Source organism: Hippoglossus stenolepis, chromosome 2 (genome assembly GCF_022539355.2).
Source record: "Hippoglossus stenolepis isolate QCI-W04-F060 chromosome 2, HSTE1.2, whole genome shotgun sequence".
Lineage (NCBI taxonomy): Eukaryota > Metazoa > Chordata > Actinopteri > Pleuronectiformes > Pleuronectidae > Hippoglossus > Hippoglossus stenolepis.
The window spans coordinates 5,079,152-5,201,047 of NC_061484.1; the positions used below are offsets into that span (position 1 = coordinate 5,079,152).

The following is a 121,896-nucleotide window of genomic DNA, read 5'->3' on the forward strand; positions in this document are numbered from 1 at the left end:
ACTTTTAAACAAATAAAACAATAAGAAAACAAAGAAAATGTTTAAAATAATTTACAAGCAGTGGAAGGAAAAGAAACAGAGAAAACAAAGTGAAACCCAGTTGAATTGTAGCCCTTATAGAGTGAGGACATTTTGTATGTTTAATGGTGAAGACTTGGTTTAAAGGTTCAGGTTAGAATTAGCTCTAGGTTAAGGTTATGGTACAAGTATGATTTGAAGTTAGGGATTTAGTTCTGATGGTGAAGGATAGAGCTTGGATCAGTGAGTGTCCTCAGAAAGACACAAGTACAAGTGTGTGTGTGTGTGTGTGTGTGTGTTTGTGTGTGTTTGTGTGTGTTTGTGTGTGTGTGTGTAAAACAACATTCCATTCATTCCTGAAGCGCTAAGCCGGCCAGACTGGGCAGCACAGCACCAGAGCACTACTTACAACCACACACACACACACACACACACACACACACACACACACACACACACACACACACACACACACACACACACACACACACACACACACAATCTAGACGCTTTGGCTTCACTCTTAGGAGCTGTCATGTCGTCCATCTTTATATACAGTTTACACACTCTCTGCAGCCTCATCTGTACTCTGTTTATTACTAATTAGCATATGTTAGAATGTTAAATGTGTTCATTTTCATTCCCTCTCTCTCTCTCTCTCTCTCTCTCTCTGAGCAGGGGTAAACAAAAACCATGTGACTGCTTTCTGGTTGCAACCTTTGCTTTTTCTATCTGCTCATCAATGATAGATGATTATTATCATTGATGACCATTATCCAAGGCAAACTCGACCTACAAAGATAGAGTTGGAATTAGCAGTGCCGTAGTTCAGTGAGGTAGCCTTCATGCACAGGTTAGTCACAGAGGTGTCGAGGTGCTCCTGACGGTGTGGCCACCACTGGTTGAGACCTTTCAAGTACATGGGACAGTGGGAAAACCTTCAGTGTACAAGACAAAACTGTAGATAGAGTTGGACTCTGTGAGCTGGACTCAGTGGGTGAGCATCTGCCATGACTGTCAGTAGCATTGAGCTCAAACAGTCGCTTCAGAAGGTACTCAGACCCTTTCACTTTTTACACACATTCATTTGATTTAGATAAATCTTAAATAGATCTTAAACTGACACTGTAACCCATCAATCTCCACTCAATAACTTATAACATGTTTGTAAAAAATGAAAAACCCTAATCTCTCACTTGTGAACGTATTCAGACTCTTTGCTTTTGGACTCCAAATTATGGTCAGGAGTATCCAGTTTGATCTTATTAGATTTGCTCAAATCCAGGCATGCAAAGCTTATAAAGATTTAATGGAGACTCAGAGCTGTAATTGATGCCAATGGGGCTTCTACAAAGTACTGAATCAGGGGTCTGAATACATTGGACATGAGAGACTTCCTTTTTTTGTAAATCTGCAAAGTTTTCTATGCTGTAATTTTGTGAAGCTATAGCTTCACCTGCAGCAGAACCTGGGTCATGAACCTGATATACAACTTACATTTTTGTCATTTTGACCATTGTGGTGACTGAAGTTCACTTGTGACAAATTTAATTAGAAAGACAAAGTTTAGAGAGGAAAATACTTTAGAGAGGAAAATACCTTATATACACTATACGTGTATATAAGGTTCCACAGTTCACACTGAGGGTCAGGACAAAACACACCACAAAATCCAAGAAACTCACCAGGATTTAATTGTAGTGAAGTGTAGATTAGGGAAATTGTATGAAACAATTTATAAGGCAATTAGGCTCAATAATTAGGACATGGAAGAAGTTTAGAACCATCAGGAACAAAGTCGGCCATCTGTCCAAATGGACAGGTAAAAACATTATGTTACACCCGGGCTACACTGGCCGTGGCAGCCGTGCTGCTCTTCTAGAGATTCAAGGTCTTTTCTGCGCTCGGTTCATCGCAGAATAGACAGTGAATTGGATCTTTCATAACAGTTTCAATGTCTATCTATTAAATATATGTCAACATGTCATGGATACACACACACACACTCACCATTTCCTGCTGCATGTTCTATGTCACTTCCTGTTATATTTTGGTATATAAGGTCTGTGTCCCCTTGTCCAGTGCCAGTTCGTCTCGTATTGCACGCAGCGTTCCAGCGATCTCACCAAGTCTTGTCTCGTCTCATGTTGTCTCGACCATGTCTGCCTGATGGTTTGACCTCATTTTTGCCTCACGTTTCGGATACCCTTGCCTGATCATTTTGACTCCCTGTGTACCAAACCCTGCCTGGTAATAAAGACCACTTATTGTTGAAAACTAAAGTCTGTCTGCGAGTTGTGCTATTGGGTCCCAGTTCTAGTACGAAACCTTACAGTACGAACTGGCCTGACATGGACCCAGCCATCTCTGATCCATGGTGCAACACTATTAAAGCACATGAAGATCGGATCACGAGACAAGCCGAGGAATTACGGAGCCTGAAGGAAAACCGCGCCGAAACCAGTAACCAGCATACCCAGATACTAACGTTGTTTGGTGAGCAACTTACCTTCCAGCCAAACCCTCATTAACTTTAATCCTTCACATCCCAAGGTACTGGTAACTGTGTCCGCTCCCTCTTTTTCTCTGCAGTTGCCGGTGTTGGTGGATTAAGGTTTTGACGCTAACCTCATGGACCATGGACTGGCTCAAAACTCGGACTCCAGACGGAACTGCTTCCTCACTCACTGTCACCACCCTGGATGGACGCTTACTATGGCAACGCACCAATCTCAGCCAGTTGTCATGGTTTTGTATTTTTTAGTGTTTATTTTTTCCGCCTCTTTATTAAGAGTGTTTTCTGTTTAATTATGACCTTGTGTTTCTTGTACATCCTTGTGTTTATGTTTGTATATGAGTTGTTTCGGTGTCGCATGTTTTCTGTTTCCTGTTTTATTTTGTAGGCTCTGTTCCTTGTGTGTTTTCTTCACTTACTGTCTCTGTGATTGTCTGCACCAGTCCTCATGTGTTCCACATGTGTTCAATTGCCCCTGCTTTCCCTGTGTGTGTATATAAGTCTCTGTGCTTCCCCTTGTCCTTGTCGGTTCGTTGTCATAATGTTTGTCGTGATCTCTTGTGCTTGTCTAAATGCCTGTCCCCTGCTTCTTCTCGTCCTCTTGTAAGCTTCCCCCGTGTGCTCTGTGTTTTTCAGTTTAGAGTTTTTGTGAGATCCTCTGTTTGTTGTTTTTTCTGTTAAAGACTTTTTCCTATTAAAAGGACACCTTTTGTTTAAACTGCATCCTGGGTCCATCTGCTTCATCGAACCTGACACCAGTCCAGGTAGCGTTCCCTGGCTCAAGATCCACAACCCCACATAGACTGGGAGACAGGTCGGGTGGTGCAGTGGGGAACTAAGTGTGTCAAGGATTGTTTTGCTACTCATGCCAAGTTTGAATCCATTCTGTGTGCCATGTCTATGACTAATCATGTTAATGACTCTGTGTATCAGAACATTACCCAAGTAATCTACAACTCTTTTTTTATTTTTTTTGGCCTTACTAATACACCTGCATTTTTCAAAGCTTTGGTCAATGACGTACTGAGAGATATGCTTACCCGATTAGATTTTTGTATATCTGGATGACATTCTCATGCTCCCGGATTCCATATCTCAGTTCATTGTAGAGGTGGATGCCTCGGACGTAGGCATTGGAGCAGTCCTATCACAGAGGTCAGTGTCTGATAATAAAGTTCACCCGTGTGCGTTTCTATCTAGAAAACTGTCCAACGCCGAAAGGAACTACGATGTGGGACCGAAAGCTACCCGCCATTAAGATTGCCCTGGAGGAGTGGAGACACTGGTTGGAGGGAGCTGAGCTTCCATTTCTGGTTTGGACTGACCACAAAAATGTTGAGTACCTTCGTTCTGCCAAAAGACTGAAACCCAGACAATCAAGATGGAACCCCTTTTTTAACCGGTTCAATTTTATTGTTACATATCGCCCAGGTTCTAAAAATGTCAAGCCAGATGCCCTGTCTCTTATTTTTGATCCTGACTCTTTTCCAAAGACTCCCGTTCCAGTCCTCCCTACTAATTGTGTGGTGGGGGCAATCTTCTGGGAGGTGGAGGAGAGAGGGATTCGTGCCCAAGAGAACCTGCAGGTTCCTGATGGCTGCCCCGACAATCGCCTGTTTGTGCCTCCTCAGCTTCGTTCCGAGGTAATCCACTGGTGTCATACCTCTTCTCTTGCCTGGCATCCAGGAATCAAGCGCACCTTATTCAGGGTCAGTTCAACGTTTCTGGAGGGCTAGCATGGAAAAGGAGATCAAGGAGTACGTGTCGGCCTGCCCTACTTGTGCCCGCTGCAAAGCCTCTCACCAGGCTCCAGCTGGTCAGCTCCAATCGCTGCCCATCCCGTCACGTCCCTGGTCCAACATCGCCCTGGATTTTGTCACCGGGTTACCTAATTCTGAAGGTAATACAACTATACTCACTATCATTGACCGATTTTCAAAGATGACTCATTTAGTTGCCCTGCCCAAGCTTCCCTCCTCCAAGGAAACCGCGGAGGTGATCTTGTCCCACGTCATTCGCCTGCATGGATTCCCAATGGGGTATTGTTTCGGACCGAGGGCCCCAGTTCTCTTCACAATTCTGGAAGGAATTCTGTAGATGGTTGGGGCCAAAGCCAGCCTCTCGTCTGGTTACCATCCGCAATCAAATGGACAGACGGAGAGGATGAACCAGGAACTGGAGATGGGACTTCGATGCCTGGCCGCACAGAATCCCTCATCCTGGTCCAAGCAGCTCATATGGGTGGAGGAAGTCACCGTTCCGTCTGCCCTGTTGTTGATTCGCCGTTGCCGTATCACATGGTATAGAGCCCGCCAGACATTGTTAAAAGCATCTACGGCACATAAGAAGTTTGCAGACCGTCGCCGCTCTCATGCTCCAGAGTACAGGGTCGGGCAGAAGGTTTGGTTGGCTACTAAGGACTTCAACGTTCCCGGAGTACCCCGTAAGTTAGCAACACGTTTTGTCGGCCCCTTCCCAGTGTCCAAGATAATCAATCCTGTGGCTGTAAAATTACTACCTAAGTCTCTCAAAATACATCCCACATTCCACGTCAGCCGCATCAAACCCGTCAAGGACAGCCCCCTTGTCCCTGCCTCCAAACCCCCTCCTCCCCTTGAGTCATCGATGGCGGTCCGGTCTACAACGTCAGGAAACCCCTGGCGGTCCGCCATAGGGGGCGTGGCCGTCAATACCTGGTTGACTGGGAGAGATACGGACCAGAGGAGAGGTCATGGATATCGACCAGCAACATTATGGATCCCCAACTGATCGAAGACTTCCATGACTCTCACCCTGATGTACCTGGGTCGTCCGGAGGGTGGGGGGTGCTTGTTCTGCTGCATGTTCTATGTCACTTCCTGTTTTATTTTGATACTCACGCTTGTCTCTGTTTCTTCTAGGTAGCTTCTATTTGAGTACATTTCTATATGACTACTACAAGGAAATACAGCTCATCTGGTGTAAAGAGGTGTGGCCACTTTTGTCATCCTGTTTATGATTTATTATATTTTCCAATCAACACTAGAGCTACTGGTCTACAAATTATTAAACTACTGGTCATCAAATGGGTTTTCCAGGCTGCTGGGTGGTTTAGGTTTTGGGTTTATATTCTTTCACAAGACCCAAAATTTATAGCGGCGCCCCCGGAGCTAGCAGCATCATGCTACAGGGATGGAGCTTCTCAGTGGCAGGGATAGGGTGAATGTTCAGAAGGGAGAATGAGCAAAGACAAACTTGAAGAGGTCCTTGAAGAAACCCTGCTCCAGAGTGTACGTGATCTGAAAATGGAGTGACAACTCACCTTTCAGCATGACTGTGACTTGAAACAAACAGCCAAGATAACAGTGGAGTAGCTCCAGGACAAGTCTCTTACTGTCCCAAGCTCAGACTTAAACCTCAGATGTCTGTTCACAAACGCCTCCTGTCCAATCAGGCCGAGTCTGAGAGGATCTGACTGATCTGATCTGAAAGAATGCTGTACTTCAACAAAGTAAATTGAGAATGAAAATGAGAAATGTATTTTTTTTTACTTTAATTAGTTATTTGACGTTTATAATTCAGGTCTGAAGGAAAGGCCCATGGGGTTGTTCTCATTTGTTAGTCAGAACAAATGCAGCTCCTTTTCCATTGCTCAAATAATCCACTAACACCTACTAATATCTGGCTTTTGTCTGTAATGGGAATGGATACAATCAGCATTCACTCCCAGGTCAAATGACTCTGCAGTGGATACAGGTTTTTATCGGCTCCATCCGAATGGCAGTGATGGAAATGTGACACCAATGTGAAAGTGCCAGTTTCTTCTTCTTTATTTTAGCAGTGTCGCTGCTGACGTTGCACCTTTTCAGGCACATGAACATTTGTGTATTTATTGTTCTTTACTTCTTGGGAACAACGTGCAACAACAATTAATTTGTTGTTTTGTGCAAGATGCAACACTGGCAAGACAGTGAGGTGAAAGAGCTTCTCAGTGTCTTGCACGTTCATGACTTTGAGTCACTCATTGGGGGAATAAACAGAAAGGCAAACTCCTCCACTGGGTGTGGGAAAAAAGTCAGTCACCTTTTTAGCAAGTTTACCCACATTTAGAAAACCGACATATACCTGCTAATTCTGATGCATAGTGTAACAATAAGCATAATAATCATTGGTAGAAAGGTCAACTGCTGAATTTACTTTTAATACTGACACTGGCTGAAAGGTGTTTTCTTAGTTATGGCAGTTCTCTCTCACATAAAAAGAAGCAACAGTATTTGAGCCGATATTCAGCCCAGGGCCGAAGGAGACATTTTCTTGCTCCACCTAGAACAATAACAAGAGAACCAAAGCCTTTCCTCCAAAGCAGAGAGACAAGCAAGATGTTCCAGGAAAATACTCGTGGCTTCAGGTCTGGCAGATGGTGGGATGATGAAAGAGTCAGAAACAGTGTAGTTATAATTTACTTCTGCCATTGACTTTTTGTCGACACTATTTTCATGTCACAAATAAAAAGAATTTGTTTGGTGATTGATGTATTTGCTGTTGTAGTTTTCCATTGGAGTGATGACAGTTTATTTGATGATCAAACAGCATCTTCACTTCTATAAAAAAAGTTTCTTGCATTATTCAGTAAATGAAGTTTGTTCTGCTCTGTATCATTTGTTTAAATTTCTCCCTCTATTTAGACTCAACAAACTGGTAATGGTGCTGTTTATGCCTTTCTTTGCTCTGAAACATTTTCCCAGGAAAGACTCCCCATGCTCAGCGACTGAATCACTATGTGTTGAGAAAAAGGATGACTAAAAGAGGTTTTCAATGAGATATTTTTTGTATGAAATTTAAAAGATATATTTTTGGGAGGACTTCAGTTGGAAAATGTCTCCTCTCTGTTTACCTCAATAGTCTCATTGTTTTCACTGTAATTGAGTAGTTGTAACTAAGCAAATTCTCATAAGTACCCTACTTAAGGGGAATTGTGACTGGGCATGTTTATTAATGGTAAGCTTTTCGAATCGCTGCAGTAGTTTGTCTCCACTGGCAGCCACAACTCGGCTGTAGTGGCTACAATGTAATCTTATGGTGCAACAGCAACAGTCCACAACATGTCCACCAATAAAAGGTTAAATGGTAACTCTGGGAGAGTCTGGTAACATTACACGTCTCATTCAACAAGAAATCTCTCTCTCTCTCTCTCTCTCTCTCTCTCTCTCTCTCTCTCTCTCTCTCTCTCCCTCTCCTTGTTCGCCTTCAATTTATAGGAGCTCTTTGTCCATCTATGGATTCAGTCATAATAGTTCCTCTCAGTAAAATCTACCCCCTGCAACAAGGGAAGACTTGAGAGTAAGACTTCTCATTGAACGAGACGTGTTTTATGTTGTTACCAAATGTTGTTGTCACTCTTTGCAAAAATCCAGAATAACCATTTGATTATTTTATTGGTGAAAAAAAGCATTTTCATTGGACATTTCTTGGACTGTCGCTGTTACCCCATAAGATTAAATTGTAATCACTGCCACCGTGTTGTAGCTACCGACAGAGGGCCATCTACTAAAATTTGTGCAAGTATCATCATTTTACACACCCACATATATAGACCCATATCGAAAAATGTAAATTACTCTTTACTTCACTCTATATACTGTTGTTTCTAGTTGCCATTATACGCAATTTAGGGTTCAGTGTCTTGCCCACACTTCTGTCCGTCCTGGGAAAGGGATCCCTCACCTGTGGCTCTGTCTGAGGTTTCTACATTTGTCTGAACCCAAATATGTGTTGGACCACTTTGAAGGACCACTTACTCTACTGACATCCTCTAATCCACTACAGTTTCATAATGAACTGAAAATGTACACATTCCTTTGGTGTGTTATTGGATCAAAAGATCATTATCAGTTATAGATTGGAGAAGATTTGCTGATACACACGGAAAGACCTTCTCCAATCTTTGCTTGTGTCATACAGGTCTTCCTATCAAAGAGGGAAATGCCTCAATGGAGAATCTTGACATCATGAACAACTGGTGTTGAGACACTAAAAGTGAGATGTGTAAAGGTTTTTGAAATTGAGACAGAGCATGTGTAGCTCATCTAAGAAACCAAAAGGGACAAAATGACTGCAGAGTTTCTACAACGCCAGAAAGAAAATGTGAGTGAATTAACCTTGATGCAAGAATCACCTCCTTTAATAACCTTTTAACACTGACACAGGAAACAGAAATGAATAACACCCAATGGAGTGGAAGCAGAGACACATGCTGGCTGTGTTTTAATTGCCTTGCAGATTGTGTGAGTGTATGTGTATGTGTGTGAGTGCACAGGTCTATGCCTCTAGTGTAGTAAGTGTGTGTGTGTGTGTGTGTGTGTGTGTGTGTGTGTGTGTGTGTGTGTGTGTGTGTGTGTGTGTGTGTGTGTGTATGTGTGTGTGCGTGCGCGCATGTGCATGTCTGTTGGCTAGAACGAGACAAGGGAGCGCATATGGCCTGAACAGTCGGGGATGGAACTCAGAACTCCCACATGACATAGCAGATAAAAATAAAAATGGCAGCAAGCTCGCCTCTGCTGCGACATAACATTGAAATATACCACTTGCATTTGTGAGGTTATGATTCACAGTTTTTGTCCATTTGTGAGAGTAAACATGCTCGCGTCCCTGTGATCGTGCTTCAGTGGTGACTTGGTGGAGTGTAGCCTTTGGTTTTAACCATGCAACGTAAAAAAGCCTGTGATTCGTAAAATTACAATCAATCAGGTCATATTACATGAAGAAATATTCAAACGTTATATCCTTAGATCTGATGGTTCTATATGAATCACATAGTTGAATCACATTTGTGATAACCTTGCAATTGCTCCGATTTGCAAAAAACAATTTCTTCTCACGTCTTATTTCCTTTTCTTTCTTCTTAACTCTCTCTCTCTCTCTCTCATAAGTAGACATAAGTATTTATACCAGCTTTTATTAACACACTATGGGTTTGTACTTCTACTTATTGGGGTCTTTAAATAGAACTGAAACTTATTATAATGCTGAACCTTTTTTCAGTTGTTCTCAAAGGAAAAATTCTGCTCTGCAGTGTTAAAAAGCTCTCTATACAGTCGATGAAATGTTTCCACATAAAACATACAATTCTTCAGTTTCAGCAGCTTTTGCCTCTTCACCTCTACATCTTTTTGCCCCTTGATATTTAGCTGCCTGCATACAGTACATGTGATTATATCAGGATAATAAAAACAGTCATTATCTATTCAACGATTTTATTTTCGCTATAGTAGCACAAGCTGAACTTGACCATTTGAATCTATTTACAGACTTATTTGAAATAATCAATTTACAATTTCCATATTTTAATTTTTGAATGTAAAGGCTTGAGAGAAAGGTTTCTACTCTACTGTGTAGTTTTAATGTGATGGGAGAGGTGTTGTTGACAAAACCAGATTGTTAAAGCTTGTACATTTTATTAAGAACTGGAAGATCAAACTGTTGGGGCGTCAAAGCCTTCAACTGGGAGTGTTAAGAACTTGTGAGGTCAAGAGAAAAAGGCTTCAGTTACAATTATTGAAAACACAATTTAATGTAGGTAATAACACACAAATTATTGGGTTGTATTGTTGTATATATATTAAATACATTATTCAAACATTCACATTGTAGGTTGTAAAAATAATATGAACACCTAAGCTTTTATTTATTCAGGGTAGTTTCAGTAAGAGGCAGCTTCTCATTTACAGGAACAACCTGATCAAATTCACGCACTCAAACACATTCACACTTGGAAGAGGCCCAGTACAAGCAGTCAGCGTTAAGGGCCTTGCTCAAGAGCATTACAGTGGTGCTGATGGTTTTTTTCACTTTTCATACCCAAACTTAATTTTTAGACTGCATGGCAAAACTCTGGTCACAGGTTCACTTCTATGACGTTTAGGTTGCGACTGACATAAAAAAAAGCTAAGTGGAGTCAGGAATCTGCAAAGCTCAAGTCCACTCAATGAAACAGGACTTGAGGTGTCGGCTGACTCATAGAAAACAGTGAGCCATTTTGAGTTTATTATTCACAAGACTCTTCTGCTGATGTGGACAAAGAACCCAGATGTGATCTCAAAGGATTCACAATCAGAACGTGTTGATTTGCACGAAGCAGGAAAGGGTTGCAAAGAAATCTGAAAGAGATGAGATAAATGTTTTGTTGACAAAAGAAGGTTCAACAAGTTACTGAATTCAAGGTTTCACTTACTACTACTACTACTAATAAAAATAATAATGATAACATTAATATCTATAATAATAATAATATTAATATGTATATTAATAACAACCTTAATAATATAACGTTGTTAATAATAATAATAATAATAATAATTATACTAATAATAATACTAATAATAATAATACTACTAATAATGTGTGTAAAAACTCGTGAACACAACACAGAGAAAGTCGTAGGTGTGACGATCCCGGTCCTCTCCGGGTTACACTCTGGACTCCGGGCCGGGTTTTGCGGGTGTCCACCACGGGCTCCTCACAGCCTCTCGCTGGTTTTCACTGAGCTCCTGTCCTGATATCACTCCGCTGGCATGGTGGAGAAGCGGACCTGATTGTTGTGATGGTGGCAGGCGGCAGCCGCTGACTACACACTTCCGCCGCTGCTTCCCATATCCGCGTTTTGCGCCGTCTGGGCTGCTCGAGTAGCCTCTCTACCGGACTACCGCGGGCGCCTGAGCACTTGCAACCCCCACAACTTTACCTCTTCCCCGGGATTTCTTTCAAACCAAAACCATATGAGATGCAAGTTCACTGGGAAACTCCGGAGCCCGTTCGGTTCAGGCAGCAAAACTTTTTCTCCAAGGACAACACCGTGAGACGGCGAGTGGACTGTTACTGCTGCCGCCGCCGCCGCTGCTGCTCCGCGGGACGGTTTGTGTGTGTGTAACCGCTGAGCGCCTGCTCAGGTCCGGACCTCCGCCGTGTCGTTGTGTTGGTTTCCCGGTGGAGTTGTTGTAAGCAGCGTGGCAGCGGGTGTATTGTTGGATTCAGTGCGGGGCTTGCCCGGCTCTCACTCGGGCTGCCTGTTATTTGTGTTCCCGGGAGCGGTTTGTTTGGAAACAGAGTACAGGAGGGAAGAAGAGACGGTCACTGCCGGGCTCGCAACCCTTTAAACGTGCCCGGTTTGTTTCTCCCTTCAGCGGCTGTTGTTGGTCGTTTCTGTCGTCCGCCGCCCGGCTGATTGGGACCCTTCGCCGGGGAGGACAGAGGGGGGAACTCGGTGGTGGAGGTGGCGGCGTTGTCGGTGAGCGCGACGGGGGGGAAAGTTCTTCCAAAATAGCAGCCACCCGGCCCAGTGATGGGGGACTTCGCCTCCCCCGCTGCCGGACCCAACGGCAGTATCTGCATCAACAACAGCATGAACCCGGCCGCCGGGAGCGTGGTGCCCGCCGGGGCGACGGGCATACCTAAGCACAGCACCGTGGTGGAGAGGCTGAGGCAGCGGATAGAGGGCTGCCGGAGACACCACGTCAACTGCGAGAACAGGTACCAGCAAGCACACGCCGAGCAGCTGGAGATAGACCGCAGGGAGACGGTCAGCCTGTACCAGCGGAGTCTGGAGCAGAGGGCCAAGAAGTCCGCCGGCGGCAGCGGCAGCAGCAAGCAGCCGCAGAGCAAGCAGCCCGACCCGGACTCTGCCTCCTCCGCGGAACAGAGGAATAACACGCTGATCGCGGTAAGAATGAGCTCTCAATCAGGGCCAAGACTTCGCCGAGACCCCCTCTCTCACACAGTTACACATGGACACTACACACACTTCACTACACACTCCCCCTCTTTCATTTCCCCTCCATTTCTGCCCCCCGCCCCAAATTATTGGACCCCCATCATGCTGCAAGCTGCACTTGTACTTCCACTACTACTTGTTCAGCACAGTGAAAACTTGTTGAAAACACGTTCACTGAGCGCTGCTAATTGTTTTGGAAACACACGCACACACACACACACACACACTTTGTTTCAAGCAGTGTCAACTACTGCTCTTGTTTACAAGGAAGTCCAGAAAACAGTTTGCTGGAGCTGCAGTGCTGCAAGATCTGGAAATGACAAGATACATTTCTTGTTTTGCACCATCAGCTCTGCTTTATGCAGTGACTGTCAATAGTCAACTTATGATTATCAGCTCAGGCTCTTCTGGCCAACTTCTGGTGGATGTCTTCTTTCTTTTTTACATGCAAACAACTTCTTCTTTCTTGTTCTTTGTGTTTGGATGCAAAACATTCTGCAAGATGGGCCAGCATTTGCGTTGCAACATTGCTTCCTTGGTCTCCGCAGAAGCAGTTTGTGCTCCAGCCTGTTCGCTAACCTTTGTAACCTACTCTCAAAATCAACAGCCAGTCCAGGGTTGCAAACACCTCATCACAGCCATCTCCTAACTGAAGGCCACCACACTTGAAAATCACCTTAGATGGCTGCACAGTAGTTACTGAATTGTTTTGTTTGTTGTACTAGTAACTTTTGAATATACATTCACAATAAACCAAGGACCCTCACTCAAAATAATGCGGGGGTCACATGATATCGTCTCAAAAAAGGCTTTACTACTGCCCCAAAACTGCATGCTTTTGCAAAAACAGTGCAGTGGTGCTCTAGCATTTGCAAGCATTTTGAGTCTAGAAACTCACAGTAGATTTTGTAGGAATGCTACAATGATTTCCTGTTGATAGGGGGCAGTGGTAACATAGAGGATTGTTGAGTGTCTTGTTGCTGTCTAATGAGGACCTTGGTTTGTCTTTTTTTGTGTTATTTAATTTTGCAGGTTTGCAGACAAAATCTGTATATTATCAGATATAGTCATTTTAAAAGAAAATATACTGATGTTGCTTGTGTGAAATTCACACGGACCAACTGTGCAATGTCCCCTGCTCACACCACTTCTCCTGTGGGCAAGCTCTGGGTTGCTTTAGAAAAAGGATACATGTCGGGGGAATGTCAACATTGTCATCCCTTTTGTTGCTGCAATGAGCCAAGTTCCTCCCCTTTTCAAATGCAAAATCAGAACGTCTTTAATTTTGGAGGCTGTCTCAGTCATTATTTAAGAGCCTCACAAGCCTGATCAGCTACAGCTTGAGAGAGCAGCAGTGGTTTTAATAGTGCAGGACCTCCCTGTGGCCCTTGTGGACATTAAACCAAACTGCCTATGGCCCGTGGTCGGCAACAAATGCTCCGAGAAGGGAGGAATTACTGCTTAAAGACACAGTCACATCCCTCTGCCCAGTCACTTATGGTGACACATTGTATGCAGACACAGCATTTAGTAGCTACATTACAGAAATGTAGGTGTTATTATTTTTACACTTCATTTTAAGATCTTGGCATTGTTAAGGTATGAATTGTAAAGGAGATGAAAGGAAACTAGAGTAAAATCTGTCTTCGCTCTCCCATTTTATTCCTCAGAGGAGCTGCAGCTAGATGGCTGTATGTATTCACTATAGAAGCAGGCATTCTAGGAAAGCCAAGTATGATGTGACTACACACATCGCATGCATGCATACACAAATACCCTGCGGGTCCTTATCTTATTATTTTGTCACAGAATTTTGATGGACATAGAATGGAGAAGTTGTGCATCAGTACAGATTCATCTACACCTATAGGATGAGCATGGTTGGAATCATGCTCATATCATGATTTAGTTGCACTTGATAGAGAATCATGTGAGAATGGCCAATGTCAAAAAATACAGCGTTTCTAAGTGACAAGATCAGCAAACAGTGTTTGAGATAAGTGGCAAGAAATCATTGCAGAATATAACTAAGTTGGAAATGTTAGGTTTGAATTCCAAAAGTTGAACGGTTTAATAAGTGCAATGTTCTTGAGGATTTCATATTGTAATATGCAGCCCAGTTCACTGAGCCTTGGTCTTATGGTTCTCAGACACACCCACGTTGGGGCAGGGGCAGGCCTGTAATTATGGAAAGTGTGTGTTTGTGTTCATAGGCTGACTATTAGTGAGAAAGGAGTAGAAGACTGTTAGGAGCTCACTTTGTCTGCTCCACCATTTCTTTGACATTTTGATAATTTGAGAACTATGTCTGCAAGCATCAAAAGCAGAAGGTGCAGGTCAAGGAGACCTGGGGTATGACATTTCCAGTGCAACCACTTACAGATTAAGACTTTCTCCAGGTGAGAAAAGGAGATTTGACGCAGGCATCGGTTGAATTTCTTGCTAATATGCACTTTCACAGAATGGACACTTGCAAACTTATAATTGTCTGATAATGGGAGGGTTTCTAGCTCAGCACTGGGCAGCCTTTTACTGCTCTCTGCCACCAGACAGGTATCATGTTGCACCAAAACTGGGATAGGTAGGCGCTCATTCCTTAAAGAAATCTCTATAGAGATGATACATTGTATAAACTATGGACAAGATGTCCACCTAATGCCGTATGTTGATTATTAGCACGGTCAAGACAGATGATATAAGAGCTCAGGAGCAAACAGACAAGAGTACGACTTACAGGCACATTGCAACAGCCAATTATTATAGTTCTTTGACGTATTCTGGAGGTTTGTTGTTGGCACCCTGTCCACTGCATATATATATACACACACACACAAACACACATAGACTCAATTGTAAAAAAGAAATTCAATTGTTCATGATTTATTAATCTCAGGGCAATGACCCCATAACCCAAGCTGTGTTGATTGTTAGATTTATCAATTAATTTATCTAAAAAACTTTTAACAGGAAACAGTTTTGGTCAGATTAGGCCTGTTCACACACTTGAAGCACAGGGTTGTAAATATTGTGTCACCAACACAGACATATGCTCAGAGGCCCGTGTAGACTCTCACGGACATTGGCAAATGACGAAACATCGACCTTCATGAAGTGAAATCTGAGTTCTCCAGTGTTGTGAGTTTATAAATATGCTGAAAAACTGATGGACGCAGCCACTGTAAACTATGCTGGAGATAATGTACACCTCCTGAGGGGAAAAAAGTAACACCCCATGGACACCATCTGTGATTGGATTTCTTGGACTTGTACAAGTGTCCGAAGCTCTTGGAGATTGATGAGAGTGAAGATAAGATGAAGCAAGAAAAGGCCTAGCAATCTTTTCAGTCATATGTCACACAGCCATCTGGTGTTGCTGCGGTGCTATCAGCGAGTGAAATCCTACGCCGTGGGTAGCTTTATCAGGACTGTCGTCCACCCCTTATGTCAAGTATTAATCCAGTTTAACCAGTTCAGTGTTCTGCAAGGCCTTTAGTCTCATTCATTATGGCAAATCTAAAACCTTTAACTTTGGACCTTTTTTGGGATGTCTCTTATTGTTACTGATGTCTGCTAGTGCGTGACTGGCTGCTTTTGTTGTCTGTCTGATCTCTGTTTTATTTGTATTTTCTCTTCTGTGCTTACATCTGCTTTTGCAACAGAGATTTGAGATCTAAATGAGAATACCTGATTAAGGCTATAAATAGTGATTAGTTGAGGGAAACACAGGGCTGAGCTGGGTTTGTTGGGTCATAATTCTGGAATGAGATTGACATGTTGCTGCGTTAAGTTTTAGACACCTCTGCTCCTCTTTGCTTTTAAGTTAGACCAGTTTCTTTTCTTCTGAATGGGAGTGAGCAGTGCATCAAGCTCTGTGAGAGTTTGACCACATAATTACTGGAATGCCCATTCTAAAGAATGATTATTAGCTTGTGCATTGTTAAGGATGATGTGTCTTTACATGGAAAGTGTGTTCGTCTTTCTGGACTGACATCAGACAGCCGACAGGGAGCAGGTGTGTGTGTGTTCTTGTTCATTAAATCAACTGGTGGAGAAACGGTTTGAGATGGCCACAAACGCCTCGCACCACAACATGTCCTACAAGTGTTTTGAAGTTCAGCCAGTTGATGTTGCTGTTGGTTTGAGAAATTATTTGTATTGATCTTTTCCCCTTTTATATAATTGTTAAATGTGAGCTCAAAATTGTGAGTCTAAAAGTGAAAATAACATGTTGATAATGAGTGAGTGACGCCCAAATGTACACTCTACAAATGTCTTTTTTTGTTGGAAAGAGTTTTGCTGTTAAACTCAGCTGTGCTCATGATGAGACTGGCTAGTTATCCAAAGCTGCCTCCAAACTGCTAAGTTTTTGTTTGAAAACGCATCAACTGTGCTACTGATACACTTGGCTTCCACACTTCTCTAGAGTTTAAGAGCCGCTAAAACAAAGAAATTTTGAAACCCCACTGGCCCGGTTATAGTTTGAAAACTCCAGTGCTGCGATTTATTCTGGACGGACAGAAACTATGACGTAGACACTAACAACAGCTTGCTGATTGGGTCTAATCAGCAATTGGGTCTAATCAGGTTTTTTTGTCGGGTTCCTATCACATGACCCCTTTCTTCCAGAACAACTGCCATTTGCCTTGTCTACCAGTGTAGAACACAACATGGATAATCAATTACATGTGTTGCTGACCCTTTTGTCTGTGCTAACAGCTGCTGTGCTCTTACTTTTAACCATTGCCGCTTCTCGTTTGTAGCCTTGTTCTTTTTGCAACTAACAACCAAATGCTTCCTGTTAACAGCAGCAAGCGAATGCCCAATATATACGTGAGTGGTCACGTGATATGGGTTTTCAGGCATGTTAATATGGACAGGGATTAAAACTGACACGGAACCAAAACGCTCATGTGATCGTTTTATCAAGAAAAAAAGCTGTTTTCCAATGAAAACGTAGTTTTTTTTATGGATATAGCCTAAATGTGAGAATTACATGCAGACAAATGATAGAACATGTTCAGCAGTGGCTGTTGTGTTTCACAGTGTCTGTGTAAGCAGCCAGGTTTCTTGGTTGCTGACGGAAGCACATGGGCTTCGGTGAGGATCAAATCTGTGACCTCTCAGTTACAGGCACATATTTCCAAACCAAACGGGCTACGATGTAGCGTAAAAGCAGAATCCTGTCGGTTACTTTATTTTTTGACATAACATGCAGTCAGATCTGATTGTCTTATCGCTAACAAGTTTACAGCTGCGAGGCCGAGGTGCACAGTGTGGGGGCTCGTTAGTTCCACTAAAACACAGTAGCTTAGGACAGTCTGTCTTCGACTCTGCTCTCTCCTTGGCATGCACCTCACCGAGGAATGTCACACACACACACACACACACACACACACACACACACACACACACACACACACACACACACACACACACACACACACACACACACACTGTTGTCCTGCTCAACTCTTGGCAGCAGAGGCCGGAGTGTGGGCGGCTGAGTTTTCATGAATCCGAGGCCTTCCCTCTTCCCTCCCTTCCTCCCCTCCCTCTGTTCACCACTTCTCTGGTTTCACCGTTAGCACAGCGCTAATGTAGTGTGGATGGGTCTTGGTGGCTATAGCATTGTTAATGTCAGCTGGGACTGCTGCCCAAGTGCTATATTTAAACTGCAGAGCTGGCACGGAGCTGACAATCACCAGTGCATACGCGCACAGACGCAGAGTGTGACGTCGACAAACACTGTGACATCACAGACGGGCTGTTTTTGACTCATTACTCACTGATTTTGCTTTTTTAATTTTTTATTGACACAACCTGATTTTTAACTGTTTATCTCCATGATCGCTGTGCACTTTACTAAATTGTTGTCACAATTTTTTTTTTAGCTTGTTCTCACTTTTTCCCCTCAGACCCTACACATACACACACATGCACGCACACACTGGATGTTTTTGATTTGGGGCGGCTGTGACCACATTCCCTTCCACCCACGCTTGTTCACATGTTCTACAGGAGTACACACACGTTCAGCACAGACCCTTGAATAAGTGAGGGAACAGTTTTCCCTCCGTTTAGGCAGTTGGAGTGATAACAAACTCCTGTACAGTTCCGAAAGTTTTAGTTATTCACTCACAGTTCTGAAATTAATACTAGTGATACAGAAGTTGTAGTAAAAGTCCTCTCACGTCTTGACAACTTTGCATTTACCACCTAACATCCAACTATCAAAACTCCGAGGCTTTCCGAGATCTGCGTCACCAGCTCATCCAGCCCTTATTGCTGTTGCAAAAGAGCTGACGTTGGCCATGACGAGAAAGTGTTAATGCCACTTGGTTTTCTAAACATATGTACCAGTAGCTGTACGGTTGAGTTGATGCTTGAAATACCTCCCTCTAGGATCCTCGTCATTTGATTTAAATGTAAACTGCTTCTGTTGGTTTTAGGGTTGCAGTCAATTTCTGGACATGGCTATTAAAGAGCTTTGATTAATATATATATTTGTAGTTGGTGGGCGACTTAACGTTAAAAACAAGTAACTTCAATTGCTCTGTGTTGGAAAGCTGTGTAATGAAGAAACTGTTTGGTGATTTATTTTTACTTCTGTGGCCAAAGTACACGCAGATACCAGTATACCAATACACCGATAATAAGCTAGCACTATTAAAGATGGTTTGAAATGTAGCCCAGTAGCTACAATACAAGGCTACCGGTACACTGACAGATTTAATTGCTTGTAAAAATGTTCTTCAGTAAACACAGAACCAGTTGGAGGTCTCTTGTATCTTAAAGGGGACATAGCATGCCCATTTTACCACAAGTTGATATGGTTCCTTGGGGTCTTAATGAAATGTCTGTAACATACTTTGGTCAAAATACCACAAGGATCATTTAAAACAGCACCCTTTTTACCCTGTATAAAACAGCCCTCCACAGAGTGACCTGTTTTGAGTGCCTGTTCCTTTAAATGCTAATGAGCCAGCTCCCCCCTCCCCCCTCTCCCCCCATGATTTTAAATGATATAAATTACATATTTTATATGATATAAATTATCAAATATGCATCCCATACTTTGTATTCCCCTTCTGTTGTCCTGGAGTTGTAGGGAGACTTCCATTGCCTTGTTACGACACAAAACCCAGGAAGCTCAATCGAGTCACTCAAGCATGACGTTTCTGACTTAGAGGAACCATAACAAAACGCGCAAGTGTTTTTTTCCCAGAGTTTTTGGGTTGGTAGACATGCCAGATACCCACATTAACGTGTAGAAGCACTAACAAAGTGGAATTTGCATGCTATGTCCCCTTTTAAGTGGGATTGTATTATCTCTCGTGCACTGGTGCTTTCTTTTTGTTTGGATTTAGTCAGAAGGCTGCTTGCTAGACCACTTCTATGCATACAATGGGTAGCTCGGCCTTAAGGAAGCATTTGAACAGCAGTTTAGATTTTACATTATTGATAGTAGTATGGAGGGAACTCATCTTTGTTCCTTTCACTCATGTACTAACACACACACACACACACACACACACACACACAAACTGTAAAATATGGATGAGGTTGTTATCAGAGATGCCTAAGTCCATTGTGATACACCACAAGTGTGTTTGTGTGCTGCATTGCTCATTAATGTGAGAGTAGAGTGAATGTGTTGTGCATGTGCATATGTGAAGGTTTGAGTGACAGCAAATAACTACATGCTGTGAAAACCGGACAAGTTAATTTCATCTGTACCTACTACACAGCTGAATAAAGTTCAGTTTGTGAGGTAAGTCGCAACCAGATATGGGAATGTATTACAACCAAGCAGGGTTTCATAAATATTGAGGATCTTAAATGAATCCTAAAATCAACCATGCAATGTCAAGAAACTTCCAAAATGGCAATTTTTACATGATGGGAGCCAAAGTTGTCGCCAAAAATATATGTTTTTAAGTGCCTTCAACACAATTTTCTTTTAAATGTGCCATCGATGGCTGTCCCTTGGCAGAGGAATGCACTCTTTGAGTGACCTTCTAGTTCTACCGAGTTTTTGGTCTTAGGTCCAATTATGGTCTTTTATCTCGAGCTATGCTTGCTCTCCATCAATTGTACTAGGACTCCAACACTTCCATCCCTTCTTTTTCCACTGATATGTAGTTCAGCACATAATGCTTGACAACAATTACTACCACCTTTTGGTATCAAATATTTAGTTATAGTATTATAAAGTTATAGACAGTGAGGAGAGAAGCACTCAGATCCTTACTTCAGGAAAAGTACAAATACAATAATACTAAAAAAATACTCCACTGCAAGTCCTGCATTAAATCTCCTGCCGCAAAAGTCCAGGAAAACTTATCTAAAGTATCAAAAGGGAAATTATTTCTGTCACTGATATATTATTGCACTATAACTAACCCTTTTTTAAAATCTCTTCAAAATCCAACTTGTGAATTGTAGCTAGAGAATGTTTACTGAGTTAATTGTTTAGCACTGGTAATATTGATGATTGTGTTATGTTTTAATGGGGACAATACAATATGTTATGATCTGACTCATTCTTCCACAAAAACTAAAATTAAGAATTAATAAAACTCTTGGCATGGGACTTTTTGTCGCCTAGTTTTATGCTGGCACTGACGGCTTCCTGTCAGTGCCAGACAACCACCCCTTGACCTTCCTGTTACTGGCGGTATAAACTCAGGGTCAGTCAGGATCAGTTGAAAATGGTCCCTCTGAAAAATCATCTTCTGACTTTAAGTTGTAGTCTGTCCGTCCTCCACCCTTCCTCCTTTACCCTTAATTTCTACATCTACTCATCACGCAGGAGCTTCCACTTTGTCATAGACGGGACCCTTTTCTTTTTTTCATCTTCTCCCTCCACCTCACCCTTCCATTCCTACTTCCATTTGACCTTTCAGTTTTCCACCTTGTAATCTGCCCTCCCTTCTTTCCTTTCAGACCTCTCCCTTTCCATCCCTTCCTCATCTCTTTGCTCCTCGTCTCCATGGTTCAGTCTCAGCTAGCAGGCTTAGCTAAAGCTCTCTCCGTGTAGGCCAGTGGCAGGAAGAAATCCGGCGCTAAGATGGAATTACCTACTACACAGACTCCTGCAACACACAGGAGACACCGACTGTTACTGTACACAGATCTGCAACAGAGATATCTGCTCAGTTGTAGGTATGACCTTAGCCTAACGATTCTTCACAGAATTAGTCTGCAAAAATCTATGTGTTTTCATACGTGTCAGTGTTTTTCTGTATCACTTTACCCAATAATGTGGACACTTGTATCATCTGCCTCTTCCCACCTTTGTTAAATGACATTTGTTCTTTCGAGAGCCGGCCAGACCCCCCACACCTTCCTATTGAGCCAGCGTCATGAATTTTTTATGACTGTTTGCGTGTGCAAGTGTGTGTGTGTGTGTGTGTGTGCGTGCGGGGCCCTCAGCTGCATCAATAGCCATTAGTGCAGCAGCCGGGGTAATTGTGCCACAGTGGCTGCAGTGCAGAAGGGGGGAAGAAACACATTATCTGATAATATTGCAGAGGGCAATGGGGAGGAAAAGATGGAGCGAGGACTCGGTGTGGCAGAGCTGGACAGCGTGAGGGAGGATATTAACGGCATGGTCAGACAGTTAGCGTCATTGTTGCTACGCTACTGTCTGATAACTGATTTATACCAGGTGATTGAACTCAGGTGGTCCATTGGTGGTGCAGCAAACAACAATTGTCCCATGGAAATTCAAGAAGCCAACACGTCTGGCTGAAACAATGGCTCTGCTGTCACTGTCGGCTGATTTATTTTTCCTCACACACCAGGGCCAAAATGAAATATTTTGTGGTGATCATTGACCTACTGCTTTTAAATGTGGTTTTACAAAATGTCCACTCATGTTTTCGGGAGCTTACAAATGAGGTGTTGAAAACAGCATTTATTCCATGATTTACTTGTCACTGACACATTTCTTAGATCTGAGTCATTACAATGCAGAAATATCCATTGCAATCCCCACATCCTCTACTTCGAGGAGATCAGAGACTGGTCCAGCCAATGCTGTGAGCTGTTTCAGGCATTATGTTTTCATCGTAAACCTTGGAGATGGGTCTGAGTGTCCAATCAGAGCACACTAGGAGGGTTCACGCAGAGCAAGTGCAGCTTAACTCTGTCCCTCGTTCCCTTATCCCTCTGCTACATCACGAGCTGGAACTAAATAAAGTGGATGTCGTTTCTTCTGGAGTGTTTTATTAACGACTATGGTGATCATTTGCTCCTGTCATAGATCTCTCCACCTACAGAAATCTCATCGTCATTACACTTTTGTGAATACTCCAGCACTACCCTTTCTGCAGATCACTTCCTGAATGGTTCCTAAAATAGCAGCAACAACGATCACAACCAAGGAAACACGCCAGCTGCTCTTTTCAAAACCACACTCACTTTCTGCTCTCTCTCTCTCTCTCTCTCTCTCTCTCGCTGGATAATAATTGATTGTTTTTTTAATACCTAAGCCAGTATTATGTCCCTGTCCATCAAAAGTTGTCGAAAACCGTTTACTTCAGCATTTGTGCTTCAATCAGGGATTATGTATCTTTATTATTCTTAATTTTTTTTTAATTACAAGTAAGGAGATTTTCTCCACTTTTCAGACATTGTACAACACAACATACAATAAAAGTTGTGCCTTTGCACCAAAATAATAGTAAATTAAATGGGCACTCAGTAGAGTGCATACCTCCACCAAAGCCCAACAGTGAATTCTCTGAGAAATCATAATAGTTGCTATAAAAAAAATTAAAGAAAGTGGGAAACAATTCATCCTGGATCTGCACCAAAATGTAATTGCTCTTCCTGGACTCATACCACATCCTTTCACCAAGTGTCGAGGTAATCTGTGCAGTATTGTTTGTGTAATCTAATAGTCAAACAAACAAATGTGGACAAAAAAATAACCTCCTTGGTTGAGGTAATAAAAACAGCTCTAGTTAAGACCTATGGCCAATATGACCTGTTCATTTTACACTCAAACCAACTGCAGACCACAAAGCTACTTGGAAAATAAAGCACCCTTTTGTTTGCTTGTCTGCGTCTCATAATGTTTAGACAGGCAATGGAAATACAATGTCTCAAATTAATAGAAGCAGTAAAATTATCGACCGTGTTCCAAAACAGTCAGAGAAAGCAAGAAAGTTAAATAATTTTTTCTTTTTCACATATAGCCCATCTGGATAATGTCAAGAACTGGAAGCTGCCAGCCAGGCTCTGCAAAACCTCAAGTAACAGACTCAGTCTCATCGACAGAGCAAGGCTAACTGTTTCCCCTTGTTTCCAGTCTTTATGCTAAGCTAGTGAACTGGCTGCTGGATTTAGCTATTATTCAAAGGACAGCCATGGACTTAGAATCAATCTTCTGATCTAACTCTGGGAAAAAAGCAAATATGAGTGTTGAACTATGCCTTTCAGGGATCATATTCAGTAGAAAGTTGTCAGGGGAACGTGCAGAATGTAAACAGGCAGCATTGACTGTTGCCTCACTACATTCCTGCTTGAAGCAGTGACCATGCTGGACGGCAGTGGAGATATTTAAGATGTTTTTGTGTACTTTTACAACACTCAATACTAAGTTGAATAGAACTTATGAACCAGTAGTAGTGTCCTTTTAAAAGTTTTTTTGAGTTTACAGCCATTAAAATTGTTTACACATATTTGCATGTCTCTGTTATCTACAGTCTCTTACTTTACACCACTTCTAGTACATCCTTCTCAACACTGAGCGCCTCTTCTTTTCCTGTTTTTTACCTTTCAGGCTCACTTTTTCTCCCTCCCTCCTCAGCTCAGTCTCTCTACCTGTCAACCTTGGCATATCCCAGTATCTTCCCCACCCCTGCCTCCTTTGCTGTCTCTCTCTGCCTTTCAGCCTCCTCCAGCAGAGACGGTGGACTTTACTGAGGAGACAAGATCGGCAGATGTTTACCCTGTCTCTGCTGTCACAAACTGTTCTTCAGTTTATCACGCAATTCACTGGAAGTCATAGGATGAGTGCGAAGCAGAGAGGAAAAAAACCAAGAAAAACCTAATTTCCCTGAAGATTTTGAGCAGATTTGGGTCAGACTGGGTATGACTTTTTGCCAAGCAAGCTTTGTGGAGTCAGTGGCATAAAGCTCAGCTGAAACTCTTCAGTGTTAATGTTCTAAAAGACCTTTGTCTGGGCAAAGTTGAACTGATTTTAAATTCGGCACTTCCATTGCATGCAGAGGGACTGATTATGCTTCCTTTAAAGCTTGTCGCTTGTCCCTTTTCATGGAAACGGAAAGTCTGGGATTCTTCTTTTATTTCATCTTGTTGACAGTTTAAGGAGCCATTGAGATTTTTAATGGATACTTAATGACTGCTGCACAAAGAGAGCCCCTTGGGGATCCTAACAGCCAGCGGCGGTCCCTGGAGAGACGGAAAAGTCCTAATCTTTGTTATGCTCATACTTATATTTTTGGAACATTAACAGTGTATTTTTCACACCATTGCCTTTCCAGTTCATTACACCAGTGTGCTGAGCAAATGGGCATGAAAAAAAGAACAACAGTGTGGTCTTTGCAAACGTAAGCTCCTTTCAGTAAAGCAGACAGATACAGACAGAAAATTATGTATTCTCCTACTTTAAACAACTTCAGTCGTGCTGGAATCAGGCTCAGGAAATTGACCCTGTAGCTTAGATGACAGGACTGTCTCAGACTGAACAGTGGTGGTTTCCAGCGTTGTAGTCATAGATGTAAAGCAATGTTCAGAAATATCCTTTATACACCTTTGTTTACTAACAGTTGATGAAGAGGAAGTGAATAATGGTTTTGTACAAGTAATGAAATATTACAATTATCTGATTAAACAAAGACAGTGAACATAGTAAACGTTTCTTTTGAACATTAGGACGCTAGTGTTGCATCTTGCATTGCTATAGAATCTTTGTCTTGTGTTCATGACTATAAAAATCAGTTCGCCTGCGTATTGTGGGGCCAACAATGAGAGAGAAACCACCATTTACACTTACATTCACGCCTACGCTCATCATCTTTGATAATGGCAATATGGGACTGCAGTAGAAGTGGCTTTGCCAGGCAAGCACCGAAAAAGAAAAAGATGCTGGAAGAAAAAAATATCTTTACGGTCCCTGCATATAGATACATGTCTGACACTGTGACATAGGTAAATGAGTTTTAGCTGTTAAACCTCAAAGCCAAAATATACCCAGTGACAACATGCACATCTCAAAACGTGTCTCAGTGGACTGCGACTGCTGCGGACCCAGGTGGTTGTGACAGCCACACTCTCTGGTCTGAGCCCTTTCATTCTGCAACATAATCTGCACTGATTGTCAGACTCGATTGCCTTGAGCAAGTGATCCAGGTTTGTGCTGTAGAAAAATAGTATAAAGTCTGACCTAATCCTGCAGCCTGTAGTTTGTTTGATAGTGTAGGATCAGTAGGACCTTAAGGCAGAGGCACTGGCAGCATTTAGATTTTTTAGATTTATTGTTTTTTCTGACACATGCTCATATCTATGACTCCAGCTAAGGCAAAGTCATAGAGAAGTCACAAAGATGTGAAATGCAATGGTCCTGTTTGTGAGACTTTTTCTTTCCTGAAGAGGGCAGGTAATGGAAACAGAGTTGAGAATCAGCTAAAGAAATGGCACGCATTTTGAGTTGGTCGAGCTGCACGTACACATGAGCTTACCATTCTCTCTCTCTCTCTCTCTCTCTCTCTCTCTCTCTCTCTCCCTCTCTCTCCCTTTGTCCGTCTGCATGTCCCTCTCTTCCTCTGCCCCCTCCCCTCATCCTCCAGAGTGCCTGTTTTTTTGTGGATTGTTCTCCCGCCGTTGTCATAGCGACTGTGATGCAGACAGCCCGAACAGGCTGCCTGTCTGCTTGGATATGTCAAGTGTGTGTGTGCGCGCGTGTGTCTGATAAAACGTCAGGGTGCTCTCGGCTTGGAGAGGAAGTGTTTGGAGAATTATGTAATGTCCTCTTTTTTAATGTGGGGAAAAGTCAAGAAGAAGGAGAGGAAATAAATCCTATGTTTCTCTGTTGGCATATTTCCCAGCCTTTGAGGCCATTATATTTAAATATGCCTATTGCCTACGTAGCTTGGTGTAGAATATTTTGTCTTTACTGTGTTTTTTTTAAAGTAGGATGCTGTTTTTAAACACACACAGGCAGCAGGGGGCTGACGTGAGGCTCTTTCCTGTGTGTAAAGTTTCCACTGAAGCTGTGGGTAGCCACCCTGTGTGCATAGAGGGGGAAGAGGGAGGGGAATGGGGGCAGAAAGGAGGAGGAGAACACAGGGATGGGATGGGAGGAGAAAGCAAAAAGAGAGTAGAGGGAGAGGGTGGGATGAACTCAATGGGGGAGAGAGAGAGAGGGGAGGGAGGTTGGGCTCAGTGCCAAGTGGGAGGTGTGTGAATCGTTGTGACGCCGCCATTCTCCAGCAGAGAACCCTCTTATTGGACAACATGGGGTGGTCTATAAATAGGCCCATAATCTACGAAAGAGAGAGCTAAAAATAGAGAGAGGCAAACAGAGTGAAGGGGGGTCAACAGAGGTATTGATGATGAGTTTGATGATTTAGAGTTGTACACAGAGCAATACAGTTTTAAAGCTAAAAAAATCATTTGCAGTTTCATATTAAAGTGTTGGAGTCAAGACTCTGAAAAATGAGTTTGGAAAAACTAATGGTTTTACTTATTTTAATGCTGCTAAGAAGTAAGTAAATGATAAGTCGTTTAAGAAAACACCTCAGAGACGTCACCAGTTTCACTTTAGATCAGTGTTAACAGTTTGACATTACTTACCTCATGGTACGGTGGCTAGGTAGGTAGTGTGTAGGACGATAGATGGGTAGGTAGATAGAATAATGAGTAGGTAGATGGGTAGAAGGTAAATAGATGAATGGGTTGGTAGGTAGGTCAATAGGTAGGTAGATGGATGGATATATGGTTCAAGAGATGGCAAATCTTTTGATCCTGAGAGAAGGAGGTTGGACAAAATCGCCTCTCAATGGAACACAATTTAATTCAACAGCACCACACACATCTAATAGAACCATAGTCCTCTCTAATTCTAAACCTCACAGAGATACTATGGATTTTGTCTGCATTACTTTTTTACTAGCTGTTTCTAATATACTGGCCACTGAGTGTATATTGCATAATTGAATGATGTGGTGTTTGAAAAATACCAGTTTTCTGAACAGACTTCACAGACCTGCTCTCAGAGTCTGTTGACAGTTAAAGCAGCTTTCCTCTTCTTTCTCAACACTTATCTTCATTACGCGTTAGCAGAGATTTGTTTGTGTGAGAATTTCTTTAACCTCCATATGTTCCTCTGCACAGCTCTCGTCGACAAACTAATCTGAGTGAAATAAAACAAAAAACGTAACTTAAAGTTGAATTTCTGCTGCCGTGTCATAAACAAGAAGAAAAACAAAACAGATAATGTTAGTGTGTAGTAATTACTTGCAACAAAAGGTTGCTGTACGAGGATGGATTCTTAAACACTCACTGCTTGATAACATATCTCTGATAACAAACACAATTAAATATGTATTGTGATGGATTAATTGTCTCAGCAAGAGTCTTATCCCTACAAGTCACGTCATAGAGAGAAAAATGAAAAGCAGTGGCAGCCATGAGGTGGAGAATGCTTGCTAATGTCAAATGAAAGCTTTGAATCTAGCGAGGAAACGCTGGTCTGAAGGGAACTCAGCGTGAAGTTTTCCTCCTGATCTTCAACTCTTAAGATAAACTTTTTCATGTCTTCTAATCTCCTCTCCTCCAACCCCTCACTTCTCTCCACTCATTCATGGCTCCCCTCAAGTCTCTAATTATGTTCACTTGCTGAGTGAGTGGGGAGGGTGGGAGTGAGTGTGTGTATACTCACACACATACGTGCCCGCATGTTTTAGCCTGTAATTAGTGCTCTTTAGGATGACAAAAATTCTGAGTAAATGTTAAAAAAAGAGCAGGCATGGATGTGCACATGAAGGCGGTGGAAAAAAAGTGAAAAAATAAACTGTATCTCAGTTTTCTTTAAAAAAAACAACCTCTTTGCTCTCTGAGGTTTGGGAGGAAGGTCACAGATATCTTGCAGCTGGTGAATAGTCATGCATTAATACATGTCTATTGCTACATCCACATTACTACGCTGACTCTGCTACGGATATGCCTGCTGTTCCCACTACTCCGTAGTTTTAGACTGAGAAGTCTGAAAACTCTGCTTGCCCCATTTTAGTTTGAAAACTCTGAGGCAGCATTTTAGTCTGATCAGGCAGAAATGGAGACATTTGGATATGATAACGTAGACATTTACAATCACTTGCTGATTGGGTCTTTTCAGTCGCAAGCCTTTTTGTTTTCAGGGGCGTTAGTATGGAAACGCTGTTTTCAAACATATATGGATGTAGCTCGTGTGTTGAGGTCTGAAGCTATATGTGTTGTCAGGACTGAGAGGCTGTAAAGTCACAGAGAGAGTGGTGGACTTCCAGTGAATTTGAGTATAATGAGTCTATATTTAAAGTTGTGTGTGTGCTGGTTCCTGTGTGTTTTAGAAAGTGACTCATCATTTGTATTTGTCCATGTACAGTAACCCAACACCCAACCCAACCCTGTGAAGGACCAGAGTGTAACACTCATTATTCTCTCTACCTCTCACTGGGCCTGCCGTGTCTATTTTTTCCTATGAGTCTTCATATCTCTTTTTTGGCTCCATTTTGTTTTGCTCTACCTTGTTTTCTTATCATTTTTCTCATCTTCCTTCTCAGTTTTTTGTGGCTAACATTCTGCGTTATGTTCTTCTCTTTCATCCCACTTAAATTTCATACATGCTTTCTTGATGTTTTTTATGTTTCCTGTTGCCTCTGTCTGTGCATCCACCAAGAGGATTTTGTCTCACTTTCCTCACTGGCAGAGAGAAACCACTTTGTCACATCCTCCTGAGCTCCAGGTCGTGTGAGGTTGCCCCAGCCTCGAATGTGGCTTCAACACTGTGCAGTTGTACTGAATGTGAGGCTTTTGTCCACACACAGTCTGCAACTGGCAGGTGGCATAAGATTTTAGGTTTTTCAAGTGATCGTGCTGGTGTCTTATAACAAAAAGTGTTAATATAAATACATAGTGTGTTTGTATTGGGGCCCTAGTTACAGCACTATTAACAGATAAAGTCACTAGGTCGTTGCCTTTATCCATGTTGCCCGGTTTGTAATGGAAACAAAAAAAGAAATTCAATTATAAATGTGTGCATATGTATTTGTATGTTGAGGTCATTGTGTCAGTGCCTATAGGCTCACTGGGGCTGGGTGTCCAGTGATTAGCAAATTTTCCAGCAGCCATTGTTCATTGTATAATTGGTGATTGTAAATACCTTCATAGCACTGATCATTACTAAAGCCTTCAGTGTCACAGGATGAGCACATAGTGTTTTGTAACAGGCCGGCTAAGCTGTTACTTAGCCGGCCGTTTTCAGACATAAAGTCCGCACAATTGGGTTTGGACTTTCTCTGGAGGTTGCCTTTGACACATGAAGAACGCAGCAGGAGGTTCTCCGCTCACGTGCGTTCACAACAACACAGAAATCTCCAGAGCGTTCAGGTGAGGGGTGTCGCAGCAGGCAGAGGTTGGACCTAGCATGTAAATTCTGCTGCCAACATCACATGTTTTTGTTTACAGCACAACGACACCAGCATCAGCCCGCATCACCAAAAGCTCTCCAATCTCCTTCTCTTTACAAGTTGATGTCATTGGCCGTCTTTTACATGTACGGCCCTTTTTCATCCTGACAATTTTGTGATTTATTCATTTCTTATCTTTATTTAGTCTTTATATGTTTTGTTAGAATCATCCCCAACACGGCAATTAGCTAACAGGGAATTCCAGAGGACCACTTTTCTCACATGGGCTCATTTGGACAATATCTGGAGTTTTTACCAGGGGGGCTGACAGGTAAAACTCTTGAGAAAGTCGGGAGCCTCAAATAAAGCCCCTGCAGTTAATTTCAGATGATTATCATCCAAAGTTCAGTGGATGTCTGAAAGCAGTTTTGTAGTTTTCAAGTGATTTGCCAAACTTTTGGTTTTCATCCTCACAAGTTTGAAAGTTATTCCAGGAGATTAACTTTTTCCACATCTTTCTTGCGTTGTAACTTGTCACATGGTCATATGTCACTGTCCCATGTGTTAGTGCTGCTAACGCTAGATGAGAGCTGTGACGCACAAAACTTTTACTGAGATCTAATTTCCTTGTCTGAGAATAAATAATAATTAATGTTGATGCATAATGAATAATGTTGGATTAATATTTCTTATTTCATAGGCTTTTGAGATTTTTGACGTAGTCAGATCATGAAGCCATGGAACAAAATAAGGTTTAAATCGCATCACAATCAGTGATGGCTCAGATTTAAATCTTTCAAAACAGGCCACAGACACAATCTGATCAGCCACATCATCAACACCTGTATTATTGTTGTGGCTGATCGGTTTGAGTAGTAATAATGATATTTATAAAAATAATGATTTGGTTGTTACCATGGCAACGTTCAGAGGTTTGAAGCTTTGAAGCATTCGGGTCAGACCTACCTGCTGCGTGACGCTTGTCTTTATTGTACTTCTGTCCACTACTTGTGGAGTATACTGATCTCTTTCTCAGTTTGCATAGAAGAAACGCTCAGCCTTTTCACCTGAAGTCTAGCTTTTTTCCCCTCAGAATGCAAAATCAGTGGGTATTGAACTGCACCAAAGTTGCCTCAAGAGGACGAACTGCAGCACAAACTTCTTTCTACGCTTGTAGAAAACAGAAATGCAGTGTAGAAACAAAAAAAAACACACACCTCGTGTGGCTTTATAATGATTACATAATGAATCTGTAGCTTGTAGTTTTAATAAGCAGTCAATTAGTCTTTTTTCATAGACATTGTAGGCCTTAGATGATCATGCTTTGGGTAATTCGTGATAAATCCATCTAGATTCTGGCAGTCAGATGTATGGCTAGGTGATTATATTTATTATCTTAATTTTGATCAGATTGTTTGTAATTGCTATATTTGATTTGTATTTTTGGAAGCAAGGTTGTTTTGTTTATTAACAATTAATATATTCTAAGCTACTTTGTGAGGAGGTTTTCGATAAAAAAGCGTTTGTTTCTCAAATGAAGTTGCTGAAGACATATTGCTTGACAGGTTAGATAGATATACCAAGCCCATATCAGAGTATATTAGTGTGATTAGTATTGTATAAGCATATCAGAAAGGTCATAGATAAAGAACAAGGTAGAGAAGGCCAGTTCTGCTTTCTATTGTGTTATTTAACCAGAGACAATCTGTGAGTCTTGGTCAGTGTCCTCCTCAATCTTTCTGTTACCCTCCCTCCTCTTCCTCTGGCTCTCTCTCTCTTTCTCTCTGCTTCCCCTCTCTGACTGTCATTCCACATTTATGACCGGCCTGTGATGTGTACCCGAGACCGAAGGGGCACGGCAAGATGGCCGTTGTTGCCCTGGCAACAGAATGGAGAGCGGGAGGAGAGAGTGAGAGATATTTTTTTCTTTTTTGGTCGGATGTTCAGGTTATCAAGGAGATGCTCTGAATGTGAAGAGGGCAGCAGGGACACACAGAGAGAAACTGTCGTTTCAGTTTCTCTGTTGTCTCACTGTGGACATAAACAGGAAAAACTCAAACAAGTGTTGATCATCAATTTCTTTATGGTTTTGTGCTTGGTATTTAGAGGGAAAGTCTGTTGGTTAGCACAGTGACATTGTGTGTCTTTGGGACCTTAGGAGTGTGTGTGTGTGTGTGTGTGTGTGTGTGTGTGTGTGTGTGTGTGTGTGTGTGTGTGTGTGTGTGTGTGTGTGTGTGTGTGTGTGTGTGTGTGTGTGTGTGTGTGTGTGTGTGTGTGATGGAGCACGGGTTGTGGTCTTTTGCTGTCTGTCTTGATGTGGTGCTGGATTAGAGGGGTTACATAATGCGCTCTGAGCTTCAAGCAGCATACGCTAAGAGGATTACCACAAGTCTACTAAAGACACTGGTCCACAGACACACTTGCTCGCACATGCACGCACACACACACACACTGTGATGTTGTGTAATTGCACACTAAAATATAGTGTTCAATTCCATGCACAGTACGTGTGCAAGTACACACACACACACTAAAGTCAGATTTTTTACACAGCTTGAGTGATTTGTTTGGGTGCACACACTAACCATCCAGATACACACACACACACACACACACACACACACACACACACACACACACACACACACACACACACACACACACACACACACACACAGAGCGTACCTCTGACTGGTGTTATGCAATAGTGGGCTTCTCATCTCGCTCATCTGGTCTTCAGTAGGCAACAAACTTTGGTTTGCGACCACCAGCCACGACTGATGGTTTTCAGGAAACACAAGGAGCTAGAAACCCCTGTGTCACCATCTGCATCTGAGTTAGTCGACCAGAAACTGGGGCCAGCAGAATAAAGGTTGGTTACCCAAAAATGAGGTAGAGCCATGTCAGAGACAAACTAACTACATGTTACCTTGTGTCATTGCTATTATTTTAGTTTACATTTTAGTTTATCACCAAAATGCTTTTTTTGTGACATAATAGCAGAATCTTAAATTCGTGAAATTCTTCACGTTTAAAAAATTTAATATAATGTTGATACAGATACAGTTTTTAGACATATTAGAATAAAAATTAGGTCTATGCTTCTAGTCCCAAAGTGGGCGTTTTCCATGGTAGTGTTGGATTGACATTTATGTTGAGGGTTGCCTATGGTGCAAGTCTGACTGAAGAACATAACGCCAGAGGAAAGAAGCGCTGCCATAAGGCAGTTTTCTTTTCTTTTATTTCAATATGGTTACAAACTCTTAGCCAGTGTAATATTAGACATTTCCACTCAACACCTCTTGTTTTACGTTATTTCAGCAATCACTGTTGGGGGTTCAGTAATAATGATGGCAAATAACTAGACTGTCAAAACTAACAGCCACAGGTAGTCCTGTAACCACAGGGCTCCATACATTAGCTGCTGATTCAGATCACAACACATGAGCTGCTTTCAGACATGAACTCTGCAGGTCGATGACGCTCCTAACACGCAACAGACGTAGAAATACAAAAAACTAAAAGAAAATAAATATCAGAAAAAGTGGTGTCATACAAGTAGAAGACACCGACAAAGATGTCAAGAGAGTTTGTGCTGAATGGCCGACACCGGTGTCTGTGTGTTGTCAAGAAAATCATGTGATCTCTGCAGCGGAGTTAATAATCACTTCCTGCTCCACCTCTCACGTCTGTGGAGAAAAATCTCCTGCTGTGTTGCGCATGTGTGAAAGGCAGACTCTCTGGAAACTCCGGAGCCTACTCTCCGGATTTTACCCGCAGGTCATGTCTGAAAGCAGCTAGGGAAATGTATGTATGAGTCACAGAAGCTGTCTTTCAGACATGCACTGAAGTCCAGACTCTTTATGGGATATATGCAAGAATGCAAACGTCGGAGTCAGTTGCTGTGGAAAAAGGTGTAAACCCATGTAAGAATGCAGCAGGAAAATTTCCTGCAAGCAAGGGGGAATGTCAATGAAGTTTCTAACATGCAACGAACGCAAAGCTGGGAGAAAAAAGAAGATGTCTCAGGGTGAAAAAGACGTGTCATACGTGTAGAAGACCCCAACCAGGGATGAGCAGTATTTATTATACATGCATTTAAAATTCATATTTGAAGTACAAAATAGTAATTTCTAATTTGTATTTGATAGGTTTGATCAAAAATCTAAATAATTTAGTATAAGTTTGTCATAAAAATCTAAATCGATGCGTGCAGCCTGTGATTGGTTTCTACTCAGTAGTTTGTCCAGGCTTGTTGAGATCTGAACATTGAGGTTTAGAAAATTGATGATCCAGCAAGAAGCCAGACCCAAAGAACAAGAAGCACAAGGTGTCCGTTGCCAGCTCTCCATCAATGTTTATCATAAATTTCTAAAATTCCAAAGTTTTAGTATCCGAGGCTAAATAAAATCTACTAGGTGTTCTAGTCAACTATTTAACCCGAGTAACTTCAGCAGCCATCCCGGTTGATGTAAGTTTGATACTTTCACCCTATGTTTAACTATAAATGTACAACATTACTTTATAATGCCACGAGATGGTTTACCTAAGTAAACGCACACGTGTTTTGTGCCTTATTGTCATGAACAACGTTGTGCTGCAAAGCCACGAAACAACAGGTTCTTATCCCATACACCACTGGAGTTTGTCGTAGCCCACAATTTCTCTAAGTCTTAGTGTGTAACTAAGTGGGGGCTGTTTTGTGTTTCGTGAGAATTGGAGTTTTAATAAATGTTCCGACACGACTGTGAATGTGTATTTGTCCTCTAAAACACACATTCTTCTTCTCAATAGATTGGTTGGTTAGAGTTTGGTTTGTAGGCTACTCCTTAATAACTTCAGTTGCTACCTTCTGATTACATTTCAAATTATATTGATCCTTTGATTGTTTATTAAGTGTTAAAATGTTTGTTTACAACTTCCAAATGGGTGTCCAATGGTTGCTAACTAAATAATTGATTGTTACATGATTATACCCTAATTGAAGTAGCTGTTTAGTAGAATCCTGCGTTTGCATACCATTGCATCAATGACTTCCCGACACATTTATTATTATATTACTGTTCAACAGTTGAATGATGGATAATCAATAACTTAGAAAGTACTTGCTATGGATAAAGGTGCTATCATTTGTATGCTTATGAATGACTTGTTTGTCATTTTCATGTTGACTGGTTGCATGTCAGATTTATGGCACCTTGTTAGCTGTTACTCTCAAAAATGGTCCATTTAATCAACTGAGTCAGTGGTACTGCTGAAGGGATAGATCAGATGGGCAAATATATATGGTTAGGGTTAGGGGAACCGTAGGGTTAGGGTTAGACAATCTCTGGAAAATGCCTGGATCCATTTTTATGGATATTTTCGAGAGTTCATGTCTGAAAAGAGCCACAGAGTGTAATAAATCACAGTAAGAGATCGTGTCGGCTCCCCAGCAGTAATACTGCCTGTACGTTAGACTGAAATTAACTTAATAAAAACTACTTTCATCGCCTACTCACACAAGCACTACTTACTACTACTACTGTTGCACCAAGCACCACATTAAAATAAATAAAACTTCATTTTTGACCAAATGATTACATCAGTCAAAACATATACAAGAATGTTGTGTTGGTGTTCTAATATCTTAGAGAAAAGGAATTTTAATTTAAGTGTTGTTAAAGTTTGGGAGATATTACATCACATTTCCTACCTGATTAAACATTTCTAAATTCATTATTTAAAGACATGAATCTGCTTGCTGTTTTATTCTTTTATTATTGGTGCGTCACTAGAAAGGTTACTGCCCCCTGCAGTCATCACAAACATGCATCATGAGCTGCTTTCAAACATGCAGTGAACTCCAGAGATTCTCTGCACTTTCTCTGGCGAAGGTGCACATGTGAACATAAACGTCAGAACGCCTGCTGCACCGGTCTGCCCCACCTCTCACCCTTCAAAACTTTGTGCTATCATGCTAACTTGATATTTTGCATCTTTGAACACACTTGTCATTTGCATGTTCACTCAAATACTGTTATAGTACGTATACATGCATATTGACAGGTATGAATACTGTATGTGTCCCCATGGCCACCAGACCTCTGAACTTGTTTAATTGGAGTCGTCTTCCTCCCCCCATCCCTATGCAATTCTGGGGACAGTTTGTGTATGAGGCTATTATCTCTATATGTGGCACCTTTGCCAACAAGTCGGGTGGGGGTGCTTGTACGTGTATGTGTGTGTTTGCATGGCTGGCGTGGTCAAAAAAGGTAGCTCGGGGGTAGGACAGAGAGTGAATGGGTGTGGAAGAAAGACACAGGGGTAACAAGGGGGGGGCATGGAGCAGCTCAGGCATTTTATAGATGTGTTATAAGGGACCCTGAAGGAAGGAAGTAATGACAGACCAGATCCTCCCCCACCTCTCGGCCTGTACACACACACTCGCTCTCCATTTCCTGCAGTAATTGACCCATCTCTCTCGTATCTTCTTTATCCCCTCAATTTGACCATCCTTACACACACACATACAATTGATGGCCATTCTGTGACCTGTCACCAGTTGTGAGCAAGAGAGGGAGCGGGTGGGAGAGGAGAGAGGAAAAAAAAGAGGGATGGTGAGTGTAGAGATGAGTGGGAAGAGGGAGGACTCCAGGAGGAGATGCATGTTCAGGGAGGGAGCTGTGACATTACATGTGTAAAATCTGATCAGAGTCCTCGCATGAAAGAGTGACTCACGTGTGTATGAAGTTAAACATCGGGGGGGAAGAAACACCTACACATGTGGGAAAACTACAAAATGGTGCATTGCTGCCACCATCTGCTAAGGAGCCTGGATCAGTGATAAACCCCAGTGACAACAGAGCTAATGGCGACTGCACCAGTCGAATTACAAACCACGTCAACGTCCGTGTAGCACAAACGTGGACCAGAGTCTCTTCAACCGACCAACACAGTAAAAAAACACAATGGAATTTTTAAAATACAAAACAGTGAGTACATTTATTGGTTACACATGTTTTTTGAGCCCTTAGGAACATCCAATGTAGCATGTCTTCAGCCCTTTGAGTTTAATATTTCCTGTCGAGGTAGAAACACTGAAACTGTGGCACCCTCCTTTCGGTGGGAAGCATCCCGTCTGTGATGAATGGCCTCGTGATCAGCGAATACAATTCATTTTCAGTAATACAGCTATTACAGAGCTTACATGTATTTAATGTCATATATGATTCTACACTAGAAAATCTTTCCATAGTTTGATACATGGAATTTAAACAGATGAAAACTTCCATTTCTACTACTTCTAATTGGCCGACTTAACAGAAAAACATAAATCTTTCCTTCCCAGTTTTCCATTCCTTCTCATTCAGTCCCTTTTTTCACTCTTCAATCTGCAGGCCATGAGTATGTGCAGCACTGAAGTATGCTTTTCTCTCACACATACACACTCACATCTGCTCTCGGCCGCTTGTTGCTTATACTGTAGACTTTTTTCAATTATTTTATATGTGACTGTCTCTGTGCCTATGTGTACCTCTCCTCTTCCTCTCCTCCACTCTCGTCTCATCTTGTCTCATCTTGTCTCCTCTTCCTCTCCTCCCTCTCGTCTCATCTTGTCTCCTCTCCTCCTTTCCCTCTCGTCTCCTCTCCTCTCCTTATGTCTTGCCTCTCTTACTGTAGGACTCAGGTTTCCAGCAGTGAGAAGACAAAAAAAGGAGAAAGAGGGTGTGTGTGTTTGGGGGTTGGACTTTAGTAGCAGGTAACATTATAGCCCTTTGGGAACTTTTGTTGCAGCTGTTCTCTCTTGAATAAATTTCCTCTCTCTGTGTCTCTCCTTTCATCTTGCTCCCTTTCTTTCCTTGTCTTTTAATTTCTTTTACTCTTCTCGCAAATTACCTACCAGCTTTTCTCTCTCACTATCTCTCTGTCTCTCTCGCGCGCACTCTGCGCCCAGCCAGCCACAGGAATGTATCTCGAGGAACGCCTGGCGAGACGAACTGGATCAAACGAGTTCAGAGCAGCAGTGGAGCCCGGCTGTCTCTTGCTCTCTCCCAGCCTCCATCTCTGCTCCCGCTCTCCCCTCGTCTTCCTCCACACTCCTCCTTCCGTTCCCCTGTCTCCTGTTCCATGTTTTCTCTCTGCCCCCCTCCCCAGGTTTCCCTCTTTCCTCCTTGCTTTCCTGCAAATCCTTTCCCTTTTGCTGCTCTTTTTCTTCTCTCTGCTCTCTCTTTTTTTCTTCCTCGCTCTCCTTCTCCCTCTCTGTCGTCTTTCTCCTCAATTTCTCTGGCACGATACAGAGACGAGACAAAGAGATCTTTTGAATGCCTTCGCGTGTAGGAGGTTGACCTCAAGGGAGGGGATCGTGTGGATGTTTGCCCTATGTGCATGTGTGTGTGCGCATGTGTGTCAGGCTGTTTAGAGCCGTTTAGCCCCAAAAAAAAGAGGGGAATGCAATTTGATACAAAGACACACACACACACACACACACACACACACACACACACACACACACACACACACACACACACACCTTCTACACATCAGACAGCAAGTCGTGTTGTGCTCTCCACCCTGTCTGTCAGTCACTCAGGCAGCACTCCTAATTGGCTTATAATGCCCTTGTTACCATAGAGAGACCCTTTTGCCCCACCCCCACTCCTGTCTGCTAGCCTGTTTGTTACTCTTCAGAACAGGCCATCAAGTATGGGGGTGGGTTAATATCTCTCTCTCTCTCTCTCTCTCTCTCTCTCTCTCTCTCTCTCTCTCGCTCTGTTTGTGTGCACGTGCATGTTGGAGTTAAGGGGTGGGTGCAGAATCAGGTCTCCCCCAGGGGCACTTGCAGAGGGATGCGCTCCCATCTTTGTCTGAGGGACAATAGAAAGCTGTGTGTACATGCGTGTTCATAGACATCACATGTGCATGGTTTTGATTCCTGTTTCCATGCATCTCTCTCTGTGTGTGTGCGTGTGCGTGTGTGCGCGCACATATACAGATGATGAGTGCGTGCGAGTGTGCACACAGATAATTAGTGTCTCGTTTGTGTATTAGACTGGTAACTCCTAACAGATTTCAAGGTCAAAGATCTCCCTGCCTTGACTTGGGTCCTGCAAACTGTTTATTAGAGAGTAGTTAATTTGTTTGCTAGGTGCTAAACTTGTATCTTAATGTTTACACTAGAGATTGGGGATTGACAACAAATTCACTAACATTGTGACTCACAATACTTACTACATACTTTCAGACATGCACTTAACTCCGCAGATACTCCACATTTTCTCTGGAGGAAAATATGTTTTCCTTGTAAGGCTGCAGATAGTACTGAAGTTACAAAAAACAAAACAATCCTCTTATGCTAAAGTTGCAAAAACATCAAAATCTTTTTGTTGGGAGTGTCATGTTTAAAATATATTACACTACAGATACAGACTACAATACAATAGTGTAACTTTAAGGTATTCTGTTAGATTACATTACTATTGCATATTAATAACACTGTGAATGAGTGTGTTATGCTTCATTCACACAGCACTGAACCCAGGAGTGATGTTTAGTGACTTCCACAGCTTTGTGTTTAGTGTGAAAACCAGTAAACAAGATGAAAATAAATCTGGGTGAATTTAAACACTTTTTGCTTTCTCTGCCCACAGAGAAAGCAAAAAGCCACAGTGTCAAATGGTGTCAAATGGGTAAAAAGTATATCAATATTAAGAATTACATCTGCACTGGGGCACAGAGTGAGGAAGCTAGCTCACACACCAAAAGTTTGCAGACTTTTTCAGAATGACACTCCTTACAACACATATCTTCACCCAGACCAAACAGTCTCAAGCTGCACCAAATTTCACCATTTGAATCATAAATATCACTTTCCTAATTCTTTTTCATCAAGATCTATGAATTATTCCCTGGAAAATGGTGGAAATGTTGATGAAATATGTCCTATTTCGCAAAGTTAGAGAAAATTATCAAATAAATTTGATGGTTTCTTCCCTCACCCATACAGCATCCTTTCACCAAGTTATGTCATTATCTGTGCAGTTGTTTTTGTGTAGTCGTGCTTACAAACACAACAAATCAACCACGAAAAAATAGACACGGGTGAAGACATAACCTCCTTGGCAGAGGCGGCTAAATACAGTTACTCATATTTTGTATTGTTTTGACATAACTCATTACATGTGTTCTGTTACTCCACAACACTGCTATTGAAAGATGTTCATATGTTGATCTAGATCAATCCAAACATGAGAGGAAGAGAAAAGCCATTGCTACCTGTTGAGCTAAAGTAACCGGTAATTTCAAATCCCATGTATAACAACTAGCGATAAAGAATGAGTGCTTGGGCCAAACTCGTGTGTTTGAATGTACAGGGTAATTAAATGTAAAAGAAACTAACTAAATATAAATATAAAAGAAAACACAAATAGAACCATATAAAACTAGAATTAAAATTAAAATATAAATGCACATCCTTTCTGCATTCTTTATTGTATAGAATAAGTTTCAATATAGGTATCAACAATCATAAACTCTAATGTGAAATGCTCGTATCAGCCGATATTATCATCGGTTAGGCTTTAATGTGTACATGCTGATCTGGAGTCAGCCTGGAAATGTTGGTTATAATTCATTATATTCTTTAAAATTATGGTTACCCTGGCAGACCAAACATATATAAAATGTTTTAGAGTCCACCATATTACTATTTGGATCATTCAGTCAACTTATGACGGTAAAATAATCATTGATTTTATGATTAATTAGTGGTTTAAGAATAAGCTGCCAGACATTGTTGTTAATGTGTTATCATTAAATGGGTTATAGTGGATAGTTGCAGGCTATAGAATAGTTACGGTTTCCTGTAGAAAGCTGTGTTCCCTTTTTCAGATTCATACCTGTCATGATCAGGGCTGCAGAGCCACAATTGTTTAACCCATGTTGACCCAATCATAGTATCATCAGAATTCATTTTTCTGCTTTATATTAAGTGAAAGCTTTTCATACTAAGTGGGAATTCCTCTTTCTTTGTCTCCATCTCTCTGTCTCCGTTTAGCTATTTTCCCTCGCTCTCTCCCTCTGTGTAAATGTCCAATGCCTCTTTAAACCGCATGGTGTTTGAAATCAGGAAGTGGCCTGCCATCTTTTCATTGGCTGCTTTAGTGGCTGTGGGCGGGTCATAATCATTGCGACTAAGCCAGGGATAAAAGCCACAGTGGCTTCTGAGCCGATGCAGGCTGTGAGTTTCCAGATGATCTCTCAACAGCAGACACAGACACACACACAGACACACACAGACAGTATGACAGTTCAACAGAAATGAGTGAGCTGCGTCTGTGTGGGTGAACCGGAGGAAATTCAACCGAGATTAAGTGAATATGGAATAGAAATGGAGGGAGGGGCAGGATAGCTAGCTCCAATGAAGATCTCAAGGTAGGACGGTGATATGATAACTAGAAGGAAAAAATTATAAGTAATTAGAACAAGACAGGTTATATTGGAGATGTAAAGGAGCACAGCAAAAGACGCAGAGAAACACTGAGAAAATGAGGGAGGTAAGAGGAGAGATGTGCATGTTACAGCCGGAGTGAACGAGAGGGGGGACGGAGGGAGTGAAGGAAGAAAGGAAAGGTACATGTGACAGGGAGGAGGAAGAGAGCGGCGTATGTCAGCTAGAAAACAATAAGAGCCATTTATGACACATCTCCAGGGGTATCGACTTGACATGTTCCTCCTAATAGGAGCTAAAATAATTAATAACTTCCTCTGTCACTTTCCCTCTCTGCTTCTTTTTCTCTGTCGCTCACACACAAAACACACACACACTCTTGACATACAGGAACCCATTTAGACACTGCACATAAGCACACACACACACACACACACACACACTAGTGAGATGGAGAGACGGATACAGAGAGGGAGAGTTCTGTTCTAATGTTCCCTCACATGAATAAGTGATGGTGTTAAGAAGCGACAGTCTGGGTGGGAGGGTCGTCGGGCGGTGGGGTTGGGGGGGGGTTAAGGGTGTGAGTGTGTATGTGCATGCAGACACACACGCATACACTAACACATACACGCTTATTTTGTGCATGAACGGTTCCTCAGGATCCCAGAACCAGTGCTCTGGAACAAAGCCAACTGCTGGTGTGTGTGTGTGTGTGTGTGTGTGTGTGTGTGTGTGTGTGTGTGTGTGTGTGTGTGTGTGTGTGTGTGTGTGTGTGTGTGTGTGTGTGTGTGTGTGTGTGTGTGTGTGTGTGTGTTCATTGTGTTTCGTGGCATGTGTGTGTGACATGCGGATGTTTATGGCCCGGGGGCATGAGAGGAGAGAGCAAGTTGGAGGGAAAAAAAGGCAGAACTACAAATAGGGAGGGAGAGGAGGACCAGTGAAGAGAACAGGGTGAAAAAGAGAGAGAGAGACGAGTGTGTGTCGGCATTGAGATGTTGAAAGCGAGCCGCAGGCAGTTTGTGTGCTCTCTCTCTTGTGAGAGCACATGCACACACACACACACACATACCCCAGCTTTCTTTCTCACTCCTCTTTGTGAGCCTGGAGAGCAGATAAAAGCTGTCCTAGTCTCGTGGACAATAACGGCCATCACAGCTTTGCTGCAGTCAGTGTCGCCTACCTGCCTTCTCTTGTCTTTATAGAATGAGATAGTGTCTCCAGTGCCAGCTTTATGTTATCGCCTGCTGCCCACAGCTCACTGACCGTCTGTGTAAGTGCTGTGCTGCTTCCATTCGAGCTTAGAGTCTTACAAACCTTCCTGCTGCTTTGTACTCGGCACATGACCTCCTCTCACACACGGCTGCAACATTGCAGGGTTCAGTATCTGAGTAATGTAGCACTTTTCTTTGTTCTTACTCGTGCATGGAAAGACATTCAGTCTGTTCTTCCTTTACAGTACGGCTCTTGACTGAAGAGGCATTTTTTCTATTCACCACAGGGGGCAGCACACCTGGAGAACAGCAGCAGTCTGGAAATAGGGACACAACAGAAGAAGATGATTCTAAATCTTACATATGGTTTTCAAGACTATACAAAACAGACTAATGCCAGAAAACATCTGAGCAGTTTCATGATGAGCATCATAAAAGCCTCAATTGCAGTAACCGTTTTATATAAATCAATTCAATACAATATATATAATGAATTGAAGGTAATATTCTTGTTCTCTTTAGCTTAAAATTCCACAATAGTCAGACCTGGAAAAAATTGTATGATCTACAAATTCAAAATCTATTTAAATAGATTTAAAGACAAAAGTAATCAGTTATCTTTCACTCAGTGGCACAGAATGCAGTTCTATCTCGCTTGCCTTTCACTCTTTAGTCTGAGTACCTGTCAGAGCGCGTCATTCGTGTATATGCACCCCTTCTACCACCATAGATGGAATGTATTCTGGGGGAAACGCTGGAGTACCTCACTTCATGTTCCAGGGCCTAATTGCTGCTGTTTTGCACTCAGTGTTTTATTTCATAGGGAGGCTTCAGATAGAATTAGTTTTTATTTCCCAAATATATTTGTACAAGAAATCTGTGAAATTAACAATGTTCATCACCAGACTGCTTTTTGTCTGACTTTAAAATTTACCTTGTGGAGTTTTAGACAAAAGCACAACAGATACTGGGTTTTGGGTCAATTTTAGGGAGTACAAAAACTGAAATCGATTAAATTAGGGCTTGGCAATAAAACAATATCAATCATTTTCATCAATAGTAAAATAACAAAATGTAATATCAATATAATATATATCAATTAATGTTTTTGCATTGTGCAGTGAGGATGAATAACTGATTTAATAATTGATCTACCTGAGATTTGTAGTGTTTGTCATCCTCTGCTCATAAAGAAGAGTTTAAAATCACAACCTTAATTCAGGAGTGAAAACACGTGTTTTTATCAATAATATATTACAATATTATATAAATACTAACTGTAATAATAATTTGTTCATTTCTTATGGTAATAATTGATATCGACTGATTTAAAATAAAAGAAATACATTTATTGGTGATTCCATTTTTATCACCCACATCTGTGATATATTGGTTAATATTTTGTTAATTACTTTTACAGGCTACTGTAGGTTGATGGGCTGTTGATTGTTAGTCCTTTAGCTGGTGGCTACATTTGATACAAAGCATTTTTTCTCTTTGTTGGAGATTATTCTGTTCACTTTCACCTCAAGCGTCGTCTGCATGAAAACAAACAACTTAGCTCCCGATACCGATAGTAATAGACCTTCGTCGACTAGTAAAATCAACTGGAATCTATTTCAATTGCTAATAGCGCTATGTAGCAACATTTACGCGAGTGGATAGCCAATTCATTTTTAACGTGTTAATGTGTGCTTGTATTAAATATTCCTGCTACTGGTTTTCTGAATTATGATACAATAGAACTCAATTAAATTTGTTACTTAAGGACTGCCATATGAAGGTCTTGTTTCTGTGGTGTGTTAGGTGATTGATATGTTGTCAGAAATCTAAGGTATTGGCAGTGCAGTGAAGCATATTACCAGAGAACATTGAAAAGAAAATCATCTCCAAGGTTTGTACCATCAGGTCATTCATACAACAGTTAATAAATGTTTGCAACATGAGCACTGCAGCTGAGTACGATGTATAAGGAAAAACTAAGGCAAGTAGCTCCCATGTTATAATACAAAACACAGAAAAACAGAGGAGACATTTCACTTGTACTGTTTTACAGTCAGCCTTCTCCACATCACTAGCATTAGCACAAGGCAGCAATAATCTCAAGTGTAAATTAATTTGGGCTTTTGACTCACCTGTTTCAGTTTCCCTGCATTTTGTTGTTGTGTTGTGTTTGTAGGCGTTATTTCCATAGCTCAAAGTTGGCCTTCCATCCTGTTGCATTAAACCCCATCAGAGGCTTGTGTGTGTGTGTGTGTGTGTGTGTGTGTGTGTGTGTGTGTGTGTGTGTGTGTGTGTGTGTGTGTGTGTGTGTGTGTGTGTGTGTGTGCATGTGTGTTTGCGCACAACACAGCGGGAGGTTCTCTTGTGTCTGTCGCGTGTTAGAAGCGTCATCAACACCCCCACTTGCTTGTGGTGAATCCAGTGGGGATCCCCTGCTGTGTCCTCACATCAGATTCTCCTGAATTGTTAAGGACTCTATACTCGGGGGGCCAGGCGGAGAAAGTCTGCAGAAACTGTGGAGCCTCTCGCTCTGAGTTTTGCGTTCACACATGCACCTCCTCCGAATAAAATACGGAGGATCTGCGGAATTCAGTGCATGTCTGAAAGCAGCTTGAGTGATGTGTGGGATTTGGGCAGTTTTGGAGTTAAGGGGGCAAACATAAACCTAAAAGTATGTGTAACCCATATCATTTCATAAGTGTGTGTGTATGTGTGTAACTACATTAGCAGATGTGTTTGGCTGAAAGTCATTTATATGGAAATGATGTCATTTACCTCTGAAATGCATATTTTTCAACACTGCGAAATAGGGCTTATCCATACTGGCAAAGGTGTGTGTGTGTGTGTGTGTGTGTGTGTGTGTGTGTGTGTGTGTGTGTGTGTGTGTGTGTGTGTGTGTGTGTGTGTGTGTGTGTGTGTGTGTGTGTGTGTGTGTGTGTGTGTGTGTGTGTGTGTGTGTGTGTGTTTCTGAGAGCGAGAGAATATGAATTTGCCTTTTGGAAGGATGGTGTGGTGGCACAACACCTGTATCAAGATGAATTGTATCTATTTGTGAGTGTGTGTGTGCGCACGCACACAGTGGTTGGGTTACCTTGTGTTGATAGGAATGTGGAATTGCCATGTTTTGGGGAAATGCAGACGTCATCTTTCCATAGTGAGTCAAAGCCTGTTGCTACAAAGCCTCACTTCCCTCTAGCTGATGGGCAGCAGTGTGCACACTTGCATGGCCATCACAAACATACACACACACAGATACAACCTTAACAAGCTGCAATCCCAGACACTGGAGCAGGTGTTCAAAATCTTTACAACCACAGTATTCATGGGTAGAGATGATATCACCTTTTTCACATGTCTGTCAGTTATCACATAATACATAATTAGATACACACTCGGCTACAGCGATCCCATGGAGAAAATGAAGACGTGTGTGAGCTACAAGCGCTCATTTTTATGATGGACAGACAGCAGGAAGTGATCCTCACTGCAGATTTGACCCAATGAGCCCCAGAACAGCACTCGTGTCCAGGCCGACAGCCTCTCGCTGCTATCCACAGCCTTGAATAACCGCGCCGAGCTGGTCGCTTTGGCAATAACTATCATTAACACACTGATTACACGTCTGAGCATCTTAAAATAACACGTACACACTGGGGCAGTGGATCAATACTTGCATGCTGGGGTAATGATGGGTCTGCCGGCTCCACACTGATGAGAGAGATGATGCATAACGCGGGATGGGATGGATGGAGGGAGAGAGAAGGGAGCAGGGGATAGATACTAAAAAAAGAGTATGGTAGAGGGTAAAGAAAAATGAATGGAGAGTCATTAAATGCAGTTTTAGAGGGCGGGTAAACGTCTACTGAATTCAGTATATAAAGTACAGTTTACATGAGCGAATCAAGAGTGACCACACACATGTAAACACAGCAAGCGCAGGCATGGAAACAAAATAACACAGCACATATTTGTTTTTACCTTAAATGAAGATTGCTTTGCCATGAGATGGGATCAAGGGGATGAAAGACTGCGAGAGAAGTAGAGGCAGAGATATGTAGATAGAGAGGTCTTGATAGAAGTCTTTCTATCTGCTGGCCTCCTCACTAATTCTGCCCTGAGGCAGGGAGGTGAACAACACAAACACACACAAGTGTTGTCACAATACCAAAAGTTTTGTTTCGTTACAACACCAAGTCATGAATTTCCATACTGATACTTTTTCAATACTTTTCTTAATAAAGAGATTCACTCTATCTGAGCCTGTGGCACCAGACTTCTGTAGTAAAAATGGGTTAGAAAAATTAGAGTGATAAATTTGTCATAGCAGAGGGCCTAATTAGTTTGTGAGGCTACCAGTATTGTGCAAGCTAATCCTGGATTTGAGCTTCATTGCCATGAAATGCCAGACTTACAATGTCATTTATGTTCATTATTTCCATGCGCAATAAGATAAAAGTTTATCTGTTGAGTGTTTCCTTGTTTGTTTGTTTATTTTCATGCATGTAGGTGGGTTTCTGACAATGGATAAGTAGCCTTCATTTTATAGCATTAGACTATAATTTGGATTATTGTAAAGATTAAGGTCATAACTTGTTACCTTAAATAACATGACATGTTATTAAAGCTGGTGTTCCCTGGTTGTCATTCATAAAGTACAGATACTATTACCTTTAACAGCTGAGTATCACGATATCTATCTAGTTTCAGTATACCATGCAACACACACACACACACACACAAGCCTGACAGAGATCCATTAACACTGTACAGTTGTAAAACTTGTATCTTTCCTAAGTAAAAACCGCAATATCAGAAAACACTGCCGATATTATATATTAATTTAAACAATCACAAAATCAAAATGATTGCATTTCATAGATGCAAATATTACAGTAGTGCAACACTACACCTGTAAATCTTAGCAGAAAGCAATAAGGTTTTTTATATCACCATCATTTTTCCCTAAACTACCAAGTGATTATTATATATGGAGTCGTAAATGAGTGATTGAGTGGTTTTAGAATCAGCTGCAGTTAGTACTTGTGGAGTTAGTTGGGGAGCTGATGCAGGTTTGCCGGTGAGTAAACAGCTATGGCCTGCCAAGCCAGCTGATTTCATAAGTGTGAGTTGGCAAGCTTGCGTTCTCTGTTGCTAACAAGTTTAAAGTGAACAGTACAACTGCTAATATACTAATACAATGTATTTGACAAGTGGGGCTTGAGATTTCCCTTTCCTTAAAGGGGACATAGCATGCCCATTTTACCACAAGTTGATATGGTTCCTTGGGGTCTTAATGAAATGTCTGTAACATACTTTGGTCAAAATACCACAAGGATCATATAAAACAGCACCCTTTTTACCCTGTATAAAACAGCCCTCCACAGAGTGACCTGTTTTGAGTGCCTGTTCCTTTAAATGCTAATGAGCCAGCTCCCCCCTCCCCCCATGATTTTAAACGATATAAATTACATATTTTATATGATATAAATTATCAAATATGCATCCCATACTTTGTATTCCCCTTCTGTTGTCCTGGAGTTTTAATTTTCCCAATCACATAATTAAATGTCCCCCTCTGCCCCCACTACAAGCACACAAGCAGACAGACAGAGAGAGAAAGAGAGGGGGCTATGAAGACCATCATTTACCCCGAACCCCGACATTCAACGGTACAACAACAAGCGGAGAAAGCAGAAAGCGGGCTGACCTTATATATACAGTCTAGGGGCTGACCAGCGGAGAAATGCTCGCCCCGTGTGAACAGCCAGGCGGCTGCGTGTTGAGAACGGCGCTGCGCTGCCTCGCTGCGCTTCACGCCAGATTTCGGCGTAACTACTGTAACCCGGCGTAACTACTGTAACCCGGCGTACAGTAGAGCTGAACACTGCGGAAGTCTTCCACACAGCTGGCAGTGTGGAAGACCACTGCGAGGGTTGACACAACTGGGTTGACACAGTCAAACCAGTTTTGTTAAATTCACGTGTCAAACCCAAATGAAAGAGTTGTTAAGAAAAGCCCTATGTGGATTTACTCAGTCTGTGTAAACAGATCCACTGTGAGCCACAATTTCTTTTTTCATATATATCTTTGGGGCATTTCAACGTTATTGACAGGAAGGTACAAGTTGTGGAAGACACACAGCAAAGGGCTGGTTCAGAACCGAACTGAACCACTGCTGCTGCAAAAGGACTTGAGCTTCTATATGCAATTCCATTGAAATGAATGAATGTCATTACCAAATTTAGCCACTGTTCATGTCGGTCTAATCAAGCCATTAGGAAGCTGTTCACAACGTTGTACACACAGTGTGTGGGTGAACAAAGGCTGCGTAGGGGCTTTAGAATATGGATGCATTAACCTGTAAAGTAAAAGTTTGATGTTATATGTGACCTTGAATAGTCTCTAACTGCAGCCGTTCCACATAAATACGTTAACCTGACCAAAGGAACAAGTGACCTAGCCTTAAGACACAGAATAAAAGAATACCATGTTCCATCTGAAAAGTCATTCAAACTCTAGAGTTTTATTTAAGTACAGTTCTACCACATATGTGATTTGTTATGGTCCGATTCATATGTGTCTTCAGTGACAAACACATGTGCAGCACAGACACATACAGGCTTTCAGCCAGGTATACTACTTCCTCCACATGCTAACCCATTGTAAAGGACATAAATTATCTGTGTGTGTGTGTGTGTGAGCACGCATTCTTGTCTTGGATCTTGCATTTGTTTTCTGAACGCGCAGACTGAGTTAGACTTTGTTCTCTCCAGGTCTAGTTGAAGTGTGTGTTCAGGCTATGTAAACACACACACACACACACACACACACACACACACACACACACACACACACACACACACACATTCAAAGACTTGCACAGAGGCAAGGCAACAGCAGTCTACTACTGTGTGACCTAGTTATGCACACAGGAAAATTGAAGAGAGACTGAAGACGGCAGAAGGAAAAGAGTGGAGTGGAACGGTTTTATTCAGACAACATCTCGCTGGAGACTCATCAGGTGATTTATCCTGACTGAAGCGATGAGGCTCGTTGATCATCTGATTGGTCAGTTCACAGGCAAATAGTTGATTATGAAACAAGAAGTGAGAGACAGAGCCGGGATATACAAGAGGCAGAGAGAGAGGAATAACGAGACGGCTGTTGTGACTTAAGTTAGTGGGATGTGCTCTGGTGTGGCCATCGATCTGCACAACTAAGGACATCTGGAGCACAGAGCACACAGGCTCACACACACACACACACACACACACACACCCCCGCTCAGTGGGTTCATTCCTCCCAGAAAGACACACAAAACTCCCCTTTCAGCATGTCAACACACACACTTAACACACACTCATTCACACTGATGCGTGTGTGTGCAGCCAGTGAGATCCTGGCATCGCTGCCAAGTAGCCATCAGGGCCCCTCCACTGGCCGCCACAGTGATCTGTTACCATAGCAGCCGCCCTCCCTCACCACTGTGGCTCTTGCTCTCTTGCTCCGTCTCTTCCCCCTCAGCTCACAGGCAACAGTGGAGAGAGGAAAAACTGGTGAAATAGAGAAGGAAAAAACTGCCATTCCTGCTACTAGAGCATCCATAAATCTATATCTGTGTGTGTGTGTGTGTGTGCACCAGTCTGCCTTCACGACAGACTGGCAGAGGCACAATCCGGCTGGTTTCGGCGCAGCCAATCGTACACTCGCCTTCTGTGGCACATTGCCTGACCGAGCCAATCAGAGGAGTGTGTATGAAACCCACACAGATGTATACGTACTGTGCGTCCATGATACTAAAACTAACACTACGCTCAAACATACTTTGTTTTTGGCTGCAGATGCCATCCTTAGAATGTGAAAATGGAAACGGCTGCATATGAGGGAACAGAGGTGAACATTTTTTTCACCTGTCTGATCTTTTTCATTCTTTCTCTTTGCCTTTATGTCACTCTCTGTTGCTGTCTGTCTTTTATCCAGTCGTCCTCTCACCCTCACTCTGTGTCTCGCTCTCTATTTGATGTTGCCCATGTTGAGTTTTTCTCTTTTGTTGTTGAGGACAGGTGTTGGACACAATCTGTCTTTATCTTTCTCTCTCTCTGTGCATACACACACACACACACACACACACACACACACACACACACACACACACACACACACACACACACACACACACACTCATACACAGCTGTCAGGCCCCTCCTGGTGACCATCTGGCCACGAAGCCAGGAGCCCCCTCCCCCCCTCCCCCCCTTCACTCTTTCTTTCTCTCCGCTCTTTTCCTCTCCTGTTGTGCTAATCTTTTTTTTCGTATCTGCAGTCTAAAGCAGCAGATCATAAACTATGGATTTGATTACTTTCCCATGCAGCATGATATGAACAGTTTGATAGACCTTCCAGACAATGACTGGCCACCTTCCAAAATGAAGGTGGCCAGATTCGAAATGAACAGATCAGGTGACCAGCAATGTATACTCGTAGAAATGTCCTAATCATTTTTTGAACCCCTTCCCAATCTAATTAATTTAAAGCTAGGGTTGGTAATCCAGGAAAAGCCAGCAAGAGGAGGGTGCACACAGGCAGGCAGATCACTTAGGCCATTTGCAGACATGAAAGTCCGGAGAATTGGGATCGGAGTTTTTTCAGAGTTTGCCTTTCACACATGCAAAACGCAGAGGGAGGTTCTCTGAACAGACACGTTCAGAACAGCAACAATCCTCTGCATTATTCAGGCAGACGTACAGCAGGCAGGAAGTGACGTATTAGCTCCACCAGTCTCAGCTGAAGTCAGTTTACCTTCTTCTGGCACTGGATTAGTTTTAAATCAAGAGAAGAATTTAAACCTGTACAGCGTTCCTATAATGTTTTTTTTTTAAATATTTTTTTACAGTGTCCCCCAGTGGTTACTATAATATAAATGGAGAGAAGAGAGTATATTAGTGTCTGTTGTGCCAAGAAAGTTTGGACAGGATTTGCACAAGATTTGCACAGCCTTTCTTCAACCTCCGCAGAAACAAGGTCAAACGTTTACTTGTGAATGGGTTAAGTAAGTGTGACAGTAAATGTTCCATTGAAAGAAACCTTAAAGGGTTAGGGAACAGAACAGCAAATACGATTTTTTCTTTTTCTGACCTTTTTTAGATAATTTTATGTTAATGGGGTGTCTGAATCTCTTTTATTGGCATCCTGTCAATGATAAAACCACTATTGGCCTGGGTAGAGTATAGGCAGAGATTCACCATTACCAGCAAAGTGTGTTGTGGTGAGCGCTTCTATTCAACAAGGCTTACCCTCTACCGGTTCCACAACCTGCCACCAGTTCTACAACAAGGACATGATCCCCCACTGGCTTCTCACAAACAAGCAATATCATTTGTTTGGCAGAATAATCCAAGCTCATTCTGAACCTTTGCTGGATTTCTCAACCAGGTGCCATGGTCTTCATTAACCTTTTTTATTTATCATCATGGCTCAGTTGTCATCCGTTTGGCCAACGCTACATGAAAGCAGTGTCAGGAGACAGGGAGGAACAGGAATTATTCCAGTATGGGAGTGTTTATGCAGTATTCCAGCGTGATGACCCCTACTGTTAACCTTGCAATTCTAATAATTAGCTAGTCTAAATGTAATTTGGTCTTAGATGAAAGAGCTATTCCTTGAGGTAATGTTGTACCTTTGTCCAAGCTTGCAAAAAGGAAACAAACACAGTAAGATGAGCATCAATGTTCTGTTTTTATGCCGGTACCAGTAGTCACAAATCTGGATCCATGTATGTGTAAAAGGACGCGGTCATGCGTCTGTTCCTAGAACGCGATAGCATAAGTAAAATCAGAAACAGGGGTGGCAATGTTTGGTTCAGCGGGAACAGGTAAAGGCATAAAACAGGTTCTTTTGAATAGCAATATAGAGGCTATATCCATACTACTATGTTTTTGTTTGAAAACACAGTCTGCTACGGATATGCCTTGCGTCCACACTACTCAAGTGTTTTAGAGCTAAAATTTGTGTGTGTTGTGATTAGCAGACTCCACTTTGGGACCCAGTTTGTCTGGTATCAAATCAGGAAGAAGATTAGAGAGGTTTCTTTTACACAGACACCCCATGTTTTTATAGAGCTAATAGGTCAACAGTTGTTGCTGTTGGAACTGCGTTTTCATGTCTCTCAACAGAGTTTTTTAACAATTGTCCCATTTTGGAACAGAAATCTGTAATTTCACCATCTGATGCAAAAATGTCCCACTAATCATGCACTGTTTAGTTTAGTCCTTTTTCCCTCTGTCTCCTTCTCTGCTGTGTGTGTTTTGTTTGTAGCTGCTGGCTGAGCCCATGTTGTTGAGTAAGAGAGGGAAGGGGAGGAAGAAGGGATGTGGTGGGAGGGGGGAAGAGAGAGCGAGAGAAAGAGAGGGGGTGGATCTGTTGATTTACTAAAGACTCAAACACGACCAGTCTCCCCTCCCACACACCCACTCACACTTCCTCCTTCTCCCCATCAGTCCCCTTTCCTCTCTTCCTCCCTCCCTCTCTCTCCCTCTCTCTCTCTTACTCCCCCCACCCCCTCCTAGTGTGATGGTACAGCTCCAGAAACAGGAAGGAGCCGCAGCTCTATAAATAGAGAGGAGCTGCTCAGTCAGGAACCACACACACTCACACACATGCACACACACAGTTTCCCCTCTCTTGTTCCCTCATTCTCTCCCTCTCTCTCTTTCTTCCCCCCACCTCTCTCTTTGTTGTTTCTCTGCTCTCTCTGCTTGCCCTTTTTCTTACTTACACTTCATCTCTATAATGTAAACACTCCAACACACACATACACACACCCGTGCAGAGTTGCAGGCATATACATACACACACTAAAAGACAAACATGCACACAGTCCTTGGCTGTGATGGTAATTAGTTGTGCGTTCAGTGGTAATAGTTTATAAATGTTTCTGTTGACACACACTGCTCTTTATCCCCCCCCCAAACCCCCCCTCTCTCACACACACACACACACACAGACACACAGAAAGACAGACACACAGTTCTCTGATATTGAATTGTGGGGTTAGGGATAGAGAGAGTAGATGGGGAGGGGGGGTTGATGGTTTTCTGTGGCCACTAGGTTTTTATGTCAGGTCAGCAGGTTTGAAAGTGCTGATGACACACGTAAATGTGCGTGCTCACTACCCGTCCTTACTGCACACACACTTATAATATATATGAGAAAGAGCTGCAATAAACCACATCACAACAGTGTATTTGTGTGTGTGCGTGCGTGCGTGCTTGCGTGCGTGCGGCTTCTACCTGGCCCTGTAGGGTAGTACAGTTACTGATAGTTGTCTGATATCAACTCGTCCCGAACAACAGTGTGATAACATTCCTCATCTTTGTGTTTGGGTGGCATGGTGCTGCAGTGATTAGCACTGTTGCCTCACAGCAAGAATGTTCCTCAGTTCTCTTCGTACTCTGGTAGATTGGGATTAGTTTAATTTGAGACTTTAAATTGACCGTAGTTTTGAATGTGAGTGTGGATAGTTGTTTGTCTCTGTATGTTGACACTGTGATACCCTGGCAACACGGCCAGGGTGTACCCCACCTCTTTCCCAATGTCAGCTGGGATTGGCTCCATCTCCCCCCCACAACCCTTACTTGTTAAGAAGACACCTTAATATCTCAGCTCAGAACATTCGCATAAGAATATCATTGTGTTTTTAATAAAGTTTTTATTTTGACTGAATAATAAACAATCAACTAACATCAAAATAAAACTAATCTTATTTGCAGAACTGAAATTAGGTTAAAAAAAGTATCTACGGCTTTAATTGTTTAGAAGATTGTGTGTGTGTGTGTGTGTGTGTGTGTATTCAAATCAGGGGTGTACAGGCCCCCGGTGTACAGGAGACAGACAGGCAGGCGCTTTCTCTCTCTCACTCTCTTTAACACACACACACAAATACTCACACGCACACACACACACACACCCTTCTCTGGGACGACGGCCAAATCGTTCTTTTGTTTGTACCTTCCTCTTGTCACTCGGAGTTTTCTGTCCTTCACTCCCACAGACTCTTTCTTTTTGTGTTCCTTCAATGCTCAGTGTTCAGGGATCTGGTTGGGAAAACTAAAAACCGTGTTTCTGAAAAGGTCGACATTCATGAAGAAAATCTCAGTCTTACATCAATAGTACAACAATAGTGTAAAGTGTGAGAGTAGAGCAGTGCACAGTCCCTAGAATCTGTGGGCCTCTTCAGAAATCCTGTGTTGTACATTCAAATCTGACCTATTTGCCTCAATGTAAGAAGAAGACAAAGGCACAGGCAAGTGTTTCCCCCATGTTTTCAGTCTTTATGCTAGCCTAAGCTAACTGCATGGTTTAGCTACATGTTTAAAGACATGAGAGTGATATTAAACTTCTCGGCTAGAAAGCAATTACATGTATTTTACCTTCTGCTCTGTGACCACAGAACCAGGCCCAAATCTCTTTATGCCAACAAGTGCTTTCAGGCTTGGGGCAAGTTTCAGACCCTTAATGTCTGGATCATTTACAGAGCAACCCGCCTGCCAGATTCCAGTATCTTGCTCAAGGACACTTCAGCAGGATGGATGCTTGCTGACACGTGCTTGAAACTGTGTCCTTGAGATGAAGGACAGACTCTCCTGCCTGTTTTGCCTTTTGATTTACCCTCATACGATCCTCTTCTTGTCACTGAAGTGAGTAGTAATGAAATAACACAGCTAGATATTTTAAAATGGATGACAGACTCTGTCTCGCTGCAAGCCCAGACAAAACACTCTTTTTCCCCTAACCTCTGGTCACATACAGAGGATTTATCAAGGAACAGTGAGATATCATCATTGGCAACTGCTCGTGGTTTCTTTAAAATCAGCCAGACAGTCGTTCACTCAGGTCATCTTGTCACTCTTGTCACTTTTCTATAGAGGAAATGAGTTTTGAGGTAAACAGTAAGGCATGCGTGTCACTCTGGACAGGGGAATTGTCGCAAACTGCTCGAATAATAGCTTATGTTCTACACAAGTTAACAGTTGTATCATTGTAAAATGCAGAATACAACCGCACAACAGCTGTTAGCAACAGGTTCAGCAACGTTTGGAATTGATTATCCATGTTGTGTTTAACATGACAAATCAGCGAAGGCTACGTTGTGCCCAAAAAGACCCAATCAGCAGGCGGTTTTGAGTCATTGTTTCTAAACATCTCTATTTCTGCCCATCCAGACTAAAACGCTACAACTCCAGAGTAGCGTGGACACCAGGTGTATCCGTAGATTGTTTAAAATTTAGTGGTATGGATGAAGCAAAAGTTTCCAAACTGCTGTTGTCATGGAAGAAATCTTAATGGTTCAGTGTGTAAGATTTAGGTGAAAGGGATCTATTGGCAGAAATTCAATATAAAATAAAATAAAATGTTTTCACTAGTGGGTTTCGTCTAATTTGTACGAATTGTTGTTTTCTTTAACCTAGAAAGGGCCCTTTATATTTAAATACTTTATATTTACATTGGTAGCGGGTTCTCTCTACGGAGGCTGCCATGTTTTTTATAGTAGCCCAAACTGGACAAACCAAACACCTTTTTGAGGTTTTATGACAACTGAAGGTTACCACAGGTTCTCTTTCATGTTTGGAAGGGAAGGGGTGGGTGAGGTGAGGGGTATTCAGCTGCAACATGAAACTTCACCACTAGATGTCACTAAATTCTACACACTGAACCTTTAAAGCTGAACAGCAGCTGATGATTCCTAATAGGTGGAGACACAACTGAGCTTTTTACTGTAAACCTTCACACCAATACTCTCATACATACACACAAACACATTTACTTATTAAAAACTTGTTTGATTTAATTGACTCATTTCACAGTCTAGTGGGCCCAACTAGAAACACACACACACATACGGTCCATAAATGGTTCACAGTGGAATGCACCAGTGAAATCTAATACAATTTCACAAATATTTTGTGATTGTGAGTGACGAACACTGCAACAGTGCATTTTTGATATAATTTGATGCAGATCCTTTGGTTGTAAATGTATTATTATTATCTCCTACCACGCAAATATAATCAGGCAACATAATTCACATTTCTAACTTCTTTTCACATAACTCTAACCAGGACTTTGAACAAACAAATGTTCCGTGTAACCCCCCCCAAGAAAATTTGATGTAGTTTGATTGATTACTATGTATTTTCACTTAATTTTTAACCAGTATCATCAAAAAACATCTGTTGCTATTCACAGTACCCTCAGACATTAGCAAGTAGAAAAGCAAAACAAGGAGGCTCACTGACGACATGAGCGTTCTCCTAACATAGCTAAAAAAAGATTGATTTGTCTGGGGTTTTCTCATCATCCATTAGCCATCCCGTGTTCACTTTCGCAGTGATCGTTAGATCTCTCTGACCGTTAGAATTCATCCGTGACAGCTGTAATTCTGGGCTTTTTGACACTTTTTCCCGAGATTTTCTAAACTCGTTTTCAGTCATCATGAATTTATTTCTTCTTTAGCAGCAAAACCCTTTAGAAGAGCCCATCCGAAAATCCTGAAGTTGAAACACACAAAAATATCTAAAAGCTTGTATGTTTATTAGTTTTTGACCAACCAGCCAGCAGAGAGAGAATGGAGAATATCATATTAGAATGTAAGCCTGCTAAGTTTGTGTGTCTGATAAACTCCGCCTGGTAAAGTGAATTTTCTTGGACAATGGTAATCACCTGTAGTTTGTGTGGGCCTTTTTTTTGGTATTACTTACTGGGTCTGTAAATCAGAAGCCCACTATACATGTGGGGTCCGACAGCTTTGTGGGGACCAAAATGCTGGGCCACAAAGGTTTAACTAGCTTTTTGAGGGTTGAGATTTGGTTTTAAGGTTTATAAGTGATTATAATTGGGTTTAAGTTAGGGTTAGTGTCATGAATATGAATATAGTAAGGTGTGTGTGTGTGGCATGGCTATACCCTGCATGTTTTTTGACGGACTGTCCCCTGCGGTCAGAACAGCGAGGAGAGTGAGGAGATGATGTAGCGATGAGAGAGGCAGGAGTGAAAGAGAGAAAAGGATGGATAGAAGTAAGGAAGGAGGGTGCGAGGAATGGCCGTATGGCATGAATGAAATATATTTTCTTCACAAAGCATGTAACTGTTGTGATTTTGTTGATTAGATTTACTCCACCTTCAGTGATAAATATCAGTAATAATATAAGAATATGTTTTTTATAAAACGTGTGTAATCCTAGGTGTTCAATGTTACCTGTTACCTTCATATTGAGAGACGTGTCTGCCAGATTCCTTCACATTTAGTTTGTGACGCGGAGAAAAAAATTCCCCATATTTTGTCGACACAGACGTCTTCTTTTATTGTGGGGACTTTGGTTTGAATTCAACATGATGCTCAACCTTTAAAGCAAGGAAGGTCCGAGGAAGGAAAGGAGGAAGGGTGGTTGAGAGTGAGTAAGTGAGCGAGAAGAGAGGAGGAGGAGGAAGAGGAGGAAGAAGGATGCAGCGCACAAAGCACCAGAGCAGCAGGTTGCTATAACAACAGCACCTTAGTGGTTCCATCTCTGTCTCTCTTCTCTCCCTCCCTCTCCCACTCTGATCACCCTCTCATCGTTTGCTTCCCGCTGTCATCTTGCGCGCTATGGCTTTCCATCAAGCCACCTATCTCCTCCTCCCCCCTCCACCTCTTCTCTCCTTCACAGTCTCTCCTCCTCTTCATCATCATGTTCTGGTAGCTCCTCCATTCAAAGGAGAAAAGACCATCTGCCTGACAAATAAATCCCTTCTTCCTCCCCACATGTGTGCGTGTGCCTCTTACCTTTGTCTCTCTGTATCTTTGTCATTTTCCCTCTGTGTGTGTCTGTTGTGGGAGCCGACAGAGGAGCAGTCAGCAGGTGTTTATGTCAAAGAGTACACAGAGAGAGACACGGGAGGGGAAACAAGCGGTGCTCTCTTCCTTTTTCGCTCCCTCCTGTCTTTGCTCTTTTACATCCTCTCGTCCTTTTGACGCCGATGCTCTTTTTTTCTCCCTCTACTCTCGAGCACTCCAGCTTGATTAAACTACTTCAAAATTCTTTGTCTCTACGACTCTCTATCTTCTTGGATTCGTTCCCTCGCACGTGCAAGCGCTGGTTCCACTCAATTCACTTCACTTCAAACGTGTTTTATCGCTGTGATTGTCAAATGAATGAAAATATTGTCAGGTTCTGTTTGCAGTGCATGACAGGTATATTACTGTAATTCAGAGGTGTAATTAGGTTGGTAATTGTGCTAAAGGAAACAAATGATTAATTAACTACAGTTAACATAAAGCATTTTGTTAGCAGCTTGCAATATTGTCATTCACTCTGTCACGTTCCCTCAGGCTACGGCGTGCTGACTCATACAGCACTGAGCAGACTGAGGCACAGTCCATCTTTTTTTCTCCTGTCTGAATACATTGTTTCTATTTCATTGTTTCTGTCTCGATATACAGCATTTTATCAAGGTTAAAATGATAATGTTTTCTTTTATAGTTGTGTGTGTATGTGCAACCTCTGTGTGCATGTTAGCACACATGCGTCTGTGTGGGAGGGTGCTATAGTTCACACCACCTGGATAATTATGGGAGTTTTTATAGGTGGGCTTTGAAAGACGAGTCTGTTATTATCAACATGACTCACTGGCATTTAGGGAAAGCCTGCAACACACACACACACACACACACACACACACACACACACACACACACACACACACACACACACACACACACACACACACACAAGCCTGCATACAGGAGACTTGAATTATTTAAACCCATTGATTGCAGGACCACACACACACACACACAAATGCTCAGACACGCAAATGCACAAACACACAAAGTTGATAAAGCTATGTCGTGACAGTGGAGATTTGTGTTTTCCTGTGTTTTTCTCTGTTGTTCCTGTAATGGTTTCACCAGCGAGCGTCCAAGCCACACACACACATGTTTGTACTTATCCTCACTCTGTAGGGTCTATGCTTAAAATCGTCCTCACAAAGGTACAGGAACATGCACACAAACCCACACACACACACACACACATACGTTGTAGTTTTTGGCTGTCAATACCAATAATATTTAGTATTGATAATTAGGCTGGCTGTCAGTCATAGTGAGGCACACAGGGGAAAGCCAACTTGATAGCCCCCACCACCAACACACAAACACACAAACGCGCACAACTCACACACACTCACACACTACTAAACCAAGAAAGTCAAAAATATGATGATTTGTGTGCTTGTGATGTGGTGTGTGTCTATTTTCGTGATGTGGTGTGTGTGTGTGTATGTCTGCCAGCTTGAGTGGGTCCACCTCAGGGTCAGAATACAATCTGAATATATTTTGTCTGTTGTTCCATCTGAATAACAAAGAGCTAAGCATGCATTTACACACACACACACACACACACACACACACACACACACACACACACACACACACACGTATCAGTGGCGCTGCCTTTGTGTCTGTGTTTGACTCTTTCACATGTGAATGCTGGGAGTGTAAATGTTACGATATATTTACATATTCTGCAGTTTCTCAGCTCTTCTTTTAACACACAAGGCTGTTTGAAATGTAGATCTGTACTGTATATACTGTGAGTATATAGATGTGAGTTTAGATGTGTGTGTGTGTAAATTGAATGAGAGGATGAGATAGGAAGGGCATTTCAGAGTAAGACGGGTTAAGTAATATAGCACCATTAAAAACTATTTTGTCAGTATGCTATCCCTTTTTTCTTCTCTGTAAATTTACATCAATGTGTATCTTCATCAAATGGGCTTCAGAAGAACATTAAAGTAGTTCTTGGTTTGTAAATTAGGACATTTAGCTGTAAATGAGTAGTGCTTACCTGCCTACACATGTCCTTGCAAGAATATAAAAAGGATGAAATAAAACCCTGTCCATAGCATCCATTCCTTGTGCAATGAATTTAATTTGAGCCTTTACCAAAGGTGTGAATCTTAAATGTGGGCTCAGATTTGGGTGGATGGACGAAATGTGTGCCCTGGGAACCTTTCATAAATGAGGTCCCTGCTTCCCATCCGTCACTTTAATAGCATCCACTATTTCTTTGCCAACTTCATTAGGGTTTGAAATTAGCGAGAGTTAGGAGTGAAATTGAGATTGAGAGTTTACTAAATTGCACAGAAACTTCAGTTTTTATGCACTTTACTTTTTTTCATCATACTCTATTTGTTGTAGTTTCCCATTGTTTATCCCAGTCTACATATCGGCCAAGTCTTTCACCAATTTACAAACTAAATACTTACTATCTAATGTTCCACATTACAAAAGCACTAACAACTGTGACGCTCTCTTACATTGCTGCCTTACCAAATTAGTGAGTTCACCTGGGTGTCACATTTCCATCACTGCAGAACAGAGCTGATAAAAACCTGTGTCTTCTGCAGAGTCATTTGACCCGGGAGTGAATTCTGATTGTATCCATTCACATTGCAGACAAAAGCCAGATGTTGCTGTGTTTTTTGATTAGTGAAAGGTGCTTTAGATACCTCATACTTCCATCCATCATCAATCAAACAGATTTGGTGGCTAACTGTCAAGCTAGCCCCTGCTGAAATGTATATATCAGAGACAGTTTGCCCTGTCAGCATCACCATGTGAGATTGCTGTTTTCAAATGTATCCACTAAAAAGTTGTGTTGGTGATGGACAATACTTGTTCGTTGTAGATAAAAGGTTAACCTTGTTAGATCTTCAGATTTCTCATGTGGACATGGACTTTCTTGTTCCTCACTTGTTGTTTCTGTTCTTAACTGTGCCCCGCACCTCTCCTGCTAGTTCTCAGTTTCTTTTTGCTGTCCCTCCATGCCTCCACTCCTCTCCCACCCAGGTCTATGATAGTGATTACCTTAACTGCCAGCCACCGTCCATTAGCACCCTGTTGTTATCTTGTCTGTGCCATGGCAGAGGCACTTACGTCTAGGCTAAGAACGGGGTGTGGATTTAGATGGGGCAGCTTAGTCGCCTATTGGCCAATTCTAATGGATGGCAAGAATACTGTAGCTGTTCTCTTTGATCTTTCCTTCCCTCCCCTGAAAACCCGGAGTCCAACTTGCTAGGCTGCAAATTTTCTCATTGCTTTGCCTCGTCCTTTACTTCATGCGTATCTGCACACTTGCATATGTGTACCGTGTAAAGGATGTGCTCCATATGAGAATTCAGCCAGATTGAGTTCTTGCTGAAAGAACAATTGATTTGTCTTAGTGATATTGTGATTTTCAGCACACCTCTTGTCTTCTAATGACAGTCGTGTAGAGAGGAAGCAGCCTGTTGCCTTATTGATTTGGTATCTCATGTTGTTTCCATCCCTAGCACCTGAAGACCATGAAAAATGTCCGTACTGTGAACACTTTTGGTCCTAATCTCTTTTCTTTTTCTTCTTTGTTTCAGCTCCAGGAGACTGTAAAGAGGAAACTTGATAGTGCACGATCGCCCCTTAATGGAGACCAGAACGGCATCTGTGATGGGGGCAGCTACTCACCGACCACCAAACGGGTACGGAAGGAGGGCTCTGGTGGTTTGGACTCACTAACAGGTCTCCCGAACAACAGCAACAGTGTACCACCCATCTCGCCTTTGCATCACCAAATGGACATTAAGCCATTACTTGGTGGGCCCAACACTTCCACCGGAAACAACACTACAAGCAGCAATGGCAACCATGTTGGCAGAGCATCAGATGAGCTGGGGAAGAACGGTGGCAGCCATCTGCCAGACATGAAGCTGAATGGCTCACTTGACCTGGAGGACAGCTTCGGCCTCCTCAAAGATCTGAAACAGGAGCCGTTGGATGATGCAAGCGGGATGGAGTCCTCGGATCCCCAGTCTCTGTCCAATCAGAACAAACTGTTCTCTGACATCAACCTTAATGACCAGGAGTGGCAGGAGCTGATCGATGAGCTGGCCAACACTGTGCCAGAGGATGACATGCATGACCTCTTCAATGAGGACTTTGAGGATAAGAAGGAGGCAGAGTTTGGCAGGCCGGCAAACAATCAGACACCGGGCCCGCAGGAAGCAGCAGGGAATACGACGGCACCTGGAGGGGGAACGGCGCCGGCAGCAGCCCTGCCTCCTCCTCCTCAGCCCCCACAGGGAGGTCCACAGGTTCCCATAGGTTCGCCACAGGTCAGTGTTAAAAGGGTCAACATGATGTCTTATGACTTGCCCTGAGTTCAATCACATATTAGTTGAACTTGTAACTTGTAACTCACTTGTGAGTACCAGTTAAGGCGATTGTTAGCTTTTGCTTGTAACAGACACAATAAAGCTCTCTGTCACCATGTCGAAACAGCAACAGTACATAAACCATGTTGAAACTGCATTTAGTTCAAATTACATTTTAATTTTGATGCAAAGATTACATCCTGTTGAAACATTTATTCGATTACTTTCCTGATTGTTCCTACTTTTTATCCACTTTTCTCATGAAAGTATAAACCCATTACAATACAAAGTGATACTTTTAAACAGATGCGTCCTTCAGTTTATTGTTTCTGAACGCTAATACATGAATAAAGCTGTAAATTATAGTAGATGTGCAGAACAACATGAAATAAAGTTTAATTGGTTAGCTGTGAGGTGTTTTGGTCTGAGACAATATGGCTTCCAGCAAGACTGAAAACAATCTCTTGTTATAATGAGATTTTATGAATATTGAAAGGGCTTTAGTAATTGGTGTCATGGACATTCTTGTTATGAATAAAAAGTTAAATTGATATTTTTATTCTTTAATCAAAACATCACTTAGCAACTTTGAACAGTCAAGTCTGATAACATAACAGGAATAATATCTAGATAATTGTTTTTTATATTTAAATTGTTTAGTTTAGGGGACGGATATGGCTCTGCAGTGAGAGGTAGAAGAATAAGATCGAGTAAGACTGAATTCTTGGGAAATACCCTCTTTGCTTTTGAAGTGGGAGATGATAAGCTACCATGTCTGTGCTGTTTCTATGTAGCTGAAGCCTGCAGGCGATTAGCTTACTTTAGCATAAAGACCAGGGGCAAACAGCTAGCCTGACTCGCCGCAAAGGTTAATAATGACACCTACCATCACGTTCAAAGTGATCTTATGAGTTACTTGCAATCTATTTTAACTCGTGTATACAAATAGAAATGTAAAACAGCAAGTGGTGAGTGTAGGGGGAGTCATAGGCTGTGACTATTTCTTGACAAAGCAGCGTCACCATCTTCTCAATGATTTTGTGTAGTGTCTGTGGCTGAGCTCAGGCTGTACTATTGTACAGACAAGATGGTACCAAACCTTTAACAGTGTGTTAATTAGAAAGATTAAGAGGTGTTGATTGATGTTTGTTTGAACTTTGGAGTAAGCCAGGCTTTTCCTCCTGTTTCCCCCCCAGCACCATGTTAAACTATTTATACAAGAGTTGATTGTACATAAGTCTCATCAGATTTGTTTGTGTTTGGACGCCTCTCCTCAGGTCCGACCATCGTCGTCTGGCCCTCAGTTTGCCACCACTGCCAATGGAACACCTCCGCAGCAACCTTTGCAGCAGTCTCCGGCCGTTGCCATGGCATCGGGTTCACCATTGCACAACTGCGTGGCGCGTTCCCCTCAAACCCCTACCCAGGCTCAGACACAAGCAGTCTCCAGGCCTGGGAATGGTTACATAATGAACCCAGGCCCGGGGGTCAGTCAGGCAGGAACAGGACCCGGAGCAGCTGGGGTCGCCCCCGGAGGTCAGCCTGTAGGGCCAGTGACGCCAGAACTTTCTCCAGCCGAGCAGTTAAAAGCAATGGCTCAGCAACGTGCTAAACTGCTGCAGCAGAAGCAGCAGCAGCAGCAACAAGCAGCTAACTGGTCCCCTGCAGGTGCTCCAACCAGTCCCTATAACTCTGGTCCCTTTAACCAGGACAAACCCAACAGCCCCATGATGTACCCACCACAAGCCTTTAACACACCACAGGGCCCTCTAGTGGCAGGGATGGCCCCCAACAATGGGCCCAAAGCCCCAATGAGCAACTACCTCCCTCACAACCACATAAGCATGATGGGACAGCAACAGCCAAACAGTATCAACCAAAACACCCTGTCCAAGCAACAGCAGCAACAGCAGCAGCAGCAAACAGCAGCCATGTTGTCCTATAGCAACACCAAACCACTGAGTCACTTCAGCGGCAGTGGTGTGGATCACATAGGTCAGAGGATGACTCCACCAATGGCAGGGAACAATCAGGTCAAGAACCCCATGATGCCTCCCTACATGGGTGGTGGGGGCCAGGGGGCGGGGCCAGGGCAGACCCAGGGCCCAATCCCGGGACAGACGGCCCACCTTAGTGAAGAGCAGAAGAGGATGTTGCTGATGAAGCAGAAAGTGTTGAACCAGAACATGCCCTACAGCGCCATGCAGCCTCATGGACAGGTAAGGGAACAGTTTCAAGCCTTCGTGTTGGTTATGCAATGTTGTTTTGGTGCAGATGAAATGTAGCGAATACTGTTGCCTCTGCGTTGGCCCTGATGAACGGTTGAGCTCTGATTCCATGGTCTTTCTTCAGATGCCTGGTGGTGTTATAGAATACTCAACCTTTAACCTTGGGAGGAGTATAAAACACCATGCAGCCTTTTCTTGTTAATACTTGAGGAGCTGTATGAAACAGGCTGTCCACTGCAGGTTATCTATAAAATGTACCGATAACTTGAGCTGATACACCAAATGCCCAAAGGCAATGGTTCAGACTTAATAGCAGGAGTGAAGCATATTCAAACACTTGTCTGGGAGAAATTACAGAACATGGGTTGTGGTTTTATTAAATCTTCCTGAGGTGCAGCCAGGGAAGGTAAAATGGCGGTTGTTGCCCCAGCAACAAACCAGAGCTTGGAATAGGCATAGGAAAATGGCCTGTCGAGAGTGTATTGATGCCTCTGCAACACTAGCAGCACTGATAGCCCCCACCCACCCCACCCCACTCCTCCACCTCCCCGAGACACACAAGCGCATGCACTCACACACCACACCAAACACCAAAGCTAAACGGCTCCTTTGCTCATATCCCCAATCTGTCACAGCTGACTGATGGCTGAGATTGGACCACTAAGCCAAGCTAGCTGCTGTCATTACAGAGAGCCCACCCCGGGCAGTTTGTTTCCTGAGCCCAGCGACCAGCACAGCCCACTCTGCATGCTTCGGTCGCTCTGCCAGGTGTCAGGTGTCCTCAATAATCCACTCGGCAGTGGACGTTAAGGAGGTGTGGGTGGATTGTACCTTAACAAGTGAAATTCTCACTTGTTTGCTTCTTCTCATGGAGCTGCTCATTATCTCAGGGCATTGTATTATCGTCAATAGGAAGTGTGTGTGTGTGCGTGTGTGTGTTGATGATGCACTTGTCGATGTTGTCTCCCTCTCTCTTTATCTTTCTGTCTCTCTCCTTCTGCCTCCCTTGTGTTTATGATATGACAACAGTCAGTCACCTCCTCCTCCTTCTCCCCTCTGGTGATCTCTGCGTCTCCTGTCCTGCTCCTCCTCCTTCCTCCCCCTCTCCTCCCTCTTTCTCTCTCTCTCTCTTCCTTCCTCCCTCTGCCAGAGACACTCAGCACCAATAAAGGAGCAGATTTATTAATATGGGGCCTTTGTGGCTCCTGCCTGGAGGGCTGTGTGTTGTGTGCATGAGTGAGTGCGAGTCCGTGCACATGTATGTTCGTGTGTGTGTCATAGATTTAAGGGGCGGTGGGTGGAAGGGGTGTGTGTGTTTGTGGGAGGGGGGTGGATTTATTTGAGTGAGCAGGGGAGAATTGGAGACTGGAAGGAGAGAGAGGAGAGGGATGTGAAGGGAAGAAAAAGAGCGACTTAAAGAAGAAAGGCAAATGCTGAAAAAGAGAGATTTATTGTGGAGTTTGGATGGAGCATATTAAAAAGAAAGTCCCCTGACTTTCATTTTAAGAGAAAAATAAGAGAGCGATGCAGAATGTCAATATTAGATACTCCCTATTGTACTTACATTTAGCACAATTATAATTAGTGTAATTAATAATTTGATTTATTTTTAGTGTCTGGTGACTAAGGTCACTAATATACTAGCAACTGTAAAGCATAAAAAAAACACAACATAATGACTTTTACATTAACAGGAGTTTACAGGTCTGTGAAAACAGTCGCTCGTTGTCTCATGTATCTTTAGAAAGAGCTTCGACATGTCTAAGGGTGATGTCATAGTGATGTCGTCAGGGTTATACTGGCTTGGAGACAACCTTTTTTTATCAGAAAGATTGTTGAATAAAACTTGAATTTAACAGACAGGAAAATCCTCAGATGGAATTATGTGTAGTATGTAGTTTTTGTGGGGTATGTCATACTAAGGATTTTGTAAGGGGGTTTTGTTTTCACACAAACCTTTGCTTTTTTTACATTGTTTATATTTGAACTGGTTAGGTTTGGTGTCACATTGTCTTTTAGGGAGCAGACTAAAGACCTCTGTATGACATACATATGTCCTGTCGTCATCACCTACATTGGCTGTATACTTGACATCGATGGGTTTGTAGACGCGTTACATCGTGTTGTTAATTCAGCTAATGTATTCTCTAACTCTAGTTTTCCAACCATTTGTGCTTTAACCCATTAAGACCTAAGCTGGCATATAAAAACGCATCTAAGCGTTATTTGAAAGTGACACCATTAAAACTGAGGGTTTCCTGAAAAGTGAAAAAAATTGCCAAAATTTACAAAAACTTTAATTTCTCAGCCTCTGAAGCAGATAGAGACCTTCTTTATCCTCCTCAAGCAAGCCCCTTACTGACTGAGCCTTGGTCAGACGGTCACCATCTTGGTGTGAATCTTCCTTATTGTTATTATCATCATTTTCGACACACTTTAAATCTGCTATTATAATGCTCCCCTCACTTAGATTCTCAGCCATTGTCTGAAATGCTGTTAGAAATGCTGCTACCGCAAACAAACAGACTACGTTTCCCAGAATCAGTTTTACCATTACTGCAAGTATTTCAGCGAATTGAGATGTATTTGAGCAGTCACATGTCCTGAAAATGATGACATCGTGGATGAGTCTCACCCAGCTCTTAAAGGAGAAGCATGCATATGTCGCACCTGGTCTTAAAGGTATATGCACACATATATTGCATTTGGTCTTAATAGGTAAATTGTACACACAGTGGACAAAAAAAATATACTAAACTTGTCATGGTAAGAAATCTTGAAAATACAGACAACATATGCTAAATGTAACAAATAAGGAGGTGCTGCAGCTAGAAGCATAATTGAACCAATAGAAAAAGGAGTCACAGTGTCCTTTCCCATTGCACTGGATCTTTGATTGGTTGGTCCAGATGATGTCGTAGATGGACATACCCCTCAGAGACGGATAGTAAGCTGTGTTTTATCATTTTTAATTATTGTATTTTGAAGGTTTCCCAACAGCGGCTAGTATATTGCCTGATTAACTGGCTGCATTAGCAACACCTTCATCAAATCCCATGGTTCAATGATATTTTCCCTCTGCCCTAGAAAAACCTGTTAAATGGCTGTTTACTATTTGTGCTGTGTTTACAGAACACCTTCCATCATTTCACACTGTATGTTTTCTAAGACTAATTAGCTGTTCACTTTAAAGACACTTGGTTGGACTCTTCATGTAGACCAACATCTGCCTCATCTTTTGGTGACTGTCAGAGCTCATCTTAAAAAGTTAAGGTTTATATGTGTTAGAATGGATGTATGTTTCATGATGGAGTAATTTGTCCTGATAAGTTGATGTAACCTGAGGCAAGCTTGGTAATGATGTTTGGGTGAAGGGATATTGGCTGTTTAGATGCTGTTTTCTTTGTCTGCTTTTGCTACGTGTACATTAGCCTTTGACTGTGTGTGTGTGTGTGTGTGTGTGTGTGTGTGTGTGTGTTGTAGTCTCACAGGTGGTGCTTGAACATCAGTCTCTCTGCTCTTCCTCCCTCTCATCTCTCTCTCTCTCTCTGTGTGTGTGTGTGTGTGTGTGTGTGTGTGTGTGTGTGTGTGTGTGTGTGTGTGTGTGTGTGTGTGTGTGTGTGTGTGTGTGTGTGTGTGTGTGTGTGTGTGTGTGTGTGTGTGTGTGTGTGTGTGTGTGTGTGCAGGCTAATCCAGTTAGCAGCTGCTCGGGGAAACTTCAGCCTCGCTCCTCAGAAGCTCGTTAGTCAAGCTTTAATTGTTGCTCCCTTGCTTTGCATATCACCATGACGCTAATTTATGCCTGTTGTCGCGGTTACCGTCGCCACGGTGGTGGATGTCTCAGTGGAAGCAGCAAGTGGGAGCAAAGGCGTGTGCACAAGTCTGTGGAAGATGTTTATGTGATAGTCTGCAATTGACGGATGATGCAGTGGCCTGTGTGTGTGTGTGTGTGTGTGTGTGTGTGTGTGTGTGTGTGTGTGTGTGTGTGTGTGTGTGTGTGTGTGTGTGTGTGTGTGTGTGTGTGTGTGTGTGTGTGTGTGTGTGTGTGTGTGTGAGACAGAATGATTGTGAGATGGATGTGACTTGTTACACAAGCGTGTTTGCAGCTGTGTGGAGCTAGCAGCACTGGGCCGGGTCTTTGGGATTATCTGGGTGATGATTGGATAAGAATAGATTGACAGGTGTTGGCCTCAGAGGAGGGCTGTTGGTGTCATCTCACTATTAATGGAGAAATCTCTTTCTTTCTTTCTTTCCTTCTGACCTTCCTTCGATTTTAGAATGAGTGGTTCTTGAAAAACTTAAAAAAAAGAAACATTCAACAGTTGGTTAAGGCATATCTAAAACTGATGTGAAAAGCCAAACTGTAAAGATGGACTCCAACACTTTACTCAAACTAGTCCATCTTTACAGTTTGGCTTTTCACAGCAGCTCAACAGCAATTCACTTGAAGTGAAAGAATCCCAGAACAAAACAGAAACACAGCCTTTTACTTTTACTTTACTTCTTATCCTCTGCCAAGTTTCTAATATTAAGATTATTAGCAAGCGGAACTAGTCATTAATGCACCGCTGCTGTTATAGCAACATACATAACACCATGCACCATTTAACAAGCATTTGTATATTTTCATTTATTGGCAAGGTTTGATTGTAAATTTATCCGACTAACATTAGAGACTGTTGCATATACGCTGTATATACACCACAATCTTATTAAAAACCTATTTTGAAGCTGATCCACATAAATGGAAAATTTCTTTAACATGTTATGATAGGACATGAGCCTTGATGGAGGTATGCACTCGTAATAATGGTTTAATAAAGTCCATGAGGACTTTATTAAACCATATGATGATGAATATTATTTAATCTATGTGAGATATAGATCCAATCTCAAATCTTGTTGGCTGCAAAAGGTAATGCATTACTACACTATATGATGTAATTTCTGTCTTCATAGTGATGTCATGGAGACATCATTCCTATGATATAATCATGAATTATTTTTCATTCTAAATAAGCTTCAGTACTTGTCTATAATTTGCCTTGACCTTGACCTTAGACCGATCAGTTCTGAAAGTTAATTATCTGGAGACCCCTCATACACACACATAAACACACACACACCCAAGTAATAACATTACCAAGTTTGATGAAATCAGTCCATGCATTGTTGACTTATTTTGTATGTATACGCACACAGACAGTGGCAGAAAAAAATTCGGTGCAGGGTAATAAATCCATACCATTCAATTTTTTAGCTAAAGCTTTTCAGTAAAAATACTGATTATCCAGTTCAGGGGGAGGGTTGCAATACACTTCCTATTTCTTAGGTCCACCTAGATTGAACTAATGCACTATAATACAACAGACCTGCAATAAATCCTCCTTCATGAAGATGTGTTTATTTGTTATTAAATCTGCTTAAGAGGATGTTGATTTATTTTAATGGTCATTTTGGAGGCTAGAATTGTTGTGCTGTTGAAATGTAGTGGTTTATAGTGAGAGGTGTTCCTAATCTTTTGTTAACCTTAATTCATATAAATGGGATTGACATTGAAACAAATCAACAATTCTGTCAAACACATTCACTATAAAGTGAACATTATAATTAAATTATCCTCATGAAGGAGGAGTCATTGCAGACCGGTTGTGTTACACTACATTAGTTTTATCTAGATGTACCTAATAAACTGGTGAGTGTACGTGTTACAGCAATGCTTTTGATGGTGGTCCATTATTATTAGGAATATCATAACACAACAGTGACAAAATAACATATAGATACAGATAGTTAAATGACTGAATAACCTATTGAACCATTAATGACATAACAAGCATGTTCTTACCAGACATGATAAAATAGAGCAGGAGTTTTGTGTGTGCGTGTGTGCGTGCGTGTGTGCAGGTACTGTTGGACTGTCATGGTGTCGCACCTACTGCAGTGCACAAAGTAAACGATACTTGTGCTAATAGCCCTCTGAGTCACGACTCCCCCCCCCACACACACACACACAACTTAACACTTTGTTAAAGCCTTTCCTGTGCTCTACCTTCCCTAACCCGCTCTCTCTCCAGAGCTCTTTTTCATCCCCTTTTCTATCCTCCTTTTCTGAGAGCTCTGACCTCAACAAGGTCTCAAGAGTGGTACACTGTCTTTGCGCGCGTGCACGCACACATAATAAACCAACAATTTTACCTTTCTCATAATAGACTGTCTCTAAAGCAGTGTTTTGCACCATTGCTTTGATCACAACAGATCTGTCTGTCATAGTCAGACTGGCCAATGATAGTATCAGGAGAAATCCTGACACATTCTTGGGCTGGTGGACCATTAAAGAGTCCATAATGTTTTTACCATCGTCAACAGGTAAGCAGAACTCAGCACAACACCAGCCCTCTGACAGGACTGGGTTTACTGACCAATGACTGCTTGCCAACTTGAGACATTTATACAGTCATAGTTGGTATTCATACAAATTTAATTTCCAGTTAAGATTATTTCTGTTAGTTATGACACATGAACTTTGAACAGTCTCTATTACTTAATAATATCCTAATCTAATTAACTGCTCAGAAATGTAAGACAAAATTAAATGATTGTAGTTTCTGTGTTTACGTTAAATATTGAAATATTATCCTTCTAAATATCTGTGAGGGTTAGGGTTAGTGTTCCAAACAAAAATTCTGTTACTGTCGGGGTCTATTTCAAACTACATGGTGAAGTATGGAAGGAGGGTGAGAGAAAGGGGAAAACACATGATTGGCATAGTTCCTGATCCATAAATATAGATATCTTCTCTTCCAAATAAGAGCAACTTTAAAGATCATATTGAAATGTGGCCCACCGACACACACACACACACACAGGTCTTTTATATAATTTCAAATATTTGAATCCTCTGTTTTGTATTTATTTTCAACAATATTTTTGGTCAGTGAGTAATTGATGGTTAAATAGATCCTATTGATAACATCATTTTTGAGCAAGTGTGATTCTATTTCAGCAAACCATATTCATCTTAGTGAGGACACTCATTGGCATAATGTGTTTTCCAGCCCCTTACGCTAACCTTAACCATCACTGAACCAACTGAATGCCTAACCCTTAACCTAAATGTAATTCTAACCCTCACTTATGTTTAGGTTAAGGGTTAGGCTTTCAGGCAAACACATTATGCCTCACAAATAAGTACAAGAACACACACACACACACACACACACACACACACACACACACACACACATACACACACACACACGTAAATCACATCTGTACACAAACTGTTGTATTAGACACATGCACACAGTATTGCATTATACTAGATACACATAGACACATATTTATATATATATATATATATATATTAAGAAGACACAAGCAATATGACACACACACATATTGATCTGCAGCAGTGAAGTGGAGCTCTGCACTAACAGCTCCCTCTAAGCACAGGAGAAACTTAGTGGTTAAGGAGGCAGGGAGGGTGGAGGAGAGGAGAGGAGAGAGAAGGGAAGGAAAGGGATTAGGAAGCAAACAGAATAGGGGAAATGGACAGCAGGAGCACAGAGAGAGCTGTCTGTCTTGTGTCTTAACAGGAAGCATCTCAGAAGAGAAAAAGAAAGAAAAAGAGAGAGCAAATACACACCAGAGCACAGCAGTCTCCACTCTGCCCTATCACCCCTTTACCCCCATCCCATCTTCAGAGCCTCTCCACAGGATCTGAGAGCAGCTCAGCTCAAGCCCTGACACGTGTGCCTGAGAGAGAGAGAGAGAGAGAGAGAGAGAGAGAGAGAGAGAGAGAGAGAGAGAGAGAGAGAGAGAGAGAGAGACTGTGTGTGTTGTGTTTGTGCGTGTGTGTGTGTGTGTGTACTTGTACAGGTATCTTTGTGAGGATAATTTTGAGCCTACAACCGACAGAGAGAGGACATTTTTGTAAAGTGAGGACATTTTGGGCAGTCCTCACTTTCTGACCCACTTTCAAAGAGCTGTTTCAGGGTCAAGTCTTGGTTTTAGGATTAGGGTTAGAATTAGGTTTAGTTTAGGGTAAGGGTTAGGGTTAAACATTTAGTTTTGATGGTTAAGGTTACGTTAAGGGGCTAGGTATTGCATTAAGCCAAAGAGTGTCCTCACTAAGACAGATGTACAAACGTGTGTGTGTGTGAGAGGGCAGGCAAGCATGCACGATAGTGAGTTTATTATGCAAATACATTAAGATAGGAGTAGGCACATGTGTGTGTTTATGTATCTATATGTGTCTGAGCAGCATTGGCAGCAGCAGGAGGGAAAGTGATTCCCCCTTATAACATAACACACGCAGACTCCACCGACTGAAGCTGTTGGGTTCACTCTGACAGTTCCAGAGAAAATATACTGAGACAGACCATCCCCACCCATTCGACACGCCCTGGGGGTGTGAAAACAAGGTTGGAGAGGAAATGTCAATGCTCACCTCCGCCAACAGGCTGCTTGGTCTGAGGATTGTCATTGTATGGTGGAGTGTTTATTACGTGTGTGTGTGTGTGTGAGTGTCTGGCTGTAATCAAGCCCTCTCTAATATTAACTTCATCTACAATACTGACCTGCAGGCCTCACTGTGTTGGAAACCAGTCGTGACACAATGTGTCTGTAGGCACATGATGTCTGAGCGCATGTGTATGTGACTCTGGTATGTGCATATGAACAAGAGTGTGTGTTTGAGGAGGGGGGGCATAGATCATTCTTATGCTGTGTCTGTGGGCCAAAGGGAGGGAGGAAGGGAGATGTAGTCAGAAGGCTGCATACTAAACAGACTGCTGTCACCCCGCCAGCACCTCATGCACACACACACACACACACACACACACACACACAATAAATGCACGCTTGGTTGCTCTACCTCTTATAAACACACGCACAAACAGCCCCCACACACACACACACACACGTATGTCCACAATACACAGACATGATGCAGACACACACACACACTGCTCATGCTAGCTTAAACTTTGGCTGCCTTGCTCGGCTGCCGGTTTCCATGGCAACCATTGCCCACAGCACCTTGCAGACCAAATCAATGGCAGCTCAAAGACTAGGGTAGCGTGTGTGTGCTTGTGAGTGAGACTGTGTTTGTGAGTGTGTGTCTGTATGTGTGTACATGTGACAGCCTCTCTCTTTCCAAATGTTCAAGGCTATGAGCAGGTTGTACTGAGTTTGATGATAAATATGGCATAAGGCTCAGCTGCAGATTGTATTAACAGCGCACTATCAATGTTGCACAAATTGGAATGAAGCCTAGAATAAACAGAATACAATGTTTTCCAACATGTTGAGGGAGATGAGAGAGAAGAGAACAGTTGGCTATTAGAAAGAGTATGAGGTCAGTCCATTAATTTAGAGTAATAATGTGTTTGTCCCCACTTGCTAATCACCTTGTTTGTGTTGTTGGCTCTAAATGTGGCCACCATGCCAAGTGTCACATACACACACGCACACACACACACACACAGACTACCGCAAGGGACGACACAGATGTGACCCCGCCCTTGTCCCCAAAATGCACCCCATCCTCCCCATCTGCTCAGTCAGATGCTATCACACACACACACACACACACACACACACACACACACACACACACACACACACACACACACACACACATATGGCAACTTCCCGTTAACACCAGTCACCACTGTTAAGTGACACACTCCAGCAGGTATACAAACATGCACACATGCACACACTCACACATGGTCTGTTGGAGTCTCTGCATTTGCATGCCAGCCCTTCCTCTCAACCCCCACCCTGCCTCACCCATCTCTCAAGTCTATCACTCTTCCACTCCTCATCATTCCTCTGTGTGTGTGTGCGTGTGCGTGCGTGTGTGTGTGTGTGGGTTGGGGGGGGTAGGAAGGAAGGAAGGTGGGAGAGAATGGAGTAGGAAAAACCAAAAAAGGCAGGAGAAGGCAGACAGAGGGGTGTAGGACAGGGGGAGGTTCAGCAAGGCTCTTTGAGGATTAGGTGAAGAATTTTGACTCTGTCTTACAGAGGAGGAAGGAGGTGGTGGTGGTGGTGGTAGATCGACTCCTTGGAGCAATTTACCTCAAACGGCTCCAGCGCAGCTAATCCGCTCTTAAAGGAGCCTAATCCAACAGTCTTGTACCTGAGAGAAAAGAGAGTGGCAGAAAGAAGACAGGAACACTGAGAGAAAAAGGGAGGGAGGGTGTTGAAGAAGCACAGGGAGGGAGAGCAATGTGTGTTAGACTCTCTGTATGCTCCAAACAGAATCAGATTTGCTGCGTATTTGCCATTAAAAAGCAATGGACACAGTGGAAAAGCTGGCCGGTCAGAATTGTCAAAGTTTTTGCACAGACTCCTCCTCACAGTGTACACCCTTACCTGAAATTCAGCAGTGTCTGTCAGTAGCAGTTTTTACCAAATTGTTTTGGGCTTTTTGATTCTGATTCACTTCCTGGTGTCTTAGTTTTGGGAGCTTTTAAGTTACATCTGCTACAGAAAGTGATTCTGTGGCAAGGGCATCAGACTTCAAGTTGGAGTAAGTACACTAACACTTTCTCTCAGTGTAAGCAGGAACTCTGTTGTTTTACTTCTTTTTTCCTGCAGGTCCTGATAGATTAGAGAATTGTTGGTTTCGATATAACTAATTCGGTGCCCTTTCTAAACTTGCCTTTTTGGAATGGGCTGTTTGCTTGGCCTGTGGTGAAGCTGGTTGCAGCTTTCTTTCTGAAACTGTAAACGTGACCTGCAGTAATTGAGACCTAATTCTGGACTCAGTCCACATAACCTGAAGCTGCACCGCCACTGCTGCACAAACTTGACTTAAAGTTCAGTAAAGCTTATCTCCGTACACAGAACCACGCAATGAAGAATCAGTTGTTGACATTTTTGACAACGTGCTGTTGACATCACTTTCATTGATGAGTTCCAGCCGCTGCTGCTACAGAGCGCTGTTTATCTGTTTATTCAAAGTTTATTCATATTGAATGTATTGCATGACCAAATCGCACCAAATTTGACACTGCTCTTCCTTGTTCTTAACATACACATGCCAAGTGTGAAGCTAATAAGATGAATAGTTCTTGAGATATGCGTTCAACATACAGACAGACAGAGATTTCTGGAATTAGTAGAAAGATGTTATATATAGTAACACTAACGCAGGTATTAGTATTTCATTCGTAACATTGTTCTTTAATAGTAAAAAAAAGAAGGGTATAGAAAAATGCTGTACACTGCTGTGACTATTTGCATGGTAAAGGTGTTAATATGTATAAAACAAACTGCTTGTCTTCACACATATTATATATTTGTCACTTTTTGTATGTTCTGGCAAAGGCTGAGAATTTGAAGTGAAAGTGTGCACCACATGAAGGCAACCCACTTTTCAAATGTGAACTTTCAGACTAGCTAGAAACACTTTTAGTCAAACTGGTTTGTTGTCAGTACAGTAAAAGCTGTTTATAGTATCAATTGGTGCTTTTACTCCTATAGTTAGCTAAACACCAGATTGGACCACTGTCTGGACCAGCAGGTTCAGCAGGTTCGACCTTTCCGTTGTGAGACAGCAATTAACAATAGAAGAAGAAAAACAAGTAGAAGCCTTACTCATCTCTCCAGAAACGGAGATGACCAGGCACACAGGATTGCTTGCATTTTATTGTTTGCATTTTATTGTCTCAGACAATAAAATGTTTGGACGATGAGGACGTTCATTTTGCACATTCAAACTACTGTTGAGTACTGTGCCTGACATTGGTGATGCTGATAGTAATAGCATAATGATATTACAGTGGCAACACGATTTATCAATCAATGTCATGTATACGTAGACGCAAACTACATAGATGACAACAGGACATACGCATGTCATACAAAATTCTTTAGTAAGCTCCCCGAGTTGCAAAGTGAAACTAATACCAGATCAAATGTTAACAATGTAATAAATATATTAAACTTGATTTGCACATTTAGGTGTTAAAGCACTCCCAAGGGACTAGCTGCAGGGTTAGCTGGTGAACTACTTTAGCTAAAATGCTAATGCTAGCAAACCGTCCCAACTGTCAGTTATGCTTATTAGCTCTAATGCCAATGGGAAAAATAGGTTTGCAGCATTTATTTAAGAGCAGTACAACATTTATGGCATCCACTCCTTTCTGTCATCACAAAAGAAAAGTTAAAATAAAATGGCTTTGATAACAGATAGCAAGCTACGATAGCTTCCAGCTGTTTATATTCTTCAGTTACCTGTTCCTCCAACATTAAGGCATCACCAAAGTTAAATTCAACAACTCTGCTTACTGTAATGCAGTTTAAGTGTTGTCTTATAAAAATGGTGCATGAGTCAGGGTCTTTGCCTGATAAATTTTATCATCAGTGTTGAGGCAGCATGGTGCTTTTCTACGGTTCCACTGCTCTGTGCAGCACTTATACATACAAGGTGAATATATATAAATAAATTGTCTGCTTTATTAAATCATCGCAAATGTTTCAAGCAATTTTCAAACCAAGGTAAATCTGTAACTTTAATGTGGTTGTCTTTGAATGGAGTCAGATCCCCTTTGTGCATGTTACAGAATTGTGGTCATCATTCAGAAGCATCAAAAATAACTTTAAACTAAGTTCTTATGATACACCTTTTAGAGCTTAGTGGTTTTAAATTATATATTGTATCCAGATGGACTTTAAGGACTTTAGTCATCACAGATCTCAGGTTATCAGAGAAACGAACTGAGGAGCAAGTTGGCTAGCAGCCCCTCCGAGGCTTCCTGCATCCGCCTAACAGCATCAGAGAAACTGCTTTATTCAGTGTTTTTGCCAGATTTAATCACCAGATTCATTTCTTTTGCAGAGGAGTAGACCTCTACGGATAGAAAGAAATGCTAAAACAGAAGGAATGAATGAGCTGAGTGGTAAGGAGGAATTGTGAGTCATATGTTAGTAGAGCAATATGGCATAGAGAAGTGGGCTGGACTGGAAAAGAAAAAAGAGGACTGGATAATGAGAGCAAGGGGAAGACAGGCTCATGGAGTGTATTCGTTTAAAGGGCAGAGAAGGTAGAGAGAACGATCACATGACACTCACCGAAGAGAGAGGGAGGAAAAAATGTGACTGAGAGAGAAAGTGAAAGTAACCTACGAACAGTTGTCCAAATTGATGAGGAATCATTGAGGAGATGGAGACAACGGAGGGAGCTCTGGTCTCTCATTAGAGCTGAGACAGGCCCAGAGGCAGGCACACACACACACAGAGAAGACACACCTCGACATGTGTGCTAGGCTCATGTCGTGTCTTTTTCTGTTTTTAGAGATTTGTTTCATGGTGTTTGGGACTAGTAGCTGTTCCTGTACAACATTTTCTTGTGTTCTCGGTGCACATATCGTCTCCTTTCCCTCTCTCACTGCCTCTCTCCTTATTCTCTCACACCCAGGTAGTTTCCCCCGACCATATATTCCTCTCTGTCTCCTCTCCCCTCTCCCGCCACCCCATCTTTTCTCTCCATTCTCCTGCTCCGCTCCCTCTACTGTGTTCTGTGTATTTTGAAGAAAAATGAAGCCAAATAAACTTGAACCCCAAGAAGGTGATTGATGGTTGCGCAAAGCTCCCGCTCTCCATCTCTTTCCCTTTTCCCCTGTCTTTATTCCCACACTCCCTGCCTCCCCTCTCCTCTCTCCCACTGGCACTGTGGCTCCTTCTCATTCACACACAGAATACACATATAAAAACACACACACAGTTCGTACAATTTGATTAATTATTTGGGTCCACAGGATACAGCTCTGCTCATGTAAGTCATTTTATGTTCTGGGGTTTTTGCTACAACACGCACAATGATTTCAGATGCTACTGATAATAAAACCCATGCTTAGTTGGTTAAAGTAATGATCTGCAACATTAGTGAATAAATAAATTTTCCATTTGCTGCTCTCAGCCCCGTCGCTGCTGAATCTCATCCAGTTCAACAAAGATGCAATGTCAGATATGGATGAACTGAATAGGCAAGAGCGCCACCTACAGAAGGTCCTTCACGGAAGAATACAAGAAAGAAAAGGTGCCACAGCCCTGGCTGGACACATTGTTTCATACATCCTTTAATAATAACTTCAACTGTGTAGTGGGACAAGAAAAATGTTTCTTGTTCCAACTTCTGCAGCTTCAGTCTAAAAATGTATAGATTTTCACTTCAACTGGAGTATTTCTCTGCCGCCACTTTCTGAGACATCCAGACTGGTCACAGGTCTGTGGGCCTGAACACAGAGAGTTAATTCTATACTCTGTAATTTCTCTGTCTTATGCACCATCACCTGCTTTTAGATCAGACTAACCTGTTCCCAGAATGACGCCACCTCCTGTATCCAAGTAGTGACAGAAGATGAACTTTATCTCTCCCTTCAGGGAATACAGTAATAGCAACAAATTCAATCCTTTCATAATAATGAATAAATCTGTCTTATGGCAAGTTTATCAATAGTTAATCCAAGCTCATGTAGGTTAACATTATCTAGAGGCATTCCATTTCATGCAATACAGTAGTAATTGAGCTGATATGTTTTATCAGACAGGAAGATTTATTTTGACATGAAACCCCAAATTGCAAAAAAGAATTTATTCATTTATTTTTCACAAACGCAAATCATGCTTTTGCATTTACTTGCACTTTATAGTGGCCTAGTGGATAAAACATATATAGAATTACAACATCTCTTTTCAGACCATATCAGAACTGTCAAATTTAAGTCAAACAATGCTGAAAAATGATCTTATCAATATTTAAATTTTATTAAGGTTGAACATGTTGCATGTATGCATTACATTATTATAGATGCCAGTTAGAGCAAGTTTAACTGTTATTATGCAATATTTTAATTCTCAAACGATCTATTGCTTTTGTATTTTCAGTTTCAGTTTTTTTAAGCCTGTTCAGCATTTTGGTCAACAGTGGTTGTTTTAACAGTGCTATATAATTTAACTGACAGATTTTACATTACAACTTAGTAAATTTGCATAGATTTAAAAGACAAACAAACCTACCCTAATTTTTATTGTTTTGTTTTGATTTTAAAGAAAAAGTCTTTGACCAATGTCACAAACAGAAGGTTTGATATTGCAATTTGTCATTTCACAAAAAATTTGATGATTTATAACATTATTACCCACTTTATTAACTTATGCACTGAAGGAAAATTACAGTTCAGTAATTGTAGAGCTGTAGTGTCAGATTCAATATTATCTTTTGTTTAATTTAACAGAACAGTGCAAAATACCTTTGTTGATGGGCATATTAATCTATTCGTCATTTTAATTATCAATTTCCCTGATATAATAATAATAATAACTTTATTTGTATAGCACTTATCTAAACAAGGTTACAAAGTGTCTCACAAAAAATCAATGGCAAAAAGATAAATGAACTAAAATAAAAGGTATTCAATTCAGTTCAATTTTAAGGCCAAATCATAACATCATTTAAGATCAAGACCTTAATATTTATAGAGAAACCCATCAGTTCCCACAATGAGCAGCACTTTGGCGACTGTGGAGAGAAAAAACTCCCTCATTAACTGGAAGAAACCTCTCGCCGAACCAGACTCAGTGTGGGCGGCCATCTGCGTCGACCGGTTGGGGTGAGCAGGGAAAAATGGGAAGGAGAGGAGAGGTGCGTGGCAGAGAGGGGAGAGAAAAGAGATTTACCTGATGGTAAACTGAGGCTAAAGGGAAATCTTACTGGTTACTGGCTTGTATGGAGTACTGTGAAAGCCATGTGTCCAGCTCAGTAGATCAGACGTTGTGCGTGTGTGCGCGTGTGTGCGCACGCGTGTATGTGTGCCGTACCCCCTCCGTGGGTTTCGTACATGTGTGACTGTACCGGGTCCATCTATCAGCCGGCATGACAGCTGCATTGGAGGGAGGCGCTGTTATCAGGCAAGGCACAGGACACCTATCAGGGGTCCTATTGTCACATCCGCCATTATAAGACACAGAAAGAGAGAGAGGGAAAGATGAAAGATGGAGAAAAAGGAGAAGGGAAGGGCTGTCTCAGGCAAACATTGTGACGTTGAAGACCACTGTTTTGACCGTCTGACACAAATGCAAAGCTGAACGCACACACACACTCACACGGCTCAAATACAGAGAGGATCAGGAAATGGATGAAGAGGAATAAATAGAAAATAATGTCTCAATGCAGAAATAAGGGTTACAATGTAGTTTAAAGTTAGTATTTTACAAAAACAACAGTTCAAGCTAATTTTCCATAGCAGCGCTTCCAGTTGTGGCAATACTGATGAATGAGATGTAAGGGATGAAAACAAAATAATATCTTTACAATAAAATGTAACCCAATCGGTCATATCTTTAAAGATGTTGTGACTTTCTGCTTGTACAGTACATTCATAGACCTCAGCAAAAAGAAACATTCAGACAAGTTAGTCCATACCAGTAGTGTGTCTACACATGCGAGTTAGGTGACCGTGTGTGTATTTGTTTTAGCTCTCCTCCCCCCGTCTGTGGTTTCTCAGCCTTATATCATTATTTCTCAAGCTTCCCAACATCGCGTCCAGTTGCACAAACAAACACACACACCCTTTACCAGGAAAGATGCGCTGTCACATTTCTCGCACACATTCATACACACCCACACATTAAAACTTCAGTGGGTGCGAGCACACACACACACACACACACACACACAGCAGTGAAGCAGCCACAGCGACCCACAGATAATTCATTTAAGACACAGCGTGTCAGTCTCACATGCTTCATCTAGCCTTCTGCTTCAGCAAAATCCAATTGCCTGGTATGTCTGTTTTTATGTATGTGTGTGTGTGTATGTGTGTGAGTATGTTAATAGTATGTTTCAAGTTTGTGACAGTTTGTCTAGCTGAATGTACTCTAATGTATTTTAAAGGATCTCTTACATCGCCGGATGCAGAGTTATGAGGTAATGGTGGATTCCTCGTCATTTTATCATCAGCTCCTCTTTAGTTTCTCTAGTTGTCTGTTTTGTCTCATATGCATCAGTGCGGAAATTATAAATGCCACACAAACTTTGATATTTGTGACCAATTTCACAACATTTGGTATTAGTGGTCTATAGAATGACTAAATAACTAGAATTACCACCTTGTGGGTTTATACCTCTGCCAAACAGTCCAATTGCAGTCTACATCCATGTCTGTCTATATACTCATATATGTTGTAAAGATTTTGAAGGAATCTTATAAAATAACTTAATGTGTTTAGTCACAATGCTTTTGTTACACAACAATTTAATGAGCTCTTCTTCAGGTGCACTTGTTATTTTATCTTGTTTTGAATGTTAAGAAGATTTAAGATCACATGAAAGTGATGTTCCTCTGCAATTAACTAAGCACCTTATTTAACCCAGATGATCGCATTGTATAAGCAGTCTGTCTGTTTGGACTTTAAACCTTTGTATTAGAGGTTATTTTTTTATAGTATATGTTCAAATATGCAAAATCAATAGCACACATGACTTTGTAAAAACTACAATGTGTTTGTAATTAGTATTTTAGAAACATGTCAATCTGCAGAACAATGTCAAAATTGTGGGGTTTTTTATCCTCTATTTTGATTCTTGTACCTTATTTGTGGAAATGTGTTTTCTGACATTTCTTAGTTAGTGCTTCAGCGTGGAGCTGAGCAGAGGCTGTGCTCGGCTGTGTAAACAGCTTTGCCCTGAGGCAGGTATGCTGTCACATGATTTAGCTCTACCTGTGAGTAGTATAAAGTAGTGAGTGCTCTGTCTGAGATCTCACCTTTCTCATATATCTTCTGACCTTCTTCCCTCGTCTACCTTCATTTTGTTGAAGGTAAGCACTAAAACACATTCAGTCATTCTCCTTATCCCTCCCTGTCTCCCTACCTCCCTTCCTCCCTCCTTACCTCCCTGTCTCCCTCCCTCCCTCCTCCACCCCATTCTCCCTTATTGTAGTTTTTGCGCAAGAAGGCAGAAAATCTGCTTACCCTACACACAGGGATGTTTGCCAGTCTCACACAAAGTTCAAACTGCTTGGGAAAGCACAGCTTTACCTGCACTATCAACAGCCAACCTGTGTGTGTCTATGAGTGTGTGTCTGTGTGTATATTCTCTCCTGTGGCTCTGTGTGAGTACAGTAAACAATACCTGTACATGTTTTTGTGTGTTTGTGGCTCTTCCTCTGTGTTCACTAGAACAGGTTTCTTCTGCCTTGAGGGTCAGATGAAATGTTTATGTTGTTACATAATGTGGTTCTAAGTCATGTCACATTTTGTTAATCTATTTTGTTGAGTGCAAAAGAGAATAAGTCTAGATAGCATGCTGTACTGTAAAATAATAGAAGCTCAGACCCACTGTGAAATATATTAAAGTAAAATAAGGCTCACACACTGAAGGTATTTTATGAGACAATATTGAGCATTAAAATTTTGAGTCAGATTTCTGTTTATTACACATCCTATGTGTCACTGTATTTTAGTCAAATTGATACATCAGGCAGCCAATATAGCCAAACCGTGACCTCCCACTTTTAAAATAGCTCTGGTTCTGGAAGTTAATTTCCGATTAATTTTTCTCAATTGATGGTTCAGACTCTTTTCCTCATCTTTTAGAAAACTTGCAGCACGTTAGAAGGTGAAATCATGGTCGCTCTGTGGTCAAAGTAATGTAACGCTGAACCATCAGTGTTCAGTACAGATCAAGCACCAGGGAACTGACCAAAAATAGTCACAATAGACGAGCAGAATTTACCTGCCATGCTTACAAAAGTGTGTAGAACAGCAAATCACCTACGCGTTAGTATTTGGTCATTGAATCCTGCCCCTTTCAGCAAATTGATGATGGCGAGCACCCGGGACAGCTCCCACATCCCTGGTGGTCCCGTGATCAGCACCCCGGACAGCGGTGGTGACTCACAATGTTATAAATGATGCACCTGAGCTGAGCTGGAGAACCGGAAGGTGAGACAGAGGCAGACCGCCGGCTGATCTGTCCGCACAACCACGTCACAGCTGAATTTCAGGAGACTTTTCACTTTGCCAGAGTCACATTAACATGGACCCATGTCCGGGACCCTGCTAAAAAATAAAATCAGCAACATCGAAATAGTTAAAGATCCAGTGTGTAAGATTTAGGTGAAAGGGATCTATTGGCAGAAATTTACTATAAAATAATCCTTGTGATGTTTTCACTAGTGTGTTTCATCTAAATTGTACATTTTGTTGTTTTCTTTAGCTTAGAAGGGGTCCTTTATATTTAAATACTATATATTTACATCTTGAGCAGGTCCTCTCTACGGAGGCCGCCATGTTTTTACAGTAGTCTGGAACTGGACAAACTAAAATCCTGTCGAGACAACTGAAGGCTACCACAGGTTCTCTTTCATGTTTGGAAAGGGAGGGTGAGGTGAGGGGTATACAGCTGCAACATGTAACTTCACCGCTAAATTCTACACACTGAGCCTTTAAGTGTCCGTGTTATATTAAAAACATACAACCAGCTCTCTAACCGTTTAAAATCAACTCATTAGAAGTGTTTGGGTTCCATCATTATCTGTTGATCAACTTTAACTTTAGTCGAAATTATGATAATTAACTCTGAGGGTCCTTGTTGTCTGACTGCATAGTGTGGTGTGAACAGCTGACATGTTGTGTAAACCTACTCAGGTAGCAAAACAGCAATTATGATCACACTGAACACTGTCATACTTCATACAATTTCTGTGTTTGTGGTATTAGGGGAGCTAAGTAGGATGAAGGGAAGAATTTAACTTACCTAAGCTGCTACAATTGTAAATGTATTTCCCTGCATGATGGAAAATGTAGGAGGACATCTGGATACCCTGTATTGTGTCTGGAATTTTAGAATCCAGAGAGAGTGAAATGTAGTTGACAGCAGAGAAGCAGAGGTAATTCCAGAAATGCTAAATACCTGCATTACACTCAATACATACAGTTATGTAGGCTAATCCACATCAGCACAGTCCATTGGTACAGAGCGTGGCTCTGCCAGCCAGCTGGTAGGGTGATAATACACTGCAGATCATGCTGACAGCATCATTCAGAAGACTATTTCTGGGCATTAGAGGTTATATGTTTCTGTATTAGGAACGACAACACACACACGCACAAATAGAAAGAAACACAAACAAGCGTCCATCAGTCTTCAGTAGCCGCTTGACACCTTGGCTTTTGGCTGGCTGCTATTTTGTGTCACACACAAGGGCATTTGGGTCTCTTTTGACCTGTTTTGGACAATGTCACATCGCATAAACACACGCAGACACTCATCCTGGTATATATCACACCCGTCATCCTTAAAGGCCTGAAATAGAAATATTGCAGTAGCAACTGCTGACCAGGTGTCGACGCACACACACACACACACACACACACAGAGTAAATGGACATGCAGACACCAAATTTCATCTCATGTCATTAAGTTCCATGTCTCTTGAACTATGCATGGACCAGTAAGCACAAAATATTGCAAACCCTACCAACATCATCATTGTTTCCCCACCCTGCCCCTGAGGATGAGCCATCTCACTGTGGCCATTAATCAACACACCAGGAGCATTAGCTAGTTTCATGTGGGGGGTAGTGACATACCTGCCTGCCACAGTGATTTAAATTAGTCTTTCTCCACCACAGGATATTTTCCCAGCATGAATCACCTTTTTCAAGAATTAAGGAACTTTTGTATTTTATAGGTAAAAGTCTTTTCTGACCATTCGAGTCATTTATGTCAGATACAGTCTGCAGATCTGCACACCTCTATATCCCTATTGTCTTGCTTATTGCTGGATGTAGATGGGGAAAATAAATAGTGTTCCAGTGTGTGTGTGTGTGTCTCAGACAGTTACTCCAGAGTCACTACTCACCGGACCAATGGTTTGCCACTAGCACATCTATTTGTTTTCCTACTCCATTTCACCTTGACATGGATGGCAGCCGTGGGTTTATGACATTGTGTGTGTGTGCATGCATGTGCGATGTGTGTCTTTCTAAAGGCAGGCTGCTTCTCCGTTCTCTTGTGAAAAGCAATCTCCCAGGTTGAGCTCATAAATCAAGGTGGGGGATGGAAATGGGGATGAAGACTTTAGCTGCTTTCAGACATGCACTGGACTCTGCAGTTCCTCCGTATTTTCTCCAGAGGAGGGGCATGTGTGAAGGCAAATTTCCAAGTGATACGCCCTGCAGTTTCTTTGGACTTTATCTTGGCCTCCTAGTAGAATGTTCGTAGAAATCCAGGGGAATTCGATGTGAGAACACAGCGGGGGATCCCCCTGGATTCACCGCAAGCGGGTGGGGGGTGTTGAAGAATTTTTGACCATCCTCACACATTACTGTATATGCCACTGTATATTATACTATATTTGTAAAGGAGAATAGAGCCTGTCTAATTCCACAGATACTCCATTCTCTTTTTAAGCACTACCCAAGGTCAGGTTATAGATAAAGGACCAACAAACAGTACATTGTGTCTACGCTCATGGACTTTCATATCTAACTCAGATGGTCCAGACAGAGAGGCACCAACTTTAACTCTTTTGCGTATTTCACCAGTGGCAAGATGTAAGGACACACCGTGATGTAGGAATGCATATTTAGACTTAACTATCCAATAAAATGCGAGAAGCCAAATGTAACATAGAGAGTGACAGCAATTCTAGCCTTTCACGTATGTGCTGTTGGAATGGGTGATACAAGTAAAGGGAGATATAATGGGAAGCTGTGGGAGACATCTTCAGACTTGGGGGTGACAATTGCTCATGTTACTCTGTTAGTGTTTGTATATTGTTCCACCTTCTGGTCTCCTTGATGCATCAAGTCTACATTAAAACCTTCTGCCTAAGACATCAGCTGCTGCCTGAGTTCTCCTTTCACCAGCTTCCAGAAAACTTTCATAACAGGTAGGTTGATGACGCTTGTAACACGCGACAGATGCAAAAGTGAAAAAAAAGAAAGTGAATATCTCCCGGTAAAAAAGCGAAGCCACCCACATAGAAGACACAGACGAAGATGTCAAGAAAGTTTGTGGTGATAAGAGCTGATGACGGTGTCTGGGGGCTGTAAACAAAATCATGTGATCTACACAGCAGAGTTAATACGTCACTTCCTGACGTCAGCTGCACCCGGCTGCTGCACCTCTCGCCTGAATAATGCGGAGGAATTGTTGCTGTTGTGAACGTGTGTGTGTGTAGAGAACCTCTCGCTCTGTCGTGCATGTGTGAAAGTCAGACTCAGGGTAGCTACTACTCCGTAGCCTATTCATGTAGTCATGTCTGAATATGGCTTTTGTGAGTGTGTGAATATGTGACTTTATCACCAAGCTCATACCTGTCATTAGTGGGGCGGGGGCGGGGGCAGTGGTGGTGGTATGCGCATCTCCTCAGATGTTACGTTTGCTTTGCCTGATGTAGACAGGTCAGCCTCTTTGACATGACATGACCGTTCTCTCTCTCTTCCCTTCCTGTGTGGCCTCCCATTTCCTCCTCATGGCGGGATAAGACCACAGGGCACAACATTCAAAATTAATAGTGATTTGGGAAACTAATAAGCTGTAATGGACAAAATGCCCTCAGAGGTAACGGTAATGCAGTCACTCATGAGGCAAACTCCTACCATTTCCCCTCCTAAGTGTGAGAGGAGAGAAACATGTAGTGTGTGTGTGTGTGTGTGTGTGTGTGTGTGTGTGTGTGTGTGTTTGTGTGTATGAGTGAAGGAGAGCGAACAATGTCTGGATTAGTTGATAACATGCTCAGTTAGGTGACCTGTCTCATCCTCCTCTCTCTTTCTGTCTCTCCCTGTCCTGCTCTCATCCTGTTGACTTTGTGTTTCAGATATTAAAACACACCGTTTGACATTTGAGGTGGGCGGGAACTCGATGATGTAAAACTCTGTGACTTGTTTCATAATGGCTCGGATTGTCTCGCCGATTTTCTAAAACAAGTTTTTCTTTGGGAATCATCTGTCCTTGTTTTGAGAGTGATAGTTACAACCATTTGATCTTTAGAGTGATGTTAGCACAGCACAGTTTACTCATATTGTCCCACTTGACACCTAGAATTTGAAGTCAAATTTATGATTCCACCTCCACTTAAATGCAATAATCTGGCAAATGTAATTGATCTTCATCAAAAATTCATGACCACTCTAACACAACACAATACATGTCCAATATTTTTGAAATATACTTTTATATATAATTCTCTATACCTGTCTACCAAAAACTGTGAATAAAGATGCATGACACATTCTCCACTTCTTCACGTTGGACAAATATGAAGATAAAATATCCCAGATACGGGGGCTGCCATGTTGCACTTTTGATGTCAATCGGAGTGCAGTAGTGAATTTGGTGTGGAACCGTAGTATCGAGGTACCAATGCACTCAGAACCAAACCAAACTAATCTGAGAAAATAATACTTAAATTAATTAATTAATACTTATACCTGAAATGTCATAAACCATCTTTGGGGGAAATATTTGATAGTTTGGCCCATGCCCCAACATGGAGAAGGCAGCGTTTATGACCCTGATTGCAGCCCTCAAGCCATCAAGATGGTTTGGCTTCACTTTTTGGAAGCAGTCATGTCAGCCATCTTTGTATGCACTCTATGATCTCAACAGTTTTGTTACGGCAGAAAATGGCTGTCTGACTTAATACCTGCTTTGTTTGTGGCTACATATGTTGAAAACTGGCTATAGCTTCATGCCTATGAAGTAGGGGCAGAGCGCACAGAGCAGAAAATACTAGCTGTTTGTTGCTCTTCCATGACATTTGATATGTTAACAAATACAAAAAAGGTCAGAGAGCTTTTTCAGTCCATTTCTCTGTTGATGTGATTATTACCAGCACAGCAATTCATGGAGAGCTCTTGACATATTGTCACAACTACATTGATACACTACTACACTTGATGAGCTGTGGGTAAGAATAGAGGGATCATCTGCACATCACGTGAAAAAAACCCTTTTTGTTTCAGTTGTGACCTAACCTGGCCTGACTTAATGAAAAATCTGAGCTTGTGTTTCGTTGGCTCGCACCCCTACTGGGTTTTTCTCTCTCTCTCTGTGCTGTTGTGTTCCTCAGACAGCAGGTTAGTCAGTGCTTAGCTTGAAGGATGCTTGTGTACGGTTTGTCTGCTTTAATACAATGTAAGCTCTCCTGTCTCACTATTGTCAAGGAGCTTTAGGAGTGCTTCTTATCCAAATGCTACACCACTGAGCTGATTAGTGAGGAAGTCTGTGTGTGTACGTGTTTCTGTGTGTACGTCTGTGTGAGCGAGAGTATATTTGTAAGTTTGCGCACCATTCTATCTACGTTTACATCATATTAGTTTAACGTGTGTTTCTTAGTGTGCTTCATTCTTGTAACAACTGCACGCCCTGTGTCTCACTGAGTGAGTGCGCGTGTGTGTGTGCGCGCGTGTGTGCCTTTTGAGGCTCCTCAAAAGCTGCCTTTTTCTCTCTCATGTGGCTTCTCTGGTATGTTTGGTATTTCACAAAGCCTCAGATCCTCCTCTCCTCAAAGGCTGGGGGAGGTGTGTGTGTGTGTGTGTGTGTGTGTGTGTGTGTGTGTGTGTGTGTGTGTGTGTGTGTGTGTGTGTGTGTGTGTGTGTGTGTGTGTGTGTGTGTGTGTGTGTGTGTGTGTGTGTGTGTGTGTGTGTGTGTTGCAATTTGAGCAAGAGAAAGATGCTGGCTAGCACAAATACACACAGGCACAGACACTCATGGATCTTAAGTGTCATTTCACTGCCTCCTGTTCTTGTGTTGAGGGGGGTGGGGTTGAAAGGGAGCGTGCCTGACACTGTGATTAACACACACGCACACACACACTGTGGCTCTGTTGCTCCAAGTTCCTCTCCTTGTTAGTGTGCATGGTAGGGATTTCTTGGTTGGCTGGAGAGCAGCGATTGTGTATTTTTATGCACATATGCTGTTTGTGTGTGTGTGGGTGTGAGTGTGAGTGTGTGTGTCTAAGGAGACCAGGATGTAATTAGACACAATGGCAGTAGCTAATGGAACAGCTGCCTCTTTGTAAATGTTGCTTGCTGCTGCCATGTGGACGCATGAACGGAACACACACACTTTCTGTGACCCACCACTCACTCAGGGCACCTCACCATGTCTTGCCCTCTTCTTTCTTTCTTTCTTTCTTTCTTTCCCTCGTGCATTTCACTCTTCTGTTGTCTTTTCACCTCTCTGTCACCCCCTTGTACACAAAGAACTCTTGCTGCTCAAGCCCCATGCCTTTTTTCACCTCTTCTTTCATTTTTTTTCTGCTGCTCTCTCTTTCCCTCTTGCCCTCTTTTTCCTCTGCCTGTCTCCCTTTCTTTGTGTCTGCTCTGTTCCTTTGTGTGGCACTATGTCTCTATCTCTGCTCTCTCTGCTTCTTTTCCTTTCCCCTCCCTCCCTCCCTCCCTGCCTTTTTCTTGGCTATCAGACCATTTTTCCAGCAATGAGGCTCGTCACCCCTCCCCTTTCTGTCCTCCCCCTCCCTCCTCTTCATCCTCCTCTTGTGGCAGAGCTCGTATCAGAGAAATGATAACACTACGTCACTCTGTAATCTGGTAGAGGAGGGCTGCAGCAGCACACACACACACACACACTTACAAACACACTCACTCACATACACACACACACTGAACTCTCGCCGTCGCTGTCGTAGCTAAGACCAAATCTGTATTATTTTCCATCTATCACCCCCCCTCCTTTTTTTCCCCTCCTGTCTGTCTTTTGCACTCTGGACTTGAGACCTTGATGTGTGCATCTGTGTCAGATAGTCTTAACAGTTGCCTTCGACGTCATGCCGCTGTAAAAATCTCCATAGTAACGTGACCTTGCCCATCGCAGCCCTCCATCTCGCCCGTGTTTCCACCTGTCATCTCGCCCATCTTTCTGTCTCGCTTTCCTCTGACAGGCAGCTGTCTCGTCCAGCTGATAAAGAAGTAAATCTCTCTTTGACCTCGCTGTGGGTGGGCCCTGCCGTCGCTCCACCTCTGAGAGTGTGATAGTTTGGGTGGGGTTGTTTGTCTACATGTAAAAAGGGGTCACCAGTATACACACACTTGAACCCATTCTCCAGTCATACCTTCACCGAACCTTGAGTCAACTTTCTTATCTGTGAAATGACTTAAATTGAACCCCGGTTTGCTTTAGATTTTTCTGGAGCTTCTGATCGTTTGTTGATGCCTGCCGACTTCGTGTCACCCCGGTCTGGAAAGGCACAAACCGTTCCTGCTGAAATTGCACAAACCTGCCCTCCCCTTCCTAGATCTCTGGATCGTTTTCTCACCCTCTCTCTGTCACTCTCTTTCCTCCCCCTTACCTTCTCATACACTGGTACTCTGCTCAGTAGTGGAGTCAACACTACAGTGGGCTGATTTATCATTCTGTCACCCGACCACTCCAGCTCACTTAAGGTGTGTTAATAGAAGAATGGCTCTGAATGGATAATTCCAATTTATTCCAGAATGGGTCTAATTTTTGTCGGCTTGGCCGTCTTTTCTAACAGTAATTATAACATTGTAGTCACTGAGGTAATTGAGATGTGGGAGCACATCAACGTCACTATAAAGAAGTCTAATGATCGTACAGGATTTAAGGACTAGTCTGGTGTTAGTCCCCCCCCCCCTTAGATCTCATATCTCAGCTAACTATTCAATAGGTAGTTATCTTAGCTTAGTATAAACGTCGGAAACAGTGGGAAAATGCTAGCCTGGCTAAGAACTAAGCTAATAAGTGAAGATTCTGCACAGTACTGAGTTGATTGATGAACTGTGACCGTCTAGAGCCACAACTTGTCCTTTTTTGATATCTGTTCCAGATTAAACATATGATATTGATTGTTAATTAATGAGAATAATCTGGCATAACCATTGGCTTCGTCATCTTATTGCTTGTGTTTCTTGGCTCATTTGTATACACTGTAGCAGAACACAACAACATGCACCTACCTTGCTGAGTAAGTTGTTTTTGCATTAAACTGGAATTATCCTTCAAACAAAAGGGTAACACACAAACATGCTAATTTACTCACAGACCCACACTGTCATATACGGTTGTATGTCTCATAGGGCCTGATATTGGCCTATCACAGATACAGTTCATTGGTATTGGTGTATATAAACACCATGGCACAGGCGTCCTTAGATGACATGTGACACTATGGCGACTATAAACCAGCCTTAAGCTGTGTGTGTAATACATGAGACTAAAGCACGCAGGCACGCACACATACACCCACACACACATGCACACACACACAAAGCAAACAAACTTTGGGAACCACACCATCAACTAATGTCTTGTGTGTGTCCGCAGAATGCAGTTTGGGGTGAGGGTTTTGTTTTTATTCCCGTTACTTTTTTTTTTTGTTTTTCTTATCCTCAACTATCCTCCCTCTCATCTTCCCTTCCCTGTTCTCTGTGCCTCTTTTCTTCCAATAGCGCTCCTCCCTCTCGGTATGCCTCCCCCTCTCCTTCTTCCTCCTTCCTCCTTCCTCCCCTCACTAACCTCTCGTCTCTCTCCTCCCTCTGCAGAAGGTCAGGGATATGAGGACGAGCGTAGAATCACATGATAGTTTCCCTGAGTATTCAGACTCCAAAGACTCTGACATTCACCAGCAAACCAACAAGTGGACTCTTTATCACACCGCAACACTGTTTCCTTGTCTTAAGTTTAGTACTTTTAGGCATATGTTTGAAAATGTCCGCCTCATCGGCGCCCCTTCACATAACCCCACCTCTGATCCCTCTCTCTCTCTCTCTGTACTCCGTCACTAGCAGCAGCACTAGGAGGAAGCGTTGTTATTCTTCTCTGGAATGTCGCATCAGGCTAAATTTAGAGGCTTAGTTTCCGTTCTTCCTTCTCCTCCCCTCCCGCTCCTCCTTTTCTCCCTCTTTGCAGATGAGACTGAAATAGCCGGCGTTGTGTCTTGAGACTCACCTGGGAATACAGGCCCTAAACGCTCCTGTCGTTCTCTACCTCCCCTCAGCCTGGCAACTTCTGTACCAGAGAGCTTGGCACTGATACTGACCTTGCAGCCTCGTCATATTCATGTGACTGTGACTTCTTAGTACCTGAGAGTGTATTTTCACTTTGGTCATACTTGGCTAGCTGTTTCCCCTTGTTTCTAGTCTTAATGCTAAGCTATGCTTAACAGTGGAAATCTAATGTTCATGTTGACTTTGAAAACAGAAGTTCTCACCTTAAAGCTCCTACAAGGAACATTTCATTTTCATCGATTTTGGCACCTCTGTGGACAAAGGCGGTAGTGTTTCCACTGTCACCTGTCGTAAAAACCTCAGTCCAGACAGCAGGTGCAGGAGTAAAAAAAAAGACACATGTAGCAAGTTCAGGACACACACCAAGAAAATACCATGACACTGCAGCTCTCTTTAGATTGATATTATTGTAATGATATAACAAGGACTACATCAGTTTACATCCACTTGTCAGTCCACTGTCTCTCTCTGCTCCAATTGCAGACTGAGAGAGCAATTCCTGTGCGCACGTACCAAAGCGCGAAAAGGGGGGTGTTCAAAGATCAAAATACTAAATAGATTTATATAAAAATATAGATACATAAAATATGAATCTATTAGTCAGTAAAGACAATCTTCTAACAATATTAGAACAGATTTTACAAAACCTTTGAGTATTAAATACATTTATACAGGTACCGGAAATACATAACTCCCCCTCCTCTTGTTGTGGGCAATTGGAACATCCCACCTGAGACAATACCAAGTCAATCATGTGTAGGGGCTTAAATTTGGTTGGAATATCAAGCCACACCATTACACACAGCTGTTTGCAGGATGCATAGCGATGAGGTAATGTATCTTGATTCTCGTTGTTGGCGAGGTAAAGGCTCGGGAGCGGTGGTCTTTACGGGTTACCCCTTAGTCTAGCCTAGCATGGTTCCCCCGATTCTGTTTCCTCTCCCTCCGCCTAAACACAGGCTTTTCCAGTCTGACTGCCGTAAATCGTTGCTCTGATCTCTCGGGTAATCCAACCCGACCACAGACATTGAGAAAAGTTTATAGAAAAAGTAAATTTTTTTACTTTTTTTTAACTTTTTTTTTTAAAGGAGCAATGTTAAGATAAGACAATTTCATAACCAGTTAAAAACTCCTTGTATGTTTTTTAAGGTGAAATTAGCTTCTTTGGACTTTTTGTTTATATCACATGATCTTAACCAGCAGATGGAAATGGCCGTTGATGATTCTTGACGTGAGATCATGACATTATTTCCTGTAAGAGATTTTATATTGTAGTTCTTCTCCTCTCTCACTGGTTTACCCAGTAAACATGACGTTTTTGACTGTTAAACTCTTAAATTAATCCAAAAATAATACATAGGCCTAAATTATTTTTGGGGTTTTGATACTTGACCTATGATTGTGGCTTTATTAAACATGAATCTTTATTGTCATAGAGAAAAAACAAATTTTACAGACTTTAACACAAGGACATGAGGATAATATTGATCTTTTCTTCCTAGAGTGAAAACAAATGAGCATAGTTCACAAAATGTTGAAATAATTCCTTCAAGTAGTCAAGGCCATAATCGTCACATTAAAAAATATTTTCACATGTAATTTTGCTATAGTAAAATCACTTTTTTATCCCACTTCTAAGGGACTTGTTTCAATTCTGTCTAGCTGATATCAAACACTTCTGATCTGCTTTTTTTTCATAAATGTGTCATGTTCTTAGTTCAATAACAATCATTCATATTGCTACTGTAGCATCTGTATACTACACATGAAAATTGTGTGAAAAATCACTGCCTTCTCATCCATTACAATATGGATGCTGTGCCGGGGACACACAAAAAGCTTGGCTCAACTTTGTCCTCAACAAAATGTGGTGCCATTCTGGAGTTGAATCAGTGTACATAGGCAAGTTGAGTTGTTTCTAGAAGAGGTTTTACCTTTTATTCAAGAACCTTTATAAGTCCTAACTGACTAGTGGGAGGTTTCAGTTATACAGGCATAGTCATTTAGAACTGAAGCAGCGAAACATCTTCAAGAAACACAAGTAAGTCCAGTTGACTATATGTACTCTCCTACAACTCCTGAAGATACATTCTGGCAATGCACTGTGCTGGCCAGTCAAATATGTGAAATTGCCCGTACTTAACTTTGTAACATGATCTCTTTATTTTTATTGTATACGTCATGGCCATCAAGGGAAAGATGTGCATTGTTTTTAGCTGTAGCTTTACTCAAACCAGCTGCTGATTGTGGTCTCAAAGTGGCAGAACATGACTAATCTTTGTTTCTTCCATAATGTGTTAGCTACATGTTCAGCCCTGCCCTTATTGTATTTTTGCTCCACACCGTGTGTGTGTGTGTGTGTGTGTGTGTGTGTGTGTGTGTGTGTGTGTGTGTGTGTGTGTGTGTGTGTGTGTGTGTGTGTGTGTGTGTGTGTGTGTGTGTGTGTGTGTGTGTGTGTGTGTGTGTGTCAACATGCTTAACGAGTGTGTTATAATCTATCAATACTGCCTCTCTCTTGTAGCCATTGCCACTGATTCATGCCTCACCCCTAATGCTCCAATCATTTTTTCAAAACTTTTTGACCACAGGCTGTTGGTGGAATGTTTGTACAATCATGTCTTTAAATACACTTGTGTGTGTGCCTGTGTGTCAAGCTTTGCAATACCTGCGTGTGTGTGTGTGTGTTTTTGACTGTCCTCGGGCTGCTCTAAGTATTGATCTCCATATGGTCAATGAGCAAGGCTAACGACGCTACAATATGCCGCTCTAGCCCACCCTCAATCAATCTCGGCAGCCACGACACAAATGGCCCTCCCTGGTCTCTGGGAGAACCTGACGCATTAGCCCACTTCAGCCGCCATTAGCTAGTGCTAATGAACACCTCCAGCTTTAAAAGACACTGTCACTACTGAGGATTAGAGGGTAGGTGGGCATATTTTATAGCTGTAGCAATGAATCTTCTTGTTATCCCCACAGTGTTGCAGGGGTGAAGAGCATGTGCAAATATCCACTAACAACCTCCCATAAACATTCATAAGTACACATACACACACTTGTGTTGCTAACCACCCCATCATTGGTTTTCTAAGGTGGAGGGGCTGTGTTCTTATTGATTTCTCTGCAGCAGAAACTGGAGGCATAACATTAGACTCGCTGGACAAAAACACACACGTGCATGCACACAAAGTAATGTGGAACATATCAATACACAGGGTCAATAATCTTGGATATCTCATCTGCTTAAAGAAGCATCCGTTTGTGCCACAGGATGGAGGGAAGGATACAGAGTGAGATTCTGGGAGAGGCAGTATAAGATGCAGGGATTTCCATCCTGTCTTCCACAGCATGTTCTTCTCTTCCTCTTTCTCTTGAGGCACAGAAAGAAGCAGAAAACTAGAAACAGAGGAGGGAAATGAAGAGAAAGAAAGATGTTACAGGCGCTGTGGTAGCATTACATTCACTGTTGGTCCCTGTAGATTTCTCTATCACTTACTAACACCAGTATGGCACAGTTAAACACTTACACGCTCAGTGAGTCATTTACTGCACTCTTCTACTCCCCCACCCCCCCCCCTTTTCTCCCTCTCTCTCTCTCTCTCTCTTCTCTTCCCTCTTTTCCTCTAACTGTTTGAGGTCTAAATCCCACCATACTCAGCGACTTAACCCCTCTCTTTCATTTCGCCCCCTTTACTCGTGCTTGGATCTACCAGTAACCATTAGCTGCAGTGTGTGTGTGTGTGCGTGCGTGCGTGCGTGCGTGCGTGCGTGCGTGCGTGCGTGCGTGCGTGCGTGCGCGTGTGTATGTGATCAGTAAACTAATGCTTTCTTAAGTGCCACGTTCCCGGCGCGTGGCGTACATCACTGCACACAGAGTGAAACACAGGAACTACAAATGAGCTTTCAGCACTAACACGCGCGCACACACACACTTACACCTATTTATTTTTCTCTCGCACACGTGAATGTAAAACAGTATAGAATATATGTGTTCAGCAAACATGTACAAGTCCAGTTGTGCACAGATGGAAGAGGGGTCTCTGAATCTGTGAATTCTTTCCAAAAATGTTCTCCTTGTTTTCCTGGATAAAATATAGAAACCATGGATATTTACATGTGCTCACATACTGAAGACTATCATATGTGTACTGCAACAAAGAGGCTTTCTTCAAACCACAAATATGTCACAACTGTCATTGCCTAATACTTATTGCAGTAATAGGACAGGAAAAACTGTTCTGCTGCAGTAGTTTCTGCTCATGCTAAAAGGCAGATTTTATCTCTTTTACACCAAAATCAGTGGTTATACACAGTCTTTTTAATACAAGAAATCCCAGAAAAACGATTCTTGGGAATTTATGATTTCTAAAATTGTGGAGCACCTGTCATCGTTACTCACAGACACACACACACACCTTCCATGCTTCTGTCTGGTACAAATTATTGAAATAAGTCTGTGTTAACGTTGACTTCCCCTCATTAACATGCCAGCATGTGCATTATCTGCAATGGTAAGAGCCTAAATGAGGCTTTTTAATTATTAGTTTATGTAAAAGCTGCTCATTGCATGGGTAAACAGACGTCACAAGTTCCTCCTCTGGGATTTTGCTCTTTCTTTCTCCCTCTCTGTTCCTCTCTCTCTCTTTTTTGATGGAGTGGTTTCAGATAACTTCAGACCCACATCCCTGCCACCTCCTTCCTCCGCCCCTTCCAGTCTCCTCTTCTGTCCGTCTCCGTTCATCCATCTCTCATTGCACCCATCCACCTCCATCACTTCCTCTCTCTCCCTTCTTTCTTTTCCACCTCTTCTTCCCTCTGTCTTTCCCCTCCCTCCTTCCGGCTGTCCTCCGGTCCCTCCCACCCGGGCCGTCAGTGTAGTGTGAATCCTCTGGTAAACGTCTGGTGCCTTGCAGAGCTTGTCAATAAAGCCAGAGCTAATTAGCAGAATCACAGAATAATTAGTTTTTCTTCTTGTCGTTTAATTCCCACCGCCCCCCATCACCCCATCCCTCTCCTCCCACCTCTGCTTAGTTATTCTGCTGTCAAGAGTCACCACTGTCGCTGAGTTATTGGCACGTTCTTGTTGCTTCTTTCACTCCAAACGTCTCACCCTCTCTTGATTCCTCTCTCTACATCCCTCTCTCTGAATCTCTCTGAAGTCTCTTCTTCCCCTCTACATCTCACAGTGCCTGCTTCCCCTCTACATCTGTCTCCTCTCTCCCCGTGGAGTGTTTCCCGCCCACACCTTTTTCTCTATTGAGGTTTCTCTTGCTGTTGTTGACTTAAACACATGGTCGAGCTTGTTTTCTCACTCCGTGTCTTCCTCCCACTCTGCTTCCATCTTCCCCTCCCTCTTTTCTCTTCTCTCTCTCCCTCTCTCTCTCCAGCTCACTCTTGTTTGTCCCTATAGCCAGTGTTTGTTTACACATCTATTTCTCCCTCTAGGTTGGTCGACAGTCTACTCCTTCAAAAAACGATTTCCCCTATATATCCCTCCCTCCCTCCCTCGGCTGTTTCTCTTCATCTCCTCGGGATGACTGTTTGCTCCCTTCTCTTATCTACAGCTTTCCTTCTACCCCTCCTTGTGTCATTCCTCCACCCACCCATCACTCCGCTTGCTCCCTCCCTCTTAACCACTCCTCGATTGCTCTTGTTTTGTAGAAATGATAAGGTGGCGGGAGGAAGGGTCTCTGGTCACAGCCGAGGTAATTGGCTCTTTATGGCTCAGTTTTGTGCCGAGAGCGCTCCGGTTTAGTCTGGCTTAGCAGCCTCAGTGCCGAAGCCCCACGACATCATGTGAGCTGAACCACAGTGAAGCTCTGCCATTATCTACAGGGGTAGACTTTCAAAGAAGTAAAGTGAGAGCTTACATGAACAGAATGACACTCTTTGAAAGACCAGTTCTGTGTCTGCAGTCTGCTCATACTCTGCTCTCACCACACTTTGCATACTGTTCACTGTGTGTGCTACATACTTTACATTTTGTAAAACATTAGTCATTATTTTTAAATCAAAAATGGATCAATTGTCAATGAGTAATGTGACGAAGTAGCTCATAGTAATGAACATGCAGACAATCATTGTTGGACTGCATTTCCCCTCAGCTCTGTGATGCATAAGAGCTCATTATTTGATTTTACAGCCCACAACTTTACAGGGTTGGTTCACGTTCTTCCCTCTCATCGACTTCATCTGCAGCAGCTCACAATATGTTTGCAGGTAGCAACTAGCTGGTGAATATCACAACTAAACTCTAAAGAGCCAGATACTGCATTGAGCCAAATGAGTGTGGATGTTTTCCTTCATTTTCTGGACGTAAAGATGGGGGATTGTTTAGTAACACATTTGCCCTAGCAACTTTATGAGGGGATAATATGTCAGCGTTGTAGTATAGAACCCAATTTATGTAGCTTTAAAATACATTTATGATGGTATGTTAGATGGCATGGTGTTTGTTACTAGCAGCTTGTTATTGAAACTCATGATTAGTATCATGTTAGCATCGGCCAAGGTATCTTATATTGGAATTTGTGTCACTAGCAGCTTGTTGAAAAGCAATATTAGCATTATGTTAGCATCAGCAAAGGTATCTTATATTTCAGAAGAGTCTTGTGTCCTATAATATAAACGTCTTTTCAGAAGCTTCAGAAGATTGAAAATCTACCAAGCCAAGGTTAGCTGGTCACACTTGCAAGTCATTGTATTATATGTGTCAAATATCTTGTGTCTTTGTTTAGGATCTGGTCTTATAAATCCTCTGGTCTCAGTCGAGGGATTGGTTGAATGATTTCTGGTCTCTTTTATATTTATTTCACACACGTGAACACCTTTACTATCCACCCTACCTTGATTATAACACTGCCGCAGATAAGGAATATTAAATCCATAGGTGATCTGTCCTTTTCAGTGGCGGTACAGTAATTGAAATGATTTTTTGAAACTGCTGCAATAGGGTCATGCTACTGGTCGTAAGCCTGTTATTTCTCTGAAACAGCCTCTGTAGAAGTTAAGTGCGATACCATAATGCCTATACTCTTTCTGTCAGTGCTGCAGGAAAACATGAGAATAGAGAAAAGAACAAGCACTCTGGTTTGTCCACCAGGAAACGACTGACCTGACAAGCCGATCAATATTTTTCAGTAGGGTTGTGTAGAGAACCTCTTCAGATACAGTAAAGGTGTGAGCATTGCCACCACAGAGATAAACACCAGCTTTAGAGATGACTGAAACAGTACAAAAGCTCTTGCCATACTCTGCCTGCATTTGCACACCTACACACACACACGATCTCATAGCCTTTGTGTTCTGTCTACCACTGTATACCTCTCTTTCTCTGTCTCTCCCCTCTCTCTGTCTGTCTCTCTCTCCCCCCTCTCTCTCTCTCTCTCTCTCTCTCTCTCTCTCTCTCTCTCTCTCTCTCTCTCTGTCTCTCTCTCTCTCTCTCTGTCTTTCTCTCTGTCCATCTGTTCTGCTGAGTCGTGCGATCAGGAAAGGGTCTATACATCACCTCTCCACTTCCCTTGGGACAACGCAGTGGAGGACGGGAGAAAAGGAAGGGGCGGGGGTAGATCGGCCTGGTGTTCTCTCACTCTCTTTCACATACACACACTAACACACACTAACACACACCAGCAGCAGCAGCTGTTAGCAATAACTGCAAATTGTTTTTCCTGTGCTTATTTGTGGTACCCTACTGATTGGAAGGTCCGTTCTGTGTGTGTGTGTGTGTGTGTGTGTGTGTGTGTGTGTGTGTGTGTGTGTGTGTGTGTGTGTGTGTGTGTGTGTGTGTGTGTGTGTGTGCGCGCGTGCATCAGGAAGAGTCTGAGACCAACACTTAGTTTAATGGAATTTCCATTTTCTCCTTTTTGAGAACGTGGTGTTATCTGACGACGGATCGACTCACACCCATCGAGAGTCACATAGACAGAAAGAGAGACAGCGATAAGGAGACTGAGAGAAAAAGTGAAAGACGAGAAAAGCAATAGATAGGAGCTGAGTGTGTGATTGATGGAAGGAGGGGTATAACCAACAAGCAGAGAGAAAGAGACAAACAGAGGAAAAAGAGAAAATTTAGAGAATGACAGAGTAATGCACCGAATGTGGGAGGGAGGGAGGCAGACAGAGGAAGAGATGAGTAGAATGCAATAATGTGATAAAGCAGCTGAGGAATGGAGGTTTTTCTACACTCTGACGCTTTTAGTCCCATTTCTACTTTTTACTGCAGATTTCATCATATTACCAAAGGCCATTTTGGCTCTTTTGTGGATAATAGGCTGCTGTGGAATTATTGGAGATGCTGGCTTAGATAATGGTCATTCTCTTTCTCTCCGTCTCCATATCTCTCTCCCTCGCTCCGTCTCTCCCCTGCGTTAGAGAGGGAGAGCTGAGGCAGAGGAGTTAAAGGAGGAGGAGGAGAGATTAATGGCATACAAAGATGGGCAGAGTTTGGGGCGATGGAGATAGCTGAAGGTGCAGCCCATAGAGAGGCAGCGAAATGTGTAAGACAAAAGGAAGTAGGGATAGGTTGTGCTCTGCAGATAGTGTTTTGTCTGCAAGTGTGTGCTTACTGATTTGTGAATGTTTGCTTCTAATATAATAAGTGGATAAGAAAATTGGATTTCTGCATCATTATATCGTTTCTCCAGAGGGAATGAACCAGCCAGAACTCTACAGCAGCTGTATTCCTGAAGCCTTACATTGTGTCTGAAAAACAACCACAGCTTTCTGGTTAAATGTCTGTTTCTTTTGTTGATCATATCTACAGAAACTCTGTGATTTCGAGTGGCAACGATGAGTCGATCTTTTTGGCTAACTATTGTTCCAAATATTTCATATTTCTATGTTCTTAAATAGAGAGAATGAAAATTAAATGAAAGACTTGATGAGAATTTGCAGTTCTTGTCTGTAAAGCAGTCCTTAAATCTAAAACCTTAGAATATTAAATTTGAAAGTAAGACGGATAAGGCAGCAAATAATCACATTTAATAGCCCTAGACCTGCAAGAAATTTCCAATTCTGCTTTTAAAATGACTTTAACGATTAACTGATTATCAAAACAGTCGCATATTATTTTATTGTTTATTAACAAATTAATAAATAAACTGATAATAGCAGGACTCATTTTAAAAACTGTTTATCATTCTAGTGTTTTTTAAGCAAAAATAACCAAAATGTATCAGTTTCAACTTCTCAGATGGGTTTACTTTGTCTTTTACATGAGTAAATTTGGATTTTGGACTTGTTAGTTAAACCAAACAACCAATTTGAAGGAGTCACCTTCAGCTTCAGTCTTCTCAAGGAATATGACAGCACCAGTTGTCCCCCAAAACAACATATGATTAAGTTTAAGTGAAAAATCCCTCTAACAGTCATAGTAACCATGACTCTTGTTCATCAGAATCAAAGTAGGAAGTACTGTATTGTTGTAATAGAGGTTGGAGTGGATGGTTTGAACAACAAGACAGACTTAAACAAGGGCGACTCTTGTTTACTTCCCATTTCTTTCCGACAGCAAGTCATGGATATATTTGTTCCATAATTGTAACCAATGCATCTTTAACACCAAAATTAGCAGGTATATGCAGGTTTTTTAAACCCGGGACCTCAGGTGTGATGTTTCCATCACTACCAATCGGAGGGGTGATAAAAACCTGTATCTACTGCACAGTCATTTGACCTGGGAGTGAATGCTGATTGTAGCAATTCACATTGTCAACAAAAGCCAGATATTAGTGGAAAAGGGGCTCAAGTGTTATTATTCTAACTATGATAGCAAAGGTGCCACAACCTTAAGAAACATCATGATAAACCTGAACAGACTTATAAAAAAGTACCAATTTTAACCCAAACCATAACCAATTTGTCATTGTTCCTAAACCTAATCAAACATTAACCATAGCAATGTCACATTCTGTCCTTCATTGGGAGGACTTGTGAGAGAATTCTTAGTTGATCATTATTTAGTTGTTACCCTGCCCAATTGTAGCTTCAGTATGTAAATGTGAAGCAGCTGGTCCTGTATATGTGGCAGCAGATCCACTTCGGTATCTCACTGGAATATGATGGGATATAGAGGAAAAGGTGGGGGTAGTTAGAGGGGTGGAGAAATCAAGATGGAGGGAGGGCAAAGAGGAAGGGAGTGAGATGATGTGAAGGCGAGGGGAGAGCAGAGAAAAGAGTGCCTGAAGAAATACAGGAAGATGGAGAGACTGTGGAGGAACGGCACAGGGAAGGGGGGAGCCTATTGCCATGAGACTACGGCAGAGAGAGAAAAAGAGAGGGAGAGTGCAAAAGAGTGATAGCCCTACAGCAGCACCTAATGGCTTCTCTGGAGAGAAGGAGAGGGAGGGAGTGCAGAGGACGACAAGGCATAATGAGGGGGCTATGACAGAGGCAGAGATAGATTTAGAGAGGTGGATTGAGGGAGAGACAAAGAGAGGTGGAGGTTGCACGGCCATTCTGTAAAGACGGTGACAAAGACAACAGGGGGAGAGTGAAAAACGGTAAATGGAGAGATATAGGGGAGGGGGCAGAATGATAGCTGCTGAGGCATGGATGGATCCAGACGTTAAATGAGCAACAGCGACAATAAAGATGGATGAGGGTGGACGCAGAAAAACAAATGTGAAACAGGTAGAAAAACAAATAAAGCAGGGGTGAAGTGAGGAGGAGGAGAGCGAGAGGAGCCGCGGGCGAAATGAGGCGGGCGAGAAGAGGAGGGATCAGCCCTCGAGGTGAACAAAGAAGGGAAGAATGAGGGGGAAGATGGATGGAGTCGAAGGGTGGATGGAGAAGGAGGGAGGGAGGGCAGGCAGAAGAGGAGTGGCTGATGGAGAGATCTTAAAAAAGATAGGGAGAGAAATAGAGATGAATGAACGGTGAAAAGAGATTGAATGAGGTGAGGAGGAGATGGAGGGATATTTTGAGTGAGCGCAGAGTGAGGCAAGAGGAAGCTGGAGAAGAGGTTGTTCACAGAGGTGGAGGATGATAGGAAAAGGCAGTTTACTGTCATATGACGTGAGAGAGGGAGGGAGGTAAACAGAGATGCAAGGCTGGACGGATGTGTGGAACATATCTTTACCTCCGTTAACAGCCGTGTAATAGCACTGATCGCAGCTGTGAATAATTCAAAGCCTCTAGTTGGGAATTCTCTCCGGGAAGAACCCGAATGTGATAACCTCTCACACACACACACACACACACACACACACACACACACACACACACACACACACACACACAGGACGCACTTACAAAAGTGTTTGATTTCCTTTCCCCCTCTGTTTATTGCTACTTCTCAGCTACAAGCTTTGTATATTACCCTCAATACACATATGTGTGTGTGCACGTACACACAGTGGTAATAAAGGAGTGTGTGATATAAAGTGCACAAGAGAGAGTAATGGAGACCTGAGAGAAAAGATGGAGAGAGGAAGAGAAAGCGAATGGTCCACCCTCTGTGGCTCCAGCTTGTCACTCAGACTCACCATTCTCAGCCGCCATGATTAGATTATATGGAAGCCCATCAGCCTCCCCCCTTCTCTCACTCATACACTATTTTCCCTTTTTTTTTTGTAGAATACACACATTTATTTCACACACACTCCCCGCAATGGCCTCTCTCTTTCTAGCTTGCGAGTGTCTGCACGTGTGTCTTTAAGGTCTCCATGGCTACCGTTTCCAAGGTGATTTACTGTAGCACCTGGTCCCTCTCAGGGTGGTACACTCGTCTGCTCGCCACAATCACTCCCCGGCCACCAGTGATCTCATCCCTTCGCTCCCTCCTCCTCCTCGTCTTCCTCCTCCTGGCTTGTTGTCGTGAACATGATTTACTCCTGTCTTCTGTCCTCTCACTGCACGTCATATTCTGCCGTCTGTGGCCATTTATCCTCCGCACTAATGGTATTCACAAGAGGCAACTTGTGCGGAAGTGAGTGTGAAGCAGCTCTTAAGAAAAGCTTGTAACCTGCTGTCTGAGATCCATCAAACGTTAGTGTATAGTCGTGCTCAAACAGTCGTTTAAGTCATGAGTTGTTTGTCTTAAAATTAATTGACAACAATTGTTTAAACTATCGTCTTCATCACTATAAGTTAAATACTTTTGGTGCCTGAGAAATAAAACAATTTGAAGTTGTCACTTTGTGCTTTAAGAAAGTGTTTTGGAGTATTCTCTAATATTTTATGCATTAATCAATTATTAGAGGACAAAATATATTGACATGAAATGAAATACAACTGTGTAATTGGGAACCAGAGAAAGACTCTGACGATACAAAATGAACCAAGGAGCTTGTACCTGAAAGAGGATCCTACTTCTGTTGTGAATATGGTTTGGGTATTAAAAGTTGTTTTGACCCCACCTGATGATGTTAACTACTACTGGATAGGGCTGGGGCGACGAGTCAACGTAATCGACGTCACCTATTAGGGGTGAAGTGAGGAGGAGGAGTCCGGACCCAGGCGCCGCTCTATATGGACCCAGACCTATTATTAGATTTTAACGGAGCGTTTCTATTTTAACCTGCGCAACTTTTCTCGCATTTACAGTAATCTTATTTTAACCTGCGCAGCTTTTTCGTCTTTACAGTAGTAAATCCTGGCAGCACACGGGAGAGTTAACTTCTGTCACTGAACAAGAGAAAGTGGGAACAAAGAGAAAAGCGTAAAGCTGCATTAGAGTACCCTCCAGTTCAACTTGATAATTATTAACAAACATTGTTAAAATACTATTGAATTGTACTTTCTTTATTTTATTTGTTTTGGACTTCATACAGACATTGACACAACTACCAGGCTTCTTCAAAATTGATGGCAGTGAATCATAACACATGTGCATTATGATGTTTCAGACCTTTGCTTGAGGACATTTTACAAATCTATATTATTATGGGCATCAAAAAGGTGTAAAATATGGTTGGGACCTCAAAGGTTCACCATTTCATCTATAAGGGAACAAAACATGAAAGTCTGTACAAAATGACAATTCATTCAGACATTTCACCCAAACCCCCCTGGTGTAACACCAAGGTCTGCAGGCATTATCCTCTGCAGGCTGTGAATGCTTGTACAACATTTCATGGCAGTCCATTCAATGTCTGCTGATTTAATTCAGTCTGTAGATTTCTGAGAGTACATGTTGAAGCCTGTTTTCCACATCCTGTCATTGTGTCTGCTGTAGAATCAAAATTTACAGTAGGTGTTGGAGCTTGGGTGGAGCAGTAGTGAAGTCAGGATGGTGAAACCAGCACAACTGAATGTGTAGGCAATGAGAACAGTCAGGCGAGGCAGTTACAAGCTATAATATCCTGCTAATGGAACAGTGATTTATGGAACAAGTGGTACAACTCAGCTTTAGCTTTAAATGCTTCAACATTATAGTCTGAATTATGATAAAAGATCTTATCCCTAAGAATGAAAGTAAACATAAATGATTCAACGTTTTTTTGGGTAAACTGTAATTTAAAGAATTCCATGCTATGCTATTGCAAACAAGCATGAACTGACATCCCAGGCTCTGTGCTGTCTGTGGGTGGCAATCCTGTGTATGCAGAGAAATCCCTTGGTTAAGCACAGTGCTTCCAAACAGCATTCATGCTGCAGGGATTCATTTACTTAAATTGATCCACTCCTGCATGCCTACATGCATTTCACAGCAGCGCTGTATGGCATCGAGTTGGTTCAGTTATGGTGAAAGGATGATCCCAAGAAACCCTGTTAACCCACACCATTGTTTTTGAGCCGATGTGGGGGGATTTGTGTGTGTGTGTGTGTGTGTGTGTGTGTGTGTGTGTGTGTGTGTGTGTGTGTGTGTGTGTGTGTGTGTGTGTGTGTGTGTGTGTGTGTGTGTGTGTGTGTGTGTGTGTGTGTGTGTGTGTGTGTGGCTTGTCCGTGTGTAGAGAGAAGATTCAGAAATAGGCCAGTTAGGGTTTAGAGCGGAGAGATGTTAGAGATTAAACAGACCTCTGTGGGGAGCAAGACTCCTCTCTAGCAGTTTAAATATAACTCTCTTCAGGGAGAAAGTGTGTGTGTGTGTGTGTGTCAGAGAGAGGGAGGGGTTAAGATAGGTAGAGTGGATGTGTTCTTCTACAAATGAAAACCTGGTGGCTATGAATCAAAACCACTGGCTTCATACTTCCACATTTCATTGTTACTGTGTGTGTGTGTGTGTGTGTGTGTCAAAGTGATGTCTTCTTTTACCTTTGGTGCCGTGGGGATAGTTTAATACTGTGAGGTCTGGCTCCACCATCTGCTCGGGGTTAGTGTGCATGTGTGTTTTCGTATGTGCATGTGTCGTTATGGATCAGTCAGCTGGTGCTGCATAATAATATCTTAACCATGTGCTCTAATGCACATTACACCTGTGGGTTTTTCCGTACACATACTTGATTCCTCCACTTTACGTTGGCCATGTTCAGCAGTAAGAAACTGAAAACATGCAGCAGGTTGTCTTTCTCTCCTTTATGGTTACCTTCTTGTACAATGGCATAGAATCCTGAATAGTTAGTAAGACTGGCTTTACTACATTGTACAGGGGCTGTAGATACAATAGTCTAATCAGTGTGGGGTTTTTCTGGTAATTTTTTCAAGTTAAATTTCTAAGTTTTACGGTACTTTTTCTGGTACTTTTGTGGTGGTTTTTTTCTGGTGTTTTTCCTATTTGTAGGGGATAATTTTAATGGAATGTTTTCATCGTTTATCTGGTGTACTTTTCTTCCTTTTTTCTCAGAAATGTTTTGATAACTTTCCAATTTTCTGGTCATCTTCAGTCACCATCAGTTGGCAAAGTTAGCTGACTGTCAAAATTCTTGAAAAGTCAGCGGTTGTTGCTAAAAGAAGCCGTGATACATATGTCAGAGCACTATTTGATTCCATGTGTTTACATGTCAGGCGTAAAACACAACGTTATGGAGTAGGTGTCACAGATATTGATTGGAGTTTACTCTAGTGAGTAGCGTTGAAGCCTTACTCCCCCGCTCTGAGTTGACAGTAACCAGCTGTTCGGCAGGGAAAATCATGACAAGGACTTTAAACCGACACCTTCGCCTACTCCTGCAGATTGCACATAGAGTGTAATGGTCCACTGTGTTAGGGCATTAAGTGATGAAGCTGTTAACTCTACTACCATCTTTATCCTCAACAGTTATTTAGAACCATGGTAACATACAATGAGGTGCACGTTAAAGTTGAGTGCGTTGACTGAGGCTATTGAGGAACCACACATACACACCCTGCCACTCACTCAGTCTTATGTTCTTGTCTGATTGTGTTGTCATCTGAAATTCCAATGGAATAGTGGCATCATAAAGTCAGTGCTTTCTTGACGATCCCCCAGATGTGATCTTAAGTGTATGAGGATGCTCCACTCGGAATAATAACTTGTGTATGATATGATTTAAACTGATTAAATGAATTAATGTGCCCAGGTTTTCCCTGCTGCTATGCATGCACATACCTTTGCTATCAATGTGTTGATTAATTCAGGCTGGCACCTTTAAACTTGTAGACACACCACTTCTGTTGCATCTCATCATGTTACTCCCAGTATTTTTAGAGCTTATTTCATTAGCATATTTCTCCACATCTCAGACATCACAGGGGTCAGAGAGCAAGGTCAGCCAGTGTGAAACTCAAGGACATTCAGACATTGATAAGCTCCAGCTGTTAAAAGAGATCAAGCCTGTGACCTTCAAGCTGGACACATGAACCAGACACAGCTTAAACACCCTCAGAGCATCCGCAACGTAAACTATCAATTGCTGCAACTTCGACCTTTGTCTGAACACACAATCCAGAGATAATGTGAGCAGATTCACTTCCTGTTCACCTCCTCAGTGTAACTGCACCCGTAGTTTATGTGAGAGTCTAATGAACCATTCCATCCATCCATCCATTCATCCATCACTCCGCTTTCTATCTTACACCATGGCTGCTCTCCTCCTCTTCACACGCCCTCCCTCCTTTCTCTTACACAAGTGGGTGACAGATGTGAGCCACTGTGGAGAGCACACAGACACCTAGTGCTCTGCTGTCAGGCACCACTGCTCTCATTGGCAGTGTGTTTGCGCGTTTGTGTGTAGTTGTGTTGTCTTCATGCAAGAACTGTAAGGCATCAGGTGATGCTATATTTATCTTTAAGAGTGCATTGTGTTTGCAGATACACATTTAGGCCATGTCTACATAACTGTGTATCCTTTTTGAATGAATATTTTCCAGTCATTTTTATTTTTTATTTTTAAACCTCTGTCAACACGACCTTTGTTTTCACAAAATATCTCCCACAATGACTACAAACACTCAAACAAGCATGCCGGGCCAATTGGGGATAAAGTCTACATCAACGGTCTGTCAAATACCAGAGAAGAAGTTTCTGAGCATGCTCAGTAGTCTTATTTTCCTTTGGCGGTAGTAACTTCAAAACCAATAGTAGCTCATCATTTTTATACTTACTATCTCTGATTATAAATTGGGTGAGGCAGATGCCTGTGAATGTCGGTAATGTGGTGCAGTAATGTTATGTTTAGCTAGCAGTGCTAACCAAACAGAGAGAGAAACACATAGTAAGAAAACACTTTTTTTCCCCCAAACACAGAGTTTTTGAAAACCTGCTCTTTGGAAGGCGTATGTAAAAAGTGTGGAGGAGACCAAACAGAGAAAAATATCATCAAAAATAACATAGTGTGAACAGAACATTTTACACACACAGAGTAGACATACATTTCTGCCCCATGAGATTCAGGAATAAAATGGTCAACCCCCCTTCACTTACAAACATGCACACGCACATTTCCGCTTACCTCACATGTAATGTAATCACCTGGGCTCTCCATGCCTCCTAACCCAATAAAGCTGACAGCCTCTGATATACACACACACACACACACACACACACACACACACACACACACACACACACTCAAAAACAGACACACACATCCTCCGGAACACCATGTGATACCAATACCTCTCCTTTCATTTCATCCTCTGTTCCCTTTCCTCTGCCTTCCTGTCTTTCCTGCAACAAAGTAACTTTGAGGCAGACCACAGCAGCTGTTAGAGTTTTAAACCCTAGCTACTGGAGTTTGTGTTGTTAGTAGTTAAGTATTAGTCACTGACCCATCCATGTTAAATCTCGCATAGTTTTGGGAACTGGCTCGAGCCGGTCCAAGGTGCCAGAATGAAGCGTGAGCAGTGTCAGGGATTTAGAGGAAATGAAAGATTGAGTTGGAGGGACAGGGGTGAAGGACACAGCAGAGCAGACAGTGTGGATGCTCTTTGTTACATTATTCGACCACAATCATGAATAAGGACAAAGCGGATGGAAAGAAAGGAAGAAGTAGTAAAAAATGTGTTTGTGTGTAAGTATGCCTCATCCGGGTCTGCCCGGCGTTGCTGAGGGTGACCAGGCGTGGCGGCCATAACTGCTCCTCCAAGGGCCATCTGCTCCTCGCCGCAGCAACTGTTGCCAGGGTACCTGCTCTCTTCTCTCCTCCTATCTCCCCAGTCCCACCTTTTACTCCTCCTCTTTTGGCTTGACCCCCCCACAGCTTCCTCTTGTTTAAGAAGACCTGCTTGGCTTTTCTCCTCTCCTCTTCTCGTCTGCTCTCTTCTGTTCCTTATTTGCTCACACATGCTCTTTTCTTTTCTCTTCTGTTAATTTAATTAGTTTTTTTCATTCTAAAGAGGATACCTGCTCTGTATTCAATGAGCTTTATTGGCATGACATTCAATTCATTGTATATTAGCAACGCTACAGTTATACTTCTGCTAATGCACTTGCTCTTTTTTCATCTTTTACATCATGTGCCTGTCTTTTCTGTATATGTATCTTTATTAACTAAAACACAGTGTTTATATATACTATACTTTTCTCTCATTTCTCCAGCTGACACTATAACACACACACCACCTTCACCAAAATCTTTAGTTCTCTCAGACCTTTCCTTTCCTCATTCCTTGTTCTCTGGAAAATGTGTGGACATGACTCAGACCCCCCAGTCACACACACACACTCATCTACAGAGTGAGAGAAGGGAGAAAGAGTGAAGAAAGGAGTTTGATGATGGGGTGTTTAGAGGGAGAGGAAGAAAAGACGTAGAGAGAGTGAGTGGGGGAGAGGGAGAGATCGTAGATCAGAACCGTCATGATTGAGCCATCTGCTGAGAGGACAGAGAGACGCAGACACACACACACACACACACACACACACACACACACACACACACACACACACACACACACACTTAAAGATCACCACTGCCACCCGTTGGTCAAATCCTTACACTACTCCTCTCCTACCCATCTCCGCTCCTATCCGGCATGGTGTCCGTGCTCTGCTGCCATCCAGCAGGAACATGCCAACCAGAGATGAACCACGTAGCTCTGAACATCGATCAGTCTCGTCTGGCTGTCTGGTGAGCCAGTCTTAAGCAGCCAATTCTGTTTGCTCCACAGGGTTTTTCCTGTGCTCTAATATATGAGGTTTATCTCCACCTAACTCCTTTCTAAGAAGAGCGGAGCCTCAGTACGGATTATGAGGCTTTGGCTCTTTCAAAACATATCGAGTATAGTGGTGTGTTGCAGACTATAGCCAATGCCACGATTCAGAAATCCTGCTTTTGATGTTTTGATTCTCTCCCTACAGTTAGAAACTGTGTTTTGTTGTAGTTTGTGTGCTCTGCGTGGCCGTGTGTGGTACTATTTTTATATGTGCAAACACTGTACAGGCCTGACTCGTCCTCTCTCCTCCTCTCAGGCATTCTCCCTCTCTTATTGCCTAAACAATGTCCACTCTCGTTCAGCTGTCTAACCTTTAATAGATTCATAAACGCTCCTCTCCCATTGGCCAGAGCAGGCCATTTCATCCTATTAAAGATTTGCATAAGGCTGAGTGGAGCAGGAAGTGCTCTTTATATGCTAATGAGGAGATAATGTATGCAGCACGGAGCCACCAAAGCTCTGTTGGGAGGACTCAGGGTGGCCTGATGTGCTGAATCTTGAAGCAGTCCTGTCTTTATCTGGCTCCTCAGTCTCATTCACAGACACCTGGACTGTGTCTTTGTGAGCTCCTATAAAGCAAAACGCTCGACTGCAGTGTCGTGCCTGAAACAGATTGTGTGAAGTCGACACTGTAGATGCCTACAATACTGGAAGTGTGTTGAATATGCAAACCCTCTGTACCTGTAATGATGTTACCTTCACTTGTGATACAGAGCTGTAACAATGACAGTGAAGAGGACTTGAAGTGTCTTTGTTTGTCATGTAAAAGATCATTTGGCATTTTTTTGTTTAGTTTTTGACTTAAATAGCCTTTCAAGCAAGAGTTGGATATTTTGGAAAAAACATTTGTTTGCTTTCTTGCCAAGAGTCATATGAGAAGATAAGAACCACTCTGATATCTGTCTGGTACTAATGAAGCAATCCCTCGCTGCAGGTTAGCTTAGCATAGCACAAAGGCACAAAATCTGCTTACCAGCACCTCAGAAACCCACTAGTTAGCAAATTGTATCTTGTTTAATCCATGCAAAATTGTGTCTTAAAATAAAGTAGTTAAGTTAGTTGGAGTGCTGCTGAGTAGTTTTTGTTATCTTTGATTAGATCCAAGACGGCTGTTTCCAGTTTTTAGGTTTTCTAGTAGTTTTTAGAAGCTAAGCTTCTAATCTTATCTAGGGCTACATCCATACTGCTGTGTTTGAAAAACGTTTTTTTCAAACAATTTCTGTCCATGTGCGCATTTTGGCTCCGTATTAGTTTTAATCCCAGTCCATAATACACGCCTGGAAACATGACCACTCATGTACACTGGACATGCTTGTGCCGGTCTACACAGATTGTGCGAAGGATAGCTCGTCTTCTATGTAAGTAGTTGTATCATTGTAAAATGCAGAATTTAAGTGCACAAAAGCTGTAAGCAAAGAAAATAGTCAGCAATGCTTGTAATTGATTATCCCTGTTGCGTTCTATACTGGTAGCTGAGGCTGATGCCAGTTCTTTTCATGTGGCTCATGTGATGTGAGCCTGACTGATGATGCGAAGGCTATGTCGTGACCAAAAAGTCCTAATCAGCAAGCGCTTGTGAGTGTCTATGTCAACATTTCCAAGCATCTCTGTTTCTGCCCGTCCAAACTGAAGTGCGGCCTCTGAGTTTTCAAAGTAAATAGGGGTCAGCAGTGTTCTTTAGCGCCTAGTGTAACGAGTAGTGTGGACATCAGGCGTATCAGTAGCAGAGTTGATGCATTTTTTGTCGCATTTTTGCGACAAAAAGTAGTACGGATGTACTCTAACTAGAAAGCAAATTGGCCTATATGACACAACCTTGAAATATTATTTTCATGATTGATTGATTGAGAGGTGATTGGCCAACATCTTACCAACTGTGCCCTTTTTTCTGTCTGTGCAGGAGCAAGGTGTGGTGGGAATGTCACGACCACCTGGCGCTATCCCTCCTCCTCATCCTGGTGGAGGTGTGGCCTCAGGGGTTGGACCCAACCAGGGGTCAGGACCACCTCCGGGCTACGTGGGCAATCAGCAGCAGGCGGCCATGATGAAACAGATGATGGCGATGGAGCAGGAGAAGCGGGTGCAGATGCTCATGATGGAGCAGCAGAAACAGCAGCTCTTCAGAGAACAGAGGCAGCAGCAGCAGCAGCAGCTACTGGCTGAGCAGGTGAGGCTTTTATATGTTAGTGTGTATGTGTGGGGATTAAAAAGCAGAGTGATTCATCTGTTGCTCATTAAATTATAATTTGTGTGTGAACATGGTTTGTTCATACAGCCCTGTATATTTGTATGTGTCTGCAGTTCTAACAAGAGCAGCCCCATCCTCTTGTCTTCTTTACTGTTGTCTGGTTGCATGTATAATTACCCTCTACCAGCCCCCTCTTCACTACTTCCTTTTCATCTATGTGTGTGTGTGTGTGTGTGTGTGTGTGTGTGTGTGTGTGTGTGTGTGTGTGCGTGTGTGCGTGTGTGTGTTTGCATGTGTGTGTTTGCATGTGTGTGTGTGTGTGCGTGTGGCTGCCTGCTGTGATAATGTGGTGTTTTCTTCTCATTTCTCTCTCTGTGAGGGAATCAAGTACTAAAGAGTTCTGAACTCTGAAGTCACCACCCACCATGTTGGTTTTAATTGGATCTGCTAAAACATACACAGACACACAAAATATAGGTGTCTGAAAGGAAACACATCCTGCTGGGGTTAGTGTGAACTGTTAACTGGATATAATGCCTCTCTTTAAACAAGCAACACCCTCTCCTGTCCAGGCTCACAATCAGCAGTTGTTTTTATGCTACAAAGACCCAGATTATTTACTAATAATAAAAAACCTTAACATTTTTCCAATAAATGTTCTGTATCAGCAATACAAGAGTGTCTAGGCTGAGTTTGGTTTATTTATTTATTCTCACCAGCACACACCTGTTTGACTCCTCCAGTACCAAAAATACCTGTCTAACCTCTGCTGTACCAAAAACTTCTGTCTCACCTCAGCTATACAAAAAACATCTGTCTTGCTTCTCCAGTACCAAAACATCCGTCCCACATCTGCTGTACCAAAAACACCTGTCTCACCTTGATTAAACATCTGTCTCACTTCTGCTGTACCAAAACATAACACATGAGGATGTAGTGCTCAGTATGTCCACTGGTCCATCCATACATTAACCCATTTGGGTTTTTATTTTCATGAAACATCATAGTTATGTTAATGTGACTCCTCTTGATATTTTGCGTTTCTTGAAAAAAACTGACTTCAGTTGAGAGGAGGCTCTCAAGTCTGAACTTTTCAGCAATGAGCAGCAGAGAGACACTACACAGCGTTGTGTTTACATGGTGTGGATATGAAGGGATTATCCTGTTGTCACTGGCACTGAATTACAGGATCACTCAATACTCGACACCTGCACATTAAATAAATACTATATACAACTGGAGTCTTTGGCATGCCTGCATTTGCAATTTGATAGCACCAAACAATGTGCTCTCTCAGGTTTTGTGGGTGCATTGGTGATATTGGTGGTATACAAACATCTGCCCTGCCTCAGCTGTAGGCAACATCTGTATCAAATCAAATGTAGCAAACATCTCTCCTTTATCAATCTTTATCAATGTCTACAGTGTGCACAACTTTACCAGGAAGTTCAGCATTATTGAAATTTAGAGACTGAAAGCTTTTTTGTATCATTCAATTATTGTATTGTAGCCTTCTTTTCCTCTGTCTGCATGTTGGAACGCTTCTCCACTCTTTTAAGGAAATCTGCTTAGTAAAACTGGTCTTACAGTTAAGTGTGACCCTGTTTCTGTGTGTCTCCTATGATGATACTAAATCCTTAATACACCAAATACCTATGTGGGCGTTAGAATTAATAAACTTGTATATGTCTGTGTCTGTAGCTCCAACAGCAGCAGCACCTCCCCAGACAGATGGGCCAAGGCCAGAGGAATCCATACCCCCAAGTCAATCAATACCAAGGTGAGAGACACAAATGCTTGCATTCATTCTATCTTTGCAACACAATGCACACAATGTATGCAAAAACACAAGAATGGCAGCACCTCAATAGATTTTCTAATGAAGGAGGCAAGACCTGACCTAAATTCTTCAGCATTTCTATTGACATCCACATTAGTAAATGGATTTTTGGCAAAACAATTTCCATTTCTTTGCAGAGCATCCAGATGGTTAAACAAAATAAAATCACATATGTGTACTCGGTCTGCAATAAGTATGGTATAGATGGTCCAGTGCCAAGACAGATTTTACAGTTCACTCTGTGACATATTCACAGACAGATAGACTCATGAAAACATGAAGCAAACAGCAGTGTCGACCGAACGTCACCCTGAAACCAAACCTCGTCCTCACTGTCTGTCTCTGTCAGATACATCAGTTGGCACTCAGACACTCCTCAGCTTCTCTCTTTCTATCTCTCGCTCTCTTTTTCTCTCTCTCACCCTCTCCAAAAAAAAATATAGAATATTCCTGCTCTGCCTGTTACCACGGCAACTTGTCTGTCCTGGATCCCCCCAGAGTTCCGGTGAAGTCAGAGAGATGGATGAGAGGAGGGAAGTGGGAGAGGGGGGGGGCGGGGGCTGGCAACAAGCAGAATAGATAGATAGTCTGGTAGGTAGAAGGAGGGAAGAAAGACAAGAGAGAGAGAGAAAGAGACGAGTGGGTGAGTGTATGATGGAGGGATAAAGAAAATGCAGGGAGGGAGGAGGAGAGTCAAGTTAAAAGCCTTTTATAGCCATCAGAGAGACTGTCTGCAAGTCTGAGAGATAATGTGGAGAGGAAGACGGGGCTCCAGCATGAAACCCTGGCCCGGATATATATATATTAGTTCAGCTGTCCTGTAGTGTATCAGTGTCACCTGCAATGAGAACATACTCATATTTCTATGAAGCGATACATAGAATATGCATAGCTGTTTTGCTGTGTTATGCTCTTCACTCTCACTCCTCTGTTACAGTTACAGTCCGAGCTGTGAGGTGAGGGATTAGTGGACAGAAGTGGGTTTATTAGAGGTCTTAGAGCCATTTCCACGCTAGCAGACCTCCTCAGCTCTGCCACTAGCGAGTCACTAATAGGAAAAAGCAGGAAAATAAAGTGTTTGTGCTTAAGTGTGTTAAGTTTTATTTTCCTGTGGCAGGATTTGAAATAAACTGGGAGAGTAGCATTGTTTTCAGAGTAAACGGGTTGTCACAGAACATAAATCTTATCCTCAGCACTGACTTATTTGATCGGTCTTATGTGCCATTTAGTGGGTCTGGTAAACAGGCACCAAAGCTCTTTCACAAAGTCCCGTTTCTCGATGAGTTCTGTCTCTGTAAAGCTGTTTTAGACATGCACTGAACTCTGGAGAACCTCCGGACATTCCCCCGTAGGTGCTGTATGTGAGAACTTAAATGTCCAAGTGAGAGGCTCTGGAGTTTATGGGGAGTTTCCCGGGCCAGCCCCCGAGTGAAAACTCTGGAGATGTGAGAACACAGCAGGAGGTCCTCCGGAGGATGACTTTGATGACGTTTCTAACATGCGACGGACACAAAACTGAAAAGATTTTAAAGAATACAAATATCTCAGAATTAAAAAGGGGAGCCATACATGTAGAAAACACAGACAAATATGACAGGAGAGCTTTTGGTGATAAGGGCCGACGCCAGTGTCTATGTTCTGTAAACAAAAGCATATGATCTCTGCAGCAGAATTGATACGCTACATCCTGCCTCTGCCTGCGGCACCACCCCTCACCTGAACTCTCCATGAAATGTCTGTGTTGTTTTGAATGCGTCTGAGCAGAGGATCTATTGCTGCGTTGTTCATGTGTGAAGGCAAACTCTGGAGAACGTCCAGACCCAATTATGCGGACATCCTCCAGAGTTCATTTCTGAAAATGGCTTAATTCTCTCCTAACTCCATAGTGTCTGTTCTCTTGTTTTAACTCCTCTTGTTCTCCTTTACCAGGTCCTCCTCAGGATCTGGCATCCAGGAGCCAGGCTCTCCAGAACATTCGAGCTGCCCGACTCTTACAGCAGCAACAGCAGAGCCAGCAGCAGATGGTCCAGATGAGTTCTGTTCAGAGCCAGGGTGGCTCTGTGGGACCCCAAGCTGACATGGGCCTACCCTATGGCAACCAGGGGTCTAACCAGGGTTCCCTGTATGGGCTCAACCCCTCCATGAGCCAAATGATCCACCAGCAGCAGCACCAGAGCCAAAGCGTCCAAGCCTCCATGGGTCTTCCACCGCAGCACAACCCTGCTGGAGGGCCGCCAAGGCAAGCAGGTGCGGGTCCTGGGGTAGGAGGTATGCCAGGAGGCCCTGGAGGTGGTGGAGCTGGAGGGTACGGGGGACAGGGCATGTTAATGAACTCCATGACCCAGCAACCCCTCAAAGGCCCTCCCAATGCCAAAGCTCAGGCACAGAGACTGCAAAGCATGCTGGGAGCAGGAGGAGGCGGCGGGGTAATGGGAGCGGGCGGCTGGCCGCAGCAGCAAGGACAGAGTCTGCAGGCCATGGGGGGAGGAGTCGGAAGGACTACAGGAAGTGGTGGAGGAGACATGGTGGGGTTCAGCTCAGCCCAGGGTTATGGGATGCAGCCAGGTCAACCCCCTCGCATGGCCAAGCAACACTTTCAGGGCCCGGGACAGGGGATGAGCCAGGGGATGGACCCAAGGGTGGGCAATCCAGCTGCAGGTATGGGTGGCCCCATGATGGGCCCTCACATGGGCGGTCAGCCCAGGACCAACCAGCCCCGGCCCATGGTCATGAACCAGGGAATGAACCAGGGGGTGATGGGCCAGGGGATGACTGGGATGGGGAGTTTCGGGCCAGGACCGGGGGGACCAGGAATCGGGACAGGGGGAGGTGGACCCTATGGACCCGCAGGAGTTGGGGTTGGAGGTCAGCCGCAGGGCTACCAGAGGACAGCCAATCAGGACATGTCATCTTATGGATATGGGGGCGGGCCCTCAGGTGGCGCAGCCTTCGGAATGGGCGATGGCTCAGGGGCGGAGCTGGACTCAAGCGATGGGTGGATGGAGGAGTTTTTCCCGAGCCAATAGCCAACAGGGAAAGTGGAGAAGAGTTTTTACTGGATGAACTAAACATTAAAGTAGGACAAAAGTTAAAACCTGAGAAAGTAAAACAGAACGACACGACGTAGACTGGCATGTTTTTGTTTTGTAAAACATGGGCAAGGTTATAAATGAGTTCTTGTGTTACATTTCGTGTATGAGTGTATGTGTGTGTGTGCGATTGTGTGATGGAGAGAGAGCGATCATTATGTCTTGTGCATATTAATGAAAAACCAATATAGAGATTAAGAGGTGTGTTTCATTAGTTTTCTTCTCTTTTTTTTTCGCGGAATGAATTTTTCTCATGTTCCAGTGTTTGAAAGCGAGCCCCGTTTACACAGCACCGCTTTGAGCCCGAGCTTCAGCAGAGGCTGATTGAACACCACAGACTGATGACGGGGAAGGAAGACTTGTTCTCAAGACAGCAATTTATTTGTGTTTGTGTGTTTGTGCCACCCAGCTCAGTGCTGCTCAGATCTCTCAACTGTGTGAGGAGCTGAAGGGAGTAGAAAGCACTCTCAATGCTCCCATTTCCTCTCTTAGATTTGTGTCCCCCATATATACACACACACACACACACGACATACACAAATCTCTCTCCCACACACTCTCTCACTCTGTTCTTTTCACTTGATCTCTCTCTGTCTCTCTCTCATCCTCATTTTTTTCTCTCTCTCCTCCCGTCTTTCCCACCCTCTCTCCGGAGACTCGTTCCTCACTCTCAACACTCCTTTCTCTGTTTAAATTGTGAACATCACAACAGAACAAATGATGTTCCTCTATTGTGCCAGACAAGCACACTCTGCCCTCTAGTGCTTTTGCTAGGCAACCGACCTGGGTGGCGTTATTTTTTCTTTCTTTTCCTTTTTTTTTTGATGAGGGGGTTCATTTCCTGTGTGTGGCTGTGGATGACGGGTATGCACATAGAGGAAGACAAAGAGAATAGGCAGCTAAAGCAAGCATTTGGTCTCAAAAGCTCACACACACACACACACCAATCACCCAACAAACAAACATCAGCCCGGGAGGATGAGCAGATGTGTGAGAGGCAGCTAACAGAGCTAATATGACATGAAACCCTCTCTCTGTGTGACACAAACCACATTACATGCATCAGGCTGACACGAAGCAGAATGATTCGCTGGGCACTGAATGTATTCAAGCACCACAAGTGACTTCTTCTTTTTAAGGGAAAAAAACGTTCATCAAAAAAACCACCTACATATTGTTTTGTTCGTTGCTGTGTTTTATCTCTAACAACGATGCTGGTTGTGTCTTTGTTGCTTAAAAAGCAAAAAAAAAAAAAAGAAGTTGAAATTAGCCCTCTTTTAGTTTGTGTTGTCTTTTTAATATCTGTTTGTCCTCCCGTCGCACCTCAGCCTTCTCTTCCGATCGTGACACAGCTGGTTGTCAAGTCACCGTGGCCCTGCTTTACATCACGGCTTCGCTTGTACCGCAGCTATAAAACACCCTCGCTCCAGACTAGAACATAACTGTGCTATACTGTAACACTACTGTGAAGAAATACGAGTTGTCCCCTTGCAGCGCTTTACTAAGAAAACGAATCACTGCAGAAAGTTTTAGAGGAAGTAGAGAAGCTTCAGACAGCTGATCAGGGCTTAAAGGGTGACTACAGTTAGCGCCAGTTAGCATTAAACCAAGCAGTGCTTCCACTGAAGTCAGTGTCTCCCCTCCTCTCAGTAAACTGTAGTCTGTCCACTCCTTCGCCCTCATGGTTGAGTCATAAATATCTGTTAGATAGGTTTTAATACAGTAGGCGTTGGTAAGATAACACCTTACTCCTCTAGCTGTTTTGCAATCTTGGTTAAAAGATGAATGAAAATCAGTCTGCGCGTGCATTACTTTGTATTTAGTTCATCAGAGTGAACGTTTGGAGGATGATGCTGTAATCAACGAACCAAAAAGCCTTCTTCTCTGTAAACTAACTCTCCTTGCCATCAACGCATCTGTTCTCATGGTTGTTGCCGTTGTACAAATCAAACCCTTTAAATACAAACTCTAACCACCATGCCCGTTTGTCCCGTAGGTGTTGCTGCGTTTGGTAGCGCCCACGAATGAGGTTCTGTACTTTGTTTTTTCGTCATGCTCGGTGGGGTAGAAGTGCTCCGTCTCACTGTGTGGAGTTGAAGGTCAATGGCAGACAGAAGTATAGGTTGCAGCGTTCCCAGGTTCTATCTGGGGAGAATGGTTAAAAACAAGTGAAACCCTGTGTCAGTGTCTGGATAAACTCTTGGAATGTTTGAGCCTTCCTCGCGCAGGAGAAGCAGTGGTGCTAAGTGGCTCCACTGCTTATACTTCCAAAACTTTGATAGTACTGCAGCACCACAGGCAGGCTCATGTATAAATTCAGAGTGAAATGGAGGCGGTGTGTAGGAAAACACCTGAGGTTAACCACTCCGACCAAGAGGCAAGAAGGTAGACAAAAACTTCTGGGTAAGAGTAAAGGTCACAGCTGCTGCGACCCTTTTGTTTTTCTTCAGAGTGAGGATTCGTGATATGGTTTGAAATCCCTTCAGGAAGAGAGGAAGCTTCCTCCAAAAATCTTTATGTACCGGGACCAAGTCTGTAGACAACATTTTAACAAAAGTTGTTGTTGTTGATGTTCTTTGTTTTATTCTGGTTTTTTTTGTTTTTTTTACTGGTGCTGACATATATGTGATTATGAGAAAAACTATATAAAAGATAATGGCTATTTGTAAATATGTTTTTACAGGTTTAAATACATCAGATAATACAGTCTCTACTCTGTAAAGAATTTACTGTTTGTTGGAAAAATAGAGAAGTATTTTTATTTTGAAGTTTTTTTGTTTCCACTTTTAACCCATCTGAGCTATGCCATTGCACTTCAGACAATGTCTTACTACTAATTTGTATTGTAAACCTCCTCTCTTTTTTGGAATTTGTTTTCATTCGTTTTTTGTTTTTTTTCTAGTTTGAGATCGACTCTGTTCTTGAGCAGTGCTTATTTCTTTTTATCCTGTACAGAATTCTGAAATGTTAACAAAAGAGAGTTACAAAGGACTTTTTGTTTGTTTGTTTTTCAAAAAGATACAATAAAGAGAGAATGTTCTCGCTGATCATATTAAATGAACGTTTGTTGTTCATTGGGTTTATTTGTAAGTACGGTCAGTACACCACACCTATGGAGTCCCCAAACTGAAAAAACATATTTCAAATATAACTATGTCAAACTAGAACTGATTAAATGCTAAATAGAACTGAATGCCTAGAAACTATTAAAATATAATTCACTTAATAAAAGAAGATATATGCTAACAAAGTTAGCAAACTAAC

General features: G+C 42.4%; 1 protein-coding gene across 1 annotated transcript; it reads left to right on the forward strand.

Annotated features, from left to right (window-relative positions):
• Positions 1-11,056: 11,056 nt before the first annotated feature.
• Positions 11,057-121,693, forward strand: maml3 (mastermind-like transcriptional coactivator 3). The gene is made up of 6 exons (XM_035183664.2): positions 11,057-12,227; positions 62,005-62,742; positions 64,059-65,000; positions 113,416-113,682; positions 115,405-115,483; positions 117,473-121,693. The coding sequence occupies exons 1-6, from the start codon at positions 11,850-11,852 to the stop codon at positions 118,567-118,569; spliced, it is 3,501 nt and encodes a 1,166-aa protein (XP_035039555.1). The 5' UTR covers positions 11,057-11,849; the 3' UTR covers positions 118,570-121,693.
• The last annotated feature ends 203 nt before the right edge of the window (positions 121,694-121,896 follow it).

Excerpts from the sequence above, each read along its gene's own strand:
- maml3 (XM_035183664.2), top strand. The coding sequence starts at position 11,850 with ATGGGGGACTTCGCCTCCCCCGCTGCCGGACCCAACGGCAGTATCTGC. Across the intron at positions 12,228-62,004 it reads GGAATAACACGCTGATCGCG|CTCCAGGAGACTGTAAAGAG; the intron begins GTAAGAATGAGC and ends TCTTTGTTTCAG. Across the intron at positions 65,001-113,415 it reads CCATGCAGCCTCATGGACAG|GAGCAAGGTGTGGTGGGAAT; the intron begins GTAAGGGAACAG and ends CTGTCTGTGCAG.